Here is a 144,179-nt window from a genome sequence, read left to right on the forward strand (position 1 = left end):
TAAAGAGTGAATCTTGGAAGTGGTTAAATCTGGTAACCAAACTGGAAATTCCTTGATGACTCAGGGCCTACTATTCATCTGTGCTTGGAAAATTGGTAGAGAATTGAAGGTTTGCCTCAGACAGGAAATGGAACTTAGTGGGTATTTAAGTAGTAGGGGACAGCTTTGCAAGATGAAGAATTAAAAAGTCTTCATGTCAGGAAGCTGACATAAAGCCTTTAGTCTCCAAGAAAAAGATCATCCACTCTGGAAACCTTATTTCCATAGGTGGGATGAAGTTGAGATGCTAGCCCAGAAAATAGGTGAAGGAATTAGGTGTTAACAAAGAAGGGAAATATCTCATGCAGGACTAAGATGAAGGTAGATTTTGGAACAATTCCTACTGGATCTTAAATTAATTGTTGAAATTAGACAGATTATCTTAAAATAAAATGTAGTGGTTTTCAAGTGGAGCACATCTTACATCAAGGATATGTGTGGTATATTTGGTAGTCAAAATTATGAAGTGCTACGTCATAGGGTTTTAGTAGAAAAAAGCCAGGGTTCCTAAATACTTTGCAATATGGAGAAAACAAACAATTATCCCATCCAAAATGCAATCAATGTCTCATTGAAAAACAATGATGCAACTCAAAGGAGGTCTTTGTGGGGAAAATTGTATCTCTAGTGCCCAGTCCAGAGGCAAACAAAAGTTACTCAAATTATCTTGAATGAAAACAAAAAGAACCTATACTCTATAACCGAATTCATTACTATGTGTTTATATATTTGTTTTTCATGAATATTTGGTTAAGTGTTAACAAAAACTGGAATACTTCCTTTAAATTGGTCAAAAGTTTTCTAATCTGAAATACGAGTACAAGGTTCTTGTTCATTTCAGACAAGGGTAGTGTCAAGTCAAAAACAACAGTTCTGTAAAGTAGGAGTAGTAGACATGGCAATATCATGAAGTGATGAGGGGTACTGTGACTGCTGATATCCTAGCACTCTCCTCCGATTAAATCCAAAGGTACAGAGAATTCAGTACCAATGTATCTTGTTGTGAGTATCTCATGATGGTATTTAATGTATAAGGAGAGCCGGAAGAGTTGTGTGGAGAGTAGCTAAAAAAACAATCTGAATCCAGATGAGTGCTCAGATATGTCTATTTCTATTCTGAAAACTAACTTGATCTGAAGCAGATAGCTTCAATCAGTCAAATAATGATTGAAGAGCTGCTTTGTGTGGTTCTATTTGCCCAAAGTGTTGCTTTAGAAGTCAGGATGAAATAAGGAGGTCACTAGCTGTCCCACCACCTTTGGAAACTTACAGCATGATTTTATGACTCATAGCAAGTCTTTTTTTTTTTTTTTTTTGAGGAGTCACTCTGTTGCCCAGGATGGAATGCAGTGGCGTGGTCTTGGCTCACCACAACTTCCGCCTCCCAGGTTCAAGCAATTCTCCTGCCTCAGCCTCCGAGTAGCTGGGATTACAGGTGCCCACCACCGCTTTTTTCTTTTTCAGTCAGTAAAATTATCCCATCATGCTGCCAGCCCAAAATAATAATATACGAAGAAAAAAAGGTGGAAACAACAGACATGTTTATATATTCAAAAAAGAAAAGGAGATTATGCTTTGCTTTCATAATTAAAACTGTATGTCACATTTGCATGTAATATGTTTTTAATTTTATGGTCTTTATTCTTGTTCCCCCAATTTATTGATAAAAAGTATCAACCTCACAGAAAGTATTTAGATGCATTTTCATATCTATAACCTCACTGTACATGTCATTTTCTTATGGGTCTTCTGGAAAATTTTCAAAAATGCTTGTGCTACCAAAAATGAAATGCTATGTTAAAGCAGGGAGTAAAATCCCTTACTATACTGTGTGCACTTACACTATTTAACTTTTGTTGACCTTATCAAAGACTTTGGAATAAATTCAAAGTAGATGTTGTTTACAGTTTCTATGAATAACTAATGATATAGCTATAAAGTAGTTTGTCAAAAATTATAGGTATTAAGTCTCTAAAGATATTATGACTGCTGAGGAGTGACCTGCTTGTGCAAAATAAATAAATTCACTCCTTCAAGGCAAGGGCATTTAATTTACTATAAATGTCTTCTCAGGTGCTCAAAAAGAATAAACTTCTCATCATCTCATCATTGAGAAATGTTCCGCAAACTTTTTAATAAATGTTATCTTCACCTGAGATGTGGGTTAAGACATATTCTCAACTCCTTCCTCTACAGCTTATGAGATATATATATATATCTATATATCTATATATATATATCTATATATATCTATATATATCTATATATCTATATATATCTATATATATCTATATATCTATATATATCTATATATATATCTATATATATATCTATATATCTATATATATATCTATATATATATCTATATATCTATATATATATCTATATATATCTATATATATATATAGAGAGAGAGAGATAGGTACTTATGTAGTTAGATAGATATAGGTATATAATATTTATGTTCAGGTAATTCTTCTGACATGGGTACCTGTCTTATTATGAAAAACTGTGATACATAGAGAAGAGTTTTAGGGCTTACTCTATACCAGTTATTTTTAACAGAGAAAATCTAATGTATAGAATTATAACTTAAGTATGGAATAACTGAAAAAAAAAGGAAGTACTAAGGTATGTCAGGGATCCCCAAGACTACATCTAGGTTCACTGAAATGCATCACAGTATATGGCATATAGTCATACTCAGGCTATAGTTTACTGCAGAAAAAGGATATGAAGCAAAATCAGCAAAAGGAGAAGGTGCATGAATGAAATCAGAAGGAAACCAGTCTTAAGCTTCCAAGAGTCTTCTCCCAGTGGAGTCACAAAGAATGTGTTAAATTTTCCCAGCAATGAATTACGACAATTCACATGAAGTGTTTTCTACCAGAGATTCTCTTTAGAGACACAGTGCCCAATGTCTTACTGGGGACTGATCATGTAGGCACTCTCTGCCTATCATTTGCCAAAATTCCAGACTCCAGAGGAGAGCAGGTGCTTGGTATAAACCACAGTGTTTGCACAAACACTTTAGGCACAGCCAGCTATCTTATCAGGGAAAGGTGAGAATCTTCCCAAAATCTTAGTTTCCAGACACCAGCTAGGGCCCAAACTTGCAACAGGACTTTCTGAGGATAGGGGACTCAGGCCTGCTATGTTAAATCTTTTCTGTACATAAGGCATCATGGAGGCAGAAATGGCAGGAAACAGTTACAGGAAACACCCCATGCAGTTGAAAAAACAATGAGAAGTTGAGATCACTAAATTTGGAAATTTTGGAGGAGTGGCCTCCTGGAGTGAAACTCAGACCTCAGAGTAGGGCGTGGTGTTCAGCTGGCCATGATGTCTCTGAGTCAGAGAAAGAGACTGGAAGCCGGGATTCAAACCTCCACTGCAGGATGGGTAAGCAGACAGCTGATGCTGGTGTCTCTAAGGGATGTTGGATGAATTGGTCCTGCAAATGATGGGAAAAATTCAGTCTAGACAACCTTCTGACTCTAAAACAAACTGCCACTGCCAAACGAAGAAAGAGTGTGACTGGGGCAATGCTAAGAGGAAAAGGAAATCAAATAAACATGCAAGAAAGAACAAGTCCTTTTTCCAGCTCTTTAGTCTATCTCTAGCATTCTCTTTTGGTAGAGCCTAAAGGAGCATTGGGCAAAGAGTATGTGGTTTTCAGAATTTCAGCCCCAGCTGCACTGGTCTAGAAAGGTGGATTTGGAGCTGAGACATTAGCTTAGTAGCTAGAACAGGATTTTGATTTTTCTCAGACCACCCCATGAAAACTTAGGAGGCTTATGAAGGGAATTCATACATTATAAAATTGCAACCATAACATTTGGGATGATGCTGTGGGCGTACTTGCCATAGCAACACACACTACTACTATAAAAAGTAAGTGACCTGTGAAAAGTAGCATGTGTGTACCAAATGAGATAATTGTATCCATCACGTGGCTCCTAAGCCATTTCCATGGACAGCTAATTAAAAATAAGCAAGAATCAGAATTATGTCATCTCATCCTGGATGGCGGTGGTCTCCTCTGTATTCTTTTCTATGTTGGGAGGTAGGTATCATAACCACGCAGTGACCATAGCCAAGTTTAGTAAAATTTTCAGCCTTTAATGTCTTACCTGACATTGTTATGTTTTTGAATATTACAGCCTGACCTGTTTTTTTGTAGCAATATGAAGCCCCTTCTACTGTCTTCTACCTTGCTGTCATCCAACTCATGTGACCCCTATTAACTTTATCCTGGTTACTGCCACTTCCTATGTGCATGGAAATGCAGTCTTGGTTGCATTCATTCAGTCCAGGTAGCAGTGTGCAAAAAGATATGAAAATAATAACTACTAATGGTTGCACAACATTTTGAATGTATTTAATACTACTGAATTGTATAGTTAAAAATGGTTAAGATGGTTGCTGGGGTCTGCTAAAGTCTCTCAAAATTCATGTGCTGAAACTTAAACCCCATTGTGGTGGTATTAAGAGATGAGCCTTTGGGGAAGTGATTAAGTCCTGAGGGCTTTGCCCTCATAAATGGATTAGCATCTTATAAAAGGACTGGAGGGAACTAGCTTAGTTTCTCTTACCCTTCCTTTTCTTCTGCCATGTGAGAACACAGCATCTGTGCCCTCCTGAGAATACAGTACCACGGCACCATCTTGGAAGCAGAACAAGCAACTCTCACCAGACACTAAACCTGCTTGTGTCTTGATTTTGGATGTCCCAGGCTTCAAAACTGTGCAAAATAAATTTATATCATGTGTAAATTAAAAAAAAGAAAGAAAATAACTACCACATATTAATCACTTAACCTGGGGCAGAAATTTTCAAGAGTATTTATACATTATCACATATAAATCCTGCAGGACAGGTGTTATTTTCCATTTTATAGAAATGAACACTAAACTGAGGTTCACGGATCTGTAACACCTATATACTTTTTTTGGGGGTGGGAGGAGATAGAATCTCACTCTGTCACCCAACCTGAAGTGCAATGGTGCGATGTTGCCTCACTGCAATCTCTGCCTCCTGAGTTCAAGCGATTCTCTTGCCTCAGCCCCCCAAGTAGCTGGGATTACAGGCGTGCACCACCATGCCCAGCTAATTTTTGTGTTTTTAGTAGAGATGGAGTTTCACCATGTTGGCCAGGCTGGCCTCAAACTCCTGACTTCAGGTGATCCTCCCTCCTTGGCCTCCCAAAGTGCTGGGATTACAGGCGTCAGCCACCATGCCCGGCATGTATATTCTTTATAGCAGGCCACACTGCACCTAGATATCTCTTACTAAAGATCTCATTTTCTTTCTTAAACCTCATACTCAGTCTAACATCACAAACAGAGCCTTGGTTTAGCAGAAAAAGTCTTGGAGTAAGAGCCATAATAGCTAATCTCTCCTTTTATCTATAACTTAATTGGGCTACCATTTTCCTCTCTTAAAGCATTAACATAGATATCTGCTAAGGAAAGCAATGAGTTAGAGTGGGAATATTATGAGCCTTGCAATCAGATATACAAAGTTTTAAATTCAAGTTCCATCTTTATTATCTGAGTAAGCTTAGGAAACTTAGCCAATTTTCTCAACTGCAAAGCAGAAATAGTATCTAAGTCACAAGATTACTGTAAGAATTAAAATAGTCTATGTAAAATGCTGACTATACTTCATTTGTTTTGTGAAATTGATTTAATAAATTTCCTGTAAGGTTTTAACTGTATGCTGAAAGCTTCCCATCACTTGTAAATTGCTTTTGACTATTTGGTAGGGAAATAGTTAGATCCCTTTATTTCATGTCTAAATTCTATGAAACATATTTATAGATGTTTATTTCGCGTTTCCTTTCTGTTTCATGCGTCCAAGGTCCTGGCCACTAAAAATAAAACAAAACAAACCACATCCATCATATGTACTGTGTTCTTGCCTAGTTTTACTAGCCATTTCACCTCTCTTATTTTCACAGGAGGAGTGGAGATGTTTTATTTTATTTTTAGAGCCAACACTCTAGGTCAAATGTAAAAACAATTTTATATAATTGAACTCTCGCTCACCAAAATTATCCTTTTATTTTAAATCAGCATTTTTCTATTATTACATGCATTAGGGACAGCATGACTTTACTACTATACTTCAGAAGGCAATGAAAATGCATGCTGTGCAAAAAGGACAGCATTGCGAAGGCTTAGTAAAGTGTGAATTATTTCCTAGTTGAAAATCCAGAAGTGCTTCCCATTACAGAAGTAAAAAAACACTTTCAGTGAGGTATATTTAATTGGGCTAAGTTATTTTCCTGGACCAAGTAATTATTACTTATTATTTACATGTTATTTATTCTCATCTATGGTCTTTGTTATATTTATCATTAATTTCTTCTTGAAATGAAATTCTGTTTTCACAAGATTAAGTCTCACAGCCTTTTAGAAAGATTTGTTCACCACATAATCAATAGTAATTTTACAAGCAAAGAAAAATTTGAGTATACAGTTAAGACTTTATAGGGAATGAATTGAATCAGTTCACAAATTAAATAAGAGCTGGCTTTCTCCTGGATTTCATAAAGCTGATGCATATATACCAATAATAAACAAAAAAATGAGGAATTAAAAGTCTTATAATTTAGATTTATCATTTTCTGTTAGAGATAAAATTAGCAAGCACAAAATCAGTGTTCTATATCAGCATGATAGGATGCTAACAAAATAAAGTCCAAATCTCAGTGACTAAACAAACAAAAGCTTGCATCAAATCATATGTGGATAGACCAACTAGGAAGAGGAAGTCTCCTATCTGGAGTGATTCAGAGACACAAAATTCCTCATTTTATGACAGCGCTTTCCCAACACACAGTTCTAGGATGACTACAGCCGGGAAAAAGAGAATATTGAGAGTACAGTACCCACATTTTCAATGTTTAGGTCCATAAATGATGCTCATTGCTTTTGCTCACATTTCACAGCCTATATCTAGTAACATAGTCTTGTCTAATTGAGAAAGGACATGGTTAGTTAAATCTTTCTCTGTTGCCAGAAGTAGTGAACAAACAGATATCAATGAGCATTAGAAACTGCTACAGTACTCAAAATGTGCTTTTAATTATATTTGTTCAGTAGTGTTTATATGTGCCAGGTAGGTATTGAGGATGCTGTGGTAAACAAAATAGACATTTTAAAAATCCTCAAAAAACTTACTGTTCAGAAGTAGATCTACACACACCAGACTTTCAACAAACAATGTCTCTCAGTCAATTCATTGGCCTGGTTCATGATCCAAGCAAAATGGCTTTGTGCTTGATCTGGGTGCAAAAATACTCCAATTTTACCTTGAACTACAAAGTTTCTGGACTTCGTACATTCAAATGTAATTTCCGGCCTAAGCAAAGTAACAGAATTGCAGGTGTTTAGCAGCTGGGTGCCCAAGTGTGCACTGTTTCAGCTTGACTTTTTATTATACAAGTGCACGCACAATATTTGCTACTTCTGTACAAGCGGGCAGGGTTCAGCATGTGTTATATTAAATTATTGATTCCTAGTCTAGGTATACAGCACTGGATTTACTTTCCTGAAGTCTGCACAGCATTCAGCCTCACAAGGGGAAAGTATGTTGAGATCAAATTTAGAGTCATATGGCTTGCCACAGGCTTCAGTATTACCCTCTCTGCCTGGTCCCATTGTGACACTGGATTGGTTAGTTACAGAGAAGAAAGTAACGTTCATGAAATCCAGGTTTCATACCTAAGTTTTATTGTTGTTTATTTGTTTATTTTAGGCAAGAAACAATGACACCATGTTCTATACCACAAGCCCAAGAGAGTCTGGAAGCTATTTTTTTTAAGAGAATCTTCTCTATACAAAAACATGAAGCTGAATGGGGAAACAGAGATTAAAAGTATTTAATAGATTTAAGTGTGTCTAAATATGCTACAAGGGAAATCAAGACAAACTAACTAAAACTCAGGGAAAATTCAAATCATGATCATTGAAAACAAACGATGATAGCATGATAAATAGCCATAGGTTTGAAAGGTGTGTGGGTGGGAGGGAGAAATTAAAAATGTTGATGTATAGGTACAAACCTATAGGTAGATAGAGGAAATAAATAATAGTGTTCAATAGCAGACTAGAGTGACTATAGTTAGCAATAATAAATTGTATATTTCAAAGCAGCTAGATGAGAGGATTTGAAATGTTACTAACACATAGAAATGATAAATACTCAAGTTGATGGATACACTAAATACCCTGACTTGATCTTTATGTATTCTATGCATGTAAAAATACAGATACCCCACACATATGTGAAATATTATGTATCAATAAAAGAAATAGAAGAAAATTAAAGATAAAAATGTAAAACAGACCCCCAAGCAAAAAAGGAAAGCAACATTTGGATAATAGCCAAGTGGCTAGTAGAATATATTCAAAAGCAGGCTATTTAAAAAGCCACTCCAGAGGGGGTCACAAATATGCTTAGCCCAGTATGGATGTAGTCTACAGAAAGAAGCCTTTGCTTTTCAATGGGGTCATTTGCCTGGAGGCCGAATCCCTCAGGTGCACATGGTATTTAGTATTCAAGCCATTCCACAGAGCCAGTGACAAGATCAGTGAAATGAAGTCTTTCACCCTAACCATGACATTTCTCTTAAAAATCACCAAACAAGTCATTTGTTTGGTAATGGCTTGTTTACCAAATGAATGATGAGACAACTTGAATAAATGTGCAATTGGATATGACAAATCTCGTCTATGAGGCTCAATATCTAAAAACCATTATACTAATTGATCCCTTGCTCAAAACTATTTATCTCTTGGATAAAATTGCTCATAGGGCATACTGATCATGCAAATCGTTCTTCACTAAATGAAATCTCAAACAATTCTGTTGCTGCTAATTTGACTTCTGGTAGTGAGCACTCCAAGATTTGATTCAGTTATGTAAAGATAAGAACACCACTATTCCAGGATGATAAAGAAGTGTTAGAAATGATTCTTCCTGTTATGGAGACTCTAAACCAAAACAAACACACAAAACAAAAAATAATCAAAATAGACATGTTTTATTCAGCATAGGCTGCCATAGCAAAATACTACAGATGGGGTAACTTAAGCAATAGAAATTTATTTCTCACAATTCTGGAGGCTAGAAAGTAGAAAATAAAGCTGCTGGTAAGGCAGGTTTTATTCTAAGGCCTCTTATTTTGGCACACAACTCACTGTATGCTTCCATGTCTTCCTCTTTACATATATGCTGGTGGTTTGTGTGTACGTGGTTTGTGTTTATGTGTGGAAAGAGAGAGAGAGAGATAGTGCACACAAGCTTTCTGGTGTCTCTTCTTACATGAGTACTAATTTCATTATGATGGCCCCACCTTCATAACCCCATCCAACCATAATCAAAGGCCCAAACTCCAAATACTATCACATTGGGTGTTGTAGTTTGCGTTTTAGGGGAACACAAACATTCAGTTCACAATGAGACTTGTATGAGGATAGGAGTATCACTATTCCAGGAAAATAAACATGCATTAGAAATCTTCCCTTTCCTTATAGATCCTGTAACTAACATAAGCTTATGAACAAACACATGAAATAAAAAATAATCAAAATAAGATTTTATACGATGCTAAAATAGCAGATTGCAAAACAGTCATTAAAACAGTGAATGAATGCACGTATAAATTTTGAAGGTATATATGATATAATGTTTATTAATTTATAAATCTATAATAATCAGTAAAATACATGCATTTTATGATAAACATGAAATATGATATAGAATATAGTAAATATATATATTTATTTACTTTTATTTTATAGAAAACATATGTGCTATACGACTTTGTGGAAGAAATAAGATATATATTGAGTCTTACATCACGAAGAGTAGAATTAATGCTAGTTTAGGATCCAAATCAGTTTTATTACTAATATGTATCACAAGTAGAGACATAAGAAAGCATACTATTTAGAAATAGAGATAAAAGATGTTCATAGGGATAAGTATGGATTATAATTATATAACACTCAAAGTGCTATACAAAACAGTTGTAAGTACAATTGTTTTTATTTGAAGTTCTTTTTAATGGTAAATGCTTCAAGATGTGTTTGCACTTGCAAAGCATTATGCACATGTGAACACGTGGGACATAAGCGCAACAAACATTTATATTTGATGATTATATTTGATCGTCATTATATTTGATGACTCTTGCAATCCAAACATACTGCTTGAATACAAATGACTAGTCAATAGGTACAATAACACATTTTATTAATACATTTCTATCATTTTTTTATCTGATATGAATAGTGTATGCTGTCTTAGTCTGATTAGGCTGCTATAACGAAATATCTTAGACTAGGCAGTTTATAAACAACAGAGATTTATTGCTCACAGTTCTGGGAACTGGGGTCATCCAAGATCAAGGCAACCACAGATTCGGTGTCTGGTAAAGACTCTCTCTCTTCTTCAAAGACGTACCTTCTTGCTGTGTTCCCACATGGTGGAAGTGGCAAACATGCTCCCTCAAGCATGTTTTAAAAAGACTCTAGTCCCATCCATGAAGGCAGAGCCCTCATGACCTAATCAACCTCCCAAATGCCTTTTCTTAACCATCACCTTGGAGGTTAGGTTTCAGTATATGAATCTGGGGATGTGGGGACACAAACATTCAGACCATAGCCTCTTATTCTGTCTTTAACCAAGATAAAAAGATTCATCCTAAGTAATTATTTTTACATTAATGCTTTCCACAAGTATTGGATAATAATGACAATGATGATGATTATTCCATTTGCACTTTTTTTGACCAGGTGTTTTATACACTTTATGATAATCTGCCTGTTCTGATCTGAACTATTTCCTCCAAAAATTCATATAATGAAGCATTAACCACTAGCACTTCAGAATGTGCCTGTATTTGGAGACAGGGTCTTTCAAGAAATAATTAAGTTAAAATCAAGTCATTCATTTGGAAGTTAAACCAATACAACTGATGCCTTTCTAAGAAGATATTATGACACAGACAGGTACAGAGGGAAGACCATGTGAAGGCACAGGAAAAAGCCAGCTACCTGGAAGCCATGGAGACAGGCCTCAGAAGAAACCAACCTTGTGGACACCCTGACCTCAGACTTCCAGCATCCAGAACTGTGAGGAAATACATTTCTGTTGTTTAACTCACCTAGCCTGTGATACACTGTATAGTAGCCCTAATAAGCTGATATACTACCCAACACCATTTATAATGTAAAATAAAAAGAAAACACACAAGATTCAGAAGGATTGATTTATTTGCTGGAGGTGAAGTTTGGTTTTATTTACCATTATTTACACTTTATGGCAAACAATTTAAGAAAAGATAAGCTTATTTTTCTTTCTTGAATTTTTCACTGAAGATCAGATGGGTTGTCTTCAATCTAATTTCTTAGTTGGAAAGACTGTGTATCTTGTCTTGTTAAATTGAACTGATTAAAGCAAGTGCATAACAATAGGCAAGAAGATACTAGAAAGTTTAAGAGAATCACTCATGCAAATTCCGACATAATGTATCATCCTCCCATAGCTTAGAGAAATTTCAAAGCAAAAATAAACTCGTGGCTTCTTATAAAGCAATGCATGCAAGAAAAGCTTCTACTAATTTAAATAAGTATTTATTTTGCTGTCAGCTGTAAATAAATGCATTTCTTTTTTCCTATAAAATTGAAAAGGAGCACGATAATACAAAATGAATCAGCTTTTTTGCCAGTAAAATGGGTTAAATATATCTTTTTAAAATCGAGTGAATATATATTATTTCTTAGTTATGGTCGCTTCCTTTCTTCAAATTTCAGCATCTCTTAAGTTCTCTTCTCAGGAGAACTATAGTATAGCCCAAAGTTGGAATGTCCCTTCCAAAACTCATATTGAAACTCTATCTTCAATGTGGCAGTATTTAGAAGTGGGGCCTTTAAAAGATGATTGAATCATGATGGCTCTCCATTCACGGATGGATTTATTCATTTGTTGATTAATGGTTTAATGGGTTAATAGGTTAACATGCTGTCATGGGAGTGGGTCTAGTAGTTTTACCAGAAGGGGAAGAGAAACCTGATCTAGCATATTAGAATGCTAGGCTCCCTTTCCCTGTGATAACATGTGCCACCTTAGGACTCTTCAAAGAGTGTACACCAGCAAGAAGTCTCTCACCAGACTTGGACCCTAGACCTTGGACTTCTCAGCTTATGGAATTATAAGAAATATATTTTGTTTGTTTATGAATTACCTGGTTTCAGGTAGTCTGTTATAAGCCACAGACAAGGACTTTACCCTACTTAATAAGTTTGACAGTGTGGAACGGAACCAGATTGCCAGCCAAAATATCTACACAAGTTCATAAATTTGCCTGTCACAGTTCCACAGATGCTCACAGAAGACATGAGACTCCTGGTTAGAGATAAAGGATTCTATTACTCTCAATAAAAGCAGTGGCAAGAGTATTGGTACTGTTCAGCTGGGTCTCTGCATCTCACGTCTCACACGGAGACACAGGAGGCCAGGTAGAGCTTCCATGTGCTGTGGGATGTGCCATAAGAGAATAACTTAGGGAATCCACCACTTCATACTAAGTAGTAAACAAACCTATTCTTTTTATAGAGAAAAATTTGGTTTAGCTCAGAATTATGTAATGCATTCCTGCAATGCATTTCTTCAGATCTCAAAATTGCCAGCTGCATAAACAATACTAAGTGGCTTGGGCAAAAGACAAATCAGTCTTGTGCTTTTGCACACTTGTCAAGATATATAAGGAAGCAAGAGACCCAGAGAAAACTTCCTCTCATCAGTAGATGTTTAAATGTCATTTTATTTATTTAAAGATAGGTAGAAAGAGAGATATGTTAGATAATTTTGGTCCATGCATTGTTTACATTTATTATATACAACAACAAAACTATAAGAAAGGAACTGTAATCATTAACCATTTTCAAAAAATGTTTTAAAAACATGAAGTGATTAGGTGAATTGCTCAAGCAGAGTGGTAGAACAATGGTTCTGAGTGAATGCAGAGATTTTCTCAAACTCTGCTCCAGGGACAGAAGTGAATCAGTAAAAATTACCTTAAGTAAATCAATAAAAAATAATTTCCCTCAGCTCTGTTGTGAATTCAGTACAAGAGTCTTAGATATATGGTAGTTGCATTTATTGAGATGTTAATTTGCTTAAAAGATTGAGAGCTATCTGTGTTTAATTCTCTATGTTTCCTATTCTAACTCAAGAAAGTAGCTAGTCCTTTATTACTTGTTTCTGTGATTTTGTAGCCCATCTTCAAAACATTAGTTGTCTAAAGACGATGCATCTTTTGGTCTCGGTGGGGAGGACCTTGAAATTAGAAGTTGAGTAGCAGGGAAAGAGTGAAGGAAAGAGATACATGCTTTGAGATGACGGAGCAAGAGAAAATATAGATGATGGATATTAGTGGCCTCACTAGGAAATGGCAGAATCTGTGACATATGTGAAGTGGAATTTGTGGTGGAAGTTGTGGCTAGGGTGTGTGGCATGTTTTTAGCTGAGCTTGTATATTCAATCATGGGAATGTAACTACTGAGCTTAGTAGCAGTAAGTACTAAGTTCTAAAAGCCTCCTAAAATTTTCCTTCTGTTTAAGAACAATGTTACTTTTGCACCAAAGAAAGTAGACTGGGATGATTGAGACTGTCTACAGTCTAACCAAGTAAAATTCAAGCTAAATCTAGCCTAGTTGAAATAAAATAAAACAATTTTTCTTGAATGCTGGTGTGTCAACAAGTGATGTTGTGCAACATATAAAATGCCCCAAATAACTGACCAATCGAAAGTATTTGACTGAATTAAACTTGAATGGAATTGAAAGTGTTCAGTATCTGGAGTTTGAACTATTTCCTAAAGGGGACATGCTATCATTATTTAGAGATATTTAATTGCCACTACTGGTATTTACCTAGTAGAGATGTACCTGCCTACTTCTTTGGGGAGCAAAGATAAATCATAGATGAGAGACTGGTAGAAACTGAAGGAACTATAAAGAACATCAAATATAATTTTTCTTTTATTTTAATATTAAGAAAGATTTAAATATTACACAACCTAATAGCAAAACAATAATGTGAAATAATGTCTTAAACCTAAATTACAGCAATAAAACCCAGACATAAAAAAGAGTATACTCTTTTACTCCAATTTAATGGGAACACAACACAGGTTGAAGGTATTGGTTATGCTGGAAACCAGATTACTAGCAGCCCCCTTTAAGGAGCGCTAGGGAGATATAAGCAGACCTTCTAAGATCTGGTTACGGCCCATTCTTAAATTCTGTGTGTTGAGTACGTGATTATGTTCAGTTTGTGAAAATTCATCAAACTGTATATCTATGCTATTTGCAGTTTGAGATTTGTATAGTTTACTTCATTTTCAAGTAAGAAAAAAACAGAAATTTAAATTAGTTGCCTAAAATAAATTAAGTCATCCGAATCCTAGTTGAATTTTCTTTACGGTGCACAATTCTATTTTTGCATTGTATATTATAAACCTATGTCTGTAAAATAATAGAAATAACTAATATGGCAAAGCTTTAGACTAAATGAAGTTCTAATCAAATATACTTTCAAATAATTTTATATATTGCCCCAAAGTCAGTCCTCTCTTGATACTAATTTTAAAAGTAATAAATGATATAATGAAAATAAATATTGTAACTTGAAAAGTTAATGTTTCTTTTTGCATAATCTCATTAGCTCTGTCCAGATAGAATAATGGGGAATCTCAAAACACAATGGAGTGTGTATTAAATGCAAAATTCCATCTGGGGGCCAAATTGGGCAGCTATAATAAACCAATTGCCTACATCTAGCCTATTCTATGTAAATATTGCAATTCTCTAGATATTTATGTGAAATGACAAACAATATATCAAATGACAAGCAATAAATGCATATAATTATTTAAGTATATAATTAAATTCCTTGTATGCATTTTATTTTATATAATGTTACCTGTCCTTGGAGACCTTAGAAGTTTGTCAGATGTGTTGGTTTACTGCAAGACAGCCACATTTAATTATCTGAGGGAAACTATAACACAGTAGAAAAGTATAGCTGGTTTTGCTTCAATCAATCCAAAGAAAGGGAATTATTATGGTACAGTTTTTGAATGATGTGCTTTATTTCGCACACCAACCAGAGGCAATAGAAGCATCTGTCCCAGTAGAAGCCTAGAGACACCAGGATATTTCCTTGTTCATTCATAACTGGTACTTTCTTTTTCAGTCTTAACTGTATAAATGTTGCCAAAATATATTTATGCCAGGTGTATCTTGATATAAATATTGAACTGATGTATTTTTATTGTTGATATAAATTTATATCTTGATATAAATATCGAACTTATACATTTTTATTGTTGAAAGAATTATAACTCTTAGAAAAATTTGTTTGAGTATGGTAGCTTCAATATTTTATGCAAATACCTTTCATCACAGAACCTATGATACCAGAATCTAAGAATTTCATGAAACAGACATCAGCTAAGAAACCCTTAATATAGTGAGCTCTGAGCCATTTTGCTTTGGTCTCCTTGGCAGGTGTTATCTAATTTCAGAAAACCATAAGAAATTTAATAAATTAGTTAAGAGGACATTAATGATACAAAAATATCAGAAATCAAAAATATATTAAGATTTATCATGACAATTAAGAGTGCTTTTCTTTTAATTAGAGAAAGGATTATTCACCAAAAATGACTAATGATATAACAGTATAAAACCTTCATTTGCCACATGAAAAAACTTAGGTCCATCGCAGCTAAGATGATTAAGAGACATTTTCAAAGCATACTGGTTCATTGATAGCTATGCTAAGTTTGGAACTCCACTTTCTGTTTCTTGACCATTACCTCCGTCCTTCCTTCCTTCCTTCCTTCCTTCCTCTCTCTTTCAAATTTATTGGGATAAAATTCACATGCCATACAATTTACTCACTTAAAGCGTATAATGTGGGATTCTGCAACCATCATCCAAATCTAATTTTAGAATATTTCTGTTTCCCCTTTAAAAAAAACCCATACCCATTAGCTGTTAATTTGACATTCTAGCACATGTCTTTTGGAAAACATGTATATACACTTCTTTAGGGTATATACCTAGATTAGAATTTCTAGATCAAAGCTTTGCATGTGTGCAGCTTCAGTAGACAGTGTGAAACAGTTTTTCAAAGTGACTGTACTGAGTTACGTGTCTATCAGAGCATAAGAGTCTCATTTGTTACACATTCTCATTAACATTCGATATTTGCAAAGCATTTCATTTTAGCCATTCTAATAGTATGTGGCAGCATTAAATTTTGGATTTAATCTTCTATTCTTTGATAACTAATGAAGTTGAATGCATTTTTATCTATTTCTTGACCATTTAGATTTTCTCTTTTGAGAATCATCTGTTCAAGCCTTTTGTTTGTTTTTCTATTAGGTTGTCTAATATTTTTATCTTCCTTAATACCAAAAAGAGAAAGAATTCCAAATAAGATCACATTTTGTGGTACTGAGGGTCAGGACTTTAAATATAATATTTGAGGGGACATGATTCAATCCATAACATCATCTGTTGAAAACAACTACAAATGTTTGATAAAATATTTTTTAAACACTGTCTTTAAATGAGCTATATGTAGGCTAACAAATAAGAGGAATCTATTTAAAGGAAAGTTTCAATTCAGAGAGGCAAGTAATCTCTCAGAGCAGCTAAGAAACTTTTCCCATAGTGGCATTTACTAATTAGGCAAACTTGGGCTTTGGAATTTAAGCTTCTGAAGACAAGAAGGATAAAGTAAAGACCCAAAGCTCACCTCAAGTGATATGTCTCATAAAAATTTTCCCCACTGTAGACTGTGATCCAAAATACTGTACTTCCTAGGACACCACTTAGAAGGTTGCCTTGTCAATGAAAGAGCAAGAAAAATAAGCAAAGGAAAAACACCGATAACTGAGAATCAGTCATGAGTTTTGCATAAGTTTACAGCCTGGGTTTACATGACCTGCATTGTACATGAAATCTTAAGTCACAATCTTGGTTTTTGATGGTTTTGACTTGGTAGTGCCTATAGGACTGGCAGAAGCAAACACAAATTCTTCCTAACAAAAGATACCTTTATTCTAGGCCTCCAAAAATCTGTTAAAAACATTTTTAACAACAGTAAGAAGTACCCAACGGAATTAGCCAAATATAAAAAGAAATCAGACCAAAAAAGCCCAAATGAGCAAAAATAACAGAAGGCAGAAATGGACTCAGACAAACTTCAGATATCTGCAATTATCAGAGACAGATTATAAAGCAACCACATTTACAATGTTTAAGGAATTATATATAAGCTTGAAAATATCTCAGAGACCCAAAATTATTAAACATAGCCTAATATATTTTTTAAAGCCAAAATGAACATTTAGACATTAAATATACAAAAACCAAAAGCAAAAACTTAACGGAAAGGATTGTCATCAGATCAGACACAGTAGAACAGGCAAATAGTAAACTAGAAGCAGGTTTAGATAAAACTTTTTAAAGGGGAGCACAGTGATATATCACTAGATTTGTTTAGATGTGGAAATTTCACGTGGTAGATATAGAGAAGTCTACAGTACATTTAATCAGAATTTAAAGAAGAAAGCAGGGCGACAATGAGGCAAAGTTAATATTTCAAGAGATAATGGCTAAATTTTCCTGTACTAATAAAAATACCAATTCAGGAGGCCTAACAAATTCTTTTTAGAATAATTTTTAAAATTATTGCATCTAGACACACCTTAGTTAAATTTCAAAACATCGAAACAGGAAAGGCATTATTAAAATTAACCAAAGAATGAAGAGATTATTCACAAAGTTATGCAAGGTAAATTGACAACTGACTCTTTAACAGCAGCACTTGCAAGCTAACAGATAGTGGAATGTCATCTTCAATGTGCAGCAAAAGAGGACAGAGGACTGGAGTCCTAGAACATGAAATCAAGCAAAAATATCTTCAATAATAAGAATTACATGAATTCGCATTCACGCAAAAATCATGTAATCAGTAGAACTCTGGCAGAAAGCTAATGCTTCTGGATAGAAGGTCTGAGAAGAAAGAAAAAAGTGGTGAACATACAGGTAAATCTAAACAAAACATGACTGTACAAACAAAATTAGTGCATTTTAGTGTTAAAAGCTCAAGATAGATTAAAATATCCAATAACAATAACATAAATAGCAGTATTTTAGCCCACGTAATTATCAGGAGAAAGATTGAGCTATCAATAAACTTTTAACTTATGATGGATGTTATTACTTTTATTGTAGCCACAAAAAGAAAAGCAAATAAATTACACATTCTAAATAAGTAGAATATTTATATTTCATGACCTAACAGTTCCATTATTAGGAATTTACCCTAGAAAATGAAGTACCTGGGCACAGGACAATTAAAAATAGCTCCACATTAAGTAATTCAAACTTTTCTCAATACTTGTTGGTAAAGCAATAACAATATAGTCTAAAATAAAGTTCTACACAGTATTGAAAATAACAAACTGCAGCTATACACAAAAATATAGATGAATTTTGAATAAAAACAGCAAGACACAGATGTTTTATACCCTTTGATGCTGTTTTATATAAAGTTCTAAAAAAGACCAAAGCAAGGTACGTTGTTCAGAGATGCCTAGACAGATAGCAAAACTACAAGGAAAAGGAACGAATCGATTATCGTAAAATTGTAATAATAAATATTCCTGGAAAAGAGATATATAGGTTTGTGTTTGGAGCAGGACTCATGATTGACTCCTGAGTTTCTGGCCCTGTTGTATTTGTCGAAATGCTTAATGGTAATATGAGCATGAACTCTACAATTATTCATTAAAGCAGATACTTGTTTGAGTGTATGTTATATATCATAGAGAAAGACGATTAATAAATCCATTTTGAAGATGCTGAAAACAAATTGTTATAACTAGAGTCACAGGTACAGTCAGGAATTTTGGTGAAAAATTTTTTTTTTTGAGGCAGTTTCACTTTGTCGCCCAGGCTCTGGTTTCAACTATCATTGACATCTATGAATAATTTTGATAATAAGAGAAGAACTATGAATCAAATTAAATGTGGTTTATTGACAAAAATGCAATTAGCTATGAAGGTAGCGTCTAGAATACATAAAGGTGAAGAAGTGTTCTTACCAACTTTCAAAGGCAACAATCTCATTCAATACACAAGGGTGACAGACTCCTAGCTGAATCAGTAGTCACACTGTATGAGAACAATCTCAGGTTATTTATCCATAGCTGTGTCTACACTAATTTGAGGTAACTTGAGCCTTAGGAAAACTGTATACAAGAAAATAATATTTGGTTAAACTCCCTTTTTGGAGAATGTCATTTATATTTCTTCTGGCAAATAGAATAAAGTTTTGATGTTTAGAGTAGATGTGTTGAAGAAAATATATTGTATACTGAATAATAAGCTTTTTATAGCATTAAAAATAACCATAGCCAGAAAGTGATAATGATGCTCTCTTTTGGTTCATGTATGATTAAAATATTTCTTCAGTTTTGAGTTGCAAGTGATAGCTTTTGCTTAAGGCTCTTTTTCATTAAAAATATGGAGCTGTAATTTGGCAAATGAATGATTTCTTCACATTCACTATAATTAAAGTATGTAAATTCTAAAACAAGAAGGTAAAAAACTTTAGAGAAAAGTTGTGTTTCAGATATGTAAAAGTTTATTCCACATATTTATTTCAGAGTGTTATGTTTCTCTAATGAATTACTTTTCTTCTTTTGAAGGCATAAAAGTTCACAACTACAGAATGTGTTAGGTAGATTCCCTCAAACTTCTTGTGGTACAGCCACAAATGAAGAAAAGATAAATGTGTAAAATGAGATAAATTACTTATTTTATATCAATGTTCCAATATACTTTTACTCCTCTTTCATACTTAAGTGTATTTTTTTGCCTTTGGAGATATAAAACTTATAATCTTTCCAAAATAAATACAATTTTATTTTGCTGAAAATGGAAACTCGAATCTGTTTCTTATTAAAGTACACACTTGAGCAAACTCATTTTGTTAAGAACTAGTAATACACTTGTTCATGCTTCCTTTTTCAAATATGAAAAGATTTTTAAAGATATATATTTTGAGATTGGATAAGACTCAAGCCCAACTTTGTCTTCACTCACAGTCATTCTCTTGTATATATTTATATGATCTTACACTGCAGTAGTCCCCAACAGAACTGACAAAGGTCAACTAAAAATATACTATGATTTGGATATTTATCTTTTAGTAATTTTTTAAATAGTTTTTGCTTATTAACTTTTACCCAGTATATTCAGGTCAGACCACTTGGTCGAAACAAAGAGATAAAGGTACCACTGCAGATAATTCAAGTGATCATATTGGATAATACAGGTAATTGAGGCAAAAGTTCATGGGTTATTCTGAAAATTGCCTTAATTCCTTGAATTATTTGGCCTCGGATATGTGACTTAGGTGCTACCACTAAACTCTGTTGAAAAAATGCCTATTTTCTTACAGTAAAAGCACAAATAATTTAGCAGGGGGTGGGACAAAAAATTGCTTTGATTTTGGTAAATGTTACAATGGGATGCTGCAAGATTATAAAGTATAAAATATTCCACTTTGAAATTTTCATACATTTTAGTGCCAAGGAAAATAAATGAATAAATAATAAATAAATAAATAAGCATAGTTGTCAGACAGAAACATGATTACCAAGAATGGTCCAAAATTGAGAATAGTCCATTTAAACAGTATATAAATTTGTTTTAAAATGAATGTTGATTAAAAACTCATATACATCAATAATAAAAATTGTACATTTTATGACTTTAAAAAAATTACTAACATAAATGTTTTGAGTATTAAATATGCATAGTGATGGCTGCTAAACAATAATAAAATATTATATTTTCACTATTTCCCAGTTCAAAATTTTCTACAACCTGAATTAGTCCAATTAATCATTCTAACCAATGACATTCTTCATGTCATTTAGATCTCATTTTAAAATGTCTTAGATGATAAGTTATCTTTACGTTTGGTCAGCAGCCTGTATATGTTTAAAAACATATTATATATTTATTTGTATGCCCTCTAATATTCAGTAAAGAGTTCTGTATCTCACAGGGATAAGCAAAGTTTGGCCTGCAGGTCAAATCTGGCTCACTGCCTGGTTTTGTGATTGTATTAGTCCATTCTCACACTGCTTTAAAGAACTACCTGAGACTAGGTAATTTATGAAGAAAAGAGGTTTAGTTGACTCACAGTTCTGCAGGCTTAATAGAAAGTATGACTGGGAGGCCTCAGGAAACTTACAATCATGGTGAAAGGTGAAGGGGAAGCATGCACATCTTCATAATAGTGGAGAAGGAAAGAGAGAGTGAAGAGGGGATGTGCCAAACACTTGTGTACTGCCAGGTCTCATGAGAACTCACTCATTAACATAGGAATAGTGAGGGCGTAAAATCTGCCTCAATAATCCAATCACTTCATACCAGGTCCTTCTCCCAGTATTGGGAATTACAATTCAACATGAGATTTGGGTGGGGATACTGAGTCAAACTATATCATTCTGCCTGTGGCCCCTCCCAGATGTGATGTCCTTCTCACATTTAAAAACTAATCATGCCATCCCAACAGTCCACTAGTCTTAATTCATTCAAGCATTAACTCAAAAGTCCAAGTCCAAAGTCTCATCTGAGACAAGGCTAGTACTTTCTACCTATAAGCCTGTAATTTTTTTTCAATTAGTTACTTCCTAGATACAATGGGAATACAGGCATTGGATAAATTCTCTTGTTTCAAATGGGGGAAATTGGCCAAAACAAAGGGGCTACAACTTCCATGGAAGTTCAAAACCAAGCACAGCAGTCATTAAATCTTGAAACTCCAAAATAGTCTTTGACTCCATGTCTCACAGGCAGTCCACACTGACACAAGAGGTGGGTTCCCAAGGCCTTGGGCAGATCCACTCGTGTGTCTCTGCACAATACAGCCACCACTTTCATGGGCTGGTGTTGAGTGCCTGCAGCTTTTCCAGGCACAAAGTGGAAGTTGCTGGTGGATTTGGCATTCTGGGTTCTGCAGAATGGTGGCCCTCTTCTCATGGCTTCACTAGGCAGTGCCACAGTGGGGACTCTGTGTGGTGATTCCAATCCCACATTTCCCCTCTGCACTGGCAGTGCCACAGTGGGGACTCTGTGTGGGGGTTCCAATCCCACATTTCTCCTCTGCACTGCCACAGTAGAGATTCTCCATGAGAGCTCCACCCCTACAGTGGACTTCTTCCTGGACATCCAGACATTTCTATAGATCTTCTGAAATCTAGGCAAAGGTTCCCAAACCTCAACTCTTGTCTTCTGTGCACCCACAGGCCCAACACCATGGGCAAGCCACCAAGGTTTGGTGCTTGCACCCTCTGAAACAGTGGCCTGAGCTGTACCTTGGCCCCTTTGAACCATGGCCAGAGCTGGAGTAGCTGGGATGCAGGGCACCATGTCCCAAGGCTGCACTGAATAACTGGATCCTGGGTCTGGCAGACTTAACCATTTTTCCCTCCTAGGCCTCTGGGTCTGTGATGGAAGGGACTGCCATGAAGGTTTCTGAAATACTCTGGAAACATTTTCTCCATTGTCTGTGCTATTAACATCAAGCTTCTCTTTACTAATGCACATTTCTGAAGCCTGCTTGAATTTCTTCCAGGAAATGGGTTTTTCTTTTCTACCACATGGTTAGGCTGCACATTTTTCAAGCTTTTATGCTCTGCTTCCCTTTCAAACATGTTTCAATTTCTTATCATCTTTTCTTGAATGCATATGACTGTACCACATCTTGAACACTTTGCTCCTTAGAAATTTCTTCTGCCAGATACCCTAAATCATCTCTCTCAAGTTCAAAGTTCCACAGGGGCACAATACTGTCTGTCTCTTTGCTAAAGCACAGCAAGGGTGACATTTACTTCAGTTCCCATCACGTTTCTCATCTCCACCTGAGATACCCTCATCCTGGACTTCACTGTCCATATCACTATCCACATTTTGGTCACAACCATTCAACAAGTCTCTAGGAAGGTCCAAACTTTCCCACATCTTCCTTTTGCTGAGCCCTCCAGACTATCCTGCCCTCTGCTGGTTAACCAGATCCAAAGTCATTTCCACATTTTCAGAAATCTTCACAGCAGTGCCTCACTCTCCTGGTACCAATTTTCTGTACCAGTTCATTTTTACACTGCTATAAAGAGCTACTGGAAACTGGGTAATTTATGAAGAAAAGAGGTTTAATTGACTCACAGTTCTGCAGGCTTAACAGGAAGCATGACTGAGAGGCCTCAGGAAGCTTACAATCATGGCAGAAGGCAAAGGGGAAGCATGCACCTCTTTACAATGGTGGAGCAGGAGAGAGAGAGAGAAAGAGAGAGAGAGAGAGAGAGAAGTGCCAAAATCTTTAAACCATCAGATCTCATGAAAACTCACTCACTATCATGAGAGCAGCAAGAGGGAAATGTGCCCCCATGATCCAATCCCCTTCCCCAACACACAGGAATTTCAACTGGACATGAGATTTGGGTGAGGCCTCAGGGCCAATCCATATCAGTGATGGTTTATTTGAATAAAGCTATACTCTTTGTTTACCAGGACTAGCCAAGTAAAGGTCAGCACGGTCATGACTCATATTATATAGAAGCAAACATTGTGCAAATGTAAATGAAAAGCTAGGACGAAAGAATTCTTTCTCACAGAAATATCTGTAAAGAACACCTTTAGCATATCAAAAAAAATTACCACAGAGATATTATTTGAGGACCATTTCTCTATTCTGAATGTAGTTCATTTTACTAATTAGACTAATACTAATACCAATAATATGTGTTCTTAATGAAAATCTTTCAGTATCAGGAGAAAAGGAAGTAGGAGAATTCTCTTCAGGAGGTCAAAAGATATGCTAAGTACTACAATGTTAAATGATGGGAAAACACATGACTACATCTTAGAAAATAATTCTGCCTGTTTTGGTGTATGTACCTGGACATCAAGCCCCCTTGTTTTATGAAGTAGTAGGCCCTTGAAGTCAGAGTAACACAAACTTAAAAGAATGAGTATTACTGAGATTCTTAAAATCAATGAAAAGGAAATCATTCTTTTAATTAATGAGCTGTCCGAGTTATTTTTAACCGAGGAAGATTAGAGTAACCAAGAGTAATAAATCTATTGCATGGATGCGTTAAATTTGATTTACCTTTAAGGCCTTAGTGAAGCTCAGGAAAAAAATACTGCGATTTAGGTATAAAACTAAAAACAATAAACTAACAACTTTGCTCCTATTTCTGCCTATTAATTTTTTAGCATTACATGGTGACATAGGAAAAACATAGGAAAGACCTTCTTCACACGAGGTATAGAGAGAGTAGCAGGAGGTAGTAGGCAAGAGCAAAGCAGGGTTCATTTGTTTATTTGTTTTTTCTTGTTTTTTGGTATTTGTTTTAATACTTTAGTGGGATTCTTAGAAGCTTCCCAGCAGTGATAGTAATGTGAAAGTGGAGGTAGAACAAATGGAGCTAAAGTGGTAGCAATAACAAATAGTGCACTTTTGCTGCCTTTTTGCATGAAGAAATGCATAATATGTATTTTTTGTTTTCTCATCCTTATTAAATCTTAGTACATTTAGGACTTTCCACAGTTGAAATAACATGAACCTAATTTTACTCCTTAGGTCAGACACCAGACTGGGCTATCCACACAGAAAATAACCTATACTACCAGGGAAGTGAGCTTGGAGAAAGAAGGAATGTAGAAAATGGCTTGAAGGAATTATTTTTCCTCTGCCTCTGGGAAGAGTGATTTGCTTTTTTTTTCTCTCTCTTCTATAAAGGTACAAGAGAAAATAAAATGATTGTAGCCTGAAGGGAAAAAATGGGGTGATTATTTTTAAAGATTCAGTTGGAGCCAGAAAATGACACACTTGATGCTGAGGAAACTCCAAGTAAAATATTTTGGCTATGATTACTGTTATCAAGGAAGAACAGGATGAAAGCTACTACCGCAAAGTGATTAAAGAGACAAATCTCTGGCCTCCTATTGTGTACCTGGGCACAAGAATTCTCTAGGTGTCCTCTCCGGATTGCCAGGGAGGTGAAACATATTTAAAAGGCATGTATTTTGCAGGACTTTTGGGTTTTCCAGCAGTATAACACACAGTTAACATGTTTTGCTGACTTCTGTTATGCAGAAATGTTTACTATACTCTTGCTTTTCATTCTTAAAATAGGAAAGTGCTGGGTTATTCAGGAAGTTATATTTTTGCATTCTCAAAACTTCAGGGCTAAAATGAGTGACAACATGTAAGCACTAAGAATCAACTGAGACATATTTATCCATTTGTGCTGAGAGGTAACTTGCCTTGTTAGTTCTTATGAAATGCATTGAACACCAAGATGGAGATGTTTGATTCTAGCAAATGATCATGCTGATCTGCTCTGATCTTTATATCTTTTCTTTATATCTTATAATTCTTAATATCTTCTCTCTACATATTAACTTTGAATGAGTGATAACTTAAATAATTTACTTTAGGAAAAAACACCCTCTCTCTTGCTTTGAATAAAATCCCAGTGAATGTGATCTGCACTACCCAGAATATTCTGGTTATCTCTCAACCTGGGTTTTTCTGGAGAGATGGCATCCTCACCACCAGGCCTACCCCTAAATTTTGCAGGGCCCAAAATAAATGTGCATATGAAAGCCCACATATGTCATGTCTAAATATTTAAATGTTATAAGTAAAGGTCATTATCTGCTAAATAAAATATATTTTATACTCATAGTTTGACAAATATACCTTCATTAAAAAAATACCCAAAAGTGTGAACTAAGGTTTATTAAAGACTTGAGAGGGAGGGAGTCAAGGGGTGAACAACTAGCTATTGGATATTATGTTCACTACTTGAGTGATGGGATCATTAGAAGCTCAAACCTCAGCGTCATGCAATGTACTCATGTAGCAAACATGCATATCTACCCCATGAATCTAACATTTTTTAAAAAATAATATACATTCAGATTATTTTTAAAAAAAGAAGACTGCGGTTAATTATTAGTATACATAGCTGTATATACTATTGATAAGCCAACAACAGTATGATTAGGAATAAAATAATATTCACAAGTTATATGTTTATTTCATGTTATTTTTATTTCCCACATGTACACAAAATTATTGATATTAGTCAAGATTTTTACATAATCCGTGTTTTATTAGAATTGATCTGGGTATTCAGCAACAAAATATAATGAAAGCATAATTAAAGATACAAATTACACAAAATCTATAAACGAAAAATGTAGTTACTTTCATTTCTTTTCAAAAGGTTATTTTTATTCTAAAATGTTAAATATTACCTATCAAAACTAAGTGGAAAAATACAAATTCCAAGTATAATGTATACTGTTAAAAATTTAATTCAAGATAATTTAAACTTAACTGACTTTCATTTTTGAAAATGTAATTAAAACATTTAAAATAGAAAATAAAACTATGCTCCATTATAGCAAAGATTGGTTCAGGCGAGAATATTTAATTAATGCTAAACCTAGTTTCAATGAAGATTAGGATATTTGCATCATCTTAAATTGTCCTTTCACAGATTGCTTAATTTTTGCATGAGAAAAATATAACTTTAAGATGGAGAAATTGGAAAAATCCCTAGATTTGGTGATCAAGATAAACATTACCAGTGAGACTCAGGTAGACACTGTGTGCCACTGTGATGTTCTGAAAGGGACAGTCCATATGTACTATTCTATCAGGGAATGCATACATTGAATCTCACCATGAGACAACATCACACAAACGCAATGAGGCACATTCTATTTACAAAATGAAGCAAGTTGTATTCTTAAAAAATGCCCGTCTAGTAAGAGACAAAGAAGATTTATGGAAAGGTATTAGATTTAAAATGATGAAAGACTCATGGCAATAAAACACACATGATCCTACATTAGATACCATACATGTTCTATTTTCAACTTCCTTTTTCTCTCCTTTCTTCTGTTAATTTCATTCTGTGTATGTTGATGCACTTAATTGCTTTCCATGTTACTCTGAGGCTCCGTTCATTTTTCTGCATTATTTTTTTCTCTTTGTTTTTCAGATTGCATAAACTCTATCAATATACCTTCAAATTGGCTGATTTTTTTCTTCTGAAGTTGAAATATATTATTGAGTCTGTCTAGTGAATTTTAAATTTTCATTATTACACTCTTTAATTCCAAAATTTATATTTTGTTCTTTTTCATAATTTTTATCACTTTACTTATATTTTCTTATTTCATGAGACATTGTCATCATACTTTTTTTTCAATAGGCTTTCTATAGTTCTTTGAATATATTTATAATGACTGTTTTGAAGTCTTTGCCTACTAAGTTTGATACCAGGGCCCTCTTGTAGACAGTGTCTCTTGTCTTTTTTCTTTTTCTTGTATACGGGTCATACTTTTCTGTTTCTTTCCATGTCTTACAGTTTTTTTTCCTTAAGAAGTAGGTATTTTTAAAACATATTGTTACAATTCTGTTGACTGATTCTTCCACTCTCAGGGCTTGTTTTATTATTTATTTGTTTAGTGACTTGGCTAGAGAATTTTTAAGTTAGTTTCCTCTGCAGTATGAAGCCTCTGTTGTTGCTCCTAGGGGACTCAACTCTCGGGATATGCACGATTAGTCTGGAATGTCATTGATTTTAGCTTTAGTAGGTCTGTTTTTATTTTTCTTTTCCCTAATCTTTCTGTTGTGCTCTCTCTCTCTGTGAATTTCACACCTAGTTGTTGAACTCCACTGATTGGTGGCTGATGGCCCTATTGTTTTTGAAAATGTCCTGGGGCATAAATTGTTCCAGAGCCTGATCCAATTAAATTTAAGTCCTTTGCAGGAGTAGTTTTCCAGTTCCCTTGCTGAGGTTTGTTCTAACAGAAGAGAGCTATTCTTAGGTGTTCACCCTGAAAAACTGGTTGATCTACAGTTTGGCTGTTACTCATATAGCTACTGGCCTCTTCTTAATAGCTTACCACAAAAATATCCATTGTTTTGGGGAGCTCCCTTAAGCTTGAACTTCCCTGCAATCTGTTTCAATTGAACTTAGTATTTTGAGAGAGCTTTGAAATCCTCTGTTCTTGTGGTCTCTCTGTTCCCCTAGGTGAAATCTCTAAGCCACTGCTAATGAACTGGGGGCAAGAACAGTGACTCACTACTCTTAGATTAGCATCCCTATTCTATGAGTGGGATGCAGGCTTTGGACAGTAACCTCTGGTCCCGCAAAATTGTCTTTACCAGTATGGAGCCTCCACCCTATCAGTGAGGTGTGGCAAAGATAATGAGGTATTACCTCATTACCTGTATTATTGTATTATTGACCTGCCACATCTGTATTATTAAATAATATTCTGATTCATGAGTCAAGGCTGGGTGGAAAAAAGAAGTCCTTGCTGTCTTGGCTTCACTCACCTAGAATTTAGTGTCTGTAACAACTAGCTAGAGGGAGTGAGAAATGAGAAATGCTGGCTCAGTGCCCCTCCCAGAGAAATATCATAGCCATTGACAGGGAGCTGGGAGAAGAGGGACCCCATTTCCTTGGCCACATGCACTCTAACGGAAGTGGAAATTCCATAGTTTAAACTGTGTGTGTGTGTAAGGTAGAAGAAGTGGGTTGTGGTTCAATTATCACTGGATATTCTTACTGTTATCAGTAGGGATCCAAATCCAGACTCCAAGAGAGGTTTCTTGGATCTTGAGCAAGAAAGAATTTTGGACAAGTTCATAAAGTGAAAGCAAGTTTATTAAAGAAGTAAAGAAATTAAAGAATGGCTACTCCATAGGTATAGTTATTTTTTGACTATATGCTAAACAAAGGCTGGATTATTTACGAGTTTTCTAGGAAAGAGGCAGGAAATTCCAGAACTGAGGGTCTGCCCCTATTTAGACTATATAGGATAACTTCTGGACATTGTCATGGCATTTGTAAACTGTCGTGGCATTGGTGGGAGTGTCTTTTAGCATGTTAATGCATTATAATTAATATATAATGAGTAGTGAGGACTTCCAGAGGTCACTGTCATCTCCATCTTGGTTTTGGTAGGTTTTGACCAGCTTCTTTATCACATCTTGTTTTATCAACAGGGCGTTTATGACCTGTATCTTGTAATATAATTCTTGCCAATCTCCTATCTTGTTCTGTGACTAAGAATCCCTAATCTCCTGGGAATGGAGCCCAGTAAGTCTCAGTCTCATTTTACCCAGCCCCTATTCAAGATGGAGTAGCTCTGGTTTGAACACCTCTGACATTATCAAAATTTAGTTGATTTTCTTAAGTAAATGTTTCTTCATTTGTTGTATGCCCTTAGGAAAATTGCCAGAAACTTAAAATGGTGACTTTTTAAAATGTAAATTTGCATGTGTTATACTTTCTCAAGTTATAGCTGTTTCTTGGGGGCACTGGGCCACAGAACTCCTCATGCCACAATTTGAAAAGTAAAATTACATCAGATCTTTTTTATATTAAACACGTGTTTTGATAACTTCTTAATATTTAATTTTTCCATGTATTCATTTAACCGTTCAGTAGATTTTTTAGGGAAATAATTAAGAATGGTTCTGAATGAGTGACTACGCATGACAGAAAAATTATCAATATCTAAATCCTCCTAAGCATATATAATGTTTTTATAAGATAGCAAGTAAACAATATTTAGGAAATCATTTCTCATTAATATAATCCCACTCGAATTACTCTTAGCATAAGGAAAAATTCCTAGGAAGTATAGAATGGAGGTTAAAAACAGAGATATTGTAGTAAGAGTCTGTTTTGAATTCAGATCTAGTACTTAATGGCAAGTTAGTAGACCTTTCCCTACCTCTGTTACCCTATTGGTAAAAAAAAGATAATTGTGAGTTAAAAGTACGGCAAAAACCACAATTACTTTTGCACCAACCTAATAATATATACAAAAATCTTTTAGAGTAGTTACTGGCATAAAGTAATTGTTATATGAATGTTTTCTATTTTAAAAATAATAATGAAAATTACATTGAATACATGGATGGAATTCAATTCATGTATACAAAATTACTCCACATGCAAGGCAATTAATTATATTAAGTCTATCTACTATAGCTGTCCTTAATAAATCAATTAAAAAGACATGACTTTTTTTAAGGAGTAGTAATTTTATGTAATCTCAAAAAGCAGGTAATTGTAAAGGAAAGTTAATTTGAGAAACTGTTTCTATTGTCTTTAATATATCCATATTTTTTAAAATCTATAATTAACATAATTTTAGTGAAGTCAAATAGATTGTATGGTCTATGAAAAGAAGTTAACCCAGAAAGTTTCTAAATTTTAGGTATTATATTTCAATTTTAAGAAATTCAGTTATATCTTTTAAAAATGCATTTAGAATCTGCAATATTTATTCTTCACATACTGTGTTTTACTGAACCTTTTCATCCAAGAAGTAACATAATAAAAAAAATTCAATCCATATCTATTTCTATAAAATAAATCTGTGTAGTTCTCCATTGTTGCACAGGAGATTGATTATGTGTCTGGACAGTAGGAATCTCATCCGACAAGGTTCCTTGAGAAAAAGAACAAACTTGAGATCAAATTGCTATTGGAAAGATTTTAGAAATATAATCTAGAAACTCTGTTTTTTCACTTATATCACAGTTGTGTATTCAGAACAGGTGATATCTTTCCTTTAGATATTCTTTCTTTCCTAGGGTCACATGTGATAAAAATCTAGGGGAGTAATAAAGTTAAGTAAAACAAAGAACTGCAGTTGTGTTAAATGCTTCTTCTTCTAGGCCTGATTTGAAATGTTTGACAAAGATGTAGAGGTAGCCTCTCATTGCAGTATTATTTGACCTTAGTTGAACATACTTTCTTTTCTTTGTGAGTTCTCTTTAATGAATTCGCCTTTCTAATTAGAAATGCCACTGTCTCACTGTCCCTTGCTTTATTAAACTTTTACATCTTCAAACACTTTCCTCTGAGACTAATCATTAATTAACTAATGGATCTTTGTTTCATAAAGACTTTAAACAGATCATAGAGGACCAGACGGATGCATGTACTTTGGAAAAACATTTGTTTAAAGTCTTTAATATATACTAACAGCTTTTGGTTCATAATAAATGCTCTTTCATTAAGAGCTAGCAGAAAGAAGAAATGAAATAGTACTAGAAAAAACCCTTTAGAAAGATGATCTTGAGTTGAGAATAAATTCTTCTGAAAACCAGGAAAGTATAAGGCAGTTTAATTTAAAAATCTGGTTTTCACAGACTCAGTGTAAATAAAAACAGGTTTAAATGGGAGCATTGGCCAAAAGTTGGGAATTTTTCTGCTGAGGATAAGCTTAGAGAAAAAGGGCTAAAATTATCTATGTAATATTTTAATGGACACATTAGAGGTTGCTTGCCTTGATATTTTGTTCTTTGTTTTACCTGGCACTTTTTCTTTCTATTGATGTTTAAAATAAAATTAATTTCTGTTTACTAATTATAAAATAAAATTTTGATTTAATGATTTAAATATAAACATAATTTTGAAAAAAATCCCCATGTTCATGATTTCTGTTCCTAAAGTTTATTATATTTTAATCATGTACAATTCTGTTATTCCTCAGAAAAAGGCTCATGGGGTAAATGTCTCCTTTCAGACTTATTCTGGAAGAAGAACTAAATTATCTATGGAGAAACCTCAAATGGTGATGAAATTCCCCCAATAAAGTAAACAACACACTTGAAAAGTATATTGAGAATTTCCATTGTGTGGACAAGCAAGGCAGGTAATTTATGTCATCCAAGTTTTTCTTAGGACAGAGCCTGGCATAAGAATCTTACTAGGTCATTGGTGTGAGGCTGTCACCTGCCAGTGTCATGTAATCACATTGGTTTGGACTGCCACCAAAATGTTATTCTAATTTTGTTCCAGACAAGAAGTAAAAAACAAACAAAAAAACTTACTGTGCATTTAGATGACGTTCAAAATTATGTCTTTGAGTTGTTATACCTTATTTTATTTATAAGCAATTGATTTCTCCAACATTGTTTACTATAAAAATGATGTTAGTATTAGAAACCCCACATTTTCATAGTCTTTCTTTTGTCTCTTCATTTTGTAAATAGCACTAATAACGATTATTTTTAAAAACACACAGCAAAATATTTTTTGACTATGTGCAACCATTGTTATATCTTACTTGTGTAATTTTAAAGACATTATTTGTAGAAAATATATTTAGGAAGTTGCCAAATAGGTGCAAGGGAAACACTGACATGTTCTTTGAGTAGAAATGGAATGTGAAATTCCTTCCACTTATTAAATATTTGTTTTTATCTTAAATTTTAAAAAGTGGTTAGAGACACCATACAGACTCACTTTAACCAATGGCATTTTATTTATTCAGAGATCAGTTGTTCCCTTCCTTCTCCACCTTTAAAACATCTTATTCATATCCTATGTAATTCAATTTCACTAAAAAGTGGCTATAGGGGAATCCTCTGTACTCTTCAACAACACTGACACATTTCAATATATAACCAAATGTCTTATAAAATCACTATCTTACTTGAAGTTTGCCTTCTTATGCTGTTATGATATAACCAACTGCATTTTATAGAATACAAATCTTTTGTTGACTGCAAGTCAAAAGAAACATCACTATGCCATGATTCTTCCCTTTTTTCTTTTTATGTTATTATTTTTGAGTGCACATAACCTTTCCTTTTCTACATCTATATAGAAATATATTCATGAAATTATATGACATATGTACAAAAAGAAAGTGTTCCCAAAGATTAAAGTGTTTTCCCTGCTGGGCACGGTGGCTCACGCCTGTAATCCCAGCACTTTGGGAGGCTGAGGTGGGCGGATTATCTGAGATTGTGAGTTTGAGACTAGCCTGACCAACATGGAGAAACCCGTCTCTACTAAAAATACAAAATTAGCTAGTGGTGGCACATGCCTGTAATCCCAGTTACTCGGGAGGCTGAGGCAGGAGAATCGCTTGAACCCAGGAGGTGGAGGTTGCAGTGAGCCAAGATCATGCCATTGCACTCCAGCCTGGGCAACAAGAGCGAAACTCCGTCTCAAAATAAAAAAAATGTTTTCCCTTAGGAAAGAAGGTAAGGAAACTGTCTTTGACAGCTGTTCTGCCTACACATGGGGCAGACAAGTGGGAGAGATGTCACTTCCTTACCATTCTTAACGTTCATCTTATCATGTTACATCATTATAGCACTGGATATTTTGTTTTAAAACCTGGTAATTTGTTGCTGATATTACTAATTCATGAAATATCCTTAGCATAATAAAACTATATCAAAAGCATAAAATAAAGCAATTAATTTTACTACCAGCACACTTGTTACATCCTGGTAAATCCTTTTCAAATCTTTCTTTGGAAAACTAAGCATCTGCCTGAAACAAAATAACTGGGCACAAAAGATCTAGGCTTAATTTTCAGATATCCCTACACACAAAAAACTTGTGGTTTTATGACTTTCCATGACTTCACATAAATTATTCCACCATGTGAGCAAGTAATTTCTTATATCCTCATAAGGGTTTCTTAAGTTATCTACAGGTGTTTCAGGTAAATGTTTATTTAGTGCCTCCTGGAGTGAACTATTGTAAGGAAGTTGTACTTTTGTGCAGATGTATTGGCGGTTTTTAGTATTTTTCTCACCCATACACGTCTAAGTGATAAAACACACACTCATCATCCATGAGAACCTGAGCAATCATAAGTGCTCCTCTTACTGAGAAGGTGTGCATCTGGGAGGCTGTGTTAGAATCTCTGATGAGCAAAAAGCATGATTGTGGTATGAAAAAAGCTAACTAGGAGACTCTGATGGTAGAAGAGTCAGCGGTAACACATTTCTCAGCTTCTCTGCCACCACTCACACACACACACACACACACACACACACACACACACACACACGGAAATTACTATTTTAGATGATGTGGTCAGATACCTTTTAAAATTATAAAAATCAGAGTCCTAGAGAAGCAAGTAACTTGTCAAAGGACTTCAATTTAATGAATTTTACATATTTTTTACCTGAATTATTTAGCCCATTATTTTTTAGATAGAAGTAATTTATAAATCATCTCTAAGCTGGCAACATTGCCAGTTCATCTGATGAGTTTTTGAAGTTTTCCATTTCACCCATCTCTGGACACGATTTTATTTAGAATGAATGTTAAAAAGTAACTTCATAGTAGGATGAAAACTTATTTTGTGTAAACTTAATTTCTAGAGAATAAAAAATAATTAGGAAGTAATTAGATAATTATAACCATAATGCTTCTTTTTCTTTTTTTGAGACAGAATCTTGCTCTGTCATCCAGGCTGGAGTGCAGTGGTGTGAACACGGCCAACTGCAGCTGTGATCTCTTGTGATATCTTAGGCTCAAGATCTCTTAGGCTCCTGCCTCAGCCTCCCAAGCAGCTGGGACCACAGGTGTGCACCACCACGCCCAGCTAATTTTTAAGTTTTTTGTATAGATGGAGTCTCATCATGTTTTCCAGTTTGGCCTCGAATTCCTGGGTTCAAGCAATCCTCCCACCTCAGCCTCCCAAAGTGCTGGAATTATGACATAAGCTATCATGCCCTGCCCATATACTGCTTTTTTTTTTTTAACATTTACAGTAAGAAGTATATTTTTGTAAAAGACCTCTGGTTTCTTGGACTGAGGACTTCTGTAGATGCACTTCTGACCAGATTACGGTCATTCACTCGCTCTTCCTCTGGAAAGGTGGTGGCAAGAACCAGCATTGTTAGTAATGTTACTTTTACAAAAAGAATAGATTGAAAAGTCTTGGTGTCTTTTGGAAATAGTCTTGTTTTAGAAGACCAAATTTATTCTGTTTGTCTGTGCTATAAGTCTTACTTGACAAGTACCTCTTTTGTCTTGACAAGTGGAGACTTTTGTTATTGGTGAGTGAGTGGACAGTTTTGACAAATGTGTTAGCTCCAGTAGTGGGTTCCTTTGACTTTTACTCCGAACCATGTTTCTGTATCTGGCTGTTACAAAAAACAAAAATGTTACTTTAGCTTTCATTTGCTTTAATTATTTTGGTATGGCCTTTCTACATATATGAGGGAATATTTGTCTTTGAAGCTCCTCTGAGTTTTCAGCAGAAATAAGAAGAGTCATTTCAGAGTTATGATAAAACATAATCTAAAATTCAGCTTTATGAAAGACATAAACCAAGGCATACAAATAAGAGGACGTTTGAGTCAAGTCAATCAGACACTGGCTGTATAGCCTTGGGTAGGTTATTCATCCTCTTTCAATCTCAGTTGTGTCCAAAGTAAAACAAAAATAATAGCACCTACCCTGTGAGGAGAATGTGTTTTGATAACCTTCTGTACCTGGTGCATGGTAGGAACACAATAAACATTAGCTCTAATAATATGCAAAGGTAAATCATAAGTTCCTGGTATTAAAAATTAACTTATGTACCAGATGGAATTCTTCATTAAAATTATTTCAAATTCATAGTCATATAGATGTCATAAAGAGAATTATCCAGGGCCAAATCATCTGAGCATGAAAATAGCTTCTTGGAGAACTATAATTTTCATTGGGAATCCACTAATATAATAGAGAATATCAAAATGATCAGGAACAAAACAGCTTTCTATTTGAATATCTGATTCATAGAGCTCCATAAGACCTGAATAAAAAGGGAAAACTTTCAACCTAGATACGTAAACATGTAAATGTGTGTGTCTGTGTGTGCACATACACATTCATGTGTGTTTTATCCTTTGGTATCTTTCCCTAAGAAATTATAAATAATATAGTGTCAAATGTAAAAATAATTGGTCTATGCCATCATCAGAGTACAGATTATTAATAACTTATTGCTAGAACTCTATCATATATGACATCAGCTCCGCCCTGGTGGAAAATCCCTTCAGCTGCTGGTATTGAAAAGAAAGTCCAGGAAGCATCCAGGGCTGCTACTCTTTAGTTTTAGGCTTTGGTCATGTCTGTGCCATTTCTGCCAGGTATAATATTTTTATGGTATATATTCCTACATTTATTTATATAACATTTCATTCCTCTCAACAATGTTTTATAGTTTTATTTATTATTATTATTTTTTTCAACTTTTATTTTAGACTCAGAGGGTACGTGTGCAGGTTTGTTACCTTGGTATATTACATGATGCTGGTAATCCCATCTCCCAGGTACTGAGCATAGTAGCCAATAGTTACTTTTTCAACCCTTGTCCCACTTCCACCCTCCCCTCTCTAGCAATCCCCAATTTTCATTGTTGCCATCTTTATGTCCATGGGAACTTGATCATTAGCTCTCATTTGTAAGTGACAAAATGCGGTATTTGGTTTTCTGTTTCTATGTTATTTTACTTAGGATAGTGACCTCCAGCTGCATTCACGTTGTGGCAAAGGACAAGATTCATTGTTTTTATGGCTGTGTAGTATTTCATGGTGTATGTGTGCCACATTGTTTTTATCCAATCCACCACTGATGGGCACCTAGGTTTATTCCATGTCTTTGCTATTGTGAATAGTGCTTCAGTGACCATGCGAGTGCATGTGTCTTTTTAGAAGAATTACTTATTTTCTTTTGCATATATACCCAGTAATGCGACTGCTAGGTCAAATGATAGCTCTGTTTTAAGTGCTTTGAGAAACCTCCAAATTACTTTCCACAGAAGTTGAGCTAATATACATTCTTGATAACAGTCTGTAAGTGTTCCCTTTTCTCTGTAGCCTTGCCAGCATCTGCTGTTTTTTTTGTTTTGTTTTGTTTGTTTACTTTTTTTAATAATAGCCATTCTGATTGGTGTGAAATGAAATCTCATTGTGGTTTTGATTTGCATTTCTCTGATGATTAGTGATGTAGAGTATGCTTTTATATGTTTTTGGCCACTTGTATGTCTTCTTTTGAGAAGTGTCTGTACATGGCTTTTGCCCATTTTTAATGGAGTTGCTTTTCTTTCTTGTTGATTTAAATTTCTTATAGATCCTGGATATTAGACCTTTGTTGGATGTATGGTTTTGCAAATACTTTCTCTTGTTCTTGTATTATTTTGCTGTGCAGAAACTCTTTAATTTAATTAGGTCTCACTTGTCAATTTTTGTTGAAATTGCTTTTGAAGATGTATAGTTTTGTTGGATGTATAGTTTTGCAAATACTTTCTCCTGTTCTTGTAGGTTGTCTGTTTTCTCTTTTGGTAGTTTATTTTGCTGTGCAGAAACTCTTTAATTTAATTAGGTCTCACTTGTCAATTTTTGTTGAAATTGCTTTTGAAGACATAGTCATACATTCTTTCTCAAGGCCAATGTCCAGAATGGTGTTTCCAAGCTTTTATTCTAGGATTCTTGTATTTCTGAGGTCTAACATTTTGAATAGGGAATACTTTCTCTATTGCTTGTTTTTGTTGACTTTGTTGGAAATCAGATGGTTGTAGCTGTGCAGCTTTATTCCTGTGTTCTCTGTTCTGTTGGTTTATGTGTCTGTTTTTCTACAGTACCATGCTGTTTTGATTACTGTAGCCTTACTGTATAGTTTGAAGTCAGGTAATGTGATGCCTGCAGCTTTATTCTTTTGCTTAGGATTATTTAGGCTATTCAGAATCTTTTTTGGTTTCATATAAATTTTAGAATAGTTTTTTTCTAGTTCTGTGAAAAATGCCCTTGGCAGTTTGGTAGGAATAGCATTGAATCTGTAGATTGATTTAGGCACTATTGCCGTTTTAACAAAGAAAAGGAAAATGTAATCTTGATTTTGCTCTCAGCTTGAATGTTATTGATGCGTAGAAATGCTACTGATTTCTGTAAATTGATTTTGTAATCTGAAAGTTTACTAAAGTTGTTTATCAGTTCCAGGAGGCTTTTGGTGGAATCATTAGTGCCTTTTATTTCTTTCTCTTGCCTGATTGCTCTGAATAGCACTTCTAGTACTATGTTGAGTAGGAGTGGTGGGAGTGGGTATCCTTGTCTTGTTCCAGTTCTCGAGGAGAGTACTTCCAGTTTTTGCCCATTTAGTATAATGTTAGTTGTGGGTTCATCATAGACCATTACTATTTTGAGGTATGTTTCATTGGTGCTTAGTTTCTTGAAGGTTTTTATCATGAAGGGAAGTTGGATTTTACTGAAAGCTTTTCTCTATTGAGACAATCATATGGTTTTGGTTTTTAATTCCGTTTATGTGGTAAATTACTTTTATTGTTTTACATATGTTGAGTCAACTTTGCATCCCAGGAATGAAACCTACTTGATCATGGTGAATTAATTTTTGATGTATTGTTGGATTTGGTTTGTTAGTATTTTGTTAAAGATTTTTCCATCTGTGTTCATCAGGGATATTGTCCTGTAGTTTTTTTTTCTTCATTGTATTTTTGCCAGGTTTTGGGATCAGGGTGATGCTGGTTTTGTAGAATGAGTTAGAGAAGAGTTCTTTTTCCTCCATTTTTTTGGAGTAGTTTCAGCAGAATTGGTGCAATTTCTTCTATGTACTTCTGGTAGAATTGAGCAGTGAAGCCATCTGGTCTGAGGCTTGCTAGAGACTTACTATATGGCCAAGCATGTGATCAATTTTGGAGTATGTTCTGTGTGCAGATGAGAGATATGTATATGTGTGGTTGATGGAGAGAGTATTTTGTAGATGTCTATTAGGTACAATTGGTCAAGCATCAAGTTTAAATCCAGAATTTCTTTGTTACTTTTCTGCCTTAATGATCTGTCTAATGCTGACAGTGAGGTGTTGAAGTCTCTTACTATTATTGCATGGCTGTTTCAGCTTTTTCATAGGTCTAGCAATACTTGTTTCATGAATATACATGTTCCAATGTTGGGTATACATATATATATAATAGTTAAGTCTTCCTGTTGAATTGAACCCTTTATCATTATGTAATCCCTTTCTTTGTCCTTTTTTATTATTGTCAGTTTAAAGTCTATTTTATCTGTCACAAGAATTGTGATCACTACTGTTTTTTGTTTTCTGTTTGCATGGTAACTCTTTCTCCAACCCTTACTTTGTGCTTATTGGTGTTGTTCCATGTGAGATGAGTCTCCTGAAGACAGCAGGTGGATAGGTCTCTTTTTTTTTAATCCAATTTGCTATTCTGTGTCCCTAAAGTGGGGAATTTAGACCATTTACATTCCACGTTAATATTGATATGTGAGATTTTGATCCTATCATGATGTCGTTAGCTGGTTGCTTTGTAGTTTCTATTGTGTAGTTACTTTACAGGGTCTGTGGGCTATGTACTTAAGTGTGTTTTTTTGGTAGCAGGTGTCATTCTTTAGTTTCCATGTTTAGTTCTCCATTAAGTGTCTCTTGTAAGGCTAGTCTAGTGATAATGAATTATCTTTGTGCTTGCTTGTCTGGAAACTATTTCTTCTTTGCTTTACGAAATCTAGTTTGGTGGGATAGTAATTTCTTTGTTGAAATTTCTTTTCTTGAAGAATGCTGAAAATATGTCCACAATCACTCCTGGCTTACAAAGTTATTGCTGAGAAATCCACTGTTAGCCTGATGGGGTTCCCTCTGTGTGTGATCAGACATTTTTATCTAACTGCCTTTAAGATGTTTTCTTTAACATTGACCTTGGACAGCCTGGTGACTATATACCTTGATAGTATTTGTTTTGTGTAACATCTCGCAAGTGCTCTCTGAATTTCTTGTATCTTGATGTCTACCTCTCTAGCAAGATTAGAGAAAATTTCTTGAATTATTCCCTCAAATGGATTTTCCAGGTTGTCTGCTTTTCTTCTTTTTTATTTTCTTTCCCCAGGAATGCCAGTAAAGCATAGATTTGGTTGCTTCACATAGTCTCATGGTTCTCAAAGATTTTGTTCATTTAAAAACATTCTTATTTGTTAATTTTTGTCTGACTAGGTTAGTTTGAAAGACTGGTATTCAAGCTCTGAAATTCTTTCTTCTGTTTGCTCCAGTCTCTTGATAAAGCCTTCAATTGTATTTTGAAATTTCTTACGTGAGGTTTTCTATTCCAGAACCTCTTACTGATTTCTTTTTAAGATTTTTATCTTTGCCTTGTTTTCCTGAGTTGTTTTTGCAGTTTCTTTGTGCTGATTTTCAACCTTGTTTTGGATCTCATTGAGCTTCCTTGCAATCTATGCATTGAATTCTTTATCTCTCCTTTCTGAGTTTCCATTTTGGTTAGAAATCATTGCTGGAGAACTAGTGCAATCCTGTGGAGGTGTCATTACCTTCCTATTTTTCATTGTGCCAGATTTTTTGCACTGATTCCTTCTCATCTGGAGTTGCTGGCACTTCCAATTTTTGTAATTATTTTCTTGTTGGTAAGATGTTTTTCTTTTTTTCTTCTCCCTTATAGTATTATTGGCTTTTTTTCTCCTTTCTCCTCCCCTACTCCTCGCTATGTGGTGTAACTATAGAGAATACTGGGTAGGGTCTTTTGGCTTTGCTTCTATAGCCTTATACATTTCTTTTGGTAGGTTTTATATTTGGTGTTTTTGTTTGACCTACAAGCCAGTAGTGGGCACTTATATGTAACAGTCAGCTGTGGCCAATGCAGCTGGGTATAAACTTTATTCTTGTTTACTGGTAAAAGCTCTTTGTTGCCTCAGGCACTGGGCTGAATCACGGAATGCACAGGGGTCTGAGCTCTCTGTTCAACATTAGGAATGTGACGGCCATGATGTGTGAGGCCAGACCAAACAGGCCTGCTTCCATGTCACCCTGTGGAAGACAAAGGCACTAGACCTTGTGCTGAGGGAGAATCCAGTGGGCAGCCAGCAAGCACTCAGAAGTGTATCTAGGTGTGGAGCCATGAAACTACCTTAGCCCTAAGTTATCTGCATGGGGAAGGAAAGCAGCCTAAACTACTAATCCAAAAGAGTAGGTGCTCCAGATGCCTGGAGATCTGCCAGGGCATGAAGCTGAGAAGGCCTCCCTGTACTGAGATCTGTGCACAGGATGGGTAGGTTGGTTCAGGCTGCTGAACCAGGGGCCTTGGTATTCTGAATGATTGAAGAACTTCCTGGGCATGGAGCAGAGGGCTTTGCTGCACCATGATCTATGTTCATGAACAGTGAGGTGGTGAAGTGGCTCTGCCTGCTGATTCAGGCAAGCTGGTACTCCAATTGCCTGGATTTTTGCCTGGGAGTGGAGTGGAGAGGGTCTTGCTATAGCATGATCTCAGGGGAGCAGGCTGTGAGACCCAGAAAAAGCAGACCAGTTCTATGTTGCCAGGATGACTCTGGCTGCATGTCTTGCTGCCCAGAACAAAACTACAGCTGTAGCAGCTCTCCTCCTGCCCCAGGCTTGTGACAGGGAAGAACACAATTCCACTGCCTACTGCTGAGGTGCTTCCCACAGTTCTGCCTGTGGAGATCCCTACTCTGCTCCAGAGCAGGCCCTCTAATTTCTGGCCCAAGGCTAAAATGCCTGTGCCATGTCACCAAAGAATGTCCAAATTTGTGTTCATCTGGATTAAAAAATGGCATTCTATTCTCAGTCCTGGTCCTGTGAAAATGTCTCCAGCTTTTCCTGGTGTCTTTCCCTTACAGCATCTCCAAGCCTCTCCCCAAGTTAGCTCCAAGACTTGGGAGTAACAAAATGCTCTCCCTCAGCCTACTTGCTCAGATTCCCAGTGGAAAAGTGAGTTATAGAGAAAGGTTCTCTGCCTCTCTCTCATGTACTGGAACTCCACTGACTTTTGTCAGTCAGACAGTCATAGTTGCTGTTTGCCAGCATTCTCCTCCTTGGGATCTGGAGTGTCCTTCACAATTACAGTGGATTCCCATTTTACTTTTTGAATTAAAGCTCAGAGTTGATTTTTATGCACTGTCTTGCTATTTCCAAGTGGCTGGATCATACTAAAAGCCTCTAATCTATAATCTTGGAAATTTTAAAAGAGTATAGTTTTCTGAACAGTTTTGTAAAGGTGTAATTCTCCTACTATAAAAGTCAGCCATTTAAAGTATATAATTCTATGGGATTGGTAGGTTCAAATATTGACAGCATTTTGCACATAGAGATTAACTATAAAGAGACACAATGCTTATACCTACTTGGCCTCTGGTTATTGTCGAAATCAGTCATTATAGGGAAGACCATTTTATTCTTTATGATTTTTGTGTATGCACTGCATGTGAATTATATGTAAAACAATATACCAGACTTGCCTGAAAATGTCTTAATGTTACTTTTACAAAAAGAACAGAAAGTTGTAGAATAAAGTTCAAATAGTCGAGCCTATAATTAGTTCTTATATACATAGTGAATGAAATTAGACAATCATTGAGTGAAATGTTGAGATGTTCTTTCACTATTCTGAGAGTTATTTTTCCTAAGGTAAAAATGAGTAATAGAGTAATCAGAAGAAAAATAATTTTACTGAGAATAAATTTATCACTATATAATAGATACAACTAAGAAGTCTGTATTATCAATTATTAATATGAAAAGGTTCATAACATTCTGAGATGTGTGACAGAAAAGAAAACAAAATGAAGAAAGTGATCAGTCTTTCAAATGGTGTGGTAAATGGGACTTAAAGCTACGTATGTGGAGGAATTTGAACCCATTGGATTAAATTATAAAATGTTCAGACAAACGGTATGATCCACTCTTTACAATGATATATGTTTTTCCATTATAACTTACAGAACTAATAGTTGAATAAAATAAAAATGTATGTAACTAGGAAAAAGAGAATGGACAGAAATTGAAAAGAAAAAATATTTAAAGAGAGCTAATCTGGAAGGACTTAGTAAAATAAGCAAAATAAATCACGTAGTGACTGTTGAGTTTATATACTTTCAAGATTTCATTCTTCAATAGTTGAATAATTATGACATAAATTCCTAATATATCTTAAATCTTGAAAATTATGGAAGACAAAAGAATGGTTAGATTTTAAAATTCAGTTTTTTGGTTTTTTTTTTTTTTTTTGAGACAGTGTCTCACTCTGTCACCCAGGCTGGAGTGAAGTGGCATAATCTCGGCTCACTGCAACCTCCACCTCCCGGGTTCAAGTGATTCTCCTGCCTCAGCCTCCCAAGTGACTGGGATTACAGGTGCCTGCCACCACGCCCAGCCATTTTTTTGTATTTTTAGTAGAGACGGGGTTTCGCCATGTTGGCCAGGCTGGTCTTGAACTCCTGACCTCAGGTGATCCACCCACCTCGGCCTTCCAAAGTGCTGGGATTATAGGTGTAAGCCACCGTGCCTGGCCAAAATTCAGTTTTTATATATAACTAAGAGATGAGTTTTAGGATTTTTCCCTTTTCTTCAAGGCTCAAATAATGTTTGAAATTATAAGAATGATGCATTTAGAATTTTCAATATTGCAATGGTAATATGAAATCAAGCAAATGTAATAAAAAAGATAACTTGGATTAACAGTAAGATAAAAAATTATCATTACTATAAGACCATCTACTTCTTACAGAATTTAAAATACCTACTTAAACATAATTGTATGTTTAGAAAAAATTTAGTTGAGCCGATAAATCTATGTATATCTATAAAATGTGGACAAGATGGATAAATCATTGATATTGAAATACGTGCACTAATTCTCTTTTCCCATAATATGTTTATATTTCTCTGATAATAATTTATAAGGTTTCTATGAGTACTAAAGTAGTTTAAGTCTATTGTTTTATATCAGATTCTGCTCTTAAAAAGTCCATTTAAAATATGTAAAGCAATAAGTAACTTCAGTTGCTAAATTGGTTCAATTGCTCAGCTGCTGCGGGGAGAGGCACTATAGCTTATAAAATTGTGGTTTCTCACTTACAAAAACATCTAATCAATGTGCATATTTTACTCCTAGCTATAAAAAAACCAATATGTCCATAATTTTAATAAATTTAAAATACTGCAAAGTATTAAAGGGAATATTAAAATTATTTTCTAACTCTCAAATATTGGTATATTTTCTTCTAGCTTGTTCTTTGTGCATAATTCATATGATTTGCATGAGTTACCATCATTAATTTTCAAATAATCAGCAACTGGAAAAGCAACAAGGGGTAAAATATTAAATTTCTACTCTACCATTCTGTTCTACAAAAGAGCCCTCTGCTTTTGGGACTTCACGTCTTTCTTCACCTTACACACGTAGAGGCTTCATCACTTTATATGACTTAAAACAACTATGTGTCCTAAGAGCAGGAGCCAATACCCTGGTTGCCAAAGGCCACCTTGCTATGTTAACAGGAAAATCTTATCTATCTAGGATACATACATCTAAATATGTTAACATATAAATTTAATCTATATGAATAGTAAGTTGGGCAAGATGCTGGTTAGTTTTAATCAAGTATTTTCTTTGAGTAGAATATTGGATTGAGTTAATGAGCTAAAATTCAACCCATCATGAGAAACTTTGGAGAAAATGTTTGCCATTGTATCCTAATAATATTTACGAATTGTTTAAAGAATGAAAAGAGATGAAGGAAACCAGAAATATTAGCCAGGAGATATTTACAATAATTCAGGTGAGTTTCAGGACCAAGATATTTCCATTGTTTTTGAAAAAGACGTGAGAAAAACATTGCAAAGAAAAAACTGATGGAACTTGTTTAATGCTTTTATACAAGTAATGGGTCTTAGGTGATATATTAAGTCCCAGTTTAAACAGTGTCAAATGCCTCTAGAGATTGATGGGTATTCAGAGACAAAATAGGTCCTTGAATTTGGTGATTCTAAATCATTTGTGTCTGATGTAAAAGCAGTTTTAACTTCAGTGAAAGCTGAAGAACAAAATATTGAGAGGAAACTGGGTGAAACGAGTCAGAATGTTTGTAAACAATTGAATGTGAAAAGATAAAGGTGGATAAGTCATATTTCAAGAAAAAAGGATGGAGGGATGATTTCTTTGGGCTATGGGGCACTTGATTTCTCAATTTTGCATAGATCTCGCTACATAAGTATTGTTTATCATACTTTCCTAATGGTGTTCAAAGCTAATATTGTTATGAGACAATAATTATAACTTCACATCATATGAGAAGAACCGATGTTTGCTTTCTGTTTTGTTTTTGTCCTTCAAATTACCTCTATATTTTGCCAATGTAGTAGATTTTCAGTAAGGGGGGAAACGACTTTGTTTCCTAGAGCTATTTGATCATCCAGGCAGTTGCCTGCCATTTTGTTATTGGGGGTGAGTGGGAAGCAGACAATTATAATAAAAAATAAATATGCACAGCCATGATGTATGTCATTCTATATTCAACTGTAATATTTTAAAACATGATCTTTTAATATCAAGAGAAAATGCTAGAAAAATGAAATAGGTTTATCCTTACCCATTGTTTATCCTTACCCATTTTTAGCAATGTTCAAACAGGTTAATTCTTAAATGGAGAGTCTTAAAAATAGTAAGCTGGCATTTAGATTTCTGGCTGAGTGTGAGGCTTAAAGTACTCTTAGCTTTATTTCTCAATATACTCTAAATGAATCATTATATTATTTTTCATAAAAAATTTTTAAAAATAAAATTTTCTATGTACACATAGGTACTTATTAGTGTTAATTACAGAAAGAATAAAATACAAATGAGATTCAAGAGTAGAGTGATTTTGAAACTGTAAGGCTAGGTATATGGCTAACATACTTGAACAAAATGTTAAAACAGCAGAATTATTAGCCCTCATAAGCTCTAATATTTTATTTAAAAGGTTAACATTTTCCATTTTAAGTTTTTTTCTTGTCTTCATGTACATGATATAGCTATAGAAAAAAGAAGCAAAATACATCATTTCCACATTTTTATTTCATTGAAAGGCATGTTCTCTTATTCTAGAGAAGAAAGTCAGATTTTAGCTGCTTCATACCTGATTTATTTCTTAACATAGCAAAAAACAAAAAAATCAAAACAAACAAACAAAAAAAAGAGTACATCCTGAAAGGAGCAGGTGTTTATACTGTAAGTTTTGCCTGATCCTCTATTTTTCTTTAAATTAAAAGTGAAGATTTTTATTAATTAATTATTTACTCTCTCTTATTTTTATTTTCAATATAGAAATAATTATATAGGCAAAAACGTATTGACATAATGAGGCAAGTCAAGTATTTGTTATATAAGGTTGAATATTATTGAAGTCAATGTTCTCTTTGCACCCATGTAATTTTATATTTCTTATGTATAGACACATAAGTTAGAGCTAAGAACTTTATAGGGAACAAAAATGGAACCTAACAATTGTCACTGACAGTAAGAAAATACTAATGTTGAAAACTGGTTTTCCAAAGCAGTTGATGTGATCATTTCCCATAAGGCAGTGGTTAATATAAACAGGCAAACAGATCAATTTTTCACCACAAATATGTCACGTTTTCATTAGCTAAAACGTCAAAGTGCTGATTCACTCTGCCTTGGGGTAAATGTGACCATTTTCCGCAAACATTTTCTAAAATGCTGCATAAATATAATTTTCTTTCATTTAGTATTTGGATTTGGATTTTTCTTTACATGATTTAACAAAAAACTTGTTTCTCCTGAATCTCACCTTGTCTGTATTTGCTTCTATCTCTAACCTGAATTCATGTAGGAAAGAACAACATACGTGACACAACTCCTATCATCTATTCCTCAAAAATAGCTCTGCTAGAATTAAAAAATACTCAGTGTTTGATCAAACATGCTCAATGATAATTTTGATCAAATGTGAAGATAACACAAGGAATGGATTTAACAGAAATAAAAATGGTCTCAAAACAAAATTGCATGATATGGTTTCAAATGGGAAGGATATTTCCATGTCAGCTTGGGTGGTTTCCATTCTAATCATACTTGTACTAATAAGTTTTCTTTTTAAAGACTGTAGTTTAGCATATTGTATATCCTCTATTCAACATTGAAATTTCAACGGACACAACCCCAAATCAAAGAAGCAGAGAGGCCAGCAGTGTAAATGAAGAAAAAAATAGAGAATGTTATACGTTTCTTTCCAAAATATGAAATATTCCCGACCGTGTTTATCAAATACAAGCTGAGCATTCTACAACCAGCATCATTCTGATTCTATTACTTAAACAGTAAAAAAAGGAGTCGTCACTTTCAACATTGTTCCCTTAATGTTAACTTAAAATTCTTCTTAGTGTGGCTATAATATAGGGTCATTAGAATTCCATGATTCGAATGTATATATTATCTTTTAGAGCAGAGGAATGTCTCAACAATAGTCCAAGGCAGTAGGTGTCAGCAGACATGGGGAAGTGAAGGAGGTCATAAACCAAAGTTCAGTCCATCCATAACATTACAGCTTCACTTGTAGTAGGACATTTTTGGGGAACACAACAAAAATATTCTAAAAGTCATGAAGTTTAATAAATGCCCCTGAGTAACTAAGTCAATTTTTGAAAAAATATCAGAGAGGGCACTTGTAGTAAGAGAGCACACAACTTGCTACAGAGCCATAGTAATAAAAATGTAAAACAAGGAACAAAAAACACAGCGTGGTTCTGACATAGGACCAGACAACTAGACTAACATAACAAGAAAGAGGGGTCAGAAACTTACTTGTGTGCTAACAGAAGTTTGACCTGTGATAGAGCTGTTATCAAATATCTCTGAAAAAAAGACATAACATCTTTTCAGATGGTTTTGGAAATTATGTCTTTTACATGGACAAAATTAATTTTTATGCTTATCTTCTTTCCCATACAAGGATGAAGTAGAGAGGGTTGAAAGATGTAAATGAGACAGAAAATTCTAAATATAAGGAAATTCAATGAAAAATTACATAGGAAAATATCTTTATGATATTGAAACAAGGCAAAACTTTTATCTAAATTTTAAAATTATAAGAAATATTGGCCTAATATAATGTTAATAAATACATAAGATTAATATCAATAGCTATGTAAATATTGATTGCTGATATATAAATAATAATGTTCCTATAGAATACTATGAAGTTTACAAATGGGCAATGAGGAGGCAGAAGGACACAAATTCATATCTCCAGACAAAAAATGACCTCAATAAGATTTCTACCAAATACTGAACAAATATTTCAGAGAATATTTGAGAAAAAAGTTTGGCTCCTACATATCATTCTTTTTCATGAAAAAAGTAATTATCAGACAGAATTACCTTAGAAATCTCATACAGGAAGAAAATTGAAATAGTATTCCACTAATTTATTAAATACCTATAATACAAAGTATGTAAATGATAATAATTAAAAGAACCAGGAAAAAATATAACCAGCCACGATAAGGAATCCTAACCTTATAATATCCATTCACATACAATTCAATTAGTTGCTTAGAACACTTTGTCATTAAAAATCAAAGAGCCAAGAGTGTATCACATGATATGAGAGACACAAAAACAAGACTATCTTTTTTTTCTTCTTTTTTCCCCCAGGGAAACCATAATATATGTTTGGTTATATATAGTTACTACTTCTCCTTCTTTTGCTGCTTACATGTAATTAGGACCGACAAGGGTATCTGTCTTAAAGTCTAAACATGTTTTATATGGATGGTCACATTTTTAAAGGTAATACTTTTTTTGAAGTTAGCATTAAAAATATGCAGCCACACAGTAAATTCTACTGCACCATTCCTCTTGCTTATATTAAGGAAACCGAGTCACAGAGGTTTGTAGATATTTGATCATGTATTAACATTTCATTTCATATAAAAATTAGTTTTATTAAACTTTTCACAGAAAAAAACAACTAAATAAAATAATCTTGAAGAAGAAAGAGAACCCAGACTCAAGTCTATAATTACGACTTGAAAAGCCCTGTGAAAGTGATAATTTTCGATTTAATTATTGTATGTGGGACCTTCAAAAGAAATGAAGTACTGTGTTAGTTTCCAGAAGTTGCCACTACGTTCTTTGAACCCCAAAAATCATATATTTTCCTTGAATATCAGAATGGTCATCTGATTCGTTATATACAGTCCATGTAAGTTCTCCAACAAATAGCTCCATTGCCTTTTTATAGTTATTTAATCAAATGTGAAGCAGTGATAGATTCCTGCGGAAAGGGTTATCAAGTACCCAATTCATTAAAATTGAACTCCACTTGTACAGAAGTACCTACTTTCATCCAAGATACACCCTTCTCCTTCATTCAACTATGAAGTTCTTCATAAAACATCTTCTTCTTCTTCTTTTTTTTTTTTTCTGAGACAATATCTCGCTCTGTCGCCCAGGTTGGATTGCAGTGGCACGATCTCGGCTCACTGCAAACTCCGCCTCCCAGGTTCACGCCATTCTCCTGCCTCAGCCTCCAGAGTAGCTGGGACTACAGGCGCCCGCCACCAAGCTCGGCTAATTTTTTGTATTTTTAGTGGAGGTGAGGTTTCACCGTGTTAGCCAGGATGGTCTCGATCTCCTGACCTAGTGATCTGCCCACCTCGGCCTCCCAAAGTGCTGGGATTACAGGCATGAGCCACCGCGCCCAGCCAAAACATCTTATTCTTTTCTCCATAATTTGTTAGTTTCTCCAAACATGTATTTGTTATGTTCACACCACAGTGCTTTTCCTTTGGGAATACTTTTCTAATTCTGAGTCATTCTCATATTTATCTGCATATAATAGGGTTGTTACCTTGAGGAAGGCATCTTATCTTGAGGTTGCAAAAACATAAGAGATCATTTCATTCCTCAAAAATTTTATTTTGCTTGCTTTTTAATCTCCTGCCTTCTGCATTAGCAATCACCTCTCTCCACTTCATCATTTCCATGAGCTCTGCTCATTACTTCTTCTACTTCACTGAATGTTTTTGGGTCTTACCAACAATTAAATTATCCTCCATAACAACTTCAACTTTCACCTGGTAAATCTGCCCTATAGCCATGTCACTCCCTGTTTCTTCACGTTCTTTTCTCTAGTGAGCTTCACTTTCAATCTAGTTGAGCTATGTGTTCCATATACCTTGTTGCCACCCACAACCATTAGTCTTCTGAAATATTAACCTCAACGTTATTATACTGTCACCATATGTGTCTCACTCAGTTACCCAGGCAATGTCTAAAAGTTGACCTCCTAGGGACCTCTTGGCTGTGATGTTTCTGCTTTTTATTTTTCTCTCCTCCTTTTGCAACCATTTCTTTTTAAATCAGCTTTGATCTCATTGTACAAAACTTTCTCTCATGATGAAATTCTCAAATCCATGTTTCCTCTAACTTACCACTGAACTTCCTAGAAGAAAATTAAATATTGGGGGAATCAAATTATCATCTTTTTTTTTGTTAGCAGTACTGTAACTTCACAATGTCCAACTGGCTTTCAATAGCAAGGTCCACTCACGCTTCTGTTGCCCTAGTTAGGTCTCTTTATAGTTTTCTACAGAAACTTTCCTCAATACTTTTGAACCTAGTATATGTATACATGCATTTATCCTTTCTTTCTCCATAGCTCTTCATTTTTGTAAGGCTAAGCCTTTCCATGGTCTTCTGGAACTCATCCCTTCGTGACTTCTCAGAAATAGCAAGACATCAGTTATTGACTTTAATATTAATTCAAGATCTCTGACCATACATTTATATTCAGAGAAAACAAGTTTTGCTAGTAACTCCAAAAATGCATCTATATGTGTTTATTTTCCTACATAATAATTTTTAAATTTCAAAACTTGTTATCAATTAATCCACGCAGAATATTGTAATTCTGAAAAACATGGGGTCTATAAAGAAATTTGACCTATTACTTTAAAATATATTCCCGTCCTCTTTTTCTAATGTTTTAAAGAGTCTCTAACTTTATGTCTAAGAAATAGTGAATATATTTTAAAACTGACATCTAACGAGGATTCTAAAAAAAAAACTATTTTTAAAAAATTTGAACTAATGCTGCAATGCCCTATAGAATCTATTTTTTACCTTTAGTTCATTGCATCAGAATGTTTTTCCAAGGCCCAAGGCCTATTCTATTACTTTTTGAAGCAGCCTTTAAATGGTATTGTGAGCAGCCTGTGGATATGGAGCGACTTCAGCACATTTGAAAATAAACAGAAAAGATCTCTGTTTTCTTGAAGAGCTTGCCAACTGAAATTTGTTATACTATCACTTTTTGTGGGTCACCTGCCTAAGTTTTCCTTCATAATAATTTGCTTCATGTCTACTTCCTCATTTATTATGGAGAAATGCCAATTTCTAATGAAAGTTCAGGTCATTTTGGTCCATTCTTGAGGAGGACAACAATGAGCAAAGTTTTTTGAAATCAATCTTTGGCAATATGATACAGTGCCAACACAGAAACCTAGCCCTCGGTCTGGCTTATCTCTCCAGACATTGAAAATTTCTACTTATTTTTAAATGAAATATTTTGTGAGAAAAGGAGAATGGCTTATCCATTGATGAAGCAAATATGAAGTTTTTCTCTCCAAATCTGAATAAAATGTGAAAGTGCACTGAAAACTAAACCTAAAGCATTTAGTAACTTAAAAGATTTTAGTGGATTATGGCTTGATTTATGAGTAACTAGAACGAAGAAGTAATGAATTAAATTAGAACAAGGAGGCACAGCTTTGCAGTTAAATTTAAAAGTGACTCAATTATTTTTAAAATAAAAACTAAGTTCCTATTTGTTCCTTTGGGTGGGGCAAGCAAGGAGACACAGTGGGTAGGAGGGATGAGCAGGGCAGCCAGGTCATGCTTTCAGTTATTGCCTTTGTTCTTTGAGTGCTTTGAACTCTGAGGATTTACAATGTGCATTTTCCATGCAGGAACCTCCAGCAGAGAATGAACATGTGGTAGAAGGCTGAGATAGATGAGGATCTTCTTTCCTTCCCAACAAAAAGATATATAACCCACACATAACAGCATTAAAATATTAGATAGTAAAAACCCAGGCTGTGACTTTTACAAAGGATGTTTGATAATAGAATGCAGGAATAAATCATAAAGTGAGGTTTTCTTCTGTAATGGAGGCTCTTTGACATTCTAATTATCCCAGAAGTAATTTCTTCATGTTATATATAGTTGATCTGTTCTCTTGCAGCAGAAACCAGGACACTCCCAGCAACTCGGGCAACTGTATAGGTATTTTGGCAGAACACACACATATTTCCTATGGCCGCAAAGTGTGATGATATATTACATAACTACTTGGAATTGAAACAGTTTATGCATTTGTACTTTAGTGAATGAAATAATTCATCTACTCCACAAATATTTATAGAGACTTTGTGTGCTGGAACCAAGAATTCTGTCTCTTTTTTAGGAGCTCTGATATAAGTGGATTGTCTGTCATGGAATGGTTTACAATGTGGGGTAGATTGGTAAAGGAGACATTGAAACTGATAATGATGGCATATATAGGTTATCTAAAAATAGAATTGAAAGATCCTATCACTGGGACAAAAGCTGAAAATATTCTCATTATATTAATTAGGAATGTTAATATAATTATATCACAACCATTCTACTCTCGCCTTCTATGAGTATGACTTTTTTATATTTCACATATAAGTGAGATTATGCAGTTTCTATTTTTCTGTGCCTGGCTTATTTCAACTAGCATAGTGTACTCCAGGTTTATCCATGTTGTCACAAATGGCATAATTTCCTTCTTTTTGAAGGCCAAAGAGTATTTCTTCTTTTCAGCACATGGAACATAACTCAAGGATAGACCATATGTTGGGCCATTAAACAAGTTTCAAAAATTTATAAATATTAAAGTCATATCAAGTATTTGTTTTACCACAATGGAATAAAACTAGGAATCAATAACAAGAGGAAACTTAGAAACTATACAAACACATGGAAATTAAACCATATGCTCTTGAACATCCGCTGTATCATGAAGAAATTAAGAAGGAAATTTTAAAAATTCCTGAAACAAATGAAGTAGAAACACAACCTGCCAAAACCTATAGGATACAGTGAAAGCAGTACTAAGAGGGAAGTTTATAGCAATAAATAATCTATATCAAAAAGTTGAAAGACTTCAAATAAATAGCATGGTGATGCACTCGTAAGTAGGAGTTGAACAATGAGAACATATGGGCACAGGGAGGGGAACATCACACACTGGGGCCTGTTGGGGGGTGAGGGGCAAGAGGAGGGATAGCATTAGGAGAAATACCTAATGTAGATGATGGGTTGATGGGTGCAGCAAACCACCATAGCACATGTATACCTATGTAACAAACCTGCACATTCTGCACATGTATCCCAGAACTTAAAGTATACATAAAAAAAGAAATAGAAAGCCAAGAGAAAACTAAACCAAAAATTAATTAAAAATGAAATGATAAAGATCAGAGCAGAAATAAAGACTAAAGTAAGACTAAATTAATAATACAAAAGATCAAAATAGGAAAGTTGGTTTTATGAAAACATAAACAAAATCAACAAACGTTTAGTCAGACTAACTTAAAAAAAAAGAGATACCTCCAAATCAATCCAAAATAGAAAATGAGACACTACAACTGATACTACAGCAATTTAAAGGATTAGAGACTGTCATGAACAACTGTATACCAACAAAAGACAAAACCTAGAGAAATGGATACATTCATAGACACATAGAACCTATCTAAGATTAAACCATGAAGAAATCCAAAACCTGAGTAGACCAATAATAAACAATGAGCTAGAAGTAGTAATAAAAAGGTTTTTTTTTAATCAGAGAAAAGCCCAGAACCTGATGCCTTCACTTTTGAGTTCCACCACTTAAAAAATAACTAATACCAATCCTACTTTTACTATTCCAAAAAATCGAGGGGGAAGGAATGCTTTCAAATTCATTATATGAGGCCAGTATAACTCTGATACCAAAACCAGAAAAAGACAACATGAAAAGAAAACAGCAGAGCAATATCTCTGATGAACGTAAATGCAAAAACCAACTATAAAATAATAGCAATCAGAATTCCACATCACATTAAAATATAATTTAACTTAATCAAGTAGGGATTCAAGGATGGTTCAACATAGGCAAAACAATAAATGTGGTACATCATAGCAACAGAATGAAGGACAAAACCATATAATAATTTCAATAAATGATGAAGAAGCATTTGACAACATGAAACATCTCTTCATAATAAAAACTTTCAACAAACTGAGTACAGAAGGAACATATTTCAACATGACAAAACTCATATAAGACAAACCTATAGCTAGCACTATACTGAGTGGCAAAAACCTGAAAGCATTTCTTCTAATATCTGGAACAAGACAAGGATGCTCACATTCACCACTTTTATTCACCATACTATTGGGAGTCCTAATCAGAGCAAGTAGACTAGAGAAAGAAATAAATAACATCCAAATTGGAAAGGAAGAAGTGAAATTATCCTTGTTTGCAGTTATGTCTACATTAAAGTAATATGGTTGCCAGAGGCCTATGCATCTATTTTTGTATCAAGTAAATATGTTTCCAGACTCATAGAGACTTGCAGAAAAGAGATTAAATTTACCATAGGATATCCTTAGTCATCTATCTTCATCTTTGATACTGCTTGATCCTTGCTGGCCCTGTCCACAATCAATTTTACTGGTCTACTTGTGAAATAAAGCAATATATAGGAACTTCAGCATTTTTACCACCACACCACATGCATGTAAGGCTGCCTAAAATACTTTATTCTAACTTAAACATGTTAACTCATTTTCTTGAGACTAAAGTCTAGCCTAATATAGTTTTAAAAGTAAGACTAAAAGAAAAGAAGACCTGTTATTTTTGAAAGTTGTATTTTTTTTTAGAAGTCACATTTTTAAAAACATAATTATGGTCTGGGAACCATAGATTTATTTAGAAGGAAGACATATTTGATATTTGCTTTCCTAAGAAAAAGTGCATTTTCAAAACATCTTACAAAATGAAATTTTGAACTACTGAATCTGAAACTCTGGGTCAAACATGTTGTCATTACTGCAAAAATTCCTGTGGTTCTCATGGTTAGCCTTTGGCATCCACAGTTTCGGAAACTCTGAAGTCCTTCTAATTTTGGAAAATGTGGGTGGGATATTTTGGTCTAGTTGTACTAAGCAAGATTCTTGTCTTTATCAAAGCTTAAGCCTCAAAATATGTTTCCACCATTTGAAAGAAGTGGCAGATAACAAGAACTTAGAATTAGTGTAATAAATAAATGATGTTAGATTTTTTATGCTATATAAAGGCAGAAGCAGATTACTAATTAGTATTTTATCTACTTACACATTTAAATTGGGAACCCAAAAACCAGGAGCTAAACTTTTACACGTTGGGAAACGTATTCCTCAAGGAGTCGGGATCAAGAAACGTTTTCCAGGGACAACTCATATTTAACTCAGAAACTAGCTTAAATGATTGTTTGGGGCAAATTCAATGATTATAGCCCACCCATTAATGTGATAAACTGGCATTATAGATTGCATTAAGACCTACTAGTATAAAGGCGAGGCTATGCGGTGAATTGCAAAAAATGACCTCAAATTATTCTGATCCTTGTATGAAGGTCTTTTTGTAAAGTGACTTGGCTCCTCCTCCCATCAAGAGATAACGTTTATCTCCTTATCTCTTGAATCCCGGCTTGACCACATAACTTGCTTTTAGCTAATGCGACAGGAACAATGTGTTACTGGCAGAGATTTGAAAATGCTTGCACATTGCACCTTCCTCTCTTTCTGCTAGGCTGTTGGAGAATAAGAAGTCAAGTGAAGGAAAACTGAGGTACACCAGCTGTCAGCCCACTCGCTGCTAACCTGGCAACTCCATAGTATTCTGCCCCCTTGAGAAGGAATAGATATACTGTGCCCCTATACGTACACTTCTGCTTTTAAAGTCTAACTGTAAATATTGTTGAATATTCTTAACCTTACATGTATTAAGAAGAAAATTAGAAGTTATATAAAGTGTACAGCACTATATGTTTACATAAGAAAACTGAATTAGACTTGTTCACATACACAGAACAAGGTCAAGAAGTGCTTTACAAGGAGTGGCTGAGAAATAAGTGGATGTTTGCAAATGGTAAGACTTCATTTGTCATGTAACTATTTTAATTTTTTTAAATAATTCATCCTTTTTTTTGAGACACAGTCTTGGTCTGTTGCACAGCTGGAGTGCAGTGGCGTGATCTCAGCTCGCTACAACCTCTGCCTCACGGGTTCAAGTGATTCTCCTGCCTCAGCCTCCAGAGTAGCTGGGACTACAGGTGCCCATCACCATGCCCAGCTAATTTTTTTTTTTTTTTTTTTTTTTAGTAGAGATGAGGTTTCACCATATTCGCCAGGCTGGTCTCAAACTCCTGACTTAGTGATACCCTCACCTCAGCCTCTCAAAGTGCTGGGATTACAGGCGTGAGCCACCGTGTCTGGTGCATCATTCTTTTTTAAAGCATATTTAATTCCCAAGAATGTTATACAGTTCTATTTATATATTATTTGTATGTTCTATGAAGTCAAGAGATGTTGGATATCCAAATGCTTTACTAGTCGACCAACACAAAAGAAGAAGGAAGTCTATTAATGTAGTAATCGACTGTCACTTTACAAGACTGTGTTTTTGGAGATACCAAAAGGGCTGTAATCCTTTACCTCATGTTTTCTTATAATGTAATGGTATTTTGAGATAAAAGTACTCAATATAGAAAATACATGAGCAGTGCAGTTCTCAAGGAAGTTTAAAAATAACTGAAAAGGAAAATGTGTCATATTTCAGGCTGTCAAGGTGTTTGGTCAGGTATAAGGTGTTGATATAGATATGAACATTTTTGTAAATCCTGTGATTTTTTTTCTTTGCATAGGTAATTTTATATTTCATTTACTAAAGATTAGTGGTAAAAGAAAATAATATTTTTAGATCAACAAGCATGGTTATGACTATACTTAACCTTTAAGGCTATCAGTTTTTTTTTTTTTTAAATATGAATTATACTATCTTAAAACAATATGGAAATATTCACTTTTGTGTAGTAACCTTAACCAAGGGCATACATTATGCCCAATGAGCACTTGAGACATTTCACCTTATATCCAGGTGTCATCACAAAATTATCTGATTTACAGAGTTCAAGAAAAACCTTGATTCTTCATTGAATTTCAGCAATGATAAAGAGTAATTACTACATTGACTTGTATATTTCTGAAAAAAGCAATTGGACAAAACACTGTCTACCTGAATCTCTAGTTATCATCTAAAAATGCTTGCATTATGGAGATAAGACTAGGAGAAGTGAACTTATACAATGTTAATAACGATTAGGAGAAGAAGGATACTGTAGATGATTTGAATATTTTAATATAAAACACATAATAATTTGAGCACACTTTGACTAATTACTTTGCCCTTAGCTATTTCTGAAAAGTTTCTTTAGTAAGAAAATTAACGAAAATAAACATTAAAAGAGAAGTATATAAGCTATTTATGACAATGAGTTATTTAAATCATTTCTGTATTGTATTATTCTAAACATCATATACTTCAATTTTTGGTCTTTTTGTTATGTAAAAAAGTGTCTTAAAATTATATCAGACAGTACTTTGTAAATATCAGGATTGTATACTAGAATTAAAATAGATTTTTGTATTATGCTCTACAAGATTCTTCTTATAATAAGATATTTTAATTCTGTGAAGAAAGTCATTGGTAGCTTGATGGGGATGGCATTGAATCTGTAAATTACCTTGGGAAGGATGGCCATTTTCATGATATTGATTCTTCCTACCCATGAGCATGGAATGTTCTTCCATTTGTTTGTATCCTCTTTTATTTCCTTGAGCAGTGGTTTGTAGTTCTCCTTGAAGAGGTCTTTCACATCCCTTGTAAGTTGGATTCCTACTTTAAAGTTCATATGGAACCAAAAAAGAGCCCGCATCGCCAAGTCAATCCTAAGCCAAAAGAACAAAGCTGGAGGCATCACGCTACCTGACTTCAAACTATACTACAAGGCTACAGTAACCAAAACAGCATGGTACTGGTACCAAAACAGAGATATAGATCAAGGGAACAGAACAGAGCCGTCAGAAATAATGCCACATATCTACAAGTATCTGATCTTTGACAAACCTGACAAAAACAAGAAATGGGGAAAGGATTCCCTATTTAATAAATGGTGCTGGGAAAACTGGCTAGCCATACGTAGAAAGCTGAAACTGGATCCCTTCCTTACACCTTATACAAAAATCAATTCAAGATGGATTAAAGACTTAAATGTTAGACCTAAAACCATAAAAACCCTAGAAGAAAACCTAGGCATTACCATTCAGGACATAGGCATGGGCAAGGACTTCATGTCTAAAACACCAAAAGCAATGGCAACAAAAGCCAAAATTGACAAATGGGATCTAATTAAACTAAAGAGCTTCTGCACAGCAAAGGAAACTACCATCAGAGTGAACAGGCAACCTACAGAATGGGAGAACATTTTCGCAACCTACTCATCTGACAAAGGGCTAATATCCAGAATCTACAATGAACTCCAACAAATTCACAAGAAAAAAACAAACAACCCCATCAAAAAGTGGGCAAAGGACATGAACAGACACTTCTCAAAAGAAGACATTTATGCAGCCAAAAAACACATGAAAAAATGCTCACCATCACTGGCCATCAGAGAAATGCAAATCAAAACCACAATGAGATACCATCTCACACCAGTTAGAATGGCAATCATTAAAAAGTCAGGAAACAACAGGTGCTGGAGAGGATGTGGAGAAATAGGAACACTTTTACACTGTTGGTGGGACTGTAAACTAGTTCAACCATTGTGGAAGTCAGTGTGGCAATTCCTCAGGGATCTAGAACCAGAAATTCCATTCGACCCAGCCATCCCATTACTGGGTATATACCCAAAGGACTATAAATCATGCTGCTATAAAGACACATGCACACGTATGTTTATTGCGGCATTATTCACAATAGCAAAGACTTGGAACCAACCCAAATGTCCAACAATGATAGACTGGATTAAGAAAATGTGGCACATATACACCATGGAATACTATGCAGCCATAAAAAATGATGAGTTCACGTCCTTTGTAGGGACATGGATGAAATTGGAAATCATCATTCTCAGTAAACTATCGCAAGAACAAAAACCAAACACCGCATATTCTCACTCATAGGTGGGAATTGAACAATGAGAACACATGGACACAGGAAGGGGAACATCACACTTCGGGGACTGTTGTGGGGTGGGGGGAGGGGGGAGGGGTAGCATTGGGAGATATACCTAATGCTAGATGACAAGTTGGTGGGTGCAGCACACCAGCATGGCACATGTATACATATGTAACTTACCTGCACATTGCGCACATGTGCCATAAAACCTAAAGTATAATAATAATAATAATAATAATAATAAAAGAAAAATAAAATAAGATATTTTATTAAGCTAGACAGTAAATATATTAAGTGAGGTCAAATTTGTTATTTCTGCTGCATTTTACTTATTTAAATATTTTAAGACATGCACTTTGTACTAAGATATGATAAGCCAGTCACTTCACCTCTACGGTATTCTTCCCCAAAACACATAGCCCAGTCTAATTATCAGCCAAACTCAAATTGAATATTGTTTCACCAAATACCTGACTGTACTCCTCAAACTGTCAAGGTCAAGAAGAACAAGGAAAGTCTGAAAAACTGTCACAGACCAGAGTAAACTAAGAAGACGTGACACTAAATGTCATGTGGTATCCTGGGTTAGAGCTGGAAGAGAAAATGATACCAACAAAAAATCTAGCAATATCCAAAAAAAAGTATTCATTTGGTTATTAATGTATCAGTGTTAGTTTTCAGCTGTGACAAATGTGCCATGGTGGCGCAATGATGGGGAAACTTGGTGAATGGTTTATGAAAACTTTGTGTATTATCTTTGAAACATTTTTGTAAAGCTAAACTTCCAAATACAAAGTTTTAAAGAAAATTCTAGAGCTCTATTGTTTTTGATACGCATATAAGAATTTTTGGGTCGGGCATGGTGGCTCACGCCTGTGATCCCAGCACTTTGGGAGGCAGAGGCAGGTGGATCACAAGGTCAGGATTTCGAGACCCGCCTGGCCAATATGGTGAAATCCCGTCTCTGCTAAAAATAGAAAAATTAGCTGGGCATGGTGGCGCGTCCCGTAGTCCCAGCTACTCGGGAGGCTGAGGCAGGAGAATCGCTTGAACCCCGGAGGTGGAGTTTGTAGTGAGCCAAGATTACACCACTGCACTCCAGCCTGGTGACAGAATAAGACTCCATTTCAAAAAAAAAAAAGAATTTTTGCTTAAATGTGCATTTAGATTTCCAATACGGAAATAAAAATATTTGTTGCAATGCAAATTAGAATGATAACAGAGAATCCTAAATTTGTTTCTGAGGCAGGAAATGGCTACACTTTCATCTTGTGATTTTAAATATATTTAGATTGTGTATCAAAAGCTACCAGTTGTGCTCAATTATCCATTCTGCCTTGAATGTAATGGTCCCCCTGGTATTTAGCTAGGAGCATGGCTTCCCAGGATGAGGAAGGTTGTCGGGTTACATTTTTCAGGTTACCTTGCAATAGAAATGGCCTGGGTTATGGGATATAAGTTGAATTAGTATATGTGACTTCCAGCATGTCCTTAAAATGAAAGGTAGACTCTCCATTGCCCCTTCCTCCTTCATGTAGGCTGGAATGTAGACATATTGGTTGGAGCTCATGAGGTTATATTGGACCGTGATGTGGAAGCCATGTGTAAAAATGGCAGGCAAGAGGAATAACAAAGCAAATAAACAAGCAAAAGGACCTTGGCTTCCAGAGACTATCGAGAATAATTCCAGTCCTGAATTGCAAACCTACAGATTTCTTTTATGTAAGAGAAATAAATTCCTATCTTGTTTAAGCTATTATCGTTTAGATTTTCTGTTTCTTATAGCTGAAATGAATCAAAAATACTATAATATAAAATGCACCTTACTTTCTTTACATATGAGATTTTTGGACTACCTAACATTTACAAATCTTAGCATTTCCTGGAAAATGAATACCTAACATTTACAAACACCTAACATTTACACATCTTAGCATTTCCTGGAAAACTTGTCATTTTAGAATACACTCTAGAAATATTCTACTCCAGAAAGTTAAAAAACAGTTTTCCTTATTATATCCAACGTTTGATTTTATCAAAATCTTTCATGAATATTTTATTCTCATGCAAACTGGAAATGTACTTTGTTTTAGCTAATTACATTCTATGCTTTCTGTATCTCTCTTACACACATACACTATCACACACCCATTACCCTCAAATGTGCAAAACATTTGTGCACATTACCCTCAAATGTGCAAAACATCTCTTATATAAGATAAAGTAACATTTTCTTGGATACAAAGTACAAATCAGAAGAGGCATAAGCATAGCAAATTTGGTCTGATGCTGTTCAATTTCCATTCATTGTACCAGATATAGTCTTTATGTCAATATCTTGGGCAGCTTCTTCTCTGCCCTAGACATGATTTTATACTAAAATCTCCGGCAGATTTTTGATATACCTTTCAGAAGAAAATATTGTTCTTTTTATTTCAGACCTGAATCAAGTTATGGAAATCTTCTATGAACCCTGGCCAATTCATTTACACTTGGCCATTTTTCCCCACATTTTTCAATTCTATTATAACTTAGGCAATCCAGGAGACTTATGGAACTCCTACAATTTCTCTCTGAAATAGCTCTATTACAGGGCAGATTAGTACATAGGAAGACACATCAGTAGTTCTCACCTTTCTATTTCCACAAGAACGTATATGAAGGAAGTTGACTTGTTTAATGGACTCAGATGGATGAATCCAGCATTATGTATACAGTTCCTCTGACCTTCCATCTGTCTTGCAAATATAACAGTGTGTGAATGAGAATGGTGTGTGTTGGAGGGATATCCTTTTATTTGCTTTACTTTATTTTTTAGAAAGTAAATCATTCACACACTTAACTATTTTAATTATTATTAACAGAAAATTTCTTATTACATGACTGTAACTTGCAATGCCTTATGTGAGAATTGTTGATATGTGGTATGTTACTCTCCTCTCTAAAAATTAAGGAAGGTCATCATTGACTATCTGATAATGACGAGTTGATGAACTTCAAAGGGGGATCACTAAAAATATCATTAATTCAGAAAGATGTCCAGACCATCCAATTAAACTCTACCAGTTCATAGCACTGCGCTACCGGTTCACAACATGAAATCGTGCTGGTCAAGATTGAGCCTCCTTGGCTCACTTCCTCCCTTCTTTCTTCCTTCATCTTTCATTCTAAAAATAAATATTGAGTGCCTACTGCATACACTGGCCTTGGTGACCCGGTAACAAAACAGAAAAGATTCATTGATGTCTTGGAGCATTCCCGGAAGACAAAATTTTGAAGTATACACAATAAATAAGTAATGTATATGTGAACTTAAAATAAATGCTAAGGAAGAAAGGGAAAAAATGGAATTGGTAAATGAGAGAAATTGCACCTTCTTTATTTAATAGGTTTATGGTGAATGAATATATATACCAGATAAAATATGATTTTATAAAAATACTATTAGTATCAAGTGGAAAATTTTGAATGACTTATAAGGGAATCTTTGTATTTACCTTAAAGTGAAAAATTCAACAATTAAGATATTTTGATATTCAATAATCCTTAAGTCACCAGAGGAGCTTATTAAAAACTTCGTATTTGACATTTTCATTCAATTTTAATCTGAAGGGAAGTGGTACAATTGAGACATAAACTAAAAGTAAACTAACATAGGTGAGCTAACTTTCATAGATTTTTTTTCTGTAGATCTATTTAATCACTAATATTTATTTTGGTCATCCTTTTGATTATCTAATTATTGAATTTGACTTTTAAATGTGTAAACCTTTACTTAACAAATGAATATTCATTTGATATTACCATTTTTAAAGTAACCTAAAATTTTAAAGATAAGAAATTAAAGAATGATTTTTTTAGGGATTATTGTAATGACAGAATCAGAAATAGCTTTTTAATTCTTTCCCAACACATACTGACCCACAAACCTTTCAGATATGTAGAATGATTTCAACCATAAATTAATCTGTGCATGTGCAGAATCATTAGATGGCATACAGCTGACAAATTCTACTACCAAAACTGATTTGTTTAAAAAAAATAAAAGGCCAGATGTGGTGGTTCACATCTGTAATCCTAGCACTTTGGGAGGCCGAGGCGGGCAGACTGCTTGGCCTCAGGAGTTCAAGACCAGCCTCAGCAACTTGGTGAAACTGCATCTCTACAAAAAAAAAGAAAAAAAAAACACACACAAAATTAGCCAGGTGTGGTGGCTTGTGTGTGTAGTCCCAGATCTTTGCGAGACTGAAATGGGAGGATCTCTTGAGCCCTGGAGGTAGAAGCTACAGTGAGCATGGTCGCAACACTGCACTCCAGCCTGGGCTACAGAGTGAGATCCTTTATTAAAATAAAATAAAACAAAAATCTACTTTTTCATAAGAAAAGTAAATAATATATCATAAGAAATGACAGAAAGTTAAATTTGAGCTACTATCATTAACTGATGATCATAAACTTGAGGCTTAGAAACACAGAGTAGAGGTGCTACAAAAGTTGGACTTGGACTGTGAGTTCCATGAAGGAATGGATGATGGCTTTGGTCACTGATATAAAGCCTAGAATATCTAGGTACCACTACACTAGAGTGAACACTTGGTTAACGCGTGAGTAAATACGTGTCTAGGAAGATATTCAGCGATTCTGCTTTTATTTCCATTTGTAGAACATGTATTCACAAGGAAGAACTTTGTCTCCTAGGAAAGCATGGCCGCATTGTCTACAGTGGTGTTGGAAAGAATCACTCCTGCAGGCCACAGTTCATTATTTCTTAGGAAAATTAAGGTAAAAAAGGACAGGAGTAGTTCTCCAAGACCAAAGTCAATTCACCAGAATTAAAATTCTCAAAAACATATTGTTGGGAGTCAGATTTTTGATATTGTAGAAAGAAAATTTTCTGACTGAGCCAAAGAGACTTAGGAGAAAGGCAAAAAGACTTTGTGAAAGGAACAGTTTTTGAGTGCCCCTTGATGTCCCAGACCTTCCAAAGAAAACAAACAACGACCCTTGGATTCTTGTTACCTCATCAGCTTGTGCATATTGGTATCCTCTCTGGCCAGGGAAGTCACCACCCAGCATCTTAAACTAGTACTGTGCTCCTGGTATATTTTGTTCCTGTGTGTGAAATGCTTGTTTCTACTACACATGGGAGGTGACAAACGTTAAAAAATAATTATTTGTCCTATATTGTTAATCGTCAAAAATTTACATAACGAACTGTGCAAAATTAATTAAAATTATTGTAATGAAACTATAGTTGCTTTATTTACATTATAAAATAAATATTAACATTTATGATATTATATAGGTAGCAAACATGACTCAAAATAATTGTATTCATTATTACTTAGTAGAATTTTGAAATAAGGTTTATCGTTACTCTTTGCTTCGTACAATTGCATATTATTTCAGATTTCTGAAAGTCACAAGGTCAGGCTACTCATCTCCTCCTGCTGGGTTTTAAGCTGAAACTATAAAATAATCACAAACATTACACTGTATTACCTAAAGACCATCATAATGAAGATTTAAGTTATGTAGTACAGGTTAACAACACTACTGGAATTGAGAAAATGAGAGATCAAACTGGGCAGGAATTATCAATAAAGTTATATAGTTTTTTTATTATCAGTAATAACTGACAAAATTTCCATTTATGTAGTGCTTAACATTTTATGGTATCAATATACTTTGATTTATATTTAAAACCTTTTATTTAATGTCCATCAACCAAACATGAATTTTTTTATAAATAGAAATTATCTGTATTAATATAAACGATGGAGGTTAAGTGGCCTCAGTTATTATTATTCATTTAAAACTCCTTTTCTCCCATTTGCCTGTTTAATCTCAGGAATACAAAATTTTGCGATCAGCAAAGTTGCCTCTATTTTTTTTTTTCAGATGAAGACTTTACACATGATTTCTGCATGAGTAATTCTAATGAAATTAATCATCATATTTCTTTAAGATAAAGATCTGATGGAATCTTAAACATATACAAACATGGACTAGCAACGATGTAAATACTAAGAATGTATATGTATTTAGCAATCAATTACTTAATTCAGCACCATTAGTTGAGCACTTCTATGGCAGTAACCCAAGCATGATACCAGTAATGAAGGTGTGGCCTGCCCCTCCACACCTGTGGGTATTTCTAGTCGTGTGGGACAAAAGACTGAGAAAAGAAATAAGACACAGAGACAAAGTGTAGAGAAACAATAGTGGGCCCAGGGGACCGGTGCTCAGCATACCAAGGACCTGCACCAGCACTGGTCTCTGAGTTCCCTCAGTTTTCATTGATTATTATTTTCATTATTTCGGCAAAAAGGAATGTAGTAGGAGAGCAGGGTGATAATAAGGAGAAGGTCAGCAAAAAACATGTGAGCAAAAGAATCTAAGTCATAATTAAGTTCAAGGGAAGACACTATGACTAGACGTGCACGTAGGCCAGATTTATGTTTCTCTCCACCCAAACATCTCAGTGGAGTAAAGAATAACAAGGCAGCATTGCTGCAAACATGTCTCGCCTCCTACCATAGGGCGGTTATTCTCCTATCTCAGAACTGAACAAATGTACAATCGGGTTTTATACCAAGACATTCAGTTCCCAGGGGCAGGCAGGAGACAGTGGCCTTCCTCTATCTCAACTGCAAGAGGCTTTCCTCTTTTACTAATCCACCTCGGCACAGACCCTTTATGGGTGTCGGGCTGGGGGACGGTCAGGTCTTTCTCATCCCACGAGGCCATATTTCAGACTATCACATGGGGAGAAACCTTGGACAATACCCTGCTTTCAAGGGCAGAGGTCCCTGCAGCTTTTTGCAGTGCATTGTGCCCCTGGTTTATTGAGACTAGAGAATGGCGATGACCTTGATCAAGTATACTGCCTGTAAATATTTTTTGTTAACAAGGCATGTCCTGCACAGCCCTAGATCCCTTAAACCTTTATTTCATATAACACAGGTTTTTGTGAGCTCCAGGTTAGGTCAAAGTGGCTGGGTCAAAGTGGCTGGGGCAAAGCTGCAAATTAACAACATCTCAGCAAAGCAATTATTTAAAGTACAGGTCTTTTTCAAAATGGAGTCTCTTATGTCTTGCCTTTCTACATAGACACAGTAAGAGTCTGATCTCTCTTTCTTTTCCCTTCAAGTAAAATTGTCTAAAGCACTACACATTGGTGTTTTTAAGTCTGGGCTGGGCATTCCCATCATTCATTTTAAGATTATATACATAAAATAATACTAGAAGTTTTTTAAGTATATATTTCACTGTAAAATACACTTTTTAAATTAAATAACCCTCATTTAATACAATCTTTTTTATTAAATACACTTATTTTATTTAATAAAATAATACAATTTTATTTTATTAATAAATAAGATAAATAAGTGTATTTAAGTGTAATAAAAATAGTTATTTTATTTTATTAAATAATTTTTATACTTTTATTTTTTACTAAAATAAAATAATTTTATTAAATACACTTATTTTTATTAAATAAAATAATTTTATTTAAAATGTATTATAGTTAAGGAAATCTACAATCATAATAATAATAATTATTCCAGAAAATTGAAATTGAACTTAAATGTTACTATATTTTGATATCTCTCTTTCTAAATTTACAGTGGTTTGAGGCTTTTAGCTTTTTGTAAATTTTGTTTGGCAGTTCAGATAAAAAGCAATATGAACAACAAAACTTCAGGGGAAATTTAGAGCAGAAGCTGAAAATCTATTAGGAAGAAAAGTATCAACTAATACTGTACATGTATGTTCCAAAATTTAGGATCATTTGGAAGTAAAAAACAGGGAGTGGTCAAATTTTGATTCTGTAAAATGGAGAAATGTATTCCACAAGTGAATTGACTGAGTTCACAAACCACATTGCTTTTCCATTATTACTTTTAAAAATATCTAGTTATAAATTAGACTTTGGGATTTGTGTTTATTTCTCTTTATAGCTTTTTAATTAATGGTTTCAGTATCTGTTAGGTAAATGAATTTGGGTTCTTTTAGAACAAGCTGCAGTTTGACAAGAAATAAATTGTCAATTTCATTATATTCAAATGTGTTGTCCTTCTACCCAATAATCCGTTGAAACAAGCATTAGGAAGTTGGCCTAACACCTGCCTTAACACCAGATGAAGTGAGGCTCTGAACACGTAGAAAAGAAAGTTTTATTCCATGTAGACAATTTTACTTAATACTTAATGCATCACTAAATTTAATTTGAGACATTCTTCCATGTAGAATATACTAAAAGTCTGATGTTTTGGAGACTTCTACAGATTTCAGAGATTTATTTTGTTTTGACAGAAGAAACTCAATGCATAAATCCATGAAAGTGAAACATGTGCTGTAATATAATGCTTCAAAATGCCTGTGATTGCAGAGTACAGGAATAATTATCTTAATCAGTCTGAGGTCTCATGTTCCGGGTAGCAACTTCTTTTCCTTGCTAGGGTTTTCAACCGAGGCTACCTGTTAAACTCAGAGAGCATTTTAAAATACCTGATACTTACTTCCAGGCTCCAACACAGAGTAATCGTGAAAATCTATGGAAGTGAAATCACTTGAGGTACTGAGTTTTTTAAAGTACCTCACGTGATTCCAATGTGCAGTCAAGTGGCAAACCATTTGCCTTAGCAAGGGCTTCAAATCATGGTATTTCCTACCATCTGCATTCATATAGAGCAGTTTTTCAACTGGAAACAGTTTACCTCTTGGAGGATATTTTGCAAAATTTGGAGACATTTTTGATCATCACAATTTGGGGGTGTTGTTGAAAGCTGGTGGGTAGGGCCAACCAAGGATGTTGCTAAACATCCTGCAATGCACAGCTCACCACAGCGAGAAATTATTCAGACCAAAATGTCAAGAGTGCCAAAGGTAAGAATTCCTGAGATAGAGTCACCAGTGTTTCATGCATTGGGAGACAAAAAACAAAAAACGACAACAACAAAAAACATATATTTATGTATGTGTAATTATTACTATTATTTTTTGAGATGGAGTTTCACTCTTGTTACCCAGGCTGGAGTGCAATGGCGCAATCTTTGCTCACCACAACCTCTGCCTCCTGGGTTCAAGCAATTCTCCTGCCTCAGCCTCCGGAGTAGCTGGGATTACAGGCATGCGCCACCACACCCAGCTAATTTTGTATTTTTAGTAGAGATGGGGCTTCTCCATGTTAGTCAGGCTGGTCTCGAACTCTCGACCTCAGGTGATGGACCTGCCTCGGCCTCCTGAAATTCTGGGATTACACACTTAAGCCACTGCGCCTGGCCATATCTGTAATCATTTTTAAAGTATCTACCATCTTTCTTCCAATTCTAAAGACTCTAAGGAAAAACAAGAGTAGGAGTCTTTTTTCTTTCCTTTATAGTTTGCTGTTTAAAGGCTGTTTATCTTCCCTACTGCCAGTTTAAAAGTAAATGGATAGGATAAATGGTTCAGGCAGTGAATTGATTGATTGATTGATTGGTTTTGCACATTTGACTCTTATTTACATGTTGCCAAAACAATTGAATTATTATGTTAAGTAATAAATATAATTTAAAGAAAGAATCCAATCCAATCAATCAACATGATAGAGACAACTACATTCAAACTTAAGGGGAAATTTTGAGCAGTACAAGTGATTGTCTGCCTCATTTATCCATATGGTAATTTCATGCAGGTGACCAAGGAAAGAATAAATTTTCATAGGAAGACCCATTTCAACATTGCAATAAAAAGTCATATGATTATGAAAAATTAAAAATGTGCTCATTTGTTTGCATAATAAGCTTGTCAAAAATAAGTTAATTATAAGCTGCCATTGTGAGGCAGCTTGAGGTATGAGATCACAGAGGCTGGTGAAACATTACATAATTGGAGCTTGGGAAAGAGGTCAGGATTAGAGAAATTTAGCAGTTGTTTGCCTGGTGGGGAAAAATTGTGGTCTCTGAATTTCCTAACAAAGAGTGTATAAGGAAGAGCAGAAGGGTCGAGAACAGGAATTTAGTAAGGGAACAATGTTATCTTATTTTAAAAAACCGTAAAATCTATATAAAAGGGCAAAATACAAATAAAAACTGAAGCTTCACTTAATTGACAGAATTCATGCCAGAGGAGTGGATTTCCTCCAAAATCACATATTTCTCTTTTCAGAGAGATAAAAGGGTGGCCTAAATTACTTAGATATTTATTTATTCCTGGTTGAATTACAGTTGCATTCCTAAAGAAGCCTCAGTGATCTTTTACATGTTTAAGGGAATACGACTCCTAGTCTTTTTTAGTAAAGGGAACTATATACTTGATATCCAAATTTTTAAAAACACTAGGTAATTCTGGATGCCCAGAGCTTCCATGAGGGCCAATAGTCACGCAAGACTGAATAAAGGCCACGATTAGCACTATGATTTCATGCACTCAGGTATAAGCAGGCTCAGACCACATCAGGGGACAAGTTTTAATTAGTATAAATCTATGTCTCCCATATACTTGGGCTACAGCTTTTTCTTAAGTAGCTTCATTTCTGCATAATAATTGCCCAATTCTTATGACTGTGCTTTTGCCTTGGTTTTCTGGTTTGAACTTTTTGCTGAGGCTGGAGACTCGCCCTGAACTCCAGCCCAAAATAGTCCTTGCCAGTGCCCTAATCCTTATACCACAGCTTCTGATCTCCAAAGCCTCCAGCTGAGCAGAGCTAGATAAATACAGTGATGGATAAATAGTAAATCCAAGCTCCCCCAGTGAGTGAGTGAGGGGATGAATAAGTGAATAAGTGAGGGAGGGAGTGAAAACACAACATTAAAGAAAACGCATGGTAAAGTTGTCAGTGATTCTTGACCAAAAACTAAGACTTCTCTAGATCATGAGAGAACAAGTCAGCTTTCATCATTTTCATCCTGCGTGCAAAAACCAGAAATGAAATATTTGCAGTCATGCAAGATGGCTTTGAAATCAGGAAGCTTTGGCTCACACTATTTCCCAAATTGGCACATTCATTGGAAATGATGTTCAAAGCAACTCACACTAGGAATGGGAAAAGCAGTGTCTGCTTCTCCGAAAGAATATACAACAGTATTTCCTTGTGAAGGGAACATTCATGCTTGCCATTGTAAGCATGTAAATGTGCAGAAAGATGAAAGTATCGAAGATGCAAATTTTATTTGTTTATGTGTTTATTTTTAGGTAATAACTATCTGTAACAATAACGGCTGATGGGTCTAATAATAAGTCTGTTTATGTCATGTTTTAAAATAGCCCAAGGAGTGTCTAATTTCACTATGTGAAATATTTCTATGTAGAGCCTCAAAGCAAATTAAACTAAATATTATGCATTTTATGGTTCAGGGTTGGTTTGCTAACAAGATAGCTACTGACAGAGCTGACATGGGCCAACCAAAAACGCTGAGGATGGTCTTTCGTTCAGAGCCTCTTCCATACAACCTTTAGCTTCTTTAACTGTCACTGTCTCAGATCTACAGAGAGTCCTACAGCACTGACCCAGAAAAAACAGGCTGTCTTGTGGGCAATAAGACAGTAAAATTCTGGATAAATACCCTCTATAGCCACCCTAGAAAAAAAATTAATGATGGGAATTTCAAGTTACTAATATGGGCGCAAACTTCAGGGGAGAAAAAAGAAGGCAGTTGAGACCTTTTGTTATTGATCAAGTCATAAGACCACCTTAATGTTAGATGAGATTACTCAGTTTCCATTTGCTATATTTCATGGGAAGCATCTGCTATTTGGGGAACTGATGTTTATCATGGAACAAATGATTCTTTTTCTAATTTCTAGTATTTATCTTTCACAATTCTGGCTTTTCTGCTTCCTCCATTTATTTGTCCAGAATACCTTCAAATTCTTTATGTATTTAGTGAGCAATGTTAAAAGAGGAATATAATACATTTATTTATTAAAATCACTGACCTATAATTCTTAGAATAATTAAGTAGTATAGAAACCAGGATTATACAGAAATATTCCCTATATTTAAAACTCTATGATATAATTTTATACTTGAACCACTTTTTGATAAAATTTATTTCTATTAAGAGCCTTATTTTGACAAATATGCCAGTCAATCTCTTGCACAATATTCATTGTTACTGAATGTGTTTGGCAAATAATTCGGCTATCTCTAACTAGCTATTTGACATTGCTATTTCTGTTGGGTGGACCATAGGAATTATAGTTGCTTGGATATAACATTTCTACATGAATACATGCTAAAGAAAGGAGCAAATATAAACAGGATTAAGTTCAACAAATCACATGGAAGAAATATATAGACCACAAATACCCGATGGACCAGTTTGCTTTTTTACAAGTATTTTAGGACAAATTTAGAAATGGTCACACTTGACCACAGGATAAATGTGAATCAGCACAATGAGGCTTCAACTAATAAAAGGAAGTAAAATGCACTGACATTTAAGCAATGAAAATAACCAACTTGGCACCCTTTTCGATTGACCCATTCCTCATCAGGAGTAATAAACCGAAGTATTTGGGGAAAGGGAACTTAATATTGTTAGTATATTTTAATGTCAGGACCAGTTTCTTCTCTCTAGAAACTTGTGAATGTTAACCTGGGTGTATACCCATAAGAAATATAGAAATAGGAAGATTTACATAAAAATAATACTGTAATGTTAACATTTTTTCATAATCCTTAAATCTTCTTGATGTATGTATTTTCTTCTTTGCAAACCTTGGTTTCAATCAGGGTTAAGTCAAGACAAAACATTGCATTTGGTGATTTTAAGGTAGAATGGTGCTGGGAAGCAAACAGCTGGTATATTTGGCATACCCATATGTCTTGAAGAATTCTGGATTTATCTTTATTATTGGACTACTTCATCCAACATTATTTTCCAAGAGAGTTCTGCATGGTAAACAACCATTTGAGACTCTATAGGCTTAAGAAATTCCTATTGTTGGGAACAGGCCCCCCAAAATCTGACCATAAACAAAATCTCTGCAGCACTGTGATATGTTCAAGATGGCCCTGATGCCCACGCTGGAAGGTTGTGGGCTTACCAGAATGAGGGCAAGGAACACCTGGCCCACCCAGGGCAGAAAACCGCTTAAAGGCGTTCTTAAACCACAAACAATAGCATGAGCGATCTGTGCCTTCATGGCATGTTCCTGCTGCAGATAACTAGCCAGACCCACCCCTTTATTTTGGCCCATCCCTTCGTTTCCCATAAAGGATACTTTTAGTTAATCGAATATCTATAGAAACAATGCTAATAACTGGCTTGCTGTTAATAAATACGTGGGTAAATCTCTGTTCAGGGCTCTCAGCTCTGAAGGCTGTGAGACTCCTGATTTCCCACTTCACACCTCTATATTTCTGTATGTGTGTCTGTCATTCCTCTAGCGCCACTGGCTTAGGGTCACCCTGACCGAGCTGGTCTCAGTACCTATTTTGTCTTTACTGTTAAATAACAACTGAGTGAGATTTGTATTTTTTTATTATTATACTTTAAGTTCTGGGGTACATGTGCAGAATGTGCAGGTTTGTTACATAGGTATACACGTGACATGGTGGTTTGCTGAACCAATCAACCCGTCATCTACATTAGGTATTTCTCCTAATGCTATCGCTTCCCTAGCCTCCCACCCCCCAACAGGCCCTGGTGTGTGATATTCCCCTCCCTGTGTCCATGTGTTCTCATTGTTCAACTCCCACTTATGAGTGAGAACATGTGATGTTTGGTTTTCTGTTCTTGTGTTAGTTTGCTGAGAATGATGGTTTCCAGCTTCATCCGTGTCCCTGCAAAGGACATGAACTCTTCCTTTTTTATGGCTGCATAGCATTCTGTAGTGTGTATGTGCCACATTTTCTTTATCCAGTCTATCATTGATGGGCATTTGGGTTGGTTCCAAGTCTTTGCTATTGTGAACAGTGCAACAATAAACATATGGTGAATGAGTCTTTATAGTAGAATGATTTATAATCCTTTGGGTATACACCCAGTAATGGAATTCCTGGGTCAAATGGTATTTCTAGTTCTAGATCCTTGAGGAATCGCCACACCATCTTCCACAATGGTTGAACTAATTTACACTTCCACCAACAGTGTAAAAGTGTCCCTGTTTCTCCACATCCTTTCCAGCATCTGTTATTTCCCGACTTTTTAACAATCACCATTCTAACTGGCATGAGGTGGTATCTCATCATGGTTTTGATTTGCATTTCTCTAATGACCAGTGATGATGAGCTTTTCTTCATATGTTTGTTGGCTGCATAAAAGTCTTTTTTTGGGAAGTGTCTGTGTATATTTTCACCCACTTTTTGATGGCTTTGTTTATTTTTTTCTGGTAAATTTGTTTAAGTTCTTTGTAGATTCTGGATATTAGTCCTTTGTTAGATGGATAGATTGCTAAAATTTTCTCCCGTTCTGTTTCCTGTTCACTCTGATGATAGTTTCTTTTGCTGTGCAGAAGTTCTTTAGTTTAATTAGATCCATTTGCCAATTTTGGCTTTTGTTGCCATTGCTTTTGGTGTTTTAGTCATGAAGTCTTTGCCCTTCCCTATGTCTTGAATGATATTTATTGGGAAATGTATTTCTTCAAATCTGGTCTATGTTAATATTTTAATAAAGTTCTATGTAACATTCTCCAAAGTAGTATTTTATGGTTAATAAGTTTTAAGTCATTGCCTTTAGTTGACTCTTCTGTATGTCATAATATTTTAAATTAAGCACAATCTCACAACAGAAGTTGAGGCATCTGATAAACTGTCAGCCCATAATATTAAAAGGAATTTTTCTGTATTAAAATGTGTAAATATTTAAGGTGATCTTTTTTTTGCTTTCATTCTGAGTATATCTCACTAATGATTCTTTGTATGAAGCAAAATTTATAAAATACATTTTATTTATTTATAATGTTAATGTTTATCCAAATATAGATGCTAAAAATTAGAATCCTATTCACTTACTTTCCTTCCCAGTGTGGAATATAAACCTAACCAATGCAAAAAGGAAAACTATCAAAAGATTCTTCCCACAATAGGAGATATTCCAAGTTACAATAATATTTCAAAATTAAAATTATAAACTGCTTAATTTCTCATTAATGTATTCAACTCTTTTCTCACATTTTGTGGTAACACATTTTAATGATTTTCTTTTTTGAAAATATTACTTTCAATAATTACAAGGCAAAATCACTTCCAAAATTTGATTGATAAGTGGTAAAGAAAAGATTTTACAGCCGTGACATAGGTTTTTTTTAAATTCATAGCAGTTAATCACATACATTTTGTAATTTACTTACTATAGTTGTTAATATATAAAAATAGTTCTACAATTTAATAACTAGCTTACATTGTTAGATTGGTAGACTATGAAATTTTTAATGGACAAAATTATGAGTTATGTGTACATCACCACCATTTCAAGGGCATTTCTGTTCCAATGTTTTCTTAAGTCAGCAAAAATATTGTTTGTGCTATGAAGCTGCACTCCTAGGAAATCTGTACTTTTATTCTTGCTGCAAATAAAATTTAATATTTAATGTTGAATCCGTAACTCAACTGAATATGCCATTCACATTTTCAAAGTTTTGATTTAGTAACTTGGATTGAAGCATCAATTACTGGTATTAACTGATTTTCTCCATTGGAAGCACTTGATAATAATAATATAAAACTGATATATTTAAAAGTTTTGAAATTCTTTTTTTGTTTATGGAATCAACTCATTTTACACTATGACTATACTTATGACCACATTCAGTTTAGAACAGCCACTTTTTTTAAACAACTATGAGACATCATACTTTACAGAATGATATGAGAATGCAGAAAATGAACCCTTGTCCATCATGATATTGATATAAGTACTACATCTTAAAGTAAGTGTTGATATTTTTTCAGCAGTTTGCATCTTTGATTGGGGTCACATCACTGACCACGGGAAAAAACAAAGACAAAAACCTGCTGAAGGTGTTAAGTATCAATAAATATTTTTGCTGGTTACATGTTCATTCTCAACTTCCTTGTGAAGTGCAAATTCAGTACGTAAATTGTTCTTATACCTGCAGTTTTGCTTGTTGAGCTCATTTATGTGAAAGTACTTATTCTGCTAGACTCGATCTAGTGGACACAGTAGAATGAACATGTGATGGTGATATATGTAGAATCAGATGCTTTCCAAACAAGACTCCCTAAATGAAATCCAGTCTCTAGGTGACGTTCATACATTTTCATTTTTGAAACATATGAGAGGGAAATGTTTCACCTGTCCAATATTACCCCCAAAATGTTTTGTTTGGGGCCCTAACTTTAAAAAATTGTCTTTAAAAAATAAAGCAAGAAAGAAGAAAATGAAAATTTTCCAAGAAATATGACCAGGAACTACTGTAAAGTCTCAAATTGAAAGGAAGAGGCTAAGTGTTCACTCTTAGCACTCTGTAACTGCAAAGTTGTGTCAAAATGCCTTCATTCAGAAAGCTAAATATTTGTTTTTTCTTATTAAGCTTGATGTTCCCCCCTTTGCTTGCCTAATAAGTGTTGATGCCAGGGCCTTGCATAATTCTATTCCTGTTAGTATAACCTGCTGTGTTGTCAATATGAAAGGTGAAATCATAGAAGCAGTAATCCCTTAATTTCCCATGACTTCACTCAACCATTTTCAATTGTGCACCAAGGTGTTTGCTTTGTACTACAAAAACCACTCTACAGCATACCCCATATCATGAATTTCCCCCAATGATTACATAAAAAACATAACAGTAAAGAAATTAGAAATTCTTAGAAATGTGGATCCTATATATCCTGCATGTATTTGTTACAGTGCCCACTTTCCCCTTATTATACTTCAATTGCCTTGCCAGTACATTTTTTAAAATTGTGTAACTGCTTTTTCTGATAAAAGTTGCATTTAGAAAGAAATCATTTAAAATAGCCTAATTCATGTAAAGAAGTTTTGAATTACTTTCCAGCAAGCAAAATACAACTACTTGGTCAAGTTTAATAAGTCTTTTAAAGACAGATTTCTATTAACCAGAATTATATAGAGAGACAGCTTTTATAAGCCATTTCTAGTTAATCAAAAAATTTTACAGTCTCTCATTAGTTGTGAAAACATATCCAGTACAGAAATTAAAGTTTGAAAAAATAAGCAATATTTTTAGGCTTCAGAAAATTGAAAAAAATCTAGCTCAGAGTGTCAGAAACCTGGGAACATTTTTAATTTAAAAACTGTGTTTTATTTTAACCTGAACCGTTTGGCTAAATGCCTGAGTTTTCAGTTCAAAATTAATTACAGAGCTTGTAATGTACTGCCGAAAACATTTTTAAGGTGGTAATATATTAATCTATAACACTATTCTTAAAGACCCATATAATTTGCTCAGGCAAGATCTTCAAGAATATAGAGAATTTGGGAGACTTGTTCACATTTATGCAATAAATAATCATTTGACAATGGTAGACATTTCAAGCAAAGTAGCACTCAATCTTTGAATATTTCCTCTGCTCTTATTTCATGTATTAATTTATTAATTTGTCATTTAAAATGAACCAAATCACTGTTTGTAGAATGCTTTACCTTAATAAGACTCAGAAAATTTTTGACATTACCAAGAAAATTAAAGGAGGATTGAAACTGAAGCATCACCAATGGTGACTAAGCTTTATCTGCAAAAATTCTTTCTGCAGTGAGGGAGACATCATAGCTAATAATATTGGGAAAATATCATAATTGACTCAGTGGACATTGGTGGTAATTAAAAATTTTACTAAACATATTTTTTTCCATAAAATATTCGATGTTCACATTAGTGTCAATAAGATAGACCTCCTTCAGTCCTCTGAGGCTTGTCTTCTCCTTTTACTTTTTTATAAGAAAATTTTCTTTTTTACATAGGTATTTTTGTGCTATCTTCTACTTTTCAGTACCCTATCCATTGAGTAAATGAGATGGATTCATGTACAGAATTTAAGTACCTCTACATGCTTACATAAAATGACATAGTAACTGTATAGAAGCAGAAAATTGGAGCAAGATCTGCCTATCAAAATGTGAGCCTTTGGGAACTCACAGACATCTCCAGAAGACCAGGACTGATATGCCACCAATACTGTCTGCTATGGCCATGCTGGCAGTTTGTGAGGAGTGGCCATAATAATACCACACTCCATTCTGGTTTTTCAGTACTTATGTCATACCACTTGTTAAATACAAATGATTCTTGACTTACGATAGGGCCACTCATTAAACCCATCATAAGTTGAAAATATTGTAAGTAGAAAATGCATTTAATAATCCCAATTCATATCTTTATATCCTCAGTTATGTCTGGGTGTTTTTAGATCCCCACGACTGACTTTTAAGAACTTTTCCTACCTCTATTATTATCAGCTGTATATTTGGTTTAGTCATACTGGAGGGGCAAGAAATATTTGTAGAACAGCCGGTTTCTAAGCCAGTTTCTATTGTCAATCATCCTACCAAAATCCTTGAAGAGATGAATGTCCCTGAATTACTAAAAACAACTGGTTGTTGGTAGCAGCAATGAGAATGCTAGCCTGGCAGTGGTGAAGAAGAGGCCTCAGATATGTGAGACTGAGAATTCCTCAATTTACTTCCCACTGTTCAGCAGAGAGCACCCTTCTGTGCTAAAAGGAGTGTCTAAAACTAGAGTTAACTATGTTTGTCTTCACTTAGCTACTGGTTTGTGAGTTCCTTGAGGTTAGGCACTGTTTCTCATTTGCACAATTATTCAATTGATAGCTACAGAAAATAGAATGATTTTTATCTCAGGTCTGTGTGCAAATATTGTGTTCTTATAATCTCAAACAGTTCTGTAGAATTAAAATATTTTGTTTCATGTAGAGCTATTAAAAATTTTGTTAATTTTACTTTAAGTTCGGGATCCATGTGCAGAATCAGGAAACAATAGATGCTAGTGAGGCTGCAGAGGAATAGGAACGCCTTTACACTGTTGGTGTGAGTGTAAATTAGTTCAACCATGTGGAAGGCAGTGTGGCGATTCCTCAAGGATATACAGCTGTTTTTATCTGCTGAGACCTTTTAGTATCCCTTTCAAAACTTACCTCCTCCCTCAAGGATAACTTCAAGACTGTTTATATGATAGTGAAATATTTTTTCTTCTTCTTCTTAGTTTTGAACTAGATGTTTGTTCTCTGATGATACTTGCTGGCTCCCAAAGCCTAAAGAAAATCACAGGGAATAAAATACAGCTCTCTACCTTTGAAGTCTATCCAATAGCATGGAAGATCTGTCACTTATTTCACCTAAAGTTCCTTTAATTTACTTTCTTGACTGCTAAGGAATGACAATTAAAGCACCCAGGCTCTAAAATGGAACCCAAAGGTATAATAAAAAACAAAAGAAGCATTCCAAGAAATACTTTTTAAGATTTCACTATGGTTACAAATGTTAAGATTAAGTTTGTATTTTTTTAAATGCACAATAAAAACAGATTTTTTTTGATAATTCAGGCCAAAATACTTTAACTTGCTATATATTTTAAGTTTTCATAACCTTGATTATTGTTGTAATTCTTTATCATAAAATTTAGATACAGTAAGTTTCAACTTGTTTCAATATATAAATTCCAATTCTATTACAAAGACAGAGCCTTCCTAGTATTCTCAAGTTTGCAGTATTTTAAGTGAATAGTAATAAAAACATGATAGTAATGTATGTTTTTTTAAGTAGAGATTATATAATCTGTAATACAAGAGAAGAAGTGAGCCAAATGATAATGTAGAAATAGCCACCCCCATAGATCCTACTTTTCCTCTCTCTCAGAACAAGCAATTTTGCCTATGGATCAAAATAATATTTCCAGAATGTTATTGATAGCAATCTGTTACCATCTTCATGATCTTCAGAGTATTTGAATTAAGTAAAATATTGTTTGTCTTTGAAACATTAAAATTTTGTCAGAATATTAAAATATGGAGACATTAACATCTCGCATTGAATTATAAAATGTGTACTCTCTGGTAGCTTCACTATCATTGTAATCTACTTTTATGCTTTTTGTACCTTGGATTCCAAAGCTTTTATATAAGACATCTTTGCTCTATCTAAGTGGTTATTGCAAAGGATAAATAAAACAATGGATGTGAAATTCTGGCTAAGATCTAGTCTTCATAAATAGTGTTATATTTGATTAATTACCATCTGTTCAGTTAGTGAAATGCAGATTTTATTCAAGCATAAGTGAATATTAAGATTCGTATTAAGTAATGTATACATGCTTGTATACCTTTTCCTTGCCATTATAGCAGGTTACTTTGGGGATGCCAGAGCTATTCTGGCACCTACACCAATATTTCTGAAGTCACTGAACACTTTTATCTGAAACTGAAGGCTTCCTAATACATTATTACATATTATTATAATTTACCATCCTGACATCTCTAAATAAGGTCTAGCGTACCACTCCAGACCTAGACAATATGGCCAACACAGCATACATACTTGTAGAAAACTCTCTCATAACTTAGAAAATAAATAAAGTTGTGAAGATAGATTATTTAAGATCATTTATCAACTTTTTTTTTACTAAAACACTCTTTGCTTAATAACAAGCAGAAGTGGAGTAATAAGTATCCTTCAAGCAATGTCTAATGTGAGGCTTTGGTACTATCAACCAAAGTTTTAATTTTGTTAGATATATATATAACTTACTCCACATTTTTTATACTAACCAAATCAAAATATTTATCTGAGCTAAAAAAATTTGATATTTAACTTTGAAAAGAATATATGGTACAAAACATGAAGGATGATACAGAGGAAATAGTATTCTAATACATTACATTCAATGTATGAGCATATTTACAACAATATTGGGGCTTTTTGGCCTTTAAAAAACCAGTAAACTTTTTGAGTTCCTTGTTGTTGTTTATGAATCAGTTATGAATAGAGTAAATTTGTTATATAATGTTTCCATTTTGATTTGAATAAAAGAACATGCAATAGAGGTTCTAGTTGTTAAGAAAGAGTGAGCATACTCTACTCTATCCTTTCTACTGATTACCATTAAAAGTCCCGGACAAAACAATATATAAGGCAACTATCACAAGACATTGAAAAGTAAATTAGCACAGAACAACTGGTAGGAAATTAAAAACACTACGTATGAAAGTGAGGACTTCTGTAAATCTGTTAATTAATAAAAATAATCAAAATGATGACAAAATTTTTCAGAATTTACTTCTTCAAAACTCTGGAGATTAACCAAAGAGTTAAGAAAACAGAGGAACATTTACTCAAGAAAGACTGCTGAACCTCAGTGCAAACAGGATAATTTATAGCTTTTTAACTTGGCCTATTCCCATCTTTCACTCCCTGGCTTCACAGTAATCTTGAAAAAACAGTAGGCTCATCACCATGGTAGCTGTGAAAATCAGCAGCTTTGCCACCACTGGAGGAAGAATGAGATTCGAGCTCCTCAAAAATTTGTATCCTTAAAGCCTTGTAACTATGTGATCTATCTTACAGATCTCTGTAAAAATCCCACTTATAGGGCTTCATCACTATTTGATCTTACTTGCAGGAAAGCTCTATCCCAAGATCGCAAGGACATTTGTCAAAAATAATCAGTAGCAATTGTTTAACATGGCATTTCCCTTAAGTTGCAATACCAGGTGAGGCAATCAAGAGCCTGGCCAAAAATGTAAAAAGAAGATTGTAGGAATGAGATGCTCATAAATAACATTGAAAGCTCTGAGATATACCTGGAAAACTGGAAAATCACATGCATAGGCAGGGTTGTGTGCATGGTCAGAAAATGCCTAAAGGCTTCCAATCTTTCACTCCTGGGTGACCTTAAGGCTCTGTATAAGCAAAGAGTTAAAGCTAAAGTAGAGTTTTAAACTCCTTGAGCACTGAGGCTTATACTCCAACACACACACACACACACACACACACAGACACACACATACACACTACACACACATACGCACACATTCTTAGCCAAGAGCTGCAGACTTATAGTTTCCAGGCATTTAAGAAAATATTGGTACAATCAATAACTGACTACTTGCCAAACCATGTAGAGACTTCAGTGGATGCACTCTAAAGCGGAAATAAACATTGGAGGATTAGTTCAGGAAACTTACTAAATAAAAAACAGTGGGAGCAATAACAATAGTAAAAACAATTAAAAGGCAGCAACAATAAACCTAAGGGAGAGTAGGAGAATCTGATTTCCTGGGTTACAGCATTGTATTTTCTAATATGTTACTTTCCAAAAAAATTATGACATATGGAAAATATGAAACACACAAAGAAAAAAAAACAATATGGAGAAATTGTGCCTCAGGAGAACAAAAAAAATGCTGCATTTAAAGAACAACAGCAACAACAGAAAACATGTTCAAAGAATTAAAACATGAAAATTGTGTATCACCAAATATAGAATACCAATAAAAATAGTAATTACAACAAAGAATTAAATATAAATTCTGAGGCTGAAAAGTAAAATAACTAAAATAAAAAGAATTTATCAGAAGAACTCAACAGTAGATTTGAGATGGCAGAAGAATCAGTGAAATTAAAAACATGCCAACTGAGATTATCCATTCTGATTAAAACTAATAAAAAAAGAATGGAAAAAAATGAGCAGAGCCTCAGACATGCATGGCACACATCCAATATACCAACATACATCTGACGAAAATCTCCAAAGGAAAGGAGAAGGAGAAAGAAGTAGAAAGAATATTTGAAGAAATTATAATCAAAAGTTTCAAAATATGCTGGCAAATATTATTCTACACATCTAGAAAATTCAACAAATTTCAATTAGGATAAACTCAAAGACAGTCACACCAACACATCACAGCCAAATTGTCAAAAGACTGAGAGGAGTAATATTGTCAATATTAAGAGTAGCAAGAGAAAAACAGTTCAGCACATGTAGGAAAACCTCAATAAGATTAATATCTAACTTCTTATCAGAAATCACTGAGACCAAAAGGCAAGAAGACAATGTATTTGAAGTGCTGGAAGAAAAGTTCTGCCAACCAAAAATTTTATATCCAGGAAAACTATCCTTCAAAAGTGAAAACTAGGTAAAACTATTCCAGAATAAATGAAAACGGAGATACTTCATAGTTATCAGACCTGCAATACAAAGAAAAAAAAAGAAATAAAACAAACAAACAAAAAAACTTAAGGGAGTCCTTTAGGCAAAGAGGAAAGAATGCTAGAAGGCAACTTAAATCCATGCAAAGAAGTAAAGAACATTTGTCAAGTTAAATACACAGGCAATATACAATATAGTATAAATGTATTTTTCTTTACGTTTTTATCCTTCTATCCGATTTAAAGGAAAATGGCATAAAACAATTATTATGAATCTGTGTTGACTGGCAGAGTATAAACATACCATTTGAATGACAATCATAGCACAAAGAAGGGATAGGGAATGGAACGATACATGAGCAAAATTTCTGTATAAAATTAAGTTAGTATTACATTAAGATTTTAATTGTAATCCCAAGGACAACCACTAAAAAATGTTTGAAAATATTAAAAGAAATAACAATGGAATTAAAGAGGTATACTAGAAAGTATCTATTTAACACAAAAAGGCTATAATTAAGTAATAGAAGAAGAAAAAGACACAAGACATATAGAAAACAGATAGTAAAAACCAGCAAAAGCTTGATTCAACTAGACGCTATCTACAAGATACGCACTTTAGGTTCACAGACAAGTAAGTTAACAGTAAAATGAAAAAATATTCAAAATGCAAATATTTATCAAAAATCTGGAATGACTATACTAATGCCAATAAAATAACCATTATGATAAAAAGTTATAATTGAAACACAGAAAGATACTTTATAATGATAAAATGATCAGTTCATTAAGAGGATGTAATAATTATAAAACTATGTGCAACTAATACATAAATACCATAAGCAAAATACCAAATACAAAGCAACAATGGACAAAATTGAATATCAAAAATATACAATTCCATATTAATACATGTAGAATTCAACATCTCACCATCAGTAATGAATTGAACTAGTTAGAAAATGATTAATGGAAGACTTTAATAAAACTATAAACCAACTAGAGCTAACAGATATCTATATAAACTGGAGAAAATTATGCTAAGTGAAATAAGCCAGACACAGAAGGACAAATTCTACAGGAACCATTTATATGATGAATCTGAAATAGTCAAAGAAACAAAGAGTGGAATGGTAGATGTCAGGGACAGGGGGAAGGGAGAAATATGGAGATATTAGTCAAAGTGTACAAAGTTTTGGTTATACAAGATGAATAAGTCCTAGAGATATGCTATACTGAATAGTGCCTATAGTTACAAATACTGTATTATATACATAAAATTGGGTGAGAAGATAGATGTTAAGTATTATTACAGCAAATAATAATAAATAAATAGGGAAGAAGAAAACTTTTGGAGGTAATGAATTGGTTTATAGCATAGATTGTGTTTCATGCATAGAATTCTTTTGTAGAATAGATTGGTTTCACAGGTGCATACTCATCTCCAATCTCATTTACTTGTATATATTAAATATGTGCAGCTTTTTGTATGTCAATCATAACTCAATGAAGAGTTTTCTTTTTAAAGGAAGCTTCTCTTTGTCCCATTTTTCTTTCTTTCCCTCAAAATAGACAGTAATCACTTCCCCACATTTCTTTATACTTTATTAAGTAACTACATATTTATAAACATTATTATTTCTATCTCAATAGAGACAGAAAAAGCATTTGATAAAATCCAGCAAACTTTATGATTAAAACCCTCAGCAAAATGGGCATAAAAGGGACATGCTTTAAGATAATAAAAGCAATCTATAACAAACCCACAGCCAACATTATACTGAATGGGGACAAGTTGAAAGCTTTCCCCCTGAGAACTGGAACAAGACAAGGATGCCCACTTTCCCCACTTCTACTCAACATAATACTGGAAGTCCTAGCCAGAGGAATAAGACAAGAGAAATAAATAAAGGGCATCCAAATCAGTAAAGAGGAAGTCAAACTGCTGCCTTTGCTGAGGACATGGTCATATACCTGGAAAACCCTAAAGACACATCCAAACATTGTAAATGAATTCACTTACCAGTAATTACTGGTTTCAAGATACATAATTAATGTATAGAAATTGGTAGTCCTGCTATCCACCAACAGCAACCAAGCTGAGAATCAACTCAAGAACTCAACCCCTTTTATGATAGCTGCAAAAATATATATACTTAGGAAGAATATACCTAACAGAAGAGGTGAAAGAATTCTGCAAGGAAAACTACAAAACACTGCTGAAAGAAATTATAGACAACATAAACAAATGGAAACACATCACATACTTATGGATAAGTAGAATCAATATCGTGAAAATGACCATACTGCCAAAAGCATGCTACAAATTCAATGTAATTCCTGTCAAAATACCACCATCATTCTTCACAAAAACAGAAAAAAAATCCTAAAATTCATATGGAACCAAAAAAAAAGCCTGCATAGTTAAAGCAAGACTAAACAAAAGAACAAATATGGAGGCATTACACTACTCTACTTCAAACAATACTATAAGACTATAGTCACCAAAACAGCATTGTATTGGTATAAAAATAGGCATACAGACCAATGGAACAGAATAGAGAACCCTGAAGTAAGGCCAAATACTTACAGTTAACTAATCCTTGACAAAGCAAACAAAAACATAAAGTGGGGAAAGGACACCCTATTCAACAAATGGTGCAAGACACAAGTAGAAGAATGAAACTGTGTCCTTATCTCTCATCTTATAAAAACATCAACTCGAGATGGATCAAACAGTTAAATCTAAGACCTGAAACCATGAAAATTCTAGAAGATAACATTGGAAAAACCTTTCTAGACATTGGATTAGGGAAAGACTTCATGACCAAGAACCCAAAAGCAAATGCAACCAAACAAAGATAAAGAAATGGGACCATTAAACTAAAAAGCTTCTGCACAGAAAAAAAATGATAATAATCAGCAGAGTAAACAGAAAACCTACAGAGTGGGAAAAAAATCCTTGCGATCTATGCATCCGATAAAGGACTAATGTCCAGAAGCTTCAAGGAACTCAAAAAAAAAAAAAAAAACAGCAAGAACAACGCAAACAGTTCCATCAAAAAGTGGGTAAATGACGTGAATAGAAAATTCTCGAAAGATGATACACAAATGGCCAAGAAACATGAAAAAATGCTCAACATCACGAATGATCAGGGAAATGCAAATCAAAACCACAATGCGATACCATCTCAGTCTTGCAAGATGGCCATAATCAAAAAGTCAAAAAATAGTAGATGTTGGCATGGATGGAGGGAAAAGGGAACACTTTTATGCTACTGGTGGGAATGAAACTAGTACAACCACTATGGAAACAACGTGGAGATTCCTTAAAGAACTAAAAGTAGATCTACCATTTGATCCAGCAATCCCACTCCTGGGTATCTACCCAGAGGAAAATAAGTCATTATACAAAAAAGATACTTGCACACACATGTTTATAGCACAATTTGCAACTGTGAAAATATGGAACTAGTGCAAATACCCATTGATCGATGAGTGGATAAAGAAAATGTGATATATATATATATATAAAATGGATATATATATATATATAATGGATTATTACCCAGTCATAAAAAGGAACAAAATAATTGCATTTGCAGCGACCTGGATGAAATTGGAGATCGTTATTCTAAGTGAAGTAACTCAGAAATGGAAAACCAAACATCTTATGTTGTCACTCGTAAGTGGGAGTTAAATTGAGGATGCAAAGGCCTAAGAATGATACAATTTACTCTGGGGACTCAGGGGAAAGGGTGGGAGTGGGGTGAGGGATTAAAGACTACACATTTGGTACAGTGTACACTGTTCTAGTGATAGGTGAACCAGAACCTCAGAAATCACCATTAAAGAACTTATTCATCTAACCAAATACTATGTATTCCCCAAAAACCTATTGAAATAATTTTAAAAAAGAAAGTAGCAAATGCTTTTGACAAATTGATAAGGCTTATATAAAACAAAGGGTGGGAAACAAATCCCAAAAATTTTCAAGGATTTGTCACCTTGATAAAATACTTAAGGGCTCAATTATTTGGGGCAAATTGAGATATCCTGGGTGAAGGATTATGGGATTATGTCCTTCCTACAATAAACAAAGAAGCACAATATCAACCAATCCTCTTCGGATTTTGAAACAATACGTACCTAATTCGGGCATTCACTCCAATCCATTTACCAAGTAACTCCAAAACCACCAGTTCTGAATGGGGGGTCCTGGACAAGAGAAATATATGAAATAAGTCTAGGCTTCAGTGGAAATTGACCTGCCAGTGGACCATATGAACCAACAGATCCAATTATATTTGAAGCATGTCTGGCAGATAGTGAAGTACGGAATCATTGAAAAGTGAATCATAGCAAAGAATCTGAAGATTTTGAAAAATGCTTCACCATCCTCTGTAAATAAATAACAATTCTTATTTTGAGAAATAGCATCTGGCTTGCTATTGGGCTTTAGTAGAGACTTAGCCCTTGATTGTGAACCACCGAGTCATGTGATGTGAATTGCTCATGAAATCTGTGTAGTATCTGATTTATTGAACTACTTCCACAATGGAAAGAACTGCATATTGTTCTCACTAGTGTAGATATTTATTCTGCGTATAGAATTGCCTTTCCTGCCCACAATGCCAAAACCAACATCCACTGATTTACAGAATGCTTTATACAACATCATGTTATCCCTCACGGCATTGTTTCTGATCAAGGAACTTATTATCCAGCAAAGATGGTGAGGCATATGAAAAACTAATAATTACAAATATCTCTGTATTTAGTCCAAGAAATATGCAATTATTATGAAACTTTAAAATATAATTTGAAGTGAATCTACCTGCAGGATCTCAAATCTGCTTTCACATTTTAACATACAAGAATAATTTTTTTTTTTTTTTTTTGAGACTGAGTCTCACTCTGTCTCCAGACTGGAGTGCAGTAGTGCAATCTCAGCTCACTTCCACCTCCACCTCCCGGGTTCAAGCGATTCTTCTGCCTCAGCTCCGGAGTAGCTGGGACTACAGGTGCACCCCACCACACCCAGCTAATTTTTTTTATTTTTAGTAGAGACAGGGTTTCACCATGCTGGCCAGGATGGTCTCAATCTCCTGACCTCATGATTCACTGCCTCAGCCTCCCAAAATGCTGTAATCCCAAAGTACCAGGATTACAGGCGTGAGCCACTGTGCCCAGCCAAGAGTACTTTTATTGAGCAGTGACTATGTTCCTGACTTCTACTAGGATATAGAAATAAAGAAAAGACACATTCCCTGTCCTATAGGAAATAATTTTTTAAATTTCATAAAATTATTATAATTTTATAAAATTTTATAAAATTTTATAAAATTTCATAAAATTGCATAAAAATTTCAGGAAATAATAAAAATTATACCCGAAGTCCTATAAACAATAGGCTTCATGAAATATTTTACCATGTGTAGTGTTCCATTATGTGAAGTATGCCTTAAAGGCCAAACACTATTTTAAGCATTTTAACATATATTAGCTAGAAGAAAACCCGCTTTTCAGAAACAGACAAACATAAAAACTTCAGGCCATCAAATGAAGCCAAACAACTTCATCTCTAGATCTAATTTTATTATACAATTTATTAATACTTACATACAACCAACTACTTACTGGGCCCTAACTTAAGCTCCTTATAAATATTTATGAGGATTTGATCCAATATAAGTTAATTCTTAAATTACAGCATATTTTCCTGATGACTCATCCTATTGAATAATGTAGTTATGATGGCATTGTAGGAGTCTGAAAGAAATGTGTTCCAACGTGGGCTTCAGAAGGGTTCTGTGTGCATCACAAAATCAGTTATTTTGGAAGTGTGCTCCAATCTGTGCCCTATTGCCTTCACTCACACGACTCATTCCCTCTCTATTTCTCCAAATCACAAGGCAGAGACAGTGTTCCTCCATCCTTAAAATTGACACCTAAGATTTATAAAAGACAATTTTGCATATCAACCTCTACACTACTGATATCCAGAAGCATGATTTGACACAAGAGGGACACATGTAATTGGAAAAGTCATATTCAATATACTTATTTTACTTGAAATAATGATTAATAAGACCATCTTGGATGTTAAGAAAACACAGGAGATAGAGCAAGAAATTGGTGCAAGAACAAAATATGTTGGGAATTATGGCTATATTAAAAGTGGCCTAGTTTTTCTATGAGGTTACCTGTCAGAGTCCCACATGTGTGTGTCCAGGTGCATGATTAGTTCTGGGGAACCCTATATACTCTCTCCCAGGGCTTTTTGTTCAAAAGTTTTTGCTAAGCCTTTCTTTTTTTCTGCCTATAGTCCAAATCTCTCCTTAGGAATAAAAAACTCAAAAGACTACATGAATATGTGAAAAGATGTATTGCATATTTCTTTTTTGGAGACAGGGTCTCACTCTATTGCGCAGACTGAAGTGCAGTGAGTGAGATAATCATAGTTCATTGCAACCTTGAATTTCTCAGCTCGTCATCCTCCACTTCAGCCTTCCAAAGTGCTGAGATTACAGGCATGAGACATTGTGCCCAGCCGACTTGTGTATTCTTTAACCCTAAGATTTTATTACCACAGTTTTTTTAAAAAAGCAGAACATTCACTGACTTTATAAAGAAGTTAGAACTATTATAAAGGAGTAGTGAATCAATCTTGAATGAGTTAGTGTAGTTAAGCGAACTATGAATCAGACTTGAATAAACTCTCTTCTCTGCATATCATCTGTTCTATAGCCAGAACCAAACTTAAAGAATAAATATAAAGAAAACACAATTGCAATATTCAAAAAAATCTCTAGAACTCAAAACTGAAAATTAAGTGAAGAGGATCTTGAAAGCTTGCTTCTTTCCTCTGTATCTTTAAGAGTTAATAGAAACCATATGGCCCCTGTAGTTCTCTGCCCCAAGGCAATTTCTCCCTTTTCTTCAGTGGGCATTCATATCCAGTACCTCCAGGTGTCAATAAAATTATGAATTTTAGAAAATGTATTAAGATTCTATGTTCAGAATAGCACTGACTTTTCAAAGAGCCCAGTAACAATATTATTGTTCATCTCTGCATTTTTCCGAACCTGTAGGTTTTTCTTAAAGGAGGATTCTCACTCTGTCTCGCAGGCTGAAATACAGTGGCCTGGGGGGATGGAGATATACAAAACATTTCAGTTTTGTAATTTTTATTTCTATTGTGTGGGTGGCTATAGTATTGTTGTATTACTTTCTACATTTTATATAATAAAATATTAAATTAAAAAATAGAAAATAAGACCATGATTAAATAAATCAAACGGCCAATAATTGGCTAATATATACTAGGATGTATAATACAATTTCTGGATCTTAGCCAATGGTGGAGATGAACAAATGAAAGATTCTGTGTATGATCATTGATTATTAGGCTCTCAAGGCCCAGCTAAATGATATAGGCATACTTCAGAGATACTGTGGGTTTAGTTCCAGACCACTAGAATAAAGCAAATATCACAATAAAGGAAGTCACACAAGCTTTTTTGTTGTTGTTTCCCAGTGCATATAAAGTTATGTTTACACTATACTGTAGTCTAGTAAGTGTGCAATAGCATTACATCTAATAAAGAAAAAATGATGTGCAAACTATTAAAAATACCTTATTGCCAAAAATGCTAACAATCATCAAAGCCTGCGTTAAATCCCAACCTTTTTGCTGGTGGAGGGTTTTCCCTCAGTGTTTACGAATGCTGATTGGTCAGGATGGTAGTTGTTAAAGTTTTGGGTGACTGTAGCAATTTCTTAAGGCAATAATGAAGTTTGCTGCATTAATTGACTTGCTTTTACAGAAAATTTTTCTGTGTAATGCAATGCTGTTTGATAGCATTTTACCTACAGAATTTATTTTTAAATTGGAGTCAATCATCTCAAGTTCTGCTGCAGCCTTATCAAGTTAAGTTTATGGAAGATTCTAAATCCTTTGTTGTCATTTCAACAATGTTCATGACATCTTCACCAGGAGTAGATTTCAACTCAGGAAACCACTTTCTTTGCTTATCTAGAAGTGACTCCTTATTCATTCAAGTTTTATTGTAAGATTGCAGTGATTCAGTCACACCTTAAGGTCAGCTTCTGAATCTAGTTCTCTTGCTATTTCCATCATATCTCCAGTTACTTCCTCCAATGTTGTCTTAAACCCCTCAAAGTCATCTATGAAGGTTGGAATCAATCTCTTCCAAAACCCTGCTATTGTTGATAATTTGACCTCCTTCCATGAATCATGAATGTTCTTAACGGCATCTAAAATGGTAAATCCTTCCCAGAGGTTTTCAATTTACTCTGCCCAGATCCATCAGAGAAATCACTATCTATGGCAGCTGTAGACTTACAAAATGTATTTCTTAATTCGTAAGACTTGAAATAAATCCCTGATCCATAGGCTGCAGAATGGATGTTGTGTTACAAGGCATAAAAGCAACATTAATCTCCCTGCATATCTCCATCAAAGTTTTGAGGGGCATTATCACTGGACACTAGTATTTTGAGAAAAATCTTTTTTTTTTTTTTTTCCTGAGCAGCAGGTCTCAATGGTGGGCTTAAATTATTCAGTAAACCATGCCATAAACATAGATGCTGTCATCCAGGCTTTGTTCATTTATTTATGGAGAACAGACAGAGTAGATTTAGGATAATGCATAAGTGCCCTGGGATTTTTGAAAGGATAAATGAACGTTGACTTCAGCTTAAGATAACCAGCTACATTGACCCCTAAAAAAAGTGCCAGCCTGTCCTTTGAAGCTTTGAAGCCAGGTATTGACTCCTGTTCTCTAGCCATAGTAGTCCTAGATGACATCTTACTGCAATATAAGGCAATTTCATCTACATGGAAAATATGCTTGTTTTTGTTTTTCAGTGTAGCCACCTTTAACAATTATCTTAGGTAGATCCTCTGAATAACTTACTGCAGCTTCTCTCCCAGTACTTGCTGCTTTACTTCGCAATCTTATGTTAAGGAGGTGGCTTCTTTCCTTAAACCTCATGAAGCAATCCCTGCTACCTTCCAGCTTTCCTTCTGCAGCTTCCTTACTGCTGACAGTCTTCACAGAATTAAGAATTAGGGCCTTGCTGATTAGGCTGTTGCTTAAGGGAATGTTGTGGCAGGTTTATTCTTCTATCCAGACCACTCAACTTTTTCCATATTGGCAATAGAGCTATTTTGCTTTCTTATCATCTGTGTATTCACTTAGCTAACTGTTTGGTACAAGAGGCCTAGACTTCAGCCTATTTCAGCTTCAAGATGCCTTCCTCAGTAAGCTTAAATCATTTCTAACTTTTGATTTAAAGTGAGATACATGCTACTCTTCCTTTAATCCATACACTTAGAGGCTACTATGGGGTTCTTAACTGACCTAGTTACAATATTCTGTGTCTCAGGGAACAGGGCTGCCAGAGGAGAGGCAGAATAATGGGGGAATGGCTGGTACTTGGTGTAGGCAGAACACACACAACAGTTAGCAGTTGAGTTTGCTCTCTGATGTGGGCATGATTCGTGTTGCCCAAAACAATCACAATAGCAACATCAAAGTTTGCTGATCATAGATCAGTATAATAGATATAAAGTAAATGAAGAATTGGAACTACTATGAGAATTACCAAAATGTGACATAGAGACACAAAGCACATAGTGTTGGAAAATGGTGCCCCATAAACTTACTGAATGCAGAGTTGACAAAAACTCTCAATTTGTAAAAAAATACAATATATGCAAAACGCAACAGAGCAAAGTGCATCAAAATGAGTTTTATTACTTTATTTGTATCTTGTTAAAATTGCTGGAAATAAATTATGGCCTGCCCCATTATCCTGCTTTTTTAATTACCTATTAATTTGTTGTCTTGGCTTCATATATATAAAAAAGTTTGAGGCACCAGTGGCTGATACAATATGTAATTTTTGATCATGAAAAATAAGTTCACTAACTTCTCAAAGTCACAAAATTTCAAGATCCTTACAGCATTAAGCTCTAAATTTTCAAGTGTGAAGTCTTCTTTCTTCTTCAGGGTCCAAGATGATGGACATAGCACAAATGACTATGTCCACGTTTTGGTCCAGAGAAGAAAGGAGAAAACAGTTAAAAGACATTCTCCAGAGTGTGTAAACATCATTTCCATTTATGTCTCTGGGTGGACCTTTGTCACTTGACCACACAGATTTTCAAGGGAGGCTGGAAAGGGTTATAGTTATTAAACTGGGCATACAGCCACCACATATTTGAGATTCAGATTTTAAGGGTGAAGTGAGAGTGGAATAGATAGCTGCAGCCCTTGCCACACCTACCAAACAGGATTCCTCACATCCATGTCTTCTGTTTATCTATTTCTGCATAACAAACCACCCTAAAACTAATGGATTAAAGCAATTATCCTTTATAATCAAGATATGTGGGTCAAAAACTTGAGTAGGACTCAGCTGACTGATTCTTCTGCTCTCAGTGACTGTGGTCACTGGGTGATGTTCAGCTGGCAGCTGGGCTAATCTGCAGAGTCCAGAAAAGGTTGTATTTCCATGTCTGACATGTTCATGAGCATGATTTAAAGGTTATGCTGAGTTGGTCCATTCTTCCTCTCTATGTGTTCTCATGGTTTCTCTACATTATCTCCTCAGTGGTTAGTTATTCTTATATGTTTCCTTAAACTTCAAGAGAGAGTATTCTATGAGAAAGGAAGTGAAAGCCACCAGGATCTGAAATTGGCATGGCATCTCTTCAGATGCAACAGAGAGGATATAGATAAAAGAAGCATGGACACAGGAAGGGGAACATCACACTTCGGGGACTGTTGTGGGGTGGGGGGAGGGGGGAGGGATAGCATTGGGAGATATACCTAATGCTAGATGACGAGTTGGTGGGTGCAGCGCACCAGCATGGCACATGTATACATATGTAACTTACCTGCACATTGCGCACATGTACCATAAAACCTAAAGTATAATAATAATAATAAAAGAAAAAAAATAAATAAATAAAATAAAAAAAAAAAAAAAAAAAAAGAAGCATCAAAAGAATGAGTGGCCATCTTAAATCTGCCACTCCAGATAAACGTTTCAGGATTATTTTACTTACTCTTATAAAATATGAATCTCTCGGCAAACAAACAAAATTAGGCTTAAGAAATAGCCCAAAGAGTTTTCCTATACTTATAAAGAACTTTGTAAGTACTCACTTATAAAGAACTTTGTAAGTACTCACTTATAAAGAACTTTGTAAGTACTCACTTATAAAGAACTTTGTAAGTACTCACTTATAAAGAACTTTGTAAGTACTCACTTATAAAGAACTTTGTAAGTACTCACTTATAAAGAACTTTGTAAGTACTCACTTATAAAGAACTTTGTAAGTACTCACTTATAAAGAACTTTGTAAGTACTCACTTATAAAGAACTTTGTAAGTACTTACTTATAAAGAACTAAGTTATGATCATAACTTCACTGTAGGATTTTTTATCATTTAAATTTTTCTGTTTTGGCAATAATTAACAACTGTTACAACTATTTATAATGTTTTCCTCAATGATAGCTTGGTATCTTCAGTTTAAGTTAGTCTTATTGAAAAATCCTAGGGGTACAGCTTTCATAATTCAGTTCAAATATCATGCAACTGGATACTTGGGGTATGTGTGTGTGTTCACATTGGTGTGTTTTCTATTTTAGAAAGAGATTAAAGGAACAGGTAAGTGTTATCATGTTGGTTTATTTATTTAAAAATGGATATTTTCTTTTCTCTGAGATGAAAATAAAACTTTAAACATCAAATTTGGTGTTAGATGCAGAAAAAAAACCTTAAAGTAAACATAGAAAGTTCACCAAGTGTCATCTGAGACCATTACAGCTCCACAGACACTTCATAATCTTCTTTAGTTAAACATGCACCAAAAGAGCTCATTCTTTGCTGGCTGCACATCTATTTACTTTGTAAGTAATAAAATAAGAATGGGCCCTTTCTGAAATTTATCTGGAGATTCTGAATTTATTTTTAAACCTTCTAATTCTGAGGATCATGCGGGCTTATAAATGTGGTCTCTTCATTATTCTAGTTTTTTAAAAGAATTTATTTTGAAATAATTTTAAACTTACAAAAAGGTTAAAAAATATTTAAAATAATTTCCACAAATTCATTATCCTGCTTCACCAAATGTTAATAGCTTTTAAACCATAGTACAATTATCAAGACTCAGGAAATTAACAGTGATAAGGTATTAACTAATCTACATACCTTATTCAAATTTTATCATTTATCTCGCTGATGTCCTTTTCGTGGTCAAGATTTAGTCCAAGATTGCACATTGTTGCTAGTTATCAGGTCTCTTTAGTATTTTCCAAACGTGTGATAGCATCATAGCCTTCTTGTCTTTCATGACCTTAACACTTTGGAAGAATATTTGCCAGTAATTTTGTGTACAGTTCCTCAATTTGGAATTATCTGATATTTCTTCATGTTTAAGTTTAACTTGTACCTTTGTGTATAATCATAAGTGATGCTGTGTTCTTCTGAGTGCATCATATTAGGAGGTATATGATATTTATATGTCTCACTACTGATACATATCAACTGAAAACTTCAGTAAAGTAATAGATGCCAGGATTCTACACTATGGCATTACGGGGTTTTTTTCTTTCTATAATTAAAGTATTTTATAGTGAGATTCTTTGCTATTATGGAAATGTTCTATTTTTCATCATACTTTGGCAACACAATTTTGGCATTATTGATGGTTCTTTCCAGAAAAAATTATTACTGAGCTATAGTCCAAAAAATCATTTTCTATTCCCATCATTCTTTCTACATGTACTAATTGGAAATGTTACTAATAAATAAAGCATTTCTGGGTTTTATTTTCCATTTGTATTAGTCTGTTCACACACTGCTATAATGAGGTAGTTACCTGAGACTGGATAATTTATGAAGAAAAGAGGTTTACGTAACTCCAGTTCCATGGGCTTAACAGGAAGTATGGCTGGATGGCCTCAGGAAACTTACAATCATGGCAGAAGGCAAAGAGGAAGCAAGCATGTCTTACCATAGTGGAGCAGGAGAAAGAGTGAGGGGGAAAGTGCCACACACTTTCAAATCATCAGATTTTGTAGGAACTCACTCACTATCATGAGAAGAGCATGGGAGAAATCCACCCCTACGACTCAATTACCTCCCACTAGATCACTCCCCCAACATTGGATATTACAGTTCAATATGAAATTTGGGTGAGGACACACAGAGAAACTATATCATTCTGCCCCGGCCCCTCCCAAGTCTCATGTCCTTCTGACATTTCAAAACACAATCATGCCTTTACAACAGTCCCCCAAAGTCTTAACTCATTTTACCATTAACCCAAAAGTCCATGTCCAAAGTCTCATCTGAGACAAGACAAGTACTTTCTGCCTATGAACCTGTAAAATTAAAAACAAGTTAGTTATTTTCAAGATACAATGGAGGTACAGGCATTGGGTAAGTGCTCCCATTTCAAATGGGATAAATTGGCCAAAATGAAGGGGCTGCAGGCCCCATGCAAGTCTGAAACCCAGCAGGGCAGTCGTTAAATCTTGAAGCTTCAAAATAATCTCCTTTGACTCCATGTCTCACATCCAGGGCCTTCTGATGCAAGAGGTAGACTCCCAAGGCCTTGAGCAGCTCCACTCCTGTGGCTTTGCAGCGTACAGCCACCACAGCTGCTTTCATTGATTGGTGTTGAGTGCCTGCAGCTTTTCCAGGTACACGGTGCAAGCTGTTGGTGGCTCTAGAATTCTGGGGTCTGGTGGACAGTGGTCCTCTTCTCACAACTCCACTAGGCAGTGCCCCAGTGGGAGCTCTTTGTGGGGGCTCCAACTTCACATTTCCCCTCTGAACTGCCCCAGTAGAGGTTCTCTATGAGAGCTCTGCCCCTGCAGCAGACTTCTGCCTGGACATCCAGGCATTCCCATATATCCTCTGAACTCTAGGCAGAGGTTCCAAACCATGATTCTTGTCTTCTGTGCATCTGCAGGCCCAACACCACACGCAACCCACCAAGGCTTAGGGCTGGCACCCTGTGAAGCCACGGCCCAAGCTATACCGTGGCCCCTTTTAGCCATGGCTGGAGCTGGAGCAGCTGTGATGCAGGGCACCATGTCCAGAGGCTGCAGAGAGCATTTCAGCACTGGGCCTGGCCCACAAAACTATTTTTCCCTTCTCGACCTCTGGACCTGTTATGAAAGGGGCTTCCATGAAGGTCTCTGAAATGCCTGGAGACATTTTCTCCATTTTCTTGGCTATTAAAATTATGCTCCTTTTTACTTATGCAAATTCCTGCAGCAGTCTTGAATTTTTCTCCAGAAAATGGGTTTTCTGGAGAGCCTACGTATTTCTGGCCAGGCTACATATTTTTTAAACTTTTATGCTGTTTTTCTTTTAAATATAAGTTCCAGTTTCAAATAATTTCTTTGTTCATGCATATGAGTGTACAATTTTACAAATAGCTAGGCTACATCTTGAATGCTTTGCTACTTAGAAATTTCTTCAGCCAGATACCCTAAATAATCTCTCACAAGTTCAAAGTCCACAGATCTCCAGGGCAGGGACAAAATGCCATCAATTTCTTTTCTAAAGCACGGCAAAAGCGATATTTTCTCCAGTTCCCAATAAATTCCTCTTCTCCATCTGAGACCACATCAGCCTGGACTTCAGTGTCCATATCACTATCAGCATTTTGGTCAAAACCATTCAACAAGTCTCTAGGAAGTTCCAAACTTTCCCACATCTCCCATTCTTCTTCTGAGCCTTCCAAACTGTCCTAACCTCTGTGTGTTCTCCAGTTCCAAAGTTGCTTCCACATTTTCAGGTATATTTATGGCAATGACCCCACTCTCCTGGTAACAATTTTCTGTATTATTTCATTTGCACAGTGCTATAATGAACTACTTGAGACTGGGTGATTTATGAAGAAAAGAGTTTTGATTGACTCACAGTTCCACAGGCTTAAAAGGATGCATGTCTGGGGTCCACAGAAAACTTAGAGTTGATAGAGGCAGAAGGCCAACAAAGGACTAGGCAGATAGGAAAGATTCCCTGGAGAATCTCTCATGCCCCATAAATGTTTATATCAGATATTTTGTCCAGATAAGGGAACCTATACACGGGGCATGGCTGGACTTGCACAGGAGACCCATGTGCATTGGGGTAAAGGGGTGGAGCCACCAGGAATTCATGACTTATGCAGGGGCGAAGCGTAGTCTCTTCAACTTGTGTGTGGTGCCCCTGGTATTCAATTTGTGAGGTGGAAAACTGCTTGCAGAACCCCCTCTCTTTGCTGAGACCTTTCCTTTCACTTAAATAAATTCCATCCTCCTCACCCTTCAGCGTGCCTGTGTGCCTAGTTCTTCCTGGTCATGAGACAAGAACCCAGATTAACTGAGATAAGGAAACAAAATTCTGCATCACAATCATGACGGAAGGCAAAGGGGAAGCAAGCACGTCTTACCGTGGTGGAGCAGGAGAGAGAGAGAGTGAGGGCAGAAGTGCTACAAACTTTTAAACCATCAGGTCTCATGAGCACTCACTCATGATCATGAGAGCAGCATTGGGAAAATTCAGCCCTGTGATCCAGTGACCTCCCACCTGGTTCCTACTCCAACACTGGGAATTACAACTCAACATGAGATTTGAGTGGAGACAGAGAGCCAAACCACACCACCACTCGAGTGTGGCTTCGCAATAGCAATTATTAACATCACTTTTAAGTTAATCCTGAGTTTTAGATGTTGTTTGCCATTCAACTTTGGTGTAGCTATTGTTAGCATTACTATGATTTATTTGTTATTAAGGCCTCTTTGTGGGAAAGTATGAAGGATATTTCTCCTTTTCCCTACCTGTCTTCCTCCTTCTCCTCTGAAGGTTTTTGTTTGTTTAACAATATTTTCACTTTATTTTCCCCCTCATTTCCTCCTTCATCGTTTTGAGACCTCGTCCTGAAGCTATTGATATAAAGGGCTTTGGATGTGATTTCATTTAAAGAAATGTAAACGAATTAGCAGAAGTGGAAACATAATACTTTATTTTGCTTTAATTTCCCAAGCCAGAAAATTAACACATTAGAAATGTGAGAAAAGTCGGCTTGATATGGTAAGAACTCTCAACCATACAGTTCTCTTTGCTACCTACAGCCCCTAGAAAGAGAGATTGGATACAAATGTCGAAGAAATCGAGGGATTGGTAGGAAAGAAATTAAATAAACAAGTCTGAACAAAAAGTAACTGTTCCCTAAAGGGTTTTTAAAAGAGAATAATTTTAACTGGATCTTGAAAAAAGTGTCTGACATTTTTTGAACAAAAGAAGCAGCAGGCCTCTGGCTACAGAACTGAATGTTCTGAGGAGACTGGGCTGTGTCACTTTGGAATTCCACAAGGCATTGCAAAGTGAGGCTGGGGTCATAAAGATGAATGGCTAGATGATTACTGAGGATCAAAGGAGAGGAATAGTTGAAGAACGATTTCAATTAAAAAATTAAAAAGACTTGTAAATTAAGTTTATTATAGTCTGATGAAGAGTTAAGGATATGTATTAAATAATAGCATTCCAAGAGTCAAGGCTCATCTTGAGGGAGAAAATGAAACATTTTTAAAAGTAATCATTCTGTGCTATCATTTTACTGTGGATTGATGACAGGAAAAAGTTATTTTGTAATCTTTATGATAAAGTTAAATAGCCAAATAAACTGAGTCAACACTAACCCTTGGCCCAATCCTTAACTTTTACATACCCCTAGTCTTTCATCTGCACAATCTAAACAGCAAAGGACTTGCACATTAACTAGCCCATGTCTGCATGTGCTTCAGGCTCACAAGATAAAGCTTCATTTCAATCCTTGACATGGTGACACATGGGATGTCACCTGTTTCTCAACTACCCTTGAGCCAGTACAGATCTTAGTGGGTCAGTTCTGTTCCATCCTGTGAAAGAAAACAGCAAGCGTTAGAAGGAAGAAAAGGAAGCTTTGTATCATGCTCTTAAGCTATTGTGCATTCTAAATCAAGTTTCCAGAACACTTTATCTTACCTCTAAATATTTCATCATGGACTAGTTTAGCAGTAATTTTCACAGTGTTCCTCTTTGAATATGTTGAGATGTCTTATCCAGAGAGTACAGTATTGTGATTAAGAGAATACTAATAAGCCCTGAGCAAACCAATTTACATTCCTAAAAAGATGCAGGTTTCTGACTTTGATCATCAAACCTAACAATAGATAACGTTTGTAAAGTGCTCACTTTGTGCAGTCATGTTTTCTGAACTCTTTTATTATGTGTATAAATGTTCTCATGATTTTTTTTTTTTTTTTGCTTTATTTGTTTTTTTGTTTGTTCATTTGTTTGTTTTTTGAGATGGAGTCTTGTTATGTTGCCCAGGCTGGTCTTGAACTCCTAGTCTCAAGAGATCCTCCCACCTCCTGAGTTGCTAGGACTACTGGTGTGTGCCACCACACCCAGCCTCTTGTATTCATGTTTTAAAACCCCATGGCATAGGTGTAGCTGTTATTCAATTTTCATGGAAGGTAAAAGTGAAGGGCAAATGTTAAGCAACCTACTCTAAGTCACAGAGTTATTAAGTTAGATGCAGGATGTGGATCCAGTACCACATAGATGACCATAACCTAGTTAGATTACTGCCAATGTCCTTTTGATATTCTTGTTTTATTTATAAAGTAGATACTTTTCTCTACCATTTATGAACCTTATTTATGAGATAAAAATGCATGCATTCAATTATGTCAGTTTCCTTAAAAACTTTCCTTTTCTACTTGTTCAAATTGGTATTCATAGTAAAGTACTTCTCTAAAATCCGGTCTAACATTGTTTTTGAATACAAAAATAAAAATACTATTTGTTATGTAGCCCAAGCAAATCTGGGAAGGGCCTGGGGCCGAGAGAGGAGTGAGGTGCAGGAGGGGCTGAGGATGCACCATCCACAGAGCAGCTTAGTGGTGGAATGAGACTCAATATTAGCAGGAGGTGTGGACAATGAGGAGGAGCTGGACTGATAAATTACTATATTTGCAACATTGTGTTTTCTTCACTCTTTACTGATGACTCATTCTGTAGTAGTGTATTATTTTAAAACACTTTTCTTCAAATTAAATAGTTTCTATATGCTCAAAGGGGAAAAAAAGGCATGTGAAATCACACACAAAATGTATTTCAATCATAATGTCATAACATAGAGCTAACCTCTGTTCATAGTTTTGCCAACAGGCAATAAAAAGGTTGCTATTCTGACTGGTGTGGAACTCAGAGGATTTTCAGGACACTTAATAATACTTGCAAATCCAGTGGTAAAAATTAATGGTAAAATATAGAAAGCCAAAAAAGCAAGACCAATACTGATGCAGCACTTGAGGACTGAAAGTTTAGGCCACCTAACAAAGTAAGAAAGTTGAGATCATTTCTCAAGCTAAGACGCTGCCTGAAGCTAAAGAGTGGGTAGTGGAAGACAGATGTTATAAATTCTGACTATAAACTTGTGCTCAGTTGCAGAAATCAGAACTAAGGGAGATACATGCTTTCACTCTTTGCTTTTACATGTATTTATTTTTTATCTATTTACTTTTTCCCCTTTCTTTGCTATTCTTATGCTTTTTAATACAAGACGTGATTAGTATTAATCTTAATAATTCAATATTTTAATTTCAGCATATTAAAGGGAGATTGTCACTGAAAAAGAAATAAAATATCATTATGCAAAGTTAGAAAAGCAATGCATGGGACTGTCTATAACTTGAAAAATTTAATAGACCTGTAATTAAGTCACACATTGCAGAGAATTGTGAGTGTGGTTATTGAGGCACATAGAAATGACTGGATTCACATAGATAAAAACTCAGCTAAGTTTTTGAGATGGTATCACTGTCAAAAGAATCACTTGTCTGTGAAAGCTGTCCAAGACTTAAAGTGGACTGTGGGATTCCCCCTTCCACAGGTGAATAATAGCCTTCAGAAGGTGAAATGAAGAGCATAGAGAACTATGGATTTAGGAGCTGCTTTCAGGGAGCAGAAATGGAGCTTAATTAAAAAACATTACCCACCTTAAGGCAGGGCTGTATTATCTTTCCAGTGGGATCACAGAAGTGCTGTGTACTAGGCATGGCCCTGTGCCTTCATTGTTCCCCTTTCTGAAAAGGAGTGTTAATTGTGGTTTTCTGGATTTGTTCAACCCCTGTTTTTGTTGGTGTGGCAGTAAGCAGATAATTTCTCTTTATAGTTCATGGATCTACAGATAAAAAGGATCCACTCAGAGACAATGTTGAGATTATCACAGTATCCTGGAACTGGGACTTTTGAGTTAACAGCATTGGAAAGGGAGTGAGTATGTTTTATGTGCATAGAAAGAAATGTAAATTTTTTTTTTTTAAATCAAGAGAGCCACTGTGGTAGATCATAATATTGTCAAAGTGTCTCCTCTCCTAGTGAGTCCATCCTTACAGAATGTCAGTCTCGAGCAAAGAGTAGTTTTGGGGCAAAAAATATCAGGAATGATGTGTGCTATTTCAGAGAAGTTTTGTACAATATCAAGTGGTTCTTCAATTGCTGTTTTTGTTGTGCTGCAGAAAACTGTCCTACACAGTGGCTATTCCTTTAGCCTGGGTCCTACTGGAGAATATTGAAGTCGAGTGACAGACAGCATTGAGCCATTGTATAACAATTGTGACAAACTTATATATATGAATCGCACTGAGACTTTGAGATTATTTGTTACTATGGCATAACCTAGCAAGGATAACTGATACACTGAAAAATTAGTTATGGAGAATCAATTTCTACCACTGCAGGAAATAAGGTTAGTATCAGAGGTGATACTCATTGAACTTGGAAAGTAGATACGTTATTTGTCCATTAATTCAATAAACACTTATTGAAGACACAACTGTACTTTGGAAACTGGGCTGTTGATGTCCAGGAATTCATGTGGCCAAGATTTTCTTATTGTGGAGTGTTGGAAATTAGTAATCTAGGACGAAAAGAAAAATAGCTTTATAGAAATTACTGCAAAAATAATTGCATAATTTTTGTTAGCATGTACCAGTGTGAACCAAGTATAAAAGTATGCAAAGTATTCAAGAATGAGAATCAAGGATTTGTCGCTAAATCTGGTAGTTGTTTAGAGGTGATGTCCCAGATAATGTTTATAGATCAGCACAGGATCCAGGAAAAGAGATCTTTTCTTCCAAAGAAGAGGTTCCTTGGATCATATGAAAACATATTAGTTTAGCAAGTCCCAAGGAAAGAGAGCCACTAGCTTTCATGATTTTAGTAAATTGTTGGTTGACTGAGAATAAGCCCAATGTAATCTTTAATTCAACTAAAACTATGTAAAGTCTTAAAAAATATATTCTGAGTATCTTTTCTTTCTTTCAAGAGTTATTTAACTACCCTTATGTTCTAATGGCACAAAATAAACTAGAGTGAAGAACTCCTTGTATCCTTGGGTATTTCCCATACCACTTCTAAAGTAAATCAATCATTAATCAGCAGCATAGACATTAAAGAAAGAGCAGAAGAATTGAAGCAGTAGTGATGCTTCTTCACGGAGCTAGAGATAGAGCGTTCTACAGCAAAATATAACAGGAAGCTCTTAGTGTGTGGGCTGTAGGACAGAAAACCTGGTGATTGTGTGGCTACAAGAATTACTTGAAAAAGAAAACCAGTTATTGAGAGGAGGATACATAGAGAGCAGATTTTTTTGCATTGCATTGCAACTTTGGAAATATAAAGAATAATTAAAAGTAGTCAAAATACCTCAAAATTAGTTCAAAATGTGACCCAGTATTATAATAGTCATAATATTATCATTATTTGGTAATGTTTATTGAACTATGATTTCTGAGGGAGAATTAAGTAGATAACACTCCTTTACATAGTAATAATTCACCCCTTCCTTTGCCAACTTAAGACTAATAAAGGTTGTTCATACCTTTTCCTAGATTAGACATCCAAATTGCTCTACATCTCTGGAATTAAAATGACAATGAAGGAAAAAAAAAGACTATTTGATGTAATAAAGCAGAGCACATTAAAGTGGCTGTGTCCATATTCAACACCTCTGGAATGTTCTGACACGAACATTCTGGTGGAAGAGACAATAAGGAGAGAAGGTCCAAAAGTGATATAAGACACACAACATGTATGGAAGTAGTCATGCCAAGTGTCTTTTTTGTTTTTAATTCTTTATACATTTTAATAAAAGCCCTGTATCTTTCTACCTATGACAACTTCTAAGACTCTTTCCAGTGCAAAATCTGAAAATCTCTGACTTAGTTTTAAACACTGAAATTCTTCTCAAATCTATTCTTTCCTTTTTAAATTCCAAATGCCACTGGTGTGGAATTGGCTCTGGCTTCATGGCTGGCCCATTGGCGCTTAGCTCTAGACTCATGCTGTGGGACATTTTTAAAAATATTTTAATGTGACTAACAGAAACTTAAACGCACTTATATGGACAAAATTACATATCTCTCCGAAAGCACAGTTCTCTCTTGATTGTCCTGCTTGCTTAGTGCTTTCTCTAATTTATAGATTTGTTTTTTTTCCTCAGCTTTATCGAGGTATAATTGACAAATAAAAATGGCATATGTCCATAGTGTACAATGTGATGTGTATATATAAACACACACTTATATATATACACACACATATACATCATGAAATGATTACCACAATAAAGCTCATTAATATATCCATCCCTTCACACAGTTATCTTTTTTTGTGATGAGAATATTTAAGATTTACTTTCTTAGTAGTTCTCAAGTATAAATACATCATTATTAACTGTACTTACCATGCTGTACAAAAGATCTCAAGAATTTATTCGTCCTGTCTAAATGAAACTTTGCACCCTTTTACCTACATCTCCCCATCCCATCCCCCTCTCCCAGTGCCACACAATGAATGTTCTACCCTCGGCTGCTTGATTTTATGACTGTTACTACTTTTATGAATTTTTATGCTTTTATGACCTTTGTAAATATTCCACATATAAATGAGATCATACAAATTTTTTTTCTGTGTCTGATTGTTTTACTTAGCATAATGTTCTTCAGGTTCATCATGTCTCAAATGGCAAGGTTTTATTTTTTTACTGAATAATATTCTATTATATACTATATATATTTATATACACACTCACTTATGTATGTATAAATATCTACATATATAGTTTACCCTTGAAGAACATGGGTTTGAACTGCATGGGTCTACTTACACATGAATTTTTTTCTGCCTTTGCTACCCCTGAGATTATAAAACCAATCCTCCTTCTTCTTCCTCCTCAGCCTAGTCAATCAGAAGATGATGAGAATAAAGAGTTTTAGGATGATTCACTTCCACTTACTGGATAGTAAATATATTTTATCTTTCTTATTGTTTTCTTAACAAAATTTTCTTTTCTGTAGGTTAATTTATTGTAAGAATACAGTACATAATATATTTAAAGCATACAAAATATATGTTAATTGGCAATGTATGTTATCAGTAAGGCTTCTGGTCAACAGTAGGTTATTAGTAGTTAAGTTTGTGGGGAGTCAAAAGTTATATGTGGATTTTCAACTGCATGGAGGATTGAATCCCTTAACTCCTGTGTTGGTCAAGAATCAACCGTATACCACATTTTCTATATCCACTTATTCGTCTATGGACACAAGTTGCTTCCATATCTTGTCTATTGTGAATAATGTTGCAATGAATATGGGAATATAGATATCTCTTTGGCATGCAGATTTCTTTTCCTTTCAATATACACCCAGAAGTGGAATTGCTGGATCATATGTTAGTTCTGTTTTTATATTTTTGAGAAACCCCCATACTGTTTCACATAATGGATGTACTAATTTACATTCCCGCCATCAGTTTGCAAGGGTGTCCTTTAATCCATACCCTCATGAACAAGTGTTGAGCATTTTTAAAAACGTGTTGGTCATTTGTATATCTTCTTTTAAGGAATGTCTATGTAGGTCTTTTGCCAATTTTTTAATTGAATTTTTTTTGTTTTTCACTATTGAGTTGTTTGAGTGCCTTATATATTTTGGGTATTAACCCCTTAACAGGTATGTGGTTTGCAAATATTTTCTTCCCTTCCATAGGTTGTCTTGTCACTCTGTTGATTCTTTCCTTTGCTGTGCAGAAGCCTTTTAGTTCATTAGTTCCCTTGCTGTAAGAAAGGTAGCATTAAGAAAGAAATTATCTCCATAATTCATTAATAATGCGTTTGGGGGTTTTTTGAAGTGTTTCTTTTTTAACTTTTATATTCAACTAATTTTAGACTTACAGAAAAGTTGCACAAATAGTACAGAGAGTTCTCATATACTTCACACCCAGCCTCTCCTAAGATAAGCATTTTGAATTACCATTGTCCAATTATGACACATATCTCCATATCCTCATGAACACTTGTAGTATTTTGTCTTTTCAATAATTGCCATTCCAATGAAGAGTACTAATAAGCCATTTAATTGAAGAGTACTAATGAGTTACTCTGTAGAATGTCCCTTACTTTTGGTTTGCCTGATGCTTTCTCATGATGAAAATGAAGTTATGCATTTTTTTGGCAAGACCTTCACAATTAACACTGTTACATTACTATTAACTAAAGTACAGAAGTGACGTTATTAGTATTTCTCCTGTTTTTTCCCCCACCTAATGAACTTTTTATCATACCACTGCACTTTAGCCTGGGTGACAGAGTGAGACTCTGTCTCATAAATAAATAAATAAATAGTTTGTTCAGTTTTTTCTCATTAGGAACTAACTTAACCAGTTAGGAAATATAAAATGTGTCTTAGAATTACAAGTCAATTTCATTAATGTCACCAATTACAGGTCAAATGTCACTAATTTCTCTTCCCAGAGAAAAATACCTAAATGAAGAGGTAGCATGGAGTAATGATTAAGAGTGACTCTGGAGTAGAAATGTCTTAGCTACAAGCTCAACTCTTCTGCTTATGGCTAGGTAACGCTGGGCACATTAATGAAATACATCAAACCTGTTTCTTCAATTGTAAATGTGGATTTAATCGTGCTAATGGTGTCAAAAAGCTGTGATAATGTGTAGCATCTGTAGGCAGACTGGGCAACTCTACACTGACCAGCTGTGTAAATTTGAGCAAGACTGTCTCAGATTTTTCATCAGCAAAATACAAATTTTGTGTTTTGTATTTGCATCCATCTTATAGGAATGACTAAATGAGATAATGGAGGTAAATCAGCGCAGGTGTTGGCGAGGCTACATTCCTTCTAGAGGCTTCAGAGAATAATCTACTTCCTTGTGTTTTCCATCTACTAGAGCTGCCTAAGGTCCTTGGCTCGTGGTCTCTTTCTCCTTCTTTGAAGCACATCACTCCAGCCTGTTTCTGTCATCTCATTTCTCTTTTTCTTCCTAGGTTTTTACCCACTATGTTTTTTCTTGGGCTGTGAGAATTTCATGCAGCAGATTGTTCAGAGGTCCTGTTGTAGCTCAGCGCTAAGATCTTTTCCTCATTTTACCCAGGTATTTTCATTTAATACTAAGACAACAGGGAAATAAAGGTGATAGAGACTACAGAACACACAAAAATAAATAAGATACTAGAGTGTTCATTTGTTCAAAGAGTGGAGTTATAAGGCTAGAAGAGGAAAAATGATCTGAACTTTAAGTTCAGAAAGGTCTTGGTAAGTGTATTTCACTTCTGAAAAAATTTACAAGAAAATAGTCCAAATTAATAATGACTAGTTTAATTACTTTTCTTTCTTTTGTGGTTAAATGAATTACTGAAAATAAATAAAAGAAGGTCTTGCTGAGAAAATAATGCTGTGGTTGTTCAACATTTGAGTTTTGGTACAAATAATGCACAAATGGGAAAAAGCAATTCATAAAATTAAAATTTGGAATCCATAAATATTAGGGTGCTGCAGAGAAACAGAAGCAACAGAATGTGTGTCTGTGTGTGTGTAGAGAGAGAGAGAGACATAGGGAGAGATCTACTACAAGGAATTGGTTCATGCAATTATGGAGGCTAAGTCCCATAATCTTAGCCAGCAAGCCAGAGATCAAGGAAAGTGAATGGTGTAGTTTCAGTCCAAGTTCAAAGGCCTGAGAACCAAGAGAAACAATGGTGCAAGTTCCAGTCTGAGTCTAAAGGCCTAAATAGCACAAGAGCTGAAAGTATCAGTTCCAGTTCAAAAGCTGACTGGCTTCTGACCAAGGAAGAACCAATGTTTTGGTGTGAGTCCAAAGGCAAGAAAGATCAATTTCCCAGCTCTATCAGTCAGGCAGGAGGAGGTATCTCTTACCCGGTCTTTTTGTTCTATTCAGTTCTTTGGTTGATTAGATGAGGCCCACTCACATTACAGAGGGCAATCTGCTTTGCTCAGTTTACCAATTAAACTGTTAATCTCATCCAGAAGCATCCCCACATAGAAACCAGAATAATGTTTGACCAAATGTCTTGGCACCCAGTGACCCTGTGGTTGACACATAAAATTACCCCTCACATCACAAAACACTGAAAGTTGTTTCTCCTTTTCTCAGATCCCTGTCACTAATAGGTAATCTTGATCAACAATATAACAATTTAAAAATATGTCATCTGAATTTTAAAAGAAATGGTTCAGCCTCAAGCAACAAATCATAGATTTTTAAATACCCTTAAAATCTAAAATTTCTGAACACAGCAGAAACATTTTCTAAAATTGAGTTTTATTCTTCCTGGCAGTAATTAACATTCTCTGAAAGTAATTTCAGAATTGTTTTTGTGGATAATGCATGCCTTTTTTGACATTAATATGTCAATATTTAATTTAAAAGTTAATCCCCTTAAGTATAATTTAAATGTCAGGGAATAATAAATTGATTACTTACAAATGCAGTGAACTATTGATGTTCTTATAAGGCTTTCATAATAGAATATAGGTGGAGAGTGAATCCTTTATATATATTATTAAATATAACGTTTTATTTTAGAGTATTATAATAAAAGGTATTATCTATACATATTATAAGTTAGCTTTTTGTGCATTTATAAGTGAAACAAGAGAAAACCTCTTATAATATGTACAAACTCAAAGCTGTTAAAATATCCATTTGCCCAAGTCAAGACTTTTTGCTGTGTGCATAATAATATAAAGACAAGAGGTCTACTAAAAATCATTTTTAACCTTTTTCTTAACTGTACTTTACAAGTTTATACTCCAAAAATAGTAGGATATAGGGAAAGTTTAACAGCAAATGAAAAAAAATGATGAATACCAGAGAAGTGAACTATTGTTAACTAATTCATTCAATAATATATTCATTGATCAACTACTATGTGGTAGGCACTGTACTAGGTGATGTGGATGTATCAGTGACCTAAAACAGAAAGTCTCTGCTCTCTTGGAGTTTTCAATCTAGTGGGAAAGACTGACATAGCCAACTAACTAACTGAATAAATGTACAACGCTGTATGCTAGAAGGTGGCAAGAGGTATAGAAAAAAAATTAGGTAGAAAACGAGGATACGGATTGTTTCGGGTGAGGTGAATGGAAGTCATTAAGAAGATAACATTTGAACTAAGGTTCAAAGAATCTAGGACACTCATAGAAGACATTTAGGGGAAGAATGTGTCAGGTGGAAGAAATCCCAAAGGAACCCCACTTAACAAAGAGCCTCATCTGTCGCAAGCTACATAAACCTTTCCCCTGCTCCATTTACCCAAATGACATGAGATTTGTCATTTTTAAAATTGTATACTGTCTGTCTCCTCAGCTCTAATGTAAGCTTAATGGAGACAAAGTTTGTATCATTTTTATTCATAGTTGACTATCTGGTGTCTAGAACAGTGTGTAGCATATATTAAGCATTCAGCAAATTATTGTTTTTAAAAAGTTACTTCAGCTATCAGTTAACAATTGCTTATAACCACAAAGCCTCAGTAAAAAGCAAAAAGAAGTGTTATTCCCACACATTTGCAGATCAGCTAGGACTGCTTGGTTGTAAGCTCTGCTGGCTGGGGTGGTTTCACGGTGCTTCACATGGCAGACCGGCCAAGTGGCTCTACCCTGTGTATGTCTCATCTTCTCTCAGCCACTGGACAAGCTGTAGCCCATTCTTTTCATGACAGTGGCAGAGACTCAAAAGGACATGACAACCTACAAGCATATATCAACTGCCTGTTCCTATCACATCTGCTAAGATCCCACTTACTAAAACAAATCATTTAGATAAGCCCAAGTCAAGCGACAAAATATCCACTTCAACAGTTGTGTGAAGAACTACAAAATCATATAGCAGACTATAGATGCAGGGAAGGGGGAAGGATTGGGATCAGCAATTCAATCCACCCTACATGCCCTTGTTTCTTCTCTTTTAATTCAGATGTAAAATTTACCATAATCAGAATTGGTACGATAAAGAAGATTCTGCATGTTTATGCCTCAGGGAGTCATGACAAGGCCTTGGTGGAATAACCAATGCAGGGTAGGTGGCTTTTATCAAGTGTTTTTCGTAACTTAACTTCTGAGCAAATGTAAGCATTCTTATTATTGCTTATTATTGTCTCTTCTTTAAATCAGAGGATTTATGCAAAATCTATGTCCTTAAAACTGTGTAAGCCACTGTCAATTAAGTGTTTATTTTTTGCAGCACATAAATTATTTAGTACAGGATTTTTCTCTTCATTTTTATTTTCCTGCTTTCTTCTAGTTAGAGGAAATCACAGACAAACCTGCTCACATTCTCAATAGGAACAGGCTCTGATAAATGTTTACAGAATCCTACTAAACATCAAACCAAAACAAGGTAGAAGACAATGAATTATAGGAAAATATTCATTTAAATACATTCAACAAGCATATCTTGAGTATATGCCAGGCATTATTATACTTACTTGGATTACAGTGAACAAACCACACAAAGAACTTGCCTAAACTTACATATCAGTGGGGGAGAAAGACAACAAACACATTATCCAGGCTCATCACTAAATCATGTAGAGATTTTATCAGGGCCTTAATCAAATGTTAATTTGAACAAAGTATCCAAAAGCAGAAGAGAAATGTTCTCAGATTTCAGAAATTTTCATTCATTAAGCGTGAAGGAGAACCCAAGAAAATTTATTTTAACCCAAGAAAATGTATTCAATCTTGGGGAGTGATCAACTAATAGAAGTCATTTGGGATCTCATTAAGGAAACTTAGAACACAAAATCTAAGGACTATGAAATACCCTCAATAGTCATCACATGTCACGCATTGCAAGTTAGGAACCTTGATTTTGGTGAACTATTATCTCAGATTAGGAAAAATAGAAATGTTGATGTAACAAGTGACATCTATGTGCATCAAATTCAATTGCTGATAATGTTTTGATGAATTAAATATCATTAGAAGTCATATAACTGGGGCATTATTATAAGTCGTCTTATGAATATGGAACAACCAACACTTGAAGAATTTTGAGGATGGAGAAAAATGTTTGTTCCCACATATAACGAAATTTAAAATCTAGATTGAGCCAGTATCAGTTCAATTCACATTTTTCAATGTATATGGAAGGTGAAAAAACATGTCACCAAGTAAGAATGCCCTAGAGCTCCTAAATGGCTCCTCTGTTGTCTTGGTTCCTGTTGAAATGAAAGAATGATGCTTACTTCTGTCTTAGAGGAAGCCACACTATTTCGGTGTTGGCTGCCATCACCTTTTGCCTCCCTTCCTTTAGGTTCCTGCTTATGACATCTCCACAGCCCTGTGGCTCCTCCTCCCTCGACTCCTGGTTAGACCTCACATCATCTAAGATGGCTTTCTTGATACCCCAAGTCTGGCTTGGTTGCCAATCCAGTGTCTTCCATTAGGAACATATAAGTCAATATTGTAACACTGAGTACCCTATATTTTAAGTATCTGTTGACTTGATAACTTTCTTCACTAGTCTTTGTTGGTGGGAACCATGTCTTTTTACTTGGCACAGTATTAAAAATGGTATATAAATGCTTTCAATAAGTAACTAAGAAAAACTGACATATTGTCTCATTCTTATTCTAAAATAATTAATTTTAATCAACTGATTTTGGAATATTTATATCATACTAGGATATCATAAAGCACAGTTTTCTCTAGGATTGGCCTTGGAAAAAAAGGGATTTGAAAAACATGAAAAAGAAAGGGAAATGAGGTGTAATGAGTTGGCATATTCTCATTCCTTATGAATAAGTCAAGATTATAAAGTAGATTTGACTGAATATTGTCCTATCATTCCTCATGTACTAGCTTACTTTGTTCAGAAATCATTTTTTATGGAAGGCCATAGTCCCCTTCTTTATCATGTATGTAACACGTATGTCTGCTATGGTTTGAATAGTTGTCCTCTCCAAAGCTTACGTAGAAATTTTATCCCCAATGTGGCAGTATTGAGAGATAGGACCTTTAAGAGGCAGGGCCTTCATGAATGGATTCATCCATTCATGGATTAATGGATTAATGGGTTAATGGATTAATGTGTTATCATGAGAGTGGAATTGGTTAATAAGAAGAGGAAGAGAAGCCTAAGCTAGCACTCCCAGCCTCCTTGCTATGTGATGGCCTGAGCTGACTAAGGACGCTGCAGACAGTCCCCCACAAGGAAGAAGGCTCTCACCAGATGTGCCCCTCAACCTGGAACTTCTCACCCTCCATAACTATAAGAAATGAATTTATTTTCTTTAAAAATTACCTACTATCAGGTATTCTGTTAATAAGCAACATAAAATGAACTAAGACAACATCTATTTATCTTCTTAAACACAGACATACAAAATAAGGTGATGTTCCTTTCTGTCTCATGTTATCATTAACATACAAATACCTTCAGTTGTTTTCAATGATTTTTGCAGGAGAATTTTGTATCCTTTTTGTTTAATAGTAATGGAAAAGGGTTTTGTGCCTTTTTATAGCATTGTGCTCTAGTCAGTAGGTTTCTGATCCTATTGTACTTTCTTTTAAAGGCTTTACTTAAAGATTTTTCTTTGGTGGGTAAACTTAAGAGTGTGCCATCTGGACCCAAGGAAGACTAAAAAATTAAATTATTTCACACTTACTGACCCCCAACTACTCCAGAAAACTAGGAATAATTGCTATAAATGATGCATGAAGAATATAAATGTATATACAATCCAGGCTATAACATTTTAATTGCTTAAGTTACTATACTATAAATTAAACAACATAAGTGTATCACAACAAATTTAAATGACTTTTTTATATCAAATATTTCCCATTTATTAATATCAGCCAAGATCTGGGATTTTTTTTCAGACAAGATCTACTATAGTTCTATGTTGTTACTTATTTTTCCCCACCGTTGCAGCAGTGCCTTGTTCCAACTACCCTCTCAACCTTTTACAGAAAGCATTAAAATCAGTCTTCTTATCCCACAAAAGTAATTCATTTTGTTTTTTTGTCTCAAAACCATCAACTGTCAACCAGAGGGGCCAAGAACTACTTTATGAAGAGGAAGATGAGGATACTGGTAAGTGGACCAAGGTGTCACAAGACTACATTTTACCTGATGGCCAGTCATGGGCAGGCAGGCATTATGGTATTTTTGGAGCTACTCAGGTATTTTGGAGCTACTTAGCTAATATCATTAAAAGATATTTCTTCACTGATGCTGATAAAGATATCATCTTACTGCAGTATGGTTTTATTTTTTTTCTTTTCCTCTCCTACATTAGCTTTACATCTGCTTACAATACATACAACTTACATGCATATATGTATGCGTGTACTATATGCCCTTATATAATCACTAATAAAAAGGTGATATAGCTTTTAAATTTTTCAAAAGATCACCAAAACAGTTCATTAACAAAAGTACTTCTTAAAGGGACACACAAATATGGAATGAGTGAGCGCAAGAAAGAAAACACTGTGGGAATGGATTGGAATTGGAGCTATTGATATGAAATCATTACTATTACAATTTGTATGTGTGAGATTTCTCAAGTATGTGTGTTTGTGTACATAGGTATATATGCGTGGTTTTATATATTTATAAGTGTTTTATATTTGCAAATACATTTATATTCATGAATACAGTTCCTAGTTCTGGCTGCTGTTAAGAAGTGAACACAGCCCAGTATCAATGAGCACACCTTGTGCCCAGAGCTTGGTCTTTGATACCATTTTTGACTAATATGATCCAGGGTTTTTTGCTGGGGCTGGGGCAGGGCATGCATAAGATAAGCCTAGTGTATTCTATTACTCCACAGAATATAAAGTGATTTAAAATATACGTATCACAGGAACACAAAGTGAACATTTAATTTGCTACTATTAACCAAATCTGGGATGATATGAACACCAAAATCATTAAGAATAATGACACATTTTAAATCACTGAAGATATAGGTACTTACATATCCATGCCTGTAAAAAATGAATGAATAAATGGATAGATGATAGATAGATAGATAGATAGATAGATAGATAGATAGATAGATAGATAGTTGATAAAGAGGGACATCTTTTGCCAATAGCAGAATGCTAAGGGGTGAATGGTAAATGTGGAAGACAGGATGATTGATTAATCATCACTTCACAATAATTATAATATGATTGGATCAGAGGACCATTATCAATGGATAATAAATCTAGATGAAAATGTTAATAACATTTTCACCGACATACTGTAGCTCAGAGACTGCTTCTAGTTGCAGTTGAGGCAGGGAAGAAAAGCAACGTAATTATACAGTGGAAAAAACAGGCAACACCTTGATCAGATAATCAACAGCACCTATACAACACTTGCAGAGGCCATCCTGAATGAATAATCAAAATATAAGCATGAGAAGGCATTGGAAAACATGGAATGATGAATATTTTATTCAAAAACAAAAGGCTGGGGAGACTGTATTCTTTAAAATGTCAATGTCATAAAAGATAAAGAAAGGTTATGTAAATGTTCCAGATTAAAGGGAGCTAAGGAGAAATAACAACTAAATATAATATCTAACTCTACTGATCCTGGACTGAATCTCATAGTGGAAGAAGGAAACCAATGAAAATGACATTATTACATCAACTAACAAAACTGGAATATAAACAGATTAGTTAAAGGTATTAATATATCAATATAAATTTGTAACATTGATTACTCTACCGTGGTTATGTAAGAGAATATTCCTATTCTCATACACACAAAAGTAATTGGTGGTAAAGGCCATAATTAATATTAGTTCCATTTAAGTAGTTTGGAAAAGTTTGTATCATATATTGATAGAGATAGAGAAAATGCAAATGATAAGGCAATGGAGGTAAAATGTAAACAACAGGTGAATCACTTTAAAGAGTATACAGGTGCTCTTAGTGCGGTTTTATTTTCGCAACATTTTGTGAGTTTGAAATTATTTCCAAAAAAATGATAAAATGCATTTCCTTGAACAAGAAAAAACTATTCATACTCTTTATTTATTCAAAAGATTACCTGATTCAAAATGCTATTTGTTGTATCACTAGAGAAAAGTTTATAAAGTTAGTTGGAATCCATTGATAAGTATTTAAATATGTTGACATAATAGTGTAATTTAGAAGCATAGATACATTTTCTATACTTTGGGATAAATCACATCTACATTTTAATCTCAATTCAGATACTTTCTAGATTATTATTTTGGCAAAGTTATCTAAACTCTTTGAATTTAAGATTAAATGTCTGTAAAATGGGAATATGCCCTTCAAAAATATATTGGGAACATAAAAATGAAATAATATGTATGAAAAATATTGAATTGCTTCTAGCACCTTGTAGTCCATGCTCCGTCAGTCTTTTCACTTATTTTTTCCTAAAAAAGTGATATTTTCAGTTTGACGTCAAACTGATGCATTTTAACTAAATAATACCCAAATCAATAAACTCAAATTGAAAGAAGAAAGTTGCTATTTTCATAAAAAAGAAGTTATATGCTTTGAAAAGTGTAAGAGGGACTCCCAAAAATAGTTATGTCAAATTAAATCTGGATAAGACAACAAAAGAAGAGAAAGTAAAAATTTTCTTTAAAGTTCTGAAGAATTCTACACTCTGATTACTTTTTTTTTTTTGAGACAGAGTCTCACTCTGTTGCCCAGGCTGGAGTGCAGTGGTACGATCTTGGCTTACTGAAATGTGCGCCTCCAGGGTTCAAGCGATTCTCCTGCCTCCACCTCCCGTGGCGCGTGCCACGACGCCCGGCTAAATTTTTTTCTGTATTTGTAATGGACACAGGGTTTTACCGTGTTAGCCAGGATGGTCTCGATCTCCTGACCTTATGATCTACCTGCCTTGGCCTCTCAAAGTGCTGGGATTACAGGCGTCTGATTGCTTTACAAGGGTCCTTGGTTCTTGCTTCACTTAAAAAATAGAAACAGAAAATTAGAGTGACGCAAGGTGAGTGTGGTATATGCAAGAAAAGTAATAGCAAATTGGTAAATTAAAGAAAAGCGCTTGGTTCTAAATCAAAAGGGAGGCAAATTAATTCACAGATGCACATTTGGAATTACAGAAATTATAAAACACGTTCGTATATTTTTAATGATTTCCACTTTAATTGGTTTTATGAATTAATCAATGACTGTCTGGCCTGATCTTGCCTGATAAGATCACCTAAAAAAATTCACTGCTGGCAGATTTGAAGTGAGGCAGGTAGTTTTACATACAAGTGGAAGAGCAAAAACTGGCAATAATTATTGGGGGGAAAGTGACCTTTAAAAATGTTAGTATGTATTGGACACTTATAGGCATCTATCCTAAATAAATTTTTTAATTTAGGGAAAGGCCTTTATGTAAAAATGTTTAAGTATATTACTTATAACTAATTCCTGAAATTAAATGATGGTGGCTGTAATATAGACACATACATATACACACATACTAGGATATATATCTATATGATAAAATGTTATACAGTTATCAAAATAAACTGAATATTTAAGAGGACAAAAATTCCTTAAAATATTGCTAAAATCACAGGGTATGTTACAAATCTGTATATAGAAAATGATTCTAAGAAGCGTAAGTGACCAAATTGTTGAATGAGGGATGATTTTTAACTCTGCTTCATACATATTTTGTCTTTTCCAAATTTATAGGTATAATGTTTCTGAGCCGGAAAAAAGTAAAAGATTTTAAATTATTTTATTATAAAATAGTCTGAAAAACCAGATCTATAGCTTTAGTAAATGGATAACCGGATATTTTTCTAAGTTTTAAAATTTTCCTCAATTTGGAAGAATTTGACCTTAAAAAGTTTAACAAGGTGGCATACTTTTTGAAAAAAAGTAAAGACGGGGTTTCACCATGTTGGCCAGGCTGGTCTCGAACTCCTAATCTCAGGGCCTTGTCTCTATAGGCATAGTTAAAAATGTTGTAGAACAGAAAGAATGTATTCCCTACATTTTTATGAGGAGCAAATATTAAAGATTAAGGGACAAAAATGGGAGTAAGACATAGTCTATGATGAACATACCTTTAATATAAATTCATAATGAATATATAAGTTATCTCTTTTGTAAAATTTCTCTTTTAGATTTTATTGAATTACCTCTATATTCTTTCAGTTACAACAGATTATGATTCTAAGACATTATCTTCAAATCTGCTCTCAAATTTACCTTTGCACAAATAATCTCTCCTAATTCATTGCTCTGCAAGGAAAGAAGGAAAGGTCAATATTTTGATACCTTATAGATGCTCTCAGTTGCAACATCTTTTCCCCTGTGGTCCACAGTCCACTTTCAGATTTCTAGATGAGAGCTTTCATAGGCTTTTACTTTCATGACAAGTGGAAGTATTATTATTATCATTTTTTTTGTTGAAGCTTTGAGAAACTACTTTTTGGGTTTTAATTCTTGTAATTTTATTCTCACTGTTTTATTTTGTTTTGTTTTCCTTTAGACACTAGAGCTTATTTCCCTCCTTGTTTAAATTGCTTTGCATTCTGGTCATTAATTGGCCAGTGTTGGGGGCTCACCATGTGTTTCACATAAAGTTGCCATCTTTCTCTGGTGTTATATGACAGCCTCCTTGAAAGCTGAAGACAAGGTGCATACACTTTGTCTAAAAAAAAAAGACATGATTTGAACTAACGTAAATTTAGAGTAGCCAAGGTTACAGCATAGTAGGGAACTCTTTAATACCTGAATGGAGGAGCAGTCATAAAGGACAACTTGCAAGGGTGAAATATATTAACGTCTCTAACAGGATGTCAGAGCCTGCTGTGCATACATCTGGGAATCTTCAGAAGCATGGGAGGAAAAAGATCAGGAAATCAGAGGCTGGTTAAATATTGCATTGCTCTCAATAGGCGAATCAGATTAAAAATAAATCTTGAAGTCTTGAATGAAGTAAATAGAATCACACTCTATAAAGCAAAAAGTGATTCTGTAGCTGCAAGAAGCTTCCTGTAGCTGTATAAGTTTTATGTGAGGTCCCTAAATCTTCCTCTTTATAGAAATGTTTATGTCTAGACTTTTTCCAGATCTTTTTTGTAAAAAAAAAAAAAAAAGCAATGAACCTCAAAAGATAGGATTCATAGACAGGATTAGAAAAAAAGGTGAAATTTTGGCTGGGTGCGGTGGCTCACACCTGTACTCCCAGCACTTTGGGAGGCCAAAGTGGGTGAATCACCTGACGTCAGTAACCTTGGCTACTGTAAATGTACGTTAGTTCAAATAAAAAATAAACGTCTTTTTTTCAGTCAATGGCCAACACGGTGAAATCCTGTCTCTACTAAAAATACAAAAATTAGATGGGTGTGGTGGTGCACTCCTGTAACTCCCCTACTGAGGAGACTGAGGCAGGAGAATCACTGAAACCTGGGAAGTGGAGGTTGCAGGGAGATGAGATTGCATCACTGCACTCCAGCCAGGGCAACAGAGTGAGACTCTGTCTCAAAAAAAACAAAACAAAACAAAACAAAACAAAAGGCAGGGGAGAGATTTTAAAATAAAATAAAATTGTGTGTGTGTGTGTAAATTAGTAAATTAAATGCTTTTATCTCCTTTCTTCTTTTCTATATTTTAAAAACTCTTCCAAGACAGAGTAAAATCATGGAGAAAATGGAAGAACTGAACGCAGACATGAGAAGTTAAATCACAGAAGAAAAGTTAAGCAGGAACTTGAGAGAGGGATGAACTGTGACACATTGTAAGAAGGAAGACCAGGACTCACCAGGAAAATAATAAATTGTCCTTGATCGTACAAAAGAATGTGTTAATGAAATTTTCCTAATAAATGTAAGAGAATGTCAGCATAAATATTGATTTTAAAAACAACTTGAATTGTCTGACTTGTTTAAGAAGTTTTATTTCCAAATAAGCAAAAGAAAATAATTTCAAGAATTTGAATATTATATAATGCATTTGGGGAAATATATTTAGAGGTGTTCAAATAATTGTTGTTGATAGTTAAAGTCATGTAACCCTGAATTAACATATTCTACATATTATATAAACTGTACCAAGGGTAATTTTGCTTCAGGACAAGTCAAAGGCAATGATAGTCTTATGTATATATTTTGATATCTCCATAGATAGTTGGAAAGAATATTTATCTTAACATGAATTTGGAAGTTTTGACCAGTATGAGTCTTGACACTTTATTTTATTTTATCTTATTTTATTATTTTTTTGAGACAGAATCTCACTCTGTTGCCAGGCTGGAGTGCAGTGGCTGTGATCTTGGCTCACTGCAACCTTCATCTCCTGGGTTCAAGCAATTCTCCTGCCTCAGCCTCCCAAGTAGCTGGGATTACAGGTGCATGCTACCACACCCAGCTAATTTTTGTATTTTTAGTAAAGACGGGGTTTCACCATGTTGGCCAGGCTGGTCTCAAACTCCTAATCTCAGGTTATCCTCCTGCCTCGGCCTCCCAAAATGCTGGGATTACAGGTGTGAGCCACTGCACCCAGCCAACACTTTAATTCTTGAACAGATATTTTGGGGAGGACCAAAATCATGGAAAATTTTAGTACCAGAAAATTTATGGAACTTACTCTATATTTTATCCAAGGGGGAAAAAAAAAGAAAAACTGGAAAAAGATTTATCAAATGGGAGATAAAATGTAAATGTTCTGATTACGTCATACAAAACATCTGTTTATTCGGCATTAAAAATAACACTCAAGTAAATTTCAAAACAAATTACTTATACTATATATCACAAATATAATGCAGTGACACTGGGAATTAATAATAAATAAACAAACAGAAATGTTGAAATTAACAAATACTCTCCGATTGAGTTCAGAAGAATGCTAAGGCCAAGAAGTAAATGCTGGAGGCTGGCACGGCCCTTGAAACATTTGAAGGGAGCCTCACATTCTGGCTACCACTCTGGAAAGTGTTCCTGTGACAGAGTCTGCACCAAGTGGAGAAAATGCAGCAAGAAGAGTGACTTTCAATCCATTGACGTAATAAAGGCCATTTCCAGGTGAAAAGTGTGAAAAGTGGGGACACTGTTGTGACTGTCTTTGGCTCTCACATGAAACATTTTAAATTATCCCCTTTGGCAAAGAGAAGTTGTTAACTACAAATGTGGCTGTCTCCGTCTTCCTCGTAAGAAATCCCCCAAGAAACCATTAAATAGTCAAGATAACTTATGCTAAATTTAAACTTTTTCAATAAAACTTCATCTTGGCCTGAGGGATTTGGACTGTTGGTCAGATTCTGTTTCAGCATTCAATATGGGGAAAGCATACACTCTCACTGTGAGCACAAGAAAATAGAAAAATCATCAGATAGGTAAAAGGATACATTATTTTTAAAGGATAATTTTCTTTTGGGACATTAGAGTAATGCCTAAGGATAAAAATTTTTTTTGAAAATAATTTAATTTTTTCTCAAATTAAGAAACCAATGATGTCTGAAAGTATTACGTAATATGGAAAAAATCTAAGACTTAGGAAATACTAAGACTATACGAAGATAAAAAAAGATTGATGAATACAATCTGCAGTGGAGTCAATCAATAACAAATTGGATACTGCAAGAAATTAAGATTAACAAATTAGAAAATGGGAAATGGTTCTCATGGAAAGAAAAATGGCACTCGGAATAATTCAAGGAGAGTGTATTTTCTAAAGGGCTATTTACAAATGTGTGAAGATAGGGGAAGCCCAAGAGATAGAGCATCAATCCGGGAAGCAGAAGCAGCCACACTCCTGCTAAACCTGAAGGGACAAGTGAAGGGACTGAGCATTTGAATCTGAAGGGAGGAAATTGCACACTGAGGCCTGGGGCTCATTGAGAGAGGGAGCTGGGTCATATGCACCCTGCTCTCATTCTGCTCCCTACCTCAGATCTCCTGAAGCCAGAGAGTGAGAAGCCCATGGATATGCTTCATAATCTTCAGCCTCCCCAGGTAAAGTGAGGATGGAGAGAGATAAAGTAACAATGGTTCCATGTAGACCTGAGGGGGCACATGGAAAATATCCAGCCCACAGATAAAGAATTCTTTGAGAACAGATATTGTATGAAATACAGATGAAAAATGGACACAATCAAATTTAAAAAGTGGTAAGAACTCAAGGATAGAAAAGTAATAGACAGAACAGACGGTAGGGGCAAGAAAAATAACAGAAATCTTTCCTAGATCAAGAAAGCTGATTTTGTTGCTCCAAAAGGTACACTGAATGTGTATCCAGACCCACTAAAAAGTAAAACACAATAAAGAACATAAGAATAGGGGATTAGCTTTTTTAGAAGAACTGATATTAGCAAATAAACCCATACATGAATTAGTAAGTGCTTTTCTGCATGGTAGAGAATACTCTCCTGTCCCCACTAAAAATGTTCCTGTGCTTTTCTCTAGAGCCTGTGAGTATAGTCCCTTACATGGTAAAACAGACTTTGCAGATGTGATGAAGACTTTTGAGATGGAATTGTCTAGGTGATCCAAATATAATCATAAGGAAGGTATAAAAAGGAGGCAACAAAGTCATAGTCAGAGACAGATGCTTATGAAAGCACAGGTTGAGATGGTGGTCTTTGAAAATAGAGGAAGAAGTCTTAAGCTAAGGAATGCAAGCAACCTCTAGAATCTGGAAAAGGCAAGGAAGTAGAGTCTCCCCTGCCGCCTCTAGAAGAAACATGCTTTGCCCGATCATTGATTTTAGTCAGTAAGACCTATTTCAGACTTCTGCCCTCTGGCACTGTAAGATCATAAATTTGTGTAATTTAAGCCACTAAATTTGTGGTGGTTTGTTACAGCGACAATAGGAAACTAATACATACTGCTATTTGATTTATATTATTATAGAAAATAATTATTTAAAATAATAATCATTAGAATATAATTATTCAATAATAGCATAGTTATTCAATAATTATTAGAAAAATGCACAATATTATGTACGTATATAATACATAACCCTGTAAACTGGACTGGAATATTATCATGTGGAACCCAGCCCACACTATTATTATTATTTTGTTTTTATATTGTTTTCATTTTGTTTGTATTATCATTTTTGTTTGTTTGTTCTGGCAGCCCATTTCTATATAGACGCATCCCAAGCACAGATTTATTTATAATAGTAGTGAGTAAGTGGTGTCTGTGTGTGTGTGTTTCAATTTGTTGAGTCTTTTTCTTTTTTTTCCCCTAAAACTCTCTTTTCCATAATTTTCTACATATCCAGGAAAGAGTAAATTCCATATAGTCTAATAATGTTTTATATCAATTATCTATTTATAAGTTGTACAATAGAAGGTGTTGTGCCCATAAATGAATAGATTTATTTAGGTTAAAATGTTTCATTTTTCAAAAACACTTTTTAGTCATTTTCTTTGTGCCTCAATAGAGTACAAAATTTACATGGACTTCCTTATCATATTTAATAGAGATATGTGACATTTATATTGTTTTTATCATTCACTCTGGTAGCCTAATTCTATGTAGATGCATCCTAAGCACGGAAGGTTTGTTTAAAATAGCAGTAAGTGTGGGGTGTGTGTGGATGTGTGTGTGTGTGCATGTTTAAATTTGTTAGGCCTTTTTCCTTTTTTTCCCTAAAACTCTCTTTTCCGTAATTGTCTACATAGCCAGGAAAGAGTAAATCCATATAGTCTAATAATGTTTACACAATAGAAGGTGTTGTGCCCATAAATGAAAAGATTTCTTTGGGTTGGAATGTTTCATTTTTTACCGTGTTTGTGTTTACACTTCAGTAATCAAGGAGAAATATTTATTTTCCTGTATTATATTTGCATTAAAGTATACTTGTGGAAGTAGTACATTAACTTTTTTCTATCTGAAAATTTTGATTTGTGTCAGAGATATCAAATTTTAATGTATAAAATAAATGTTGTCTCAGAGACACAAAGTTTGTTAAACATTGCCCAACAATGTCTGAATTGCATTCCATTCTACATTTGTTAACATAAGAATGATCAGTATCCAAATCATCGAACGTTCCTGACAAGTAAGGAATGCTGACTTACCACTATTGAATCTAGGAATTAAAATATAACAAGCTTGCCAGATGTAAAGTTCTAGGTTTGGTGAAGAGATAAAAGCCCTCTTACTGATGTGCTATATGATTTTACAATAGAGCAGTAAGCAGCAACTTGAAAATGTGGCCAGATGTTGATACATAAAATTTTCACACATTTTTGGAGTAACTTTGAAAGCCTCAGAGTAGTTAATATAGACTCATAGACTGCACATCATTTGCTTCATAGATGGTCTGATAATGTTCACAATTAAAATGTTTGGGAACGCCATAAAATTTTTTTCACAAATCTCTTTTGTCAATACAAACTACCTTATGTATAGCTATCAACAATGAAACTGTTTCAATCCAAAGAGAAGGCAATTTTAAAAGTCTGGGATACTGCAGAAAACATAAGCCAAGGTGACTTTCACTGTTTAGTCCCTACTAATGGGTTTATGTAATACAGACCTTTTTTGTTCTTTCTTCAATTATAATAATTATATGTTGGCCGGGCGCTGTGACTCACGCCTGTAATGCCAGCACTATGGGAGACCGAGGCGGGTGGATCACCTGAGGTCGGGAGTTCGAGGCCAGCCTGACCAACGTGGAGAAACCACATCTTGACTAAAAATACAAAATTAGCCAGGTGTGGTGGCACGTTCCTGTAATCCCAGCTACTTGGAAGGCTGAGGCAGGAGAATCCCTTGAACCCAGGAGGTGGGGGTTGTGGTGAGCCAAGATTGTGCCCTGGCACTCCAGCCTGGGCAACAAAAGCGAAACTCTGTCTCAAAAAACAATAACAATAATTACATGTCAATCACATCATATTATTTAATTTGGCAGTATATCTTTTATTTGCCATGTTATGTCATTACAATTTTGATGCAAGATTTTCTTTTATATATGTTCTGTTCTTTAAGTTCTGCAATTGACATTCATGTTATTGAAGCTATCCATTTATAATAAATCTGAATTGTAAATCTGAAAATGTTTAATTTTTAGACGTTAGTCTCTAAACTAGACAAATTCACAATTTTACAATTTATAGCTAAAAAATCTTACACTACTCAACAAAAAGTATAATTTTCCAAGAGGACCAAACCATTGTTTCTATTTATTGCTGAAATGTACATTTTGATTTGTAGATTAATGTACTGTAAACTGCAAATTACTATATCTGGTTGTAAATCAGGTGTAATGTTAGGCACTTTCTTTTGCATCAAGAAAAATATATTCTCATTAATTATGTTCAATACGATTTTGTCACTTGTATTCCCAATTTTCTGCAAATGGTAGATTTAAGACCATATATGAGTAAAACTTTAAGTTAATCACATTGTAATATTTTAATATTAAGCTTGTAATGTTTGAAATTCTAGATCAATATTTGGTAACAAGAATATACAAGAGCAAGAATCTAAACTCCATACTATGAGAGAATATTCAGCCATCACTCTCAACAGTGGTTTTTTCTAATGACTTAAAAGTATGTCATTGGCTTTGAAACCTAGAGAATATGGACTATATTGTGAAGTGAAGGGACCCAATTCATTTGTTAATGAATGAATGCATGCAGAATAAATTTATTTAAAAAATCAAGGAAGAAGGAAAAAGACTAAGCAGAGAAAGAAGGGGAGGAAGAGAGAGAGAAAGGGAGGGAGAGAGAAAATGAGGGAAGAGAAGAGAAAAAGAGTAAAAAGGAGATTGAGAAATAGGGAAGACAGGGAGAAGAGGACAATAAAGAGACAGCTTTTCCTGAAGAAGAAGGAATTTTCCTCAAGATGACAACATTGCCTGCATTTCCAGCCTGACATACAGATTTTAGATTGCCATCCCAACTGCGCCCGCCACTACCCCCAGCGAATTTTTTGTATTTTAGTAGAGACGGGGTTTCACCATGTTAGCCAGGATGGTCTCGATCTCCTGACCTCGTGACCTGCCCTCCTTGGCCTCCCAAAGTGCTGGGATTACAGGTGTGAGCCACCGTGCCCAGCCTCTAGAGCTAATTTCTTAAAATCTCTCTCTCTCTCTCTCATATATATTAAGAAACATTTTTGAGTAAGAATTCTCAACAGGGATCGCACCATTTTTAACCCATTTATGCCTGAGGTTGCAATTTTTTAAATGTTTGCAATCAGACCTTGGCAATGACCTTGAACAGTAGGATATAAATAACTCCTATACACTTAGCGTTCCAATAATGGGACGCTAGGCATAAGTGGATAAGTGGTCTTTTTAAAGAGATAAATCTCTTTTATTACCCTACATATATATATAATATATATACACACACATATAGAGAAACATATATATGTTTCTATAATATAAAGTCTTTATAGTCTTTATATGTACATATAAAATATAAAATATATAACTATATAGACTTTATTTTATCTATCTAGATAGTGTATATATATGTGTGTATATATGTGTGTGTGTGTGTATATATATATATATATATATATATGGAGAGAGAGAGAGAGAGAAAATAGGTTCTATTTCTGTGGATATCCCAGATTAACACAGATTTTCAGATGAGATGAGCTGTGTTCAGGGTGGTATACCTGTAGACATAACAGAGATTTTCAAATTTAATTTAACAATTTACTAATTACCCATGGAGCCACATATGTTCAATTCACAACACACTGCAAGGCAGCCCTTATAGGGACTTAAACCACTTATGTTTGTTCCTATTGAACTTAACATTGACTTCCTAGTTCTTAATTTTAGTGGACCTATAGAACCCTCATCACCAAGACAGTTTGTTTCTAGAGATCCACAGATATCACTAAACTGTGAGATAGCATAGTCAAAAAAAAAATGTGATCAAATCATGTAGGTATGAGTAGGAAAAAATTAGAGAAAGGTAATAGAACAAAGAAGAATATCCTATTAATAACACTAATCAGATAAATTCTCTTATTTATAACCAACAAACAGGCCTTGAAGACATTTGTGAGGAAGAAACAGTTTTAAGTAGGAATTTTCAACAGGGATAGCACCTTTTAAAAAAAGTAGTCTTTTTAAAGAAATAAATCTCTTTTATTAGCTTAAGTATGCCTACTAGAAAAAGTCTTAGCTCCAGAATAGTCACATATCATAGTTCTAACAGAGCACTATAAATCTTGAAATCTTTCATGAATTTTTTACACCAATAATCACTTTCTTTCAATATTGGCTGTGGCATAATTCTCATCATAAATTTCCATGGATTAGCTAAACTATTAGAAAATTATTCTTGTCATAATCTTAAGATTTATGTATCAGAAAAAACATATAACAATAAGTCACCCATAAAGGAAGAAAACTGCATATAGATAGTTAGCATTCCTGGAAATCTCAGCCCACGAATCATTTAACTTTTGGAGAACCCCAAAGGAATCAATTTTTAAAACATACATTTATAATTCTAATTTCAGTACCCCAAAGCATTAAAAAACAACTGATCTAAATTCACAGGACTGGTATGGCCTAGATGGAAAAGATTTGAATTGAGGGAATGAACATCTCCCTAGGTAATTCTTGTGCCCAACAAAGTTGGTGAACCACTGGAATAGAAGTAGAAAGAAAAGAGCAAAGCTATTACAATATTCCAAATGAAAAGTTCAAGAAACTAAAATAAGACAAGTGGCAATAGAAATATACAGAAAAAAGTAGATTTGATAGGCATTAAGGCTAAGTGATTTAGGGATCTAAGACAGTAAGTGATTTGAGGAATAGGAAGCTGAAAAACTTAGATTATGTAGATTATAGCATATTAATCAAAAGAGGGAAAGGAGAAGGAGGAGAAAGTAAATGTGGAAAGATAAAAATATGGCTTTTATATTTTACTTAAAATGTCTGTGGAGCAGTAGATTAAGATATCTATTAGTTAGAAATGTGGGTCAGGAATGCAGAAGAAAGATGTGAACCTAAAATATAGCTAAGAGCTATCACCATAAAGGTAGTTAAGAAAACGAAGAGGAGTGGAAGAGGAGAAGGGAAGAGAAAGAGGAAGAGGAGGTAGTAATGGGAACTTGTAGAACATATGTAGTATTTTTCTGTATATGTATGCTTATTTTATATTTAAAATATCATAATAGATGTACCAGAGTATAATTTGTTTCTTCATTCCATAATGGGTTTTGGATATTGTTCCATTTTAGAACATATAGATTTATCTCAATATAAATAAATATGTACATGATATAGTTCCAGAAGGATATACAGCAAACTAATAGCAGTGATTACCTCTAGGGAAGTGGGAAATGATCAGGATTAAGGGTGTGATCAAAGAGATATTTACATTTACTTGTAAAGTTTTATTTGTTTAATATGCAGAATGAATTAATGTATTGCCTGTAAAATTAAAAATGCGTTTTTAAGTCAGGTTAGACTAATTCATCTAGATTTATCATTATCTGGTTTTATAGTTTAATGGAAAGCTTATGATACCTTGCAAAATTCAATTATATGCCGGACTCTCTTAGAAACCAGGAAAATGCCATTGTTTTGTCATAAAATAATAATTTAATAAGATACATTTCTACTGAATTAGTATTGCAACTACTAGTGCATATATGTAAAAATAGCAAATAATGCAGCTGCAAAATTTTGCATTTATAAACCACCTATCTTTTAGAGTATTAGTATATTTCCATCAGTCACTTTAACAAAGCCAGTTTCACATTTTAAAATAGCAAATTATTTAATATATGTAAAAGTGCTTCCTCAAAATTCACCATGAAACAGTATTTGTGAATACTGTCAACAAAATTAAAAAAAAATCACTTACATTCTAAAAAAAGAAGGATACATTTTCCTCCTTTTTAAGAAAATTAACTGATTTCTTCTCAGGCTGTTGTTTTTGTTTTTGTTTTTTTCAGTAATATGTAGCCAACCACCCGCTCAGCATCTAGTATGAGAATTTCCAAGGTTCAATATGAGGCCTTCTCTTCTTTCTCTATAGATCTTTCACAGAGAATTGACTCATTTCCATTACATTATTTTTTATCCGTTACTTGAATGCCAGTCAGGTGTGCTATGTCAAGCCCAAATCTCTTTCCTAAGTTTAGCTGTCGTCTCTCTCCATGCTTGACACACTGTGACCTCAATAAACAGACCCCAAACAAATTTCATCATCTTTCCTCTCTCCTTCATTTTGCAGGGCATGATCATATCCCAACTGATTTTCTCTCCTGACTTCCTTCTTTATGCTAGTCATCCAAGGTCACTCAAGGTGAGAATGTTGGAGCATGAGTTGCAAATCTGAATGTCTACTACTGCTAAGAAGGAAATACCTACAAGATTAAGACAAGGGGAAATGATATTGACTGGCAATCAGAGGGCATAACCAACGCATTAAAGGCAGTAGCCTTTCCTCAGCCTAGATCTGCTTATTGTTTTCATATTGTGCTGCCAGTTGTTATTTTTAAATCTTATATTTAACTGCTGACAAAAAACATATTTTAAATACTATGACAATGAAAAAAAAATCCAGAAGAGGTATCAGCCTTTACTGTAGAGGATTTGGTTTGACATCTATGGAAACAGTGCCATGCTTTCATTTTAGGTAATTGGGCTATTAAAATCATCAGGCCGAGTGTGATGGCTCACTCCTGTAACCCCAGCACTTTGGGAGACTGAGGCAGGTAGATCACTTGAGGCCGGGAGCTCGAGACCAGCCTGGACAATGTGGTGAAACCAGTCTTTATCAAAAATCAGCCGGGAGGGGTGGCACACACCTGTAATACCAGCTACTCAGGAGGCTGAGGTGGGAGAATCACTTGAGCTGGGGAGGCGGAGGCTGCAGTGAGCCGAGACCACACCACTACACTCCAGCCTGGGTGACAGAGAGAGACTGTCTCAAAAAAAAAAGAAAAAAGAATAACAACAAAAAAAGTCTCTCTTGCTTTAGTCCATAAGACAAGTGAAATTTTAAATATTTTAAATATTTCCTGTAAGTTATTGACTCCCTAATGACAAATAATAATTTTATCAATGATTTTTAAAATGTTAGTGTGATAGTCATCTGAGAAAACTACTATTTTCCCACCAAGAAAAGAATTAACTGTAAGGTCAGTAACTAACCTTCGTCATCGTGTATGTGTTTGTGTGTTGTGTGTGTGTATGTTTTTTATGTAGTAAACCAGTGCTGTTATCACTTGGAGTCTTGTGAGTAAACCATATTCTTTTCTAAATGCTTTTGCTTCTGATTTAAACAAAAATTTTTATTTTAAAATTTTTTATATTTTAAGTTCTGGGATACATGTGCAGAACGTGCAGGTTTGTTACATAGGTATACACGTGCCATGGTGGTTTGCTGCACCCATCAACCATCTACACCAGGTATCTCTCCTAATGCTATCCCTCCCCTAGCCCCCCATCCCCTGACAGGCCCCGGTGTGTGATGTTCCCCTCCCTGAGTCTATGTGTTCTCATTGTTCATCTCCCACTTATGAGTGACAACATGTGGTTAAAGAAAAATTTTTAAACCATCATTTCTGTATCTAAATTTTGATGATTCTCTCCTAAGTTTGTTTCTTTTTTCTTTTTTCTTTTTTTTTTTTTTTTGACAGAGTCTTGCTCTATTGCACAGGCTACAGTTCAGTGGTGCAGTGATCTCAGTTCACTGCAACCTCCGCCTCCCAGGTTCAAGTGATTTTCCTGCCTCAGCCCCCTGTACCTGGGATTACAGGTGTGTGCCACTACGCCTGGCTAATTTCTTGTATTTTTAATAGAGATGGGGTTTCACCATGTTGACCAGGCTGGTCTTGAACTCCTGACCTCCAGTGATCTGTCTGCCTTGGCCTCCCAAAGTGCTGGGATTACGGGCTGATCCACTGTGCCCAGCCCTAAGGGTGTTTCTTGAACCAACTGATGTCTTCAGTTCCTCCAGCTATTATTGCACCTCAGGCTATGAGCACACCCTGCATGCTAAAATCCATAATCATCTTTATTTCCCTATTAAATTCTCACATAGTTACCTTTAAGTTTTGTTGTGAGAGCATCTAAAATCCCCTTTAATATTTTTTTCAGTATTCAATGTAGTATTATTAACTATAGTTGTCTTGTTGTAGAGAAGTCCCTGTGGAAATGAAAGCAGATATTGGAGTTATTCAACCAAAGTCAAGGAGTGTCTGGAGCCATCAGACAAAAGAGGCAAGGAAAGATTCTGTTTTAGAGCCTTTGGAGGGGGCATAGCAGACACCTTAGTTTAAGATTTCTGGCATCCCTGGGTGTGAGAACATGTTTCTCTAGTTTTAAGCCACAAGTGTGCACTGATTTCTTACAGAAAAAAAAGCACGTGTTAATTTCTTACAGAAGACCTAGAAAACTCATACTCCCCCTTGCCAAAAATCACCATCACACCTCTGCTTTTCTAAAAGACCAAGCTTCTCAAAAGTTTTCTGCAGCCACTGTCCCAGCTCCTCATATCCCTTTTTTTCCGTCATCTCATTACAGCTGGGGTCTAGTTCTTAGCACTTAAACTTTCTTTGTTAAGATTTCCCACTAATTCCATCTTGCCAATCCCAATGGTCCCTCTTTGTGACCACCTGTCTCAGCATCTCAACAGCGTTCAATAGAGCTGACACCTTGAGATCCTGTGATTGCTCAGGCTTGAGTTTCCTTCACCTCGCTGGGGCTCCATCTGACCCTCCTTTACTGGTTTCTCCTCCTTTAACTGACCTCTATGTATCTAGTGTCCTGGATTCAGTCTTAGAACACCTCTTCTTACTTTTTTAACTCTATGGATATTCTAATAATTCCAAAATCATTGTCTCATTTTGTCTCTAGTATATTCTAACGGTGTGACCTTGAGCAAGTTATGTAACACTCTTGCTTGTTTTCTCATCTGTATTATGGGGGTAATTAATCCTACCTGCCCCAATGAATGTTTGTGGAAAAACAATTCATCTGTATAAGGAATCTAGAACACAGTCTGACATGTAGTAAGTGAGCAATAATGTTAGTCAATATGATGATAATGATGATGTTGATTATTTTATATCTATATTTGGATAACTAACAGACATCTCAAACCCAATATGTCCAAAATAATATGCATGATTCCACGAAATTGCAATGCCTAATCCTCTTGCTGTGTTATGTATCTTAGTACTTGGTGATAACATCCCCAGAAAATCAGCTCATGACTCTCGTTCCCTCACTTTCCCCAGTATCCAATCCAATAGCAGCTCTTGGTAGCTCATTTCCAAAGATAACAGTAATCACTTCATTTTTCTTCACATCGATTGCAACCCTCACTTTCATTTACATCACCACTATCCCTGATTGGACTGTGACAGAAGACTTCATTGTTCTCACAATTGTCACTCAACAATCCACTTTTCCATTAGAAGCCAAAACAACCTTCTAAGCTTCAATAAGAACACGCCACTCCATTATTTGAAACTATTCAATCACTTCCAACTAAGAACTGACATTATGTTATACTGCCTTCCTATCAGTACATTCAGACTGTTGTAATAAAATACCATAAACCAGGTAGCTTATAAACTATAGAAATTTATTTCTCACAGTTCTGGAAGCTGGCAAATCCTAGATCAAGGTGCCTGAAGATTAGATGTCTAGTGAGGGCCTGCTTTCTTGTTCATAAACAGCTGTTCTGTTTTTGTTTTTTACCTGTGTATTTACACGGCTGGAGAGCCACATTTCTCTGTGATACCTTTTATAAGGGTACTAATCCCATTTATAAGGGCTCTGCCCTCATAATTTAATCACCTCCCAGGAGCTCACCTGCATATACAATCACATTGGGTGTAAGAATTTAACTTAGGAATTTGGGGAGGGAGGATGGACACAAATATCCCATCTATAGTATTTCCCATTGTACCTAGATTATATCTACACTGATCTCATCTTATTTGATTCTTCTTCAATTCTCCTCTTTTAGCCAAAGCAGAGTTTCTTAAGACCTGGCTCCCACCTCAGTGGCCCTGCACATTCTCTCCTCTCTGCATAGATAGCTCTGAACCCTAATTTTCACATGAAGGTTCCCTCTCACCACTCAGGCTTCAACTCAACTGTCACCTTCTCTTTTGAGGTAGAGTACTATGGCATGATCATGGCTCACTGCAACCTTGAACTCCTGGGCTCAAGTGGTCCTCTTGCTTCAGCCTCCAGAGTAGCTGGGACCACAGGTATGCACCACTATGCCTGATTAATTTTAAAAATTTTGGTGATATGGGATCGAGACCATCCTGGCTAACATGATGAAACCTCGTCTCTACTAAACAATACAAAAAATTAGCGGTGGTGGCGGTGCCTGTAGTCCCAGCTACTCGGGAGGCTGAGGCAGGAGAATGGTGTGAACCCAGGAGGCGGAGCTTGCAGTGATCCAAGATTGCGCCACTGCACTCCAGGCTGGGTGACAGAGCGAGACTCCATCTCAAAAAAAAAAAAAAAAAATTTGGTGATATGGGGTCTCACTATGTTGCCCATGCTGGTCTTGAATTCATGGGCTCAAGTAATGTTCTGGCTTTGGCTACCCAAAGTGCTGGGATTACAGGTATGACCCATGGCACCTAGAAAACTGTCACCTTTTAAACATACTTCCATTGGTCTTCTTTTCAACATTGCATTTCTTATTTCCAAGTAACTTTCCATAATTTACCCTGGCCTATTTTCTTCACTGCATGCCTTAGTGTCTAATGTCCTCTTTCTTTATTTCCTTATTTCTTTTGTTTGCATTTTTTTTTTTTTTTTTGAGATGGAGTCTCGCTCTGTCACCCAGGCTGGAGTGCAGTGGCGCAATCTTGGCTCACTACAAGCTCTGCCTCCCAGGTTCACACCATTCTCCTGCCTCAGCCTCCCAAGTAGCTGGGACTACAGGCGCCCGCCACCATGCCTGGCTAATTTTTTGTATTTTTAGTAGAGACGGGGTTTCACCGTGTTAGCCAGGATGGTCTCGATCTCCTGACCTCGTGATCCACCCGTCTTGGCCTCCCAAAGTGCTGGGATTACAGGCATGAGCCACCGTGCCTGGCCCACGTTTGTTTTTTATTGCTTGACTCTACCAGCAAAATGTAGCTTTATGAGGTCAAGAGTCTAATTTTTCTTGTTCAGTTATATCTCCAGTGCCAGGAATGAATGAAAGGAAATAAATAGCAAACAAAACAAAATATTAGTGCTTCATATTACTTTGTTTGTCTTTAAAACATTTTGTGCATTTATGGCTTGTCAATTTGGGAAGTTTCTGCTTCTCATTCATTAGTTCATTCATTCCTTCAGTATGTGTTTATTGAATACCTATGATATAGTTTAGATCTTTGTCCCTACGTAAATTTCATATAAAATTTTAATCCCCTATGTTGAAGGTGGAACCTAGTGGGAGGTGATTGAATCATGAAAGTGGTTTCTAATGGCTTAGCACCATCCCCCTAGTGTCTTATGAGTGAGTTCTCATGAGATCTGGTTGTTTGAAAGTGTGTAGCACTTTCCCCTTCGCTCTGTCTCCTGCCAGCAATGTGAAGATGTGCTTGCTTTCCCCTTGCTTCTGCCATGATTGTAAGTTTCCTGAGGCCTCCCCAGCCATGTCTCCTTTACAGCCTACAGAATTGTGAGTCAATTAAACTTCTTTTCTTCATAAATCACCCAGCCTTATGTAGTTCTTTATAGCAATGTGAGAATGAATTATACAACCTACTTATTTGCCAAACCACTGTTGAGGTTTAAGAGTTCAAAGACAATTAAAACTGTTCCTTCACTCAATGAACTAATAATGTACACCAACCTAAAAATACTAGAGGGTCTAATAAAGCTCTGTATGAATGGTTTCATAACCAATATTTAGATCAGTTATTCAATTAAATAGGTAGAGAAAATATTTTGTAAGCCACTTAGTAGATAATGTCAGCCTCATAAAACTATGGAGGAAAATCAACAGAAATTAAGGATTTTCAAAAATTTTTCTCATATGTTTTTGTAAACATGCATGCATACACACAAGCATGGGAAGCTATTTGCTACTCTCCTTAGAGGAATTCCTAGGTGCAATATGTGATTGTTATTATTTTTATATAGTGTTCAGTAATGTACTTAAAATAAAAAAATAGACTGAGCGTAGTAGGTAACACCCATAATCTCACCACTTTGGGAGGCCAAGGCAGAAGAATTGCATATGGCCAAGAGTTCAAGACTAGCCTAAATAACATAGCAAGATCCCATCCCTACCAAAAAAAAAAAAATTTTTTAAATTAGCCAGGTGTGGTGGTGCATCTCTGTTGTCACAGCTACTCAGGGAGCTGGGGCAGATGGATCACTTGAGCTATAATCTCACCACTGCACTCCAGCCTGGGCAACAGAGCAAGACCCTTCCTCTAAAAGAAAATAAAAAGAAAATAATTTACTATTTAATATAGGCAGGAAATTGAGTATTCTGAATAGGTAAATATACTTGAGAATTATAATATGTATTTTAGGATTATACAAATAAAAATATTTCAGAAATTGTTTCAACTACCTAAGCTTATTGATGCAGTAAGAAACTACTCAAAGACTAGTTGAAAACTTGTGTCAAATAGCAACACTAATGAGAAAAGAAATTTTCTGCATAAATTAATCTTCTTAATAATTAAAACTTATAGTGTTATGTGTTCCAAATGCTTTTTAAAGGTTTTTATTTTATTAAGTGGCCTCATGTTGTACTGAAAATAGCATGAGTTTTGGCAAAAGGTATATGGCACTTGTGATCCCAGTTTAGAAATTTATTAGCTATGTAACCTTAAGCCGGTCACTTAAATATTTTGATATTTAATTTCATTATCCTTTAAAACACAGCAATAACTATGTTATTAGGTTATTGTAGGAATTTAGAAAATATCTTTAAACACTTAGCATATCAAGCATATACTCGATATTGCTTTTCATGAAAATATTTCTAAATTATTAGTATGGATTTACTTTCTCCTTAAGCTACCGAGTGTAATAACCTTATAATATCTATATCACAAGGTAGAATTAGCTGATAAATATAGGCTAGGCACAGTGGCTCACGCCTGTAATCCCAACACCTTGGGACGCCAAGGCGCGTGGATCACCTGAGGTCAGGAGTTCAAGACCAACCTGGCCAGCATGGTGAAACCCCGCCTCTAATAAAAAATACAAAAATTAGCCAGGCATGGTGGCGGGTATCTATAATCTCAGCTACTCAGGAGGCTGAGGCAAGAGAATTGCTGGAACCCAGGAGGCAGAGGTTGCAGTGAGCCAAGATTGCACCATTGCACTCTAGCCTGGACCAACAACAGCAAGACTCTGTCTCCAGAAAAAAAGTCTATATCTATATCCAACTATCTATCTATCTATCTATCTATCTGTCTATCTATCTATCTAAGCATGAGGTTGAATCACCACTCTGCCATTAATTCACCATGTTACATTGGCCCAGTCATTTCTCCCCTCTGACACATAATTTCTCTTTCTGTAAATTGTGAAGATTGGGATAGATCTTTCATAAGGTTTCTTCAAGATCTAATAGGCCAATATTGCAAGAAGCTAATGATGATTTTGTGATGCGATATTGTGTTGTTCTAAGGGGCTCTTATGAATTGAATTGTGCCTCCAAAAGATATGTTAAAGTCCTAACCCCCAGTACCTGTCAATGTGATCTTCTTTAAAAATAAGTCATATGTAGATTTTATCAAGTTAAGAAAAAGTGTCTTTGTAATCCAATATGACTGGCATCATTGGAAGAAGAGGGAAAAACCTAGTAAGGACAAAGATATGCAGGGAGAAAGTCAAGGATGACAGAGGAAGAGATTGGAGTAATGCTGCTACAAGGTGCAGAAGCCTGTGTCATGGGCATTTGAACCAGAGCAACTCCATCTTGAATAAGGGATGGGTGAAATAAGGCTGAGACCTACTGGGCTGCATTCCCTGGTGGTTGGGCATTCTTAGTCACAGAATGAGGTAGAAGGACAGCACAAGGTACAGGTCACAAAGACCTTGCTGATAAAAGGATGTGATAAAGAACCTGGCCAAAGTCAGAATGGCGATTATTGAAAATTCAAGAAACAACAGTTGCTGGTGAGGTTGAGGAAAAAAGGAATGCTTTTACACTGTTGGTGGGAGTGTAAATTGGTTCAACCTTTATGGAAGACAATGTGCCAATTCCTCAAACACCTAGAGGCAGAAATACCATTTGACCCAGCAATCACATTACTGGGTACATACCCAAATAAATGTAAGTCATTCTATTATAAATATACATGCACACGTATGTTCATTGCAGCGCTATTCACTATAGCAAAGTCATGGAATCAACCTAAATGCCCATCAATGATAGACTGGATAAAGAAAATGTGGCACACATAGACCATGGAATACTATGCAGCCATAAAAAGGAACAAGATTATGTCCTTTGCAGGGACATGGATGGAACTGGAAGCCGTTATCCTCAGCAAACTAACGCATGAACAGAAAACCAAACCCTGCATGTTCTCACTTATAACTGGGAGCTGAACAATGAGAACACATAGAGACACAGTGGCGAATAACATGGACTGGGGCCTGTCATGGGGGAGTATCAGGAAGAATAGCTAATAGATGCTGAGCTTAATACCTAGGTGATGGGTTGATCTGTGGAGCAAACCACCTTGACACATGTTTACCTATGTAACAAACCTGCACACCCTGCATGTGTACCTTGGAACTGAAAATGAAAGTAAAAAAAAAAAAAAAGAAGCTGGCCAAAACCCACCAACACTAAGATGGCAAGGAGAGTGACCTCTGATCCTCCTCACTGCTCATTATATGCTAATTATGATGCATTAGTATGCTAAAAGACACTCCCACCAGTGCCATGACAGTTTACAAATGCCATGATGATGTCTGAAAGTTACCCTATATAACCTAAAAAGGGGAGGAAGCCTCAGGTCTGGGAATCACCACCTTTTACCAAGAAAACTCATGAATAATCCACCCCTTGTTTAGCATATGATCAAGAAGCAACTGTAAGTAAAATCAGTGGAGCAGCCCATGCCTCTGCTCTGCCTAAGAAGTAGCCATTCTTTTATTCCTTTACTTTCTTAATAAACTTGCTTTCACTTTATTCTATGGACTCACCTCAAATTCTTTCTTGTGCGAGGTCTAAGAACCCTCTCTTGGACTCTGGATGGGGACCCCTTTTGGGTAATACAAGGATTGAGGCCACCACCAGAATCCAGGCAGATGCAAGGAAGAATGGTTCCCACAGTCTCAGAAGGAACATGGCCCTAATGGAGACTTGATTTTGAACTTCTAACCTCCAGAACTGTGAAAAAATACATTTCTGTTGTTTTAAGCCACCCAGTTTGTGGTACTTTGTTGTTTCAGCCTCAGGACACTAATGCAGGGTCTCAAAGATGTGAGGACCTGTTGATTTCTTCTACTTATTGGTGTCAGTCCAATCACTCAAGCATTCATATGTCTTACAGTGCTATTTTCCAAAAACTCTTGAGAATTACTTGACAGGGCATACTGTATTTCATTATCTAGAGTGAGTATTATGATTTGTTCTGTATAGTTTCCAAAAAAATATTTAAAATAGGATTTTTCAAAAACGCATCATATGGGTTGTAAATAATTATTCTGGAACAGGTCTCAATGTTTGTGATGATAAATTTCTAACATATTTATTTTTCTAACATATTTATTTTTACTTTCATCCAGTTGAAAAATATATCTCATGATACTTCATTTTATTTACCATGTTAAGATATAATAGTGACACCATAGTCACCTCACTGCCTTATTTTTGGTATTTTTCTCTAAAATCATTCATCAATATAATTTTTTCCAAAATATTTTCTCCCTCAAGATAAAATTATGTTATTTTAGACATTCCAATAGACTTACTAACGACAACAAATTACTTATTATTTCCAGTGCTGTCAAATGGGACATGAAAAATGTGGCAAATGTCAAACTTTATTAGGTGGGGGTTTTTTTTAAAATCATTAAAGCTACTTACTTTTCCAAAAGAAAAAAAATTGTGATAGTTATTTCTTCATTTGCTGTGTGCTACGGTTTGAATAATGGTGTCATTTCCAAAATTGTTGAACTTAATCCCCAGCAGTGTTTAAAAGGTGCAGCCTCTGGGAAGTGATTAATATGCTTAGCACCCTTATAAAAGGGCTCCAGTTTTAAGGAGTGCTCCCTAGCCTTTCTGTTGCTCTACCAGTGAAGACACAGTTTGTCCCCTCCAGAGAAGAGCAACAAATGTATCATCTTAGAAGTGGAGACCAGGCCCTTTCCAGGCACCATTCCTGCCAGCATCTTGATCTTGAACTTCCCAGACTCAAATGGGAAATAAATCTCTCTATTGTTTATAAATCACATCTGTGGCATTTTATTACAGTAGCACAATTGAACTAAATACTGTGCTTTCTGATTTCTTCATTCGCTGGACAAAATAACTTCAGTTTTTCATAAAACTAGCTGAAAATGGCACATAAGACCCATCATTAATATATAAATTCTTGCCAACAAAGTGGAGAAAATTTCCTGGATATATTTACTATAATAATTATTATCATTTTAGTTTTGACTCTAATCTTCGTTTTTGCAGCCCAGGAGTAGATTATAGACCTATTTCTGATAATAGGTCCTAACAGTTGAATTCATTTTTCAAGGTTTGTGGTATGTTTCTTCTGTAACAGAGAGTTGAATTTAGTGACCCAATTGGTGATGCTGCCAAAGAATATTTAAGGGGTAGGAGAAGATAGGTAGCTATCCAGTTACATCATCAGCTTGGTGACTGTCAGTACATTTCCTTTCAAGAGTTTTGTACTCAGCAACTGAAGCATTATCGTAAGAGTCTTTTTTAGAGCGTCCCAGTCAGTAATGTTAATTATTCTCCATGGATTTGGAAGAAAGATTTAGTAATTTTTGTAAAAACAAGTATGGAAATAAATATATATTTGGAAATAGAAGCAAGTGCCAGCAGACATTACTTTATTCCTGCACTAGGCATGTCCATCAGCAGCTACAAAAGAGAATATGAATCAGAATTTCTCCAGAGAAGGAAAACTACAATCGTTAATGGGATAAGAAGGCTACTTCTCAAAAATGATTTAAATAACAGGGAGTTTAATATAAAAAAGCGAAGAAAAATCTAATTTCTTTATCAGTTTTTTATAAAAACACATCCAACATGCATGCAGAAATATTAACACATCCTCTTTAGTTCAGAAGGACTTGACTGTATTTTTAAAAGTATACGTATTGGGCAAATTCTCAGTTGGGAACAACAGAAGTTTTTCTGATCACTTTAAGCTGAATAATGACTTCTCAGAATATATTAGGTCATTCATAGAGTCTTGGGAAGGGATGCAAAGATGGACTTAAAGTTTAGCTTCCAGGAACAACACCAACAACAGGCCAACGACCGATCTGATGACAAGGCTGACACTGGTGCCACTGAGTGCGTCATGCCAAGACACTGACTTTATTGCAACTGCCAGGACCATTACCACTTCTGTACTAGGAACTTGATCTGTTGCCCCTGGATTCCAAATATATTTACTGCCTCATGCCAATCAATAAAAGACAGTGCCATCAAAACCTTTTCTCCTTGCTTTTTTCCTTACAAAATCCAAAGGTCACATGGACAAAATTAGTGGAGAATATGCTACTGACTGAAATGAGACATGAAAAAATGAGTTGTACCTTTTAGATTGAGGAAGTTTTCTTCACACAAAGTATACATTCTTGTAAAGATAGAAAGCCTATTTGAAAAATCATGTTCTGTCACAAATATGATAATTATCAATACAGATTGGATTCTAAGAATTGGTAAATATTTTAGAGGATTTTTAGTCTGTAAAGTATCCAAGGCATTCATTCATTTAAGAAATAATTACTACACATTTGGTTCTGTGACCTAGAGCAAGTGACTTAAACTTCTCTGAGTCTCGGTTATCTAAATGTAAAATGGAAAAAATCATACATTTATAAATGCAAAGAACTAATATGGTAAGCACTTAATAAATTATCATTGCTATTATTAATAGATAATAGATCCTAGGCAAAAATATTCCTTCTATAGAATTCCTAACAGACAGCCATCCCATCTTTTGAGTACTTTTATTACCATGTGACTTACATCCCTATGACAGCTCATTTCAAACTAGAGCATTTATTTTTATTTATATTACATGTAATATCATGCCATGCCATTATAATTTCCTAGTTTGGGAGCCATCAGCCTAAAAAAGGCTCCATTAAAAAAATTCATGGTGTTAAAGTAAACAGTTTCTCATGATAGCAATATTTTAAAAGGTGGCTGGATTTCCAATACCTCCACAAAATTATTTCAATCCATGATAATTCATCTATATTATTATATCACTAAAAGTAACCCCTATCAGAGGTTGGTATCTTCAAGCCTAACAACAGTAAAAGTATCCACAAAATAGCAGGGCCATTCATCTACACTGAGGTAAAGCCACTTGGAGGTTAACAGCATAGGCTCTAGAGCCAGATCACTCGGGTTGAAATCTCAGTTCTGCTGCTTTCCAGCTCTATCACCTTAAGCTGGTTATGCAACTTTTCTAGGTCATTTGCAAAACTGAGTGAATAATAGTACCAACCTCAAAACTATTATGTGAGAATTGAACATGTCAATATATAAAGTGACTAGAACAGGGTCTGCCCTAGAGTGAGTACTATATGATTGTAAGCTATTATCAATATTACATACCAAGGTCAATTGGGAGTGCTGAGAATGCCAGTGTAAGGAGAGAATACCAGACTGCTCCTCATGTCTCTCACAGTGTCATGTGGGACAAAGACACACAAACTGATCATTATAATGCACTTAAGTAAATACACGTGCATGCGTGAAAAAAGAAGCACCTAACCTCGTTGGGGACTAGGTGGAAGTGAAGAGTTTGGAGAAGGCTTCCTAAGAAGATGATGGGTGAACTAAGCAACAAATAGTGATTAGAGAGTGGTTACGCGGCTCCAAAGTAGAAATCAAGTTGTCTGCCAGAAGTGGTAATGAGCAAATTAGAGTAAGAGGCTTGGATAGTGGTAATAAGATAAAGCTTACCAAGAACAACTAATCATGAAGTTGTAATGATAATCTCACCTCAGCCTCCCAAAATGTTGAGATTACAGGCGTAAGCCACCATGCCCTGCCAGTTTTGTTTCTTTTTGTTCAGGATTGCTTTGGCTATTCAAGGTCTTTTGTGGTTCTGTATCGATTTCAGGATTGATTTTTCTATTTCTGTTACTGGTATTTCGATAGGAATTGCATTGAATCTGTAGATTGACTGGGGTCCCCTAGGCAATTTAACAATATTAATTCTTTGAATCTATGAGCATGGGATATTTTTCCATTCTTTGTGTGTTCTCTTCATTTTTTTTTTATCACTGTTTTGTAATTTTTATTGTATGGATTTTTTGCTTCTTTAGTAAAATGTATTCTTAGGAAATTTTCTTTGTAGTTACTGTAAATGGGATTTCTTTTTCAGATTTTTCTCTGTTGATATATAGAAATGCTGTTATTTTTGCAAGTTTTTTTTTTTTTTGAGGTGGAGTCTCACCCTGTCACCCAGACTGGAATGCAATGGCGCAATCTCGGCTCACTGCAAACTCTGCCTCCCAGGTTCAAGTGATTCTCCTGCCTCAGCTTCCCAAGTAGCTGGGATTACAGGCACATGCTACCATGCCTGGTTAATTTTTTGTATCTTTAGTAGAGACAGGGTTTCACCATGTTGGCCAGGCTGGCCTCGAACTCCTGACCTTGTGATCTGCCTGCCTCGGCCTCCCAAACTGCTGGGATTACAGGCGTGAGCGACTGCACTCAGTGCAAGTTAATTTTATATCCTGCAACTTTATGAATTTTTTTTAATCAGTTCTAACAGTTTTTTTTGTGTGTGTGGAATCTAGGCTTTTCTAAATATAGTATCATGTTGTCTGTGAACAAAATAATCTGATGACTTATTTTTCAATTTGGAAGCCCTTCATTTCTTTCTGTTTACTAATTGCTCTGGCTAGAATTTATAGTACTGTGTTGAATAAAACTGGTAAAAGTGGGCATGCTTGTCTTGTTCTAAATCTTTTCAAAAACGTTTTCTATTTTTTTCCATTCAGTAAGATGTTAGGCATGGTTTGTCATATGTGGCCTTTATTATATTGAGGTATTTTCCTTCTGCACCCAGTTTGCTGAGAATTTTTATCATGAAGTGATGTTGAGTTTTACCAAATATGTTTTCAGCATGTATTGAAACTAGTAAATGGTTTTTGTTTTTATCTATTAATTTTATGTGTTCTATTAATTGATTTGCATATGTTCAACCATCCTTGCATCCATGGGATAAATCACTCTTGATCATGACAAATGAACTTGTTAATGATCTTGTGTTATTGAGTTCATTTTGCTAGTATTTTGCTGATGATTTTTGCGTCTACATTCATCTGGTATGTCAGCTTATACTTTTTTGTTGTTGTTATTTCCTTATCTGCATTTGATATCAGGGTAGTGACAACCTCATGGAATGAATTTTGAAGTTTCCTCTTCTTGAATTTTTTTGGAATAATTTGAGTAGAACTTGTGTTTGTTCTTCTTTAAATGTTTGGTAGAATTGAGCAGAGAAGCCATCAGGTCCTGGGTTTTTATTTCAAGGGAGACTTTTTATTACTGTTTCAATCTTGTTACTCATTATTGGTCTGTTCATGTTTTCTATTTCTTCATAGTTCATTCTTGGGAGGTTGTATGTGTCCAGGAATCTATCCATTTCTTCTAGGTTTTCCTATTTGTTTGCATATAGGTATTTATGATAATATCTAATGATAATATCTAATATCTAATGTGCTTATGATAATATCTAATGATCTGTGGTATCAGTTCTAATGTCTCATTTTACAACGGTGATTTTATTTTGTTATTCTCTTTTTCTTAGTCTAGCTAAAGGTTTGTTGGTTTTGTTTGTCCTTTCAAAAAACAACCTTTTTATTTTGTTGACCTTTGTAATTTCTTAGTCTTAATTTATTTATTTGTGCTCTGACCTGTATTATTTTTTTCATCTACTAGTTTGGGGTTTGGTTTGTTCTTATTTTTCTAGTTCTCTGAGGTACATCATTAGGTTGTTTTTTTGAAATCTTTCTACTTGTATGATGTAGACATTTATTTCTATCAACTTCCCTTCTAGAACTTTTTCTACGTTTCCCATAAGTTTGGTATGCTGTATTTCCATTTTTGTTCGTCTGAAGGAACTTTTTAACTCCTTTTTTACTTCTTCATTGACCTGTTCACTGTTTGGGAGCATGTTCTTTAACTTCCATGAACTTTTACAGTTTCTAATATTCATTCTGTTATTGATTTCTACTTTTATTTTATTGTGATCACTGTAAAACATATAGTAAATGACAGAGAAGAGAAATGAGGCATTTTAAGTCAAATTATACAGTAGATTTGGAAACTGTAATATGTAATATATCTGAAAGTACACAGGATATTTTAGGGAGAAAAAATGGTTATCAAAAACTGCAGAGAAATTTCTAAAACTAAAATTTTTAAATTTGTTATCTGTGTAATGAAGTGCTCTTTTCCCAGACATACCCTTTTCTTTCTATTTCCTCATTGAAAAGATCTAAATGTCATCATTTCTAGGAAGCTTTCCTGACTGTTCCCTGGCCCAGCTTCAATATCAGCAGAGTTAACTGTTTTCACTTTTGTATGCTCTCACACTCTAGGACTTACTGTTTCATGTAGGCACTAAACCACTTTAAGCACTTCCTATGCACAGGTTTAGTTGAGGGTATATAAGAAAATTTTATAACCCCTCACTGAAAAATTTAGTCTAGAGGGAAGATTAACTTATCATACAATTAATTTGATTAGTGATCTGATGTGAAACAGCAAGAAGCTGAAGAATCTCCCTTCTACCCTGAATTTGGGAAGAATAAAATCTGCCTAATGGAGGTTTCGTCAGAGCAATTTCAAAGGATGTTAGAATGAGTTTAATGATGAATTATGATAAAGAACATTTTAGAGAGTTGAAAGAGGATGTGTGAAGTCAAGGACACTAGTAGAAAAATGAAGACTTTGGCCATCTTATTATACATATTTTTACAATGTATTTTACTCACAGGGTGACGTGTCTGTTACATGACTTGGCTATAAGATTTTTGCCATTCACATTTACCTATTTATTTCATCCGAGTACTTAGTCTAGTGCTCTCTGGTGTTCAATCAATCTTGTTTGAATGAATAAATCAGTAGCAAGAGTAACATTGCAAAAGTGATTCAAGATGAGACATGCCAATATAATAAAAGGGAATAATTTGATTTAGCTTTTATAGTATTATGCACAAAGTAGGCATTTTTAAATCTTCTTAAGTGGAGACAGGTCTATGTAGAGGAAAAAAACAGACTTGCAAGAAATGCCATTGTCTGTTAAGTCAGATGTGATGAATTATGATGAAAAAGTAGAAATTTTTCCAGTAACAAAACTGTGTTACTCTTTGCTGGACTTTTTAATAAAGTAACTTTAGCACTCAAAAAAGTCACCCAAAGATTAATCA

The 144,179-nt window shown here is 35.0% G+C and overlaps 1 long non-coding RNA gene across 2 annotated transcripts; it reads left to right on the forward strand.

Moving 5' to 3' along the window:
• The first annotated feature begins 3,383 nt into the window (after positions 1-3,383).
• On the forward strand, positions 3,384-119,872 carry LOC129035487 (uncharacterized). 2 transcript variants are annotated; one of them, XR_010125984.1, is made up of 5 exons: positions 3,384-3,441; positions 11,060-11,186; positions 109,603-109,704; positions 112,686-112,728; positions 118,271-119,872. It is a non-coding gene; the product is annotated as an uncharacterized LOC129035487 (long non-coding RNA). The 2 variants fall into 2 exon arrangements; XR_008502202.1 differs by lacking the exon at positions 109,603-109,704 and having other exon boundaries at positions 118,271-118,434.
• Positions 119,873-144,179: the final 24,307 nt, after the last annotated feature.

The sequence above is a fragment of the Pongo pygmaeus genome, chromosome 3, assembly GCF_028885625.2.
Source record: "Pongo pygmaeus isolate AG05252 chromosome 3, NHGRI_mPonPyg2-v2.0_pri, whole genome shotgun sequence".
In the NCBI taxonomy this organism is placed as follows: Eukaryota; Metazoa; Chordata; class Mammalia; order Primates; family Hominidae; genus Pongo; species Pongo pygmaeus.